A 138,952-nucleotide genomic window follows, 5' to 3' on the forward strand; every position below is an offset into this window, starting at 1 on the left:
AACAACAACAACAACAACAACAATAATAATATCCAAGAAAAAAGTAAATAAATAAATTCATATGTTAAAAAAATAAAAAACAATAAAAAATAAAATACTTAATTAGATATATTAACTTATACAACATTTATATTATTTAAGTGATAAATAAATAAATATATCTGAAAAAGCATGATACTTGGCTAGACCAAGTGTCAAAAATTAGAAAATTAACTAAGACAAATGTCTATTTTTAGTGACTCTTCTTATCCTATAAATAGGCTCCATTCTGAAGTATTTCATCAAAAATTTCATAAAAATTCATGGATTCAGAGATATGAAGTGTTAAGACAGTTAGAGCGAAAATAAGAAGAAAAATCATGGAAAATATCACAAATTTTCAAAAATTCCACAAAAATTACCTAACATTCCATTCCACCCAAAAACCAGTTGGTACAATAGATGTAATAACATCACAAGTTAAATCATTCCAAAAAAATCAAAACAAGTGTCTAGAAAATTTCTAGAAAATTCGCTTTCATGTAGCCGATTCTAGCTCTATTTACTCATTCTTCTTGAACGATTTTCACTTTGGTTTTCCCATGAAAATTGTTCAAAATATTTTCTAGTTTAATTATGTGTCGATCGATAATCCTAGACGTCATCGGAAGTACTGGTATTGGTTGTCCAAAATGATCTTTACATCCATTCTTGTTTTTCCAAATTTGTTATTGTTCTCTTCAGAATTTTGAAATGTATTCAACATAAAAGTTGTAAAAAACTACAAGATGCATCTCATGTAAATATTCCGACTGCACGTAGAGACCGGACCTCGGCCATGCTCCGGCACACACCGACGAGATTGATGAATTTGTCACTTCCGAACGATTCTGCACTATTTTTAGGAATTTAGACATGTATTTTAGTTGATATGAATTTTAAGTGTTAGTCAAAACTTGCAGATACAAGTTTTGAACAAAAATGAGTTTTAAAATATTTCAACACCTACTGCCGGTCCTAACCATTGTAATATCCCTCAAATGATATTTATAGAAATTATCTTGGCTTGGGATAGACATATAAGGTGAATAGTAAGCGTAATGCCCCAAATAATAATATGAGATTAATGGTAATTATTAGACCAAGTCAAAGTTTTAAGAAAAATGTGTAGTACAAGAAAATGGGGACTTTGACCACTAAAGTCTACATTTTGACTACACAATTAAAAAATAGATAAACACACCTCCACCACACCATTCTTTCTCATTCTCCTTTATGTAATCTTCTTCATTTTCTCCTTCCATTTTCGAAATTTCTTCCTCATTTTATGGGTGATTTGCTCAAGTAAAATGTGAAATAAAGGTAGATTTGTGATCCTCTCACCACGGGCTTCAAGATGAAGTAAGTATTTTCTACTTTTATTGAAGTTCGAAAATGGGTCGAAATTTAGAATTTAAATTTTAGTTGATATTTGAGATATTAAGATGTTGTATTTGTGTTGGTTTGAATTTAAAAGAGATGAGCATGGTTCCTTGTTTCAGTGCAAAAACAACTTTTGTACCTTCTGTTTTCCATGTATATGGGACTGTTGTATTTGGATTTTTGTGTTAGGGTCTTCATCAAACTTGTAAAGCATTGAGTTAGCTTCGATTTGGTTCTACAATCACTCAATTCCAGGAAGCAATGAAAGAGATATGTGATTTTTACTAAAACTAGTCTGGAATTTCGAGTGAATGCAGATTTGTATCCATTCCTTATGTTTATTTGAATTCTGGGATAAATTGGTTGGGATTCTGGATTTTATTTCAACTAAAAGTTATAGAACATTTTTTGTCTTTGAAATGGTACCAAATTGGCTTGATTCCATTGGGTGTTGAGGAAGTTATGCTCAAAATACTAAAATGTGTCAGATATGTGCTGATACAGAATTTTTGAGAATTATGTTGTATGTTTCATGTTATGAACGGCTGGAGAATAACTTTATTTGACAAAACTTTGTGAAGAATAATTGTTGGACTTTGAGTTTTCTTGCATATCCAATTTGCGGATCTTGATTTGAAGCAGTATTGAATTAATTATGAATTTTGTACAAAAACTGCTCTTTTTGGATAAATGATCCGAGTTCTTGACTTATGTTTTTTCAGATTCGGTTGAAGTATTGACTTGGGTTGGATCAAGATTATTTACTTTAAGTTGTTTGGTAGGGAATCGAGGTTTATTTATCGGTATATCATATATTTAGTTGGTTTTGGGTCGAATTCTTGGATGGAATAAGAATTTAGTTGATATTGTATTTTGTTGATATTACGGTAGACTTTTGGGGTTCAAGACTTCTCAACCACAATTTCGATCTCTTTTGGTAATATTTGAAAGGTATGTTATGGTTGGTAACATAAGAGGTAAAAATATCATTTTTATTTTAAATTGTAAATTCTATGGCTCGATGAATTATTTGTGATTTGTTGATGATGGTTGTCTTGAGATGTGATATTGAGTTGATGATATTGATTTGCATCATTGCATTGTATCTTGAGCCACTTTTCGTTTCAGATTTGATATGGTGGAGGTCGCCTTGATTTGTTGGACGTATGAGGCTATAATTGAGTTGGCATAGTGTATGCAGAGGTCGCTACTATGGCCTGAACACTCTCTATATGCGCACCATAGTCCTGATATTATAGAACACAGCACCCCACCCCGAGCGAATGAGTCGGTGGATGTTCCTGGGGATTCTCTTCCCTTGGGTACTCTATGACCAGATGATTCACTTGATCTTGAGATTTATCGATAGCCACAGCTTCTGATCATCCATTGCATTATATTTCATGTTTATGGATTTCATATGAACTAGTTGTCATTTTAATTCTCATATGTTATTGATTGTATCATACTGGGTTTATACTCACAGGCATATCGGCTACCTCTTGTTTTCATGTATTTGACTGTATGTGAGGCAAGGCCTGGGATGCTAGAGTCCAGCTTCAAGCAAGGAGATGTGAGTTAGAGTAGGATTCTCGGGTCTTAGGAGCTCTTTGATGATACTTGGATTATTTTGGCTCACTGGTTTATTTTGGCATGTTAAAACTTATATTTTCAAACATTTGGGACTTGTAAATTATTTTGCTGATGTTTATGTCGGTCTGTGATCCACATGTTATGTGTTTTACGTAATCGTTTGTTTTGTTAAAACTGTCTTTGTTTCTTTAGCTTTTGTTTGGGACATGTTTTTATATTTTTGGATGCTCCTATTTTAGGGGAGATTCTGTCCCTTTTATTTTAGAAAATTTGAAAAAATTTCCCTCATTTATAATTATTAGAATTAGATGTCGAACACGGGGTCCCACAGTAAACTATTGAGATGATATTTTCTCTACCGTGAGGTTTTCTTACCGGTTTCTTCAATAATAGATTTTGGCATTTGGCCTCGAATTTACAGTAAAGTTTATAAACTACTGATGTATTCATTTATTGCATCATGTTGTGCATGTCACAAATTATTTGCCATATTGTATTGCAAATTTGAATATCTGGATTTATTGGTTATTGAATGGTTACCGATCGACTATTACAGATTGAATGACTTGATGAATTGAGCCTAGAAAACGGTCTATACAATATTTCTAGTCCAGTTGACAATGTGGCTTCGACATGGAATTGTGAGTCTAATGAACAACATGTTTAAAACCTCGTATATAATTCATCTGGACAACATGACATCGGTCCGAAAATATGAGTTCTCGTAAATGATCGATTGTACAGATTTTACTTGAGTACGTGGAAAATAGTGCAACAATGAATGTTGGTGGGAGCCACCTCTTTAGACTACGTTATTCACTTCAAAGTCCTGAACAGTTACCGCATGTCACTTGACATGATATTTTCACAATGATACGTTACTACTGATACATGTCATTTCATATTAAATTACTGCACTGATATATTATTGTTTTATGTGTTAACTATATAGAAGCCCAATTTATTCATTGACTAAGTTTCAAAGACTTAACATCTATTTTATTTTTGTTTATTGTAAATTTCAGCTACAGGGTTTCAGTAACATAAATATGATGAAAATTAAGGAAATGGAAATATTGACTTAGCAAGACCGTGACTCTCATCTTTTGTAAAATCAAGAATTATACACGCTTCTGCCACTATAAGTATAAGATAATGATAATACTATAATTCCAGGGCCCACAACTATTGGCCAATATATAATTTTTATTTTATAATTATTTAAAAATTTAATTAAAAATAGAATATTGAATACACACGTGTACGTGATAGTAAATAAGAGTTTTTTTAGATAAAACATAATTCATTCATACGATAAAATTGCCCAAATTATAGTTTACAAAAGAACTTAAAATTATGGGGCAAGAGCCTCTAAAGTCCTTGGAGATATTGAGATGAAATCTATGAGTTGCTAATGAGTGTGCAATATGGTTTGCAGTTCTTCTATAGAAGCTCACTGTCCGATTAGATGCTTGGACACATTGGTTGATGATAAATGATCTTACAAACGTTTTTGTGTAAAAAAAAAAAAGTTGCCAATGAGTTCAATGCATTAAAAAAAGACATACAAGTAAGATTTTTTTTTTTAAAGGGATAAAAGTAAGAAAATTTGGTGTGCAAAAGTATATTTTAACTTGGCTCCATGCTTCTGTCTTGTATGTTGTTTCTTAATGTTTTTTTCCAAAAATATATGCTTTAGAATAGAAAGAAAAAACATATCAGATTTACTGCTCCTTCGCACGCATTGTTGTAACCCTGGTGAAGCACAGAAGAACTTACTCGCGTAGGTTTTATCCCAAAAAGAAGAGATGATTAACAGAACAGGTCATTTCAATATCACATCTCTAATTATTTCAATGTCAGCATCTTAAATGATGACATTTGCCAATCATTATAACATTCTTCATTACAGGATTGATTCAAGAACCTCCATTGTAAGACCAAAGCAGCATATGCATATTGTTTTTCAACTGTGTGTTTCCTTAACATGCATCCGCCAAATCAAAATATATACCATAAATAAATAGTTTTAATACAACACATTACATTTCAAGAATTGAATGTTCAGAAAAAAGGAGAAAAAGGGGGGGAAAATCCAATAAATCTTTCCATTTTTTCCTTTTTTTTCCATCTCTACACCATAAGCCGACGACTGGCAGCTCCCTTTTTTTTTTCAAGAAAATGGAGCTACTAGCCCTCCAGGCACACAAATCAGGCAACACCCCCAATATCATGCACATTCTCTGTCAACTTTCAGCCTATTAACTTATGTGAGGTCAGTCCAACTGTATGTACGTAAAATGGCATCGCAAGAATTGTCGTGGCCATGGTTTCAAGTTCCCAAGAGAAACCGAAAAACATCACTCAGTGAAATGATACCTTCTACTCGCTTACTTCCAGCTTCCACAATGACAACACGTCGCACCTCTGGAAAACAAAACAAAAGAAAGCCATATAAGGAGAGGGCATGGAACATAGGCAGAAAAATATCAAGTTGTACCCAATATTGAACCAAATGCTATTTCCAACCTGGTTTGGATAATCTCTCCATGACCTTGTATAGAGGATCAGAGCGTAAACACATATGACATTTTTGGCTCGTGTATCCATGAGTAGAAAAGGGGTCGTCTCTGTACTGCAATGCCTATAATCCACATAATGGGTAGTGATGAACAAGAAGATAACATCAATTCAAAGTTTCACATCTAAAGTTAATAAAGGTCACAAACACTTCCTTCCAAATGTTTCAATTTCAATAACCTAGTAAACAGTTTCTAGAGATCGCTGAAGCTTACATCAACTATAGTTCCCCTACATAAGTATCAACTATAGTTCCCCTACATAAGTGATGTGAAGTCCCATTATTGTGAAAAATCAAGAGAAGTAACAGGATTAGAGCTAGAGCAGATAATAGCTCCCTGCCAAAAGCTTGGTGCAAAGAATTAACAAGCAGTTGCTACTTTATGATTATCTCCCAACAAAAAAGCATGATGGATTCATTGAATTCATATAAAGTTCATCCACCCAGTCAATGCTTTTTTTCGGCAAGGAAGCAGATAATAGCTCCCTGCCATAAGCTCGATGCAAAGAATTAACAAGCAGTTGCTACTTTATGATTATCTCCCAACAAAAGCATGATGGATTCATTGAATTCATATAAAGTTCGTCCACCCAGTCAATGATTTTTCTTGCAAGGATAGATTTAGAAACAAGCTGTTTAAATGCATGGAAATAAATGTTTACAAAGTTGACCTTTCCGCAACATAGAATGAAAACTGAATGATAGTGCATACCTGATGAATTGTTGTTTCTTCAAGATTGATGTGTGTATACAATTTGTCCTTGGTCAAAGAAGTTATATCACTGCTTGAAAAATAAATGCACACTGTTATGCAATGCTGATAAGTGATATCAACTGTAGGCAACACACACACACTACCAATTGAAAGATGACTGGAATATTTTCCAAACCTTCGAGAGTATATGTCCAATAACGAGTCATTATCATCAACAATAGGAATCGAACTAACTTGTGCTGCAGTAAATAAAACTGATATTAAGAGATCCAAATTAGGAGTTTCAGTTCGTGTCGTATCAAAGCTAGGGAATATCATCTTCAATGGACTTAATAAAGCTTTCATATTTCAATAATAAAGCAATCTGATGTAGTTATCATTTCAAGGAATTGATTACGGGATACCGGATACCTACATATTCTCTGACAATTTTCTTTTTTTTCCCCAGATGTAAGATTAAATATTCTCAGAGCTATCAAATATGGATAAAAGTATGAGCATGCAACTAACAGAATTGAGAAACTCATTTCTTCTATTCCATTTGGAAAACTCAATTTCAGAGCATTCACATTGAATGATCCAGGTTCATAGAAAGATAAATTCATCATAAATAACTTAATAATTTACTGAATATTCAAGCCCATTCATGGAACAAAATCCAGTCTCACATGCTTCTAATTAAAGATTGTTCGAAATAAGATCATCATAAAAGTACATATGGCTCAAACAAAACTTAGCTAACCACGCTAAAACAGCAACAATTGTCGACGGGAGTTCTCTAAGAATTACCAGATTTCAATTGAAATGTTTAAGAATTAACGATAAATTAGTTGATGTATATGTGAATTATTTCAGGACAAGAAACGCAGTTGACAGATTGAATTAAGGCAATGATTGAAGGGATATGGACACGTCTAAGGTGCTCTACATTTTATAGAGAACTTGCAATCTAAAGATTACTAGCTACCTTGAATTAATAAATTCAGTGCTGTACTAAGTGAAGCACTCGGTCTCAACAAAGCCAGCGGACACCCCTTTGGCTCTCCAGTTTTGGGAAGCCAAGTGCCAACAGGGATTGCGCAAATTGGTAATTGAAGTACTGGTAACACGCTTGTTGAATTTTTGAAAAAACGGCAAACACCTGTCAGAAGAACAAGATCACAACAAAATACACACACCAGTTATTTAACCTTTTCCTCAGTTTTTCTATTCTAAAGAAAGAGATTTACACATCATTTTCTAAGCAATCACACATGCACATGATAATAACATAAGCAGTTATTTCAGTTTCTCACATTTCAGTATCCCAGAAAGAGAAGCAAGAAATAACAGATGTTGGTTTGAAGCATCCTCAGAAGGAGAATGGATAATTGGAACTGTGGCTGCACCATTTTGCAAAATCTTCAAAGCAACCTCTTTCAGACTGTCATCTGGACCAGCCTGAAACTTATCACGTCAACATAAATAATAGTCCATCTGCAAATCAAATCGCACAAGACAAGCAACCAATGGATTGCAGATGATGACAAAATTCAATTGTATTTGCACTCAGCGTAAGTTCATCATATAATCTAATCTGCTACAGAGACTGAACACTTTCCTCAATGTCATATCTTGTTGAAATACCAAAACAAACAAAAGCAGAAGATAACAAATGTCTTTAAGAATCTCATACAACTTCAAACTACAGGCTGAAAAAGGTAGAAATAATAATGAACTTATTTATCTGTTTGTAAATTAGTTTAGAGTGTGATAGTATACAGCACACGATGGTATTCCAACTGTTATTTTCATTCATTTATGAGCACCAAAACTTGTTTGTGGCAGGTTCCAGTACAAAACTATAATCTAGCATGCAACACAACAAAATCAAGACTAACATGCACAAGTTGTCTAGAAACTGCACTCCCTTGTCCATCAATACGATTGTTCATATATGATTTAGCTTCTTTCCAAGCAGAGATAGTGTGTGTCTCGAGCTCTTCCTCTGTTGGGTTGGACCCGTGACTGCCAAGCTGCCAAACCAATTGAAAACATTACTTGAAAAATAAAAGCACAATTCAAGGTTTCTTACAATAAAATCCAACAGAATACTCAACACCATTTGTAAAAAACTGAAAAGTTTTTAATTGCTTACTATACACCAACTATAGCAATCAATTCTTCATTCACACAAATTATGCATGAGTAAAAATGGAAGAATACAATCAACGGTCCTAACGAATTGAGCAAGTTCTGATCTTGCACCGGAAATTATGTGCTAAAAGGTGTTGCACAAGGAAAACATCTAAAAAATTAACTGATAAATCACGTACCATAAGTACCAGTTTTTTCATGACAAAGACGTGATAACTTAAAGGCATGGGGTTTCTAAAAATTCAATAGTATGCTGAGAAAGACATGTTACAATTAAAGGATGATAACCATCAAACCATAGTTGTCAAAGGCGCACCTGAGGCGCGCGCTAGGCGGAGCTTCAGCGCCTTATGGACAACCAGGCGACGTGCATGGCTGGGCGAGCACCTTTAGCGCCTTGAAACCGCCTTTCTCCATGCGATGGGCGTTCCGCCTCTTTGCAGCAGCCTGTGCGCATCGCATAAGCAGGCTTCTCCTTTATTTTTTAATGACCCAAAGCCCAACTAAATAAGCCCATAACTAATTTCAGCCCATAAGTAATTTAATTTAAAAAAATTGCCTAGTTTTGCATGTCGATACGTATTCTCCCCTGCCGATTGAAGCTTCTGCCGTTCTGCGCACCATTCTCCCCTGCCGATTGAAGATTGAAGCTTCCTGGACCTGTTCTTCTCTGCCGCAGGCTTCTGTTTTCAGGCTTCTCTTTCAACTATTCTTCTCTGCCGCAGGCTTCTTCTCTTTCAGGCTTCTGTTTTGCATTTATTTTAAAAAAATAGCCTAGTATGGCTTCTCATCCTCAATCAGAAAACACACAACCAGATGGGGATAATAAGAAAGACCCTGGTTGGAAGCATTGTTATTTGAAAAATCCAAATGATACTAATAGTGTGACGTGTAGGTTTTGTGGCTTCACGTCCAATGGAGGAATTTTTCGAGCCAAACAACATATTGCTGGGAATTCAAAAAATGTCAGAAATGCAAAGAGTGTCCTCAAAGTGTCCGTGATGAGCTGTTGAATTATATGAATGAAAAGAAGAAGCAAACATTGAGAGCTTGCGGTGGAATGAAGCAAGATTTTTGCTTTCTTGATATCGATGAAGATGAAGACGATGAAGAAGATGTACAACCAAGCAAAAAGAGAAGTTTGACTTCCATACACGAGACTGGAACTGGAAGTGGAAGTGGCAGTGGCAGTGTCAGTGTTAAAGGGCCGATGGATCTCTTTATCATGAAGAAGAAAACCAAGGGGGGAAATTGAGGCAAACAAACATAAACGATGCTTGTGATAAAGAGCTTAGAGATCGAACAGTTCAAAAGATAGCTCGTTTCATGTATCAAGCTGCGATTTCTTTCAATGCTGCCCATTTAGATAGCTTCAAGGAAATGATTGAAGCCATAGGTCAGTACGGGCCGAATTTGAAACCACCAAGTTATCATGAATTGAGGGTACCACTTTTACAGAAAGAAATTGCCTACACAAATGAGATGGTGAAAGAAAACAGAGATGAATGTGAGAAATATGGTTGCTCAATTATGTCTAATGGGTGGACTGATAGGAAGCATAGAACATTGATCAACTTTTTGGTTAATTCACCCAAAGGAACAATGTTCTTGGAATCTGTGGATGCATCCGTCCATGTCAAGACTGGAACCTTGTTATATGAGTTGCTTGATAGATTTGTAGAGCGTGTGGGAGCGAAAAATGTCGTGCAAGTGATTACAGACAATGGCAGCAATTATGTTTTAGCTGGTAAGTGAAGTATTGAAATTTTATTTCCTTGGATATTATATTACATATAACATAATTTGATTCTTTTTTGTTTTGTACTCCTTTTTTTGTAAGTAAACTTCTACAAGCAAAAAGACCGAATTTGTTTTGGACTCCATGTGTTGCTCATTGCATTGATTTGATGCTAGAGGATATTGGCAAAATTGAGGTGGTTCGGAAGACTATTTCTAGAGCAATTTCTCTTGTTGGTTACATTTACAATCATGGAGGTGTTTTGCACATGATTAGAGAATTTACTGGAAACAAAGAGCTGGCAAGACATGGAGTCACTCGTTTTGCTACTACATTTCTCACTTTGCAAAGCCTCCACAAACGACAAAAGGCTTTGAAGAGAATGTTCATATCAACCCAGTGGATAGAAAGTAAATGGTCAAATGATATAAATGGTAAGAAGGCAAATGATACTGTTTTCAAGCCTACATTTTGGAATAATGTGACATACACCCTTAAAGTGATGTGTCCTCTAGTGATGGTTCTTCGCATTGCCGACAATGAAACAAGGCCAGCGATGGGTTATATCTATGAAGCTATGGACAGAGCAAAAGAAACAATTCTCAAGTCCTTTGATTACAACAGAGAGAAATGTAAAAAAGTGTTAGAATTTATTGATGCTAGATGGGATAATCAGCTTCATCATCCTTTGCACGCGGCAGGATACTACTTAAACCCATATTTTTACTATCACAATCCGAAAGTTGAGACGGATGCAGAAGTCACAAATGGGTTGTTTGCATGCATACAAAGATTGATTCCAAGCCATGACGTGAGGGATAAGATTATTATGGAGGAGTTGCCGGTATATAAGAACTCGGAGTCATTGTTCGGCAACGAATTTGCCATTAGAGCAAGGAATAATAAAGACCAACCAATGGCGCCTGGTATGTGTTTTTTTTGCAAGAAGTTAAATAGTTAAATACTTAAATATCAAATGAAAATGATGAGATACATTTTTTTTTCAGCGGATTGGTGGAAAATGTTTGGCAATGGTACTCCAAATTTGAAAGAATTTGCTATCAAAGTTCTTAGCCTCACATGTAGTGCTTCGGGTTGTGAAAGGAATTGGAGCATATTTGAGCATGTGAGTAAATACTATTACGGTATTACATGACTTCTTTCACTTTTCTTTTCAATTTATAGTTTATGATGGTTTCGTGTCACAGATACATTCAAAGAAAAGGAATAGACTCGATCACAAGAAACTAAGAGATTTGGTATATGTGAAGTACAATCAAACACTCAAGGCTCGTGCGGCTAAGAAGGATAAAAGAGATCCTATAGTTTTGAGGAATATTGATGATTGTAATAATGAGTGGTTGATTGGAATGATGGAAGCTGGAGAGGAACCTGTTTTTGATGATGATGATGATACTTTGACATGGAACGTTGTAGCAGAGGCTGCTGGAGTAGAAGAAGAAACCAGACATACTAGACAACAACGGACCTCGAACCCTATTTATAGAGGAGCTTCAACTTCTAGAGGCAAAGGTAGGGGAAGACGAAGAGGTCGGATGACAAGCCAAACTACTCATGCTCTACAATCACCAATGGATGTAGATGAAGAATCTACTGACGAGGGAGAGTTTGATGATGATGTGTTGAAAGATGATTATTCAGACATTGATGAAAATGTGGAGGATGGTGATGTGTATGAAATGATTGAATTAGAAAGTGATTGATCTGAGTCTAGATTGTTTTGGAAAAATTAAATTGTCTAGCATAAGATTTGAATGTGTTGATTTATCGACAATATTGAGATATTTTTGTTTTTTGTAACTTGAAGCTTTATATATTTAGGTTTTCATATAGTTCATTATTATTAATAGTTGATTTTTAGTAGAACATAAATATAGAATACATTCTCTCTATATTATCGCCTCGTGGCTAGGCGATCGCCTTTTGTCGCCTAGGCGTTCGGGTGATAGGCAGTGGCTCGTCGCCTTGACGTCGCCTAGCGCCTTGACAACTATGCATCAAACCAAGAAGTTCAAAAATATTCCATCACAGAGCCTAATATGATTTTATATTCAGTAATGCATTAATAATTTTGAAACAAATCGAGTCTCCCATTGTGCCTCAAGCACTGAGAATAGTATACAATGTTATTATAGTAGGTGTAATTGTTACATGGGACCCTTCATAATATCAATCACCATGTCTGGATGAATATTTTGTTTTTAACACTAAAGGCAATTGAAGATGAAGTTAGTGACTCATCCAAAATTGAGAAGGGCGGGAGAGAGAAACTAAAAATATCGATTATCTTTCTGTTACAAAAAGACAACTTTGGAGCTCAGTTTGTACCTCCCTCATAATCAAAATAAAATCTAGTGCACTAAGAACTCCAACAAATTTTTTCTTTGAGAAGTCCCACAAAGGTGCCAGAGAGATTCCCTGCATGAAATCATTTCGTTCAGAAGTATGATGCATGTAGTAGAAAAAAGTTGGTAAACAAAAGCATAGAAAAGAAAAGTACAACGGTAACATTCAAAAAAAATTTTAGCAGGCAGACATTAATACAACACTTTTGGTTGTTATAGACATTATGATCAGGAAACTACAAAAATGAGAGCTTTTTAAAAAAAAAAATGCACGTGCAATGATAGTTAGTAATTACTATCAAGCTATCAATTTTTGTTCTAGATATAGCAAATGCCAGCCAATGGGATTCAACAACTTGAGGAGCAAAACTGGTGTTGTAAATGTAAATTTGTGCTTCTTGTTTATCAAGGCACGAGCAATGTTGTCACTTGATACGAAGTGTCTCACCGTTTTCAGCTATCAAATATACATGTGACGATAATCTAGGTAATCATGTGATGGTGAAACAGATAGTCAATGTTTGTTGATAGAGTAAAACCACGTCCATGGGCCTTTGAAATAGCTCCAATGTTCAAATAATATTATAAGGTACCTGCTCATGCAAAATATGAAATGCTTGTTTTACAGGAAGGTCAACATCCAAAGCAATAACCTGCAAACAAATTCCATTTTTATGCAAAAAATATTGCGATGCATATAAAAGTTAACACCAGGACAAATTATAATTGCTCAGACCTTTCCAGATTCCGGAAGTAACTCATATGCCATGTGAGTAGACAGGAACACACCAATACGATGCTGGGATACCGCCAAATCTGCATCTGACATCGTTGGTAATGGCCCATTTGACACGCCGTCGGAGGAGTGAATCTTTGGATGTGACAGTTCAGGCTAATTTTTCATGTGATTGATAATCAATGACACAAAATAAATTTCATTGTATTATATCTCAGTATCAGAATAAATTTTTTTTTGACACACAGTATCAGAAAAGTTAAGACATTGGAAACAGTTGAAAACAATTATATAGTAAACCATAATATCTGCAGACTCGGAAATGTTAGTCAATCTTTGAATGTGTCAAGTATTTTAGACTAGAGAACAAAAATTATCAAATCCAATTCATTTCCCAATTATTAGGTCAAACTGCAGCAATGAGTATTAAAGAATACTAGATAACAAATAAAAAGGGAAAATTTGTCAAGCAAGTAATTGAAGCACACCCTCAGATTGGGCGGACTGGAAAGGAAATGGTAAAGATTGACAAATGAATAAATCAATGTTCTTCTGTAATTGATCAGAACAAGATTATCTACTTTCAAAGGAAAGGGCCAAAATTACTTGCCACAAGTTATCAAAACAATAGTTGAAAACCTGAAGGTGCAAAAAAAGGGTAACAGAAGACACACATGATACAAGTAAAGATGAGAGCTGCAATGCAATACCATGTGCTGAAGTGCCTTGTTATCAACGTCCATGCTCGATACGTGACCAGAGTGAGGCATTTGAGGGCTTAATAATGCAGAATGAAAATCAGAATCCCTGTTCAAGAGGATAGTATTTACTGTTCCAATATTACTACTGATAAAAGGCTGGTGCTCATCATGTCTCCATTCACCATCAACAACGAACTTGTACTGCAAGAAACAGTAGTTCCATATGACAGATTTCAAACAGCTGGCATTAATCAATACAGAGGGATATACTATCAAGTTCAATCAAAATTAAACCACTCATTAACATTCTTTTTTTTTTCTTTTGCAGTATATAACTCATGGTCCTTTATGGAGAATTCTAGTTAGTGAATAGTTGACGAGTAAGAAATCTCTGGATTATGCTATTTAAAAATAATTTTGGCTAACATATAAATTATTACTGCTAAACAAGCACAACCACCAACATTTAAGAAGAGAATGGCGATTAAAATTCCAGGTCAAATCGGGTCATTCAACAGCCAAGATCATCATTACCCATTAAGCAATTTCCTCATTCAAATAGTTATTTAGGGCGCAAGACGCGCTAAAGCGTTGGGTACCCTGGAGCCTGAGACACAAGACGAAGCGCGCGCTTTATCGAAGTACAACACATTTGGCATTGTAAAATTCAATATATACTAATTGATTTATACTATAAGATTACATAAATTAAATATTTTTCACAAAGATAGCAAAAATTATAAATAAAAAATCATTAATAGATAATGTAGGGTAAATCATAACCAAAAGAAAAAACTCTAATCATCTTAAATTTATTAGTAAGTCATCAATTCATAATATATTATAAAAAAACTTCAAATATCTAAATCATCAAATTTCTCTTCATCCTCTTCAAGTATATCATCATTGTCATCTTCCAAAACAATAATGAATCATGATTGTAGAATAAATTAGAGTAAAAGTTTGCAAAGAAGATTACGATATCATTTAATTAATCAAATTTTTTTCATCCTCCTCATCATCATAGGTGGAAGATTACAATAAAAGTTTGTATAGATGACTTCTGAACTTTCTGATAAAAAATTCTTGCATAAATGAGCGACAATAAGTTTTTTTATCATTAAATAGTCATGGGCTTTGCTAATTGAGCTTCAAAATTAGTTGGGCTCGAGCTAATTTTTATTTATTACAAAATATCAGCCCACTTCTTTAAAGTGTATGCTTTTGCACCTCTCGGATGCCTCAAGCCCAGGCAAAAGCACACCCTTTAAGCGCGCTGGTTTCAAGTGTTGTGCCTGGGTGCACCTATAGCCTAGGCGCACGCTTTTAATAATTATGCTCATACGTCCGTTTATTCCCTAAGGTATCAAAGAACCGTCTACAGTTTGGACAGACCACAGTCCCACTTTTCACTGGATAGATATGACCAGAAACACCTTGCTTGCACATTTCAACCAATGCCTTTGTCATGGTGGAATGAACGTGGTGGTGCTTGGTACTCATATGTTGGAGTAGAGGGATAGAGGACAACCGGGCCTGTTGTGGCTATATGCGAAAGAAGAAAAAAAAATCTAGAACATTGAACTTAAAGTTCAAGGAAGTGTTTCGTTTGTTCAAACTTGGAGGAATCTGCAGAGGTTTTAATAGTTCTCTATGTTTGTAACAAGATAGGAGGGATGCATGCTATCTTTAAAAAGAAGAAAATAAAAGAAAAGGGAAACCAGCAAAATATCAGTATCTTAAGTGTATATGAGAAAATAAAAACTTAAATACTTGAGAGTTAATGGCAATTCGCAATCAATGATTTGACCAACAAGAGCCTGAAAGAAAAAACAGGACAAAAATGAAATAGAACCACTAATGTGTCCAGTTACATCTTAAAGTCCAAAAGGGTAATATGAGACTAATAAGATAAATTCAGAGACAATCTAATACTGGTCAACATCATAACGTGCAAATCAAAATGGAGCAAGAAAAATGGGAAAATGATGGAAACTCAGAGACAGTGAAGGCTTTTCCTACCGGACAATCCAGCCCTTTATTTTGTACATAAACATGTGCCCATGTAATTAATGACACAAACTACTCAAAATCAGCACCTTGAACATTTGCCTCGAAAAAACAAATCAACATGGATCAAAGGATAAGGACTAAAACTTATTGCATCTCCCAGCCAAACTCAGATACTCCTCAAGAAAGTAGAGTTTCTTTAATTCCAGGTAACATGATATCAAAATGCAAAACCAACCTGGTGATAACCCCGCGGCAAGCTACAAATGGTCTGAAACACAGTAGGGCAACCCTCAACTGGCGTCATAGGCCATGGCGTCCACCTTTTGTGAAAAGCATTAAGACTCCATCAATTATCACAAAAATTGCAAAATACAGGAAATGCAAAAGCAAAATGGGAACTATTTAAAAAACCGCAAGTACTCCAATATTGGTACATTGACGATTGAGCTAATTAACTCTCACCCAGTAAACGAGCCACTGATATATATATCTCTCCCACCATAAGGCCACACAAAACGTGTGGGAATCAGCACCATGCCCGTTTCATTCGCATAATCCATAGCCGCGTTGAAAACACTAAAAAATCTACCCCAGGAAAATTCTAAATTCTTCCGTAAAACATCTCCCACATAGCCTCGGTCGTAATTCAACATAAACAGCAGCAAATACCCAAACACTCATTGAACCAAACACCCCAAAACAAATAAAAATGTAGCGAATGCTGCCTCAAACATAACAACTTGATGCGACATCCACGATTTTTGAATCCGAAAACCAACGATTAAGCTTTTGAGTAACAAGTGTGGAATGTATAATGGGTAGGGAATGCAAAGAAATTGTAAGCATTTGAAATGTTTCAAGAATTGGGAATTGTAATCCTATGAATGAATCAATCTATTTTATTTATTTATTTATTTATTATTTAAATGGGTTGGGCCCACATTACGAAGTTCTCAGGTCAAATTTTATTTTTTATTTTTTTATTTATACATTAAATTTATTGATTGATTCACTTTTCCAACTAAAAAAAGAAAAGGAAATTGTACTTCACTCTCCAGCTGTCGTCTTTTTTTGTGTTCAGTCCCTAGGTACTTTTTTAGTACCACATTTCTACATGAAGTGTACCACATTTCTACATGAAGTGTACCACAATTTGTATGACATAGTACCACAATTTTGTGGGTAGGGAGTGAACCCAAATAAATGTTTTGATTGGAGATTTTTCACCAACTTCCCCAAAAAAGAAACTCAATTAAATCTAATAAAATTAATTTTTAAAAAAAAAACCAATATTGAATGATAAATAATAATCTTGGTGTAAAAAAATTTGGTAAAACTTATTTTAAAAAATGAATAAAAACCGATATTTTGAACTTTTTATCTTTTAAATTAAGTTAGAAAGCATTTCTTATTGATAAGATCGTATCCAACATTTTTATTTTCTCTAAATTGTTTTTTTGTCATTTTAATAGATTACCAACCATACATAATTTTCAAACTTCACCATGGTTAATTGTAATAACCAGAACCATTAACGAATATTACGGTTAATAATCGAGTTTTTTTAAAAAAAAAAAATTTAAAACTAAAATGGATTTTACGTATGTGAGGGAAATTGATTCAGTCCATACATACACTAAAAAATGCAATAAAAATCATACTTTTTTTTATAGGTTGTGTGTGTAAGGTCTAGGAAATTCGAGCTACGTTATATGACTACATGCAATCTAAGATTTTACTAAAATATGTGTTTAATTACTTTAAAGCATTAAATACATGATTATTGCATAGATATGTGGTCTATTTCATGGTTTATTAAAGTTTTAGTAGCATTTCGCGCTCGAACGAGGAACGGTGACTGAGGATAATTAAGGAAAAAATATTTTTATTAAATAATTATTTTTAATTATTTAATATATGGTGTAACTAAAGGTGATTTTCGAAAACGGGCCTTGGTTGGGTATTTTTACTCATCGGGTCATATTTTAAACCGGTACGCAAAATTTAGCGAGTCAAAGGACTTCTTGAGAGTTCGGGCAATATTTTCAAAAACGTACCAAAAAGAAATATTTTTCGGGAGTGTTTTTGGGTTTAATTAGATTATTTTATTGCTTAATGAACCTAAAATCCTTTAATCTCTTTATTTTTAATTAAGAGCTCATCAACACTTAATATTATGACTTAACCCTACACTCAAACCCTAAACCTATTTCCTAAACAACTTGGCCGTCCCCTCCATCATTCTCCAGCAGCATTTTTGAAAATACACCAGCAGCCACCTTCGAATTCTCTCAAGTTTTTGCAAAGAAATCCTTCCACATCTCTCCGATGCAAATTCTACGCGAATATCTCTAAGGTTTCAAACATATATACACAAAAGCACGCCCGAAAATGTCATTTTTCCCATCATTCACATCGTTATATGCTAACTTGTGTGTTTATGCATGAGTAATTATTATATCTATTATGTTGCATCATTTTTGCAAGGTTTGTCATGAAATACGAATATTATTTTACATATAACTCACGTTTTTCCATGGCTTCGTGCAAGGGCTGCTAGATCTACGTCCCAAGAGGCTAAACACATTGAGATCTAGAAGGATAAAGGGGTCGAGTGCACGTCGGGTCATGGCTAAGCAAGGAGCGATCGGATCTTGCTTTGTTGAGGGAAGTTAGGGTGAGATCGGGCAAAGGGGGAGAGGTGGCCATACAAGGGTCGAGCAGGGCTGTGGTGCAGACCTTGGAGGGTCCGAGCCATGGTCCATGTGGGCTGGAGCGTGGTGTTGGTCTAGGTTAGCTTCGAAAGTCATAAGGGCTAGGGGACGCGCGTTTGAGGGTACTTCGGGTGAAATTGCGCAAGGCTACGTGCATGGGACCTTAAAGCCGAGTTAGATATGTCCAAGAGGGGTTCGAGCGTGTGCTGAGGGTAGCTTGTCAGGTCGGGGCCTGGTTGGTGCGGGCTAAGATCGACTACGGTGCTAGGAATACAACTAGGGCTAGGTTTTTTTTGGAGTGCACCAATTTTCAGCAAGGTGCAGCCGAGTGTAGGAGGTTCAAAGGGGCTGGATTTGTGTTGTTTAGGGGCTGATAGGGTGTGATTAAGTTGTGATAAAAATTTGAGAAATTTTAGTCAAGTTTCGGGTTGATTCGGGTTAAAACCGGGACCTCGATTCAAGTTTTGAAACGAATCGTAAAAGTTACATAACGGGCTCGAAGTTACGTCTAGAAAATGATTATAATTATGTTTTGAGGTGTTTTGAGGTGTTGGCTGGCTTCGGGTCCAAATTTTGACGTCTAGGGATATAATGGCCAATTAGGGTTTTCAGGGGCAAAATTGGCTGGCTTCGGGTCGAAATTTTGAGGTCCAGGGGTATAATGGTCAATTAAGATTTCCACGGACAAAATCGTAATTTTTCACCCGGGTCGAGTTAGTGGTCCTAGCAGCGCCCTGAACACTAAAATTTCATGTTTAGAATGTATATGATATTATGAGCATGAATTTTTATGAAAATATGAAAAATACGTTGCATGCTTGATTTTAAGAAAATTTACGTATATGCATGATTTTTATAAGTGATGAATACAATGACATGTTTTTGAAAGAGAGGAGTTGCTTGTGACTAATACGAACACGAACATGTAAAGCCAAGGCTCAGTGATGGGTAATACTGTCGCTGATGTCCCCGCGCTGGGTACCGCGGTTATACGTAGATGGATCCATCGATTAGAGATGATACAAAAGTCACAACTAATGATCTAAATTCAATAAATAAATAAAATAAAATGAACACATATATGTTAATATGATGATATATGTTATAGATACGATATGCTTTGACATGTTAAGTTTAAATTCATGCTTTTAAGATCATGAGATGTATTTTAATTACAGTACTTTTCACTGTTACATGTTATGTATATGTACTTGCTATCATGATTTAGGCGTGTTGAGTCTTTAGACTCATTAGATGTGAATGATGCAGGTGAGCATGATGATGTGGAGACTGGAGGCGCTGAGACTAAGTAAGCGGCGTTGAGTGTGTGCACGTTGACCCGAGGACCTTGCATTTTCCGTACTTTATGTTTACGAGTCAGGGTCGATACATTATGTTTTTACGTTTCGCATCGTTTTACATGTTGAGTATTTGTCAGGATTTCGATTTTTGCCTTGAAGTTCTTTTAAAACAGTAGTATTCGGTTTTGATGATATTTAGATTTTTATTTAACAGCAGTATTTTCTTTCAGTAGTTGAGTAACTTTTTAAATGTTGGATTGACAGCTTTTGTTTCGTGTATGACTTTGATTATTTCGAAGATAGCTTTTAAAAAAACAAATTCTAGTAGTATTTTAGTTGTAGACGTTTCAGTGTGGATCAAACATCAATTTCATAAAATTGAACAGTTAAACAATATCATAGTATTATTAAACATCATACACACATTAACTTTCTCTTTTAAAAAATACACATTCCCATAATATCATTATTTCTTATAAAATGAACTAAACGTGAAAAAAAACTCGAATATAAATTTAAATATATACAATAAAATTACGTGTCAATATTATGTGTAAAACATGTCGTGGTAACAATATTTGGAATGAGGGTGAGTGGACAACCCAGCATTCATACTAAGTATTTATATTTTTATTGCTTATTTAAAAAAATTTAGTTAAATTTTTGTTAAAAATAAACTCAAAATTTTAAAATATATATATATATATATATATATTTACTAATTTTAGTTTTTTACACATATTGACACATCCCATGATTAAAGCAACAAATTAGTAATATAACTTCTTGTGTTAAATTACCACGAAATGAAGTTATTCGTAAACTATAATTTAATTTTATCAGAATGTTAATATTATAAATTTTATTTTTTTTAAAAAAAATTCACTAGTTTTTTGCTAGTATATTAATTAATTATTAAAAATAATTTGATAAAGTTTTTATTATTCACATATCTAATAAAAATATTATGCTCTTTTATTTACAAACAAATAAAAATGTAAATATTATGTATTTTTTGTAATTTTTTATTTTCCTTTACTAGAAAGAAAGATGGAGTAAATATTAATCTTCAAATCAAATAAAATAAACGTATTAAAGATTAATTAAATAAGATAAAAAAATATCGAATTCCCATTTAGAAGAAAAACCATTCAACTATTATCAAATCGGGTCAACTTATTGGAAAACAAAGAAAAGAAATCCATCCAAATTACTATATAGCTTGTAATAAATTTATATTATATATAAAAAAACAATAATTTAATTTAATTAACTACCAAAATAGATGTATTTAATATAATCTAACATAATAAATAAAATAAAATAAAATTTGTACGCAGCAGCAATCTCTCTTTTCCACAAACCAACAAAGCAAAAGAAAAAGAAAAAAAAAAAAGACTGGTGTATGTGTATTTCCTCTCTTCGATTCATGAAGTGTATAATTTTCTGAAAGAAGAAAAGAAAACCCAGGTTTTACTCTCTCCATTCCCTTCTTCTCGTATGTTTATACAAGGTTCATATGCATATTGGATGAACGAACTGTTTGTATTTTTCTTGCGTCTTTGTATGACCACTTGTGATGTGTTTGTTGTTTTCTTTTCTTCGCATTCCATACCCATTTTCCCAGCTTTCTTTCACGCGTGTCTTTCATGCTTGTCTTACTTACATCTGTTTGTGTGCGTGTTTTGTGTGTTGAAGATGTTTTCTTGGCTCCAGAGAGACGGTGGTTGTGGGAATATAACGAGTTCTCAAGTGTTTGAGGTGTTAAATTTTGTGGGATCACATTGGTATTTCCAGTGAAGTTGGTGCCTTTATTCAGAGTTGGGATTTTTTTGCATCTTTTTTGTTTTGAATTTCGGCGTTGCTCGGTATTTGTCCATGAAATTGGAAGTTGCTAAAATTAAGGTTCTTGGCTTGGCTTGGTTCGATTGGGAATTGAGATTGACTTGGGTTTTCTTGGTTTGGGATCATTGAGTTTTTGGTGATAACGATGTTGTCTCTTATGTCTTGAAAAATAGGTCTGACGTTTTCTTTCATTGATGTTTGCTTGCTGGCTTTTGAAAATTTTGTTCTCCAGAGGATCCGTTTTTCAAGTGTTACGATTTCCAAGAAAATGATTGCGAGTTTTCTTTTGTTTTGCACTTTATGCAGTTGTATTTTGTGGCAAATTTTATATTTATAATCTGTTATTTGTTTCTAAACCTTAAATCATGGCAAAAATTCCATCTTGCATTTCATATTGTTTGCCTCTCCACAGCATGCTAACAAGAAGCATCTGAAGTTCCGAACTTGTTCCTCCGATTCCTTACATTGCTGTGCATCTATTATATTTCCTGTTTGTTATAAAGGTTATTTATAAACAAACAATTGGAGCATAAAGTTTATTCGATAATTCTGCATGTCATCTCATATTTAGTACAAATACAGCTCTTTTTTATTAAAATCCCAAGTTACATTATTCTGCTAGTTTACAAGTTTCTTTATTCCAATTATCCAAGATCAATTTGTATCATTTGATGTGTTACTATTTCTGTTATTTTACCAATGTTTCTGTAACTTTCTATAGACTCGCGTGAAGCTACCATTTCTGTTATTTCTAATAGAAAATTGTCATGTCCACAACAGATGGCATCATTTCATGTAGATCAAAATAGAGATTGTTCTGATAAGATGCACGATGTGCAGTTGCATCCATTAAATTTTGATGACTTCGGTGAGACGGAGACCTTACCTCGAATTTCATCTAATTCTGCTGACTCATGTGACGAGTTTGGGGAGCCAGATATTCTTCCTCGAATTGGAGATCAGTATCAAGTTCAAATTCCAGATCTTATTGGAGCTACCAGTTATATCTCTCAAAATACCTTGATTGGCTCGCCAGTTCCTTCCACATCCATGGATCAGGTGAAGAAAGAAGTCAAAATAGAGACTTATTCAGAACAGAAGAATGTCATTAAAAGTGAGACTGATTCAAATTGCGACATCTTAAATATCGGTAATAATCCTTTATATCATCCAAAGAATCCTACAGGGAAGTCACATGACCTATCATCGATAGAGAAATTACGTCAGTGCGGTGATCAAGGGGATCTCATGGCTCCTGGATTATCAAGTGAATATTGGAGTGATGCTGAAAAGGCTGGCTTTCTTCTTGCTCTATATGCGTTTGAGAAGAATTTTGTTGAGGTGAGGCGGTTCATTGAAACAAAAGAAATGGGTGTGATACTATCATTTTATTATGGGGAATTTTATGGTACCAATGTCTACCGTAAATGGTCGGAAAGCCGAAAGACAAAAAGCAAGAAATGTGTTTATGGCCGGAAGATATTTTCTGGATTGAGGCAGCAGGAGCTGATATCTCGTATACTTCCTGGTTTGTCAGAAGAATGTCAAAGCGCCTTATTGGAGGTACTGCTGAAATTTATTTTGGTGTAAACTCAATGATGACAGACTTCCATGCATAAAAGCATATATAACGGGAGGACTATTTTAAAATTCTACTAATGTTTGCATTTTATCCTATGACAGGTGTGTAAGAGATTTGGGGATGAAAAAATGTCACTAGCCGAGTATCTTACTTCTTTGAAGGCCATGATTGGTATGGGTGCTCTTGTGGAAGCTGTTGGGATTGGTACAGGAAAACAAGATCTTACAAGAATGGCCATGGAACCTTCAAGGTCCAATCAAGCTGTCCAAATGCGGCCTGAGATACCTACTGGAAAAGCATGTTCCTCTCTTACAACCGATGAAATCATTAAATTCCTAAGCGGAGACTACAGATTGAGCAAAGCTCGGTCAAACGATTTGTTCTGGGAAGCAATTTGGCCACGTTTGTTGGCGAGAGGTTGGCACTCAGAGCAGCCTAAAGATCAGGTATATACTGTTGGTTCTAAGCATTGTTTGGTTTTCCTTGTACCTGGTGTTCAGAAATTCTCAAGAAGGAAACTTGTGAAAGGAGATCACTATTTTGACTCGGTGACTGACGTTTTAAGTAAAGTTGCTAAAGAGCCAGAGTTAATTGAGCTCCGCACTGAAGAAGATGGCAATAACAAGGACCAAGAAGATCATAAATGCACTAGTGGAAGGGAGGTGGAAGAAGATGATAGTGATCAGTCTTCAAGACAACGGCATTTTTATCTCCAACCTCGAACTCCCATTCGTAATTCTGGTGCGATCAAGTTTACTGTTGTAGATACAAGCCTCTCTGATGGCAAAGTAAGAGAAATAAGAAGCCTTCCGACTGAACTTTCTAATATTTTGACTTATGGGAAACGAACAACTGTTATGGATGAGGATTCCTCTGATGAGAGTGCATATGAATCTGAAACTTTCAGCAATGTTTTGCTTAATGCATCTGTGGTGGATAAGGTTGGTGTCAGATCAAATAAATCTGGTGCAGAAATGCTGCCTGGCAAGAAAGACCATGTAGGTGGTACAATGCATCAAGATTCTCATGATGTTTCTAGCGATCTCTCTCTCATTAGCCTGAAGAGAAAGAAGAATTTACGTGAGAATAAGGAATCAAGAAAGATAGTAGCACCCGTGTTGAGCCGGAAGCTGAAGAAAGGAAATAAGCCATATACGGCTCCCACCACAAAACAGTGTAGGAAATTAATTTCTGGTTGTCGTGAGGACACTAGAGACCATATGACACGTACTTTGGCATCCACCAGATTGGATAATGAGATTTCGAGTTGCTGCTCAGGGATTCACGACTCTACTGAGAATTTTTCTTCTGAGACGGGACCATGTCAGAATAAGTTGGCATCCACCGCTTCACCAAATGGTAGTGCCAATGAGAATGTAGAATGTAATCCTAATACCTCTGTTCACTCGACAGAATTTGCTCTAGTGAACCCGCATTCTCAGACGTTGATCGACCTTAACTTGCCTCAAGTTTTCCCGGACTTAGAGAATGGTGTCTTCACTACTGAGTCAAGTAAAGAGCAAGATAACTGTATACACAAGACAGATGAACAACGTTTACCAAAGGTGTCCCTTATCCAGGCCACATCTGAGCAGCAGTCAACAGTGAATTCTCTGAGACATGGCACAAGGAACCGACCTCCAACAACTAAAGCTCTGGAAGCTCGAGCGAATGGATATTTGACCGTAAATCGAAGGCGGAAAAGTAAGGACACCGGTTGGCAAGAAGATCCATCGTCAAGACCTTTGCAGCGTAACTGTGTTATGGTAGGTCGTGATGAGTCATCCGACTGCATTTTTGGCAATTCGCAGAGTGAAAAAGCTGAGAATGGTGCACTTGATAGTGGAAATTGTAACATGCTTGGCAAACTTCAAACACAGCCTGTGGCAAATGAGGAGTCGGTTGAGGACAAGTTGGCTCGGAACTCAAGCCACGGGAACTGAAATTCATGCTGATGATTTTACCTGTTGTCATATGCTTGGGAGTTCTTGGGACATTAACAGATGATATTCCAGTGTTGGAGATGATGCTTTGCATAATTGCATTGCTCGTGCTGTTAACAATCAGAAAATCCATATGGATAAGCTTCTTGTTTTGTTTTATTTTCCTTTAAAGTGTAATGTTTACATGAATTTTGTTCATACCTCCATATTCTTATTCCTTGTGTCTACTATTTACTTTTTTCTGACGTCTAATGATTATAGTATTATTTGCAAATTGCAAGATAGAATCAGAGGTCGAGTTTTGCGCGCCAAACAGTAACATGTATGTAATGCTTCTTAGATACAAAACGTGAAAACCTGTGAACCATTCCCGAATCAAATCATATATAGAAACCAGCGCTGTTTCTTTAAGGGGGGATGATAAGTCTAGAAGTGAGGAGAAAAAATGGAAAAAGGGAGTTCATTAAATGAAACAAATGAAGGGCTAAAGAAAGGGCCCACAAAAAGAGAGAACTGATAAATTCAAATCAAAAGGGACTGCAGCCAGTCCGATGAAAATTCATAAGCAACAAAAGTTACAGCACTAGCAGGCGCTGCTTTGACAACAGATGGGGTGATGCCCTTATAAAGACCGGCCCAACCCTCTGCATGCAAAATTTGCTTGAGAGCATGATACATATTTCTGTAAGCGTGATGCTTTACTCCAGCTCCATATCTTGGATCCCTTCGCAGTCCTTCTATCTGCAAATGAATTACACGTGAATATGAGGTAGAATAGGGAAAAGAGATCAATAATCTAACCATGTATAAGTGATATTACATCATACACGGATTGCTTATCCGCTGTTGTAAACATTAATATTATTATAATAAAATATTGTTTCTTCTAAAAAAAAAAAAAAAAAAATTACATCATACATATCTCCACCGTAAAGGCTGAAGTCAATGTCGTGTAAAACCCAGTATTGGGACTCGGGCATTCGTGGTCGGAGAGAATCTTAAATCCAGATCATTGTCCCTAACAAAGTTGTTACAAGTGTGCGCTTGGCTGCGCATCGCCGCCTATGTAATAACCCAGGCGCAGCACTTGAAACTTATGCGCGCGCCTCTGTCTAGGGGCGAGACATCCGAGAGGCGCATAAACGTGCACTTTAAAGAAATGAGTTCATATTTTGTAGTTAAATAAAAATTAACTCAAGTCCAACCAATTTTGAAGCCCGATTAGCAAATTCATGGCTATTTAATGATAAAAAACCATATCGCCACTCATTAATGCAAGACATTTTTATCAGAAAATTCGGAAGTACTCTATGCAGACTTTTATTATAATATTCCCCTTATTGTCAATATTTTTATCGAATATGATTATCTACATTGTTACTGCTCATTACAGTATGACCATTATAAATCAAATTGTGTTATTTTGTTAAATAAAAAAGAAAAGAAAAACTAAAACAGAAAAAACAAACATATTTGAAGAAAGAGAAGCCAATAATACGGGTCTGCGATACAAATATGTTTTCCATCACAATGTAAATTCTTGTCATTCAATGATCTAATTTTTTCTAAACTCATGACTCACCATTGTTTTGGAAGATGATGAGGTTGATATAGTTGAAGAGGATGAAGAGAAATTTGATATTTAAAGTTTTTTTCTTTATATACTATGAATTTATGACTTATTCATGAATTTTAGATGATTAAAGTTTTTTCTTATTATGATTTACCGTAGATTATCTATTAATGAATTTTTATTTATATTGTTTGCTATCTTTGTGAAAAATACTTAATTTATGTAATATTATAGTATAAATCACTTTATATATATTGAATTTTAAAATTTATGTCAAATGCACTTTACTTCAATAAAGCGTACGCTTCGTCTTGTGACGGGCTCGGGCTCCAGGATACCCCAGCGCTTTAGTGTGCCTCGCGCATTAAATAACTATGGTCCCTAATCATCTCTCACTCATTTCACTTTGGGCCTATGTCTATCATATTAGTGTTTTCCTCAGTTATATTAGACTCGTTCTACTTTAAGAGATATGGCTTGATCCCCTCCATATATCATGCTTCACATCTATATATACAGGTTGTGATATGCCTTAAACTTCTGCCGCTTAACAAATTCTCTGGAAAAAACAAAACAACAGCTAAATAAGGCGAGGCGTCTCACCTGAAATCTTTTCTTAACAACATCAAGGGGATGGCACACAGTTTTAGCACATGTTCCAGCAGCCAAGCCACAAACAAATAGCTGGAAGCCAGTGAGGGAATCATCAGTTTGTCTCGTATAAGATCGGTCGTGGTTCCAAGCCTAGAGGATGGAAAGAACCAAATCAAGCGTAAGTCACATCCAGTTTTTACTATTTAATGAAAAAACTATTATCATTCATTACAAAGACGAGTAAAGAGAATAGTGCACCATTGTCCACCGTTTGAATGTATCGTAGGTTCCGAAATGCAAACCAGCATAAGGAACTATCTCAATCAGTGTAGGTGTCAATCCAGCATACAAACCTCGAATGCCCCGAGTTTCAAGTATGCCAACAAATGCAGCCCGCATGTTAGGGTAAACCTGATATCGCAAAACACCTTAATTATATACAAGCAATCATACACACTTCACGTGTGAAAATATCGAATAATTATATTTCGTTTTTATCAAATTTAGAAAATTGTTAAAACGTATAGAGAAAAACAAATTCCCATTAAGTTTAAAATTATATGGATAAATAACAAAAATAAATTATAATATTTATGAAACTACCCCGTTTGATACTTGTTATTTTAATTGAGCTTTTGGACTCCGTCTGTAACTAGTACAGCAACTCCAAGCCGACAATATCAGTAGATAAAATACCCAGTGTTGAGTGTTTTGAGATCAAACCTCAGAACTCATGGAAAAATATGATCTTTTCAACTCAAAATACTGATTGATGAAAGCTCAATACCTTTGGCTCTCCCTGTGAAGCTAGAACGGTTCTTAGAAGATCAAATGGATAGGAACCTACAGTAGCAGCACAGCCTGCTAATCCCCCGCTAACAAATGAAAGGTATGGGCTTAAATTAATGTGATCTTCTGCAAAAACGAAATAATAAGGAGACATGCTATTAGAAACTTCACTGTAAAAATAATTCCATTCACCTCAACAAAAAAACTCTCCCTCTAGAGCATATATCCTCTACTTATGTCTTTCGTGCTTTTTTTTGCCTCCTAAAAATCAGCAGTGTCGAGTTGGAAGGTTTGACAGGATCCTACTAATATGATAATGACAAATTAGCAATAATGTCTACTGGCAAGTTACATTGTCTACAGATGTAGGAAATATGAATACCAACACCACGAAGTAAAAAATTAAGTTTTGAAGGCAAACTCCAATTAAATAATTCATGTTTATAAGAGGAATTGATGTCATACATTGATTTAATTTTTTTGCATTTATAATCAATCATATAAAAAAAATCATATATCTAATTACCTAGTTAAAATAGAAATCTAACATAATTTAGTTTCAAAATTTTTCCTCATTTTCCTTTTCTTTAGTAGAATCAAGGTGTAACCACAGCATCCATGCATGCATTTTTTTTTTTTTTTTACAAAAACCAACAACAGATTTCATAGCATGTTTACATAGATGATGGACTCTACATGCTTTCTTCATGATCGTTGGGTATTAAAATATTGTATCCAAGCGAAAAATGAACCAATCTAAGCTACAACAGAAACTTCAACCTTATAAACGGAGAGGAGGAAAACAAAATTCAGTAGACACTGTAGTTAAACAATTGACATATCAATTGAAGCGGAAGCGGAAGCAGAGACATTACTACACACCTGACTTCGAAGAACCAGAAACTAAAGTCTTCACTTTGTGCAAAACAGCAAATTGAATAGCTGTATATGGCATAACCATCAGTAGGGCTGGAACATTTCCCCTCCAAAACCCCTGTCATGAAAAAAATTTGAGAACGAGGCAGGTTTGATAAAACTATCATGCAAAAGAACCATGAGAGCCGGTGGAAGCATAAACCATGGTTTATCCATGGAAAATCAATTTAAATATATATGATATACCATTTAAACCAGTTTATGAACTAATCATTATAGGTTTATATAAAAATTGATTATTATTAAAAAAAAATCACTCCCACTAAACCAGATCATAATGTTACCTACCCTTACTTAGATGTTTTAATTGCAGTGATCCAAATGGATGAGTTTACACAATGCCTAAAAATTATTCCAAAATCAAATAAATCTTAGTTCATGAGTAATAATACCCGTAAACCTTCCTCCCTAAATATGTCCTTGGTCGCTTGCAGCATCCCAGTATATTTTGATGGACCATTTGCATCTCGGCGAAGTAAAGCCCACTGTGAAATGGGTTCCAGCTGAACCTGCATACATAGATCTCATCGAATAATTTCACTCATCTTCATGTACAGGTATGAGAACATACAAATATATACGTTTACATGTGTCAGAAAGAGTTTTAATAATTAGATAACTCAACATGAATCCCTTTACTGAAACGCTCAGTCACAACACAACTAATCAGCCAAACAACAGGATAACACAAACAATACAGCTATTTGATCAAGTTTACTAAACCACATTTTTTTGGGTTACTATTAGTTACTGTAAAGTTCAAACTAACACTTTAAGTAAAAAAAACTCTACCTGGAATCTGATTTTAATTACATCCAGTGGAGACGTGACAGTTCTTGATACAGCACCTGATATTGCACCCGCGGTGGCATGAATCAAAGGCCCTTTCAGCTTCCCCTGATCTTCCATTCACCTCCTTCAATACACTACAAAAACCTACAAAAAAATATCAAATTTTCATGAACCAGACCCCGCTCTCATCAATTTCACTTTACTTCCCAAATCGACACCCAGAATCCAGATACCAGGAAAAGTAAAAAAATTCCTACACCAAGTCCCAACAAATGAAAACTGCACTAAAACATTAAAAAGGCGCCAATTTTTTGTCAGAATCATAAAAAATTACAGGTTTGTTGAATATATGCTCACGAATGGACAAATAGTAAGCATTTGCAGGCAAAGAACAAACCGTTAAACGAATAAAGATAATAGTTTTCTCCTCTAAGAAATTTGGAAAAAAAAAACACATACCTGCGCGAACGAGGGAAGAAAGAGAGCAGCCACCATTGACAATCTGAGAGAGTCGAAAATGTTTTGTATATATATGTTCGTGCCAGAAGAAAGAAACTGAGTTTTTTCGTTGCTCTCCGCCAACAAAATCTATTTGGACGTAAATTTTATATTAAAATAGATCAATTTCTGTATCAAATACAACTTTCAACTCCAACCCATTTACTTCAAATTTTACACCAAAAAAATATTTTCAAAATATTTTTTTTATTTATATTATTTATAAATCATTAAATCGAATTATTCTTTAATTATTAATAATTAACATAAATAAATATTTAAAAAATCAATAATTATTATTTTAAAATTTTATGTTTAGTATCTCATTATTAAAATAATATTTTATTATTATTTAAATAATATTTATATTTAAGAATAAACAATAAAATTAATACATATTTATTTAAAAATAAACAATAAAATAATACATATTTATAATAATTAAAACAAAAAAATAAAAATAAGTAAATAACCTCTTGCGCCAAATTTGGCTCCATTGGAGTCAATTTTTGCCATTTTGGTGCAAATGTTCGAAATGCCTTTAGAAAATTTGGGTGAGGTAAAAGCCCCGATGTCGAGGCTTTGAAAAAAGTCGTCTCGATCGATATTACAACTAAAAACGAATATATATAATATAAAAATTAATATTTTTTAATTAGATAAATTCAGTCAAAAAATTGTCATGTACAACATATTCATTTGTGATTATATCATACAGTATAGTATTTTGTAAAGTTTAGGATTTACTTGGGTGCGTTGGTATATGATGACTCGTAATAAAAAATTGATAATTATATAATGTGATTAATTATGGTTAAGATTATTGATTTGGATATAACGGTAATAATAATAAAAATCTATTATTGTGATATATCAAAGTCTTTTAACAAAAACATATCATTGTGATTAGGAAAAAGCTATCATTGTGATAGAAAGGGTGACATAGGAGCATTTAAATTCTCCGAACATCCGTAAAAAATTTGTGTGTTCATTTCAATTATACTGTCAGTTTTACATCATAGGAGCATTTAAATTCTCCGAACATCCGTAAAAAATTTGTGTGTTCATTTCAATTATACTGTCAGTTTTACATTATACCATTTCTTAGTATTCAATCTGTATTTTAGTCTAATTCCGTATTTTTATCAGTTGACTGATTTATATCGATAAAAAAGATTTCAGGATCAGTTCTTCAGAGAACTGATTCGTATTCTAAAATGAGAACAAAAATACAGAGTGTTTATTCAACTCCCCCTTCTAAACACTCTAACTACCTTAACCGATCCTATCAAGTGGTATCGGAGCGGTTATTTTTGTCTTGAATACTCTCACGCTCAAACTGATACTAAAAATCATGTCATCATTCAACAAGATTCCAATGTTCTCCATGGAAGAATTTGACTATTGGAAGATCAGAATGCAAGCTCATCTAGCTGCCTGACATGTGGTATGTCATAACAGATGGACCCATGAAGATCATGAAATCTGACACAACTGTTGCTCTGACTGATGGAGCACTATATCGAATAGAGAAGCCACGAGATGATTGGACTTCAGAAGGTAAGAGAAAGGCTAATTTAGACAATGTTGCCAAGGACATCTTGTGTAAGACTCTGGACAAAAACACTTTTAGCAAAATCAAAATATGTAAATCAGCTAAGGAAATCAGGGAAAAGCTGATTCAGCTATGTGAAGGAAATGAGCAGACAAAAGAAAACAAGCTGTCAGTTGCTGTTCAGACATTTGATAATATCAAGATGAAAGCAGGAGAATTGATGAATGATTTTGATGAAAGAGTTAGCAACATAGTGAACAAGCTGAATGTACTTGGAAGAGTGCACTCAAATAAAGAGATTGCCCTGAAAGTAATGTGTGGCCTTCCCAAAGAGTGGGATGTTTAAACCATGGCCATTAGAAAATCTAAAGATTTGAACAAGATGTAATTACATGACCTATTTGCAGATCTGAAAGCCTATGATTTTGATATGCAAACCAGAGAATGCGAGCCAAACATTCCACCAGTTACAACTTCTCTAAGCGCACTGAAACTAGAACCAGCAGTTTCAGTTGAGAAGTCATCATAACAGCTAAGTAATGATGCAATGTCATTATTTGTGATAAAGTTTGGAAAGTTCACAAGAAATAATAAAGGTTCTTTTCAGAGAAACTGAAACGTCCACTACTCGTTTTTTTTTAAAATATACTAGAATTTTTTTTCCTTAAAACTTTCGGCCATATATATATATATATACCTTTAAAATAATTTTGCACCATTTAAAATAAACTCACCAAATAATTTTTTAAAAATCCAAAAAAACGCAATTCAAAACATGAAAACGTAAATCGTCAACCAAACCTAAATTTAGCATTTTTCTCAAAATAAAGAATAAACATCTTAATCTCTAAAAAATCTCTCAAAAGCATCATAAGTCATAAATCTTTAAAGTAGATCATAAACATAATTGCGAAAAACTAGCAAAGGTCCTCGGGTTACATGCATCATCAGTCCAGCTAGTTCAACTTTCAAGTCCTCTATCAAAATCATGCTCAACTGCATCGATCACACCTAGTGAGCCGAATGACTCAGCAAACCTTAATCATGGTAACACGTAGTACATATACAATCACATGCATCAATAAAATACTTTTACTAAAAATAGTTGTCACGCCCCAAGACCGAGACGTCGGTAACATATGGCATTGTTAATCAAATAACAATAAGCCTCGTAACAATTAGCCAAATACTAGTCTTTTTCATAAAATTCCATCGTCTTTCCAAATAAAGAAAAGTACAGAGTTGCGAAAGCGGAAAGTACAAACATTTACAAAGAATGACGAAGGAATGCTAAAGGGCTTAAACATCCAGAACTTGAAGTCCTTCCTTCCCATTCTTCACCAGCCCCAGAACTGCTTCTGTTCCTTTTCTTCCACCTGTTCCTCATTCTCATATGGAGAGTAAAGTAAGGGGGTGAGTGTTTTGGGAAACACTCAGCAAGTGGGGCCGATCTCATACCAGAAAAACATTTGATACATAATACTTTTAAAACGTTATTTTTTTTACATAGCATAGTATATCAGAGTTGAATGAACAGAAGTCAAACATTGAACAAATCAGAGCTTCAAAGTTGGATGAACATAAATCAGACTTAGAACAAATCAGAACTTCGAATCAGAACATTTCAGAACAGAACTTATAAGACAAACATATTATAATGATCATGGGCTATCCTCGATCTTGGGCTCCCTCTGGGGCTTTCTCCTGTAAATGGGCTGCCTTTGAGGCCTTTTCCCGCATCCGGGCTCCCTCTGGGGCTTTCTCCCTCACATGCTTTCTCGATGCATCATTATCAGATTCAAACTTATAACTTACCATTCGGAGACAGATCAATTCGGACAGAAGGACACAAACGTAGACGAAATGGAAGAGCACAAATGAACGAACAAATGGAATGAAACATTTGAAGCAACTTAATGATTTCAAACACCATACTTATACAATATATGCAGTAGATGATCGTATTTTTAAAACATACATAATATTTAAAACACATAAACCCACTTACACTCGGTTCAAAAATACGGCTCGAACTTGACTTCTGCTCGAACGAAGCTTCGGCCGAACTTGGTCAGCACTTCCTCGATTTCTTGGAGTAGAGTTTGTGGTTATTTTAGCAGCAATTCGACGAATTTTGTCGTGGCTCAAAATGACCGCACGAAGTTTCTTTTTCTCCCTTGCCTTGGCTTAAAGTTTGGAGGGAATTGAGAGAAATTTTGAGTGTGTTGTTTGCTACAACACATGGGGTATTTATAGGTGAAAGAGTGACTCTTCTCCTACCCTTACATCATCCAAAATATGAAATTCTAAATGCCAAAGGATGATGGTCCAAGTGGCTTCCAAATGGTCAAAGTTTATCCAAAACCAAAGGTCACTTTGGTGTACTCAATGGTCACTCCTTACACATTGATTATGTCCAACTTTTAGCTCCTTTTATGGCTATATTTTTGTCTCTTTTAGGACAAACATCAATGAGTTCCCTTGAGCTGAGGGTTTAAGCTCATGAGCTAGGGTTTTCTCCCAAGAATGAATGAACTTCCTTCAACTGAGGGTTTTAGCTTGTGAGCTAATGGTTTCTTCAATGAGCTTCCTTGAGCTGATGGCTTTAACTTGTAAGCTAAAGGTTTCTTCAACGAGTTACGTCCCTTCAATTCTTATGGTTTTGCATTGCTTCGGTTCCTTTTTGAGCTACTTTCTGAGCTCTTTAAAGTGATTTGCTTCAAAAATTCGGACCCTTACAATAGTTTTTCATGAATATGAACTTTAAAAATTTTTCCTTTTATCATAAACCTTTCCATTCATCATATACTTTTATTTCCTTTCATCATATACGCATACGTTTTTCTTTTTATTGAATTCAGATACTCAATTGTGATTTTCAAATCAGCTGTAGGTCGATGGATCCATCTACGTATAACTATGGTATCGGGCGGCAGAGACATCATGAACACTCTCACCTGTCAACTGAGTCTTGGCCTTACATATCATCGTATCATCATATCATCGTATTAGTCAAAATCAATTCATCTTCTTTAATCTTTCATATTTCCATCACTTATAAAAATTCATGCATATATAAATCATTTTTCTTTTAAACGAAGCATACAACATGTATTTTAGCATTAAAATTTCATCATAAAATTTCATAAACATTTTAACATTCATTACAACAGTCAGAGAATTGCCAGGACGTCTAACATTTTTCAGATGTAAAATAATCGTTTTTCCCCTGAAACCCTAACTTCCCAATTTATCCTTAGACCTCAAAACGACGACCCAAATCCATCCAAACTTAACATAACACCTAAAAATACATCCATAAATATTTCTTAAATGTAAACTTAAGCTCCTCGACTAATTTTCCAATTTGTTTTAAAACTTAAACGTACATCTCGATTTTAACCCGAACGGACTCGAAAATTAACCAAACTTGAACCATAACTTATTCACACACAATAATACCAAATACAACCAAAATCAAGCCAATTACAACCCTTGAACATTCCTAGAACAGACGCTGAAATTTCTTCCCTATCTAATTCGAGCCCTAGCTTAACCACCCCAAGCAACCTTCGACCCTAACCTTAGCCAACCTGTACAAACCCTAACCAACCACCTTAGGACCATGACGGATCCCTAGGGACCCTATTGGAAAGAACCTAACCAGCCTAGAAGCCGCAACCACTCAACTCTTCGCCCTCAAGCCATACGCGACCCTTTCTCACCTCCCAGCCCCCTTGACTTCGAACCAGGCCTCGTGCAGCCTATCTAAGACAATGGCTCAGCCTTCTTAAGACCCCTGGACGTGACCTAACAGCAGCTAGCAACCGCATGCACCTAGGAAGCAAAATTGCAACCCTAGCCCATGCAAATCCTAATTTTCCTTCAACTTTGTTGTCTCATTGTCCAGCCCTTATGCAGCCCCCTATATGGCTCCTAAACCCTCTGAAATTCATCCTTTCCCATAGCTCTATGATGGCATCCTCTTTATGCATCATAATCAAGAGTTTTAAAAAATGAAAACTCTATTTTTATCATATTTATGCCATAAAAATGAAAATAAAAGAATTTTATCATGTTTTTCATGCAATCATGTATCAAAACATATACTATGTTGTGAAAGATGAGTGAAGGAAGAATAAGGCGTGCTTTTGTGTTTATTACACACGAAAAACGACTTGCAATGCGAGGGACGTCGACATAGGGAAGACTTTGCTAATTTCCCTTCAAATTTCGTGAGTTTCCTCCTCAAAATTTCGTGTGATGTGTGTGGTTGAGTGTTGATGGAGAGTCCTATTATTTCCTAGGGTGAGGGGCGTGTGTTTTGAAGGGAATAAAAGAGCTTGGAAGCTTGATAATTTGATATAAAAATACATGGTGCAAGTTTAAGCCCATTAACCTAGTATAATAGGCCCATTAGATAATATTTAAAATATTTTATTTAGATTGTTTTTCGAAAATAATAACCGAGCCTCCAAAAAGTCCCTATTTTCGTCAAATATTGATTGTCGGTTTAAAATACGACTAGACGCGTAAAAACATCTCAGAGTACCTCGTTTTCGAAAATACCCATTAAAATATACCATATATTAAATAATTAAAATAATTATTTAATAAAAATATTTTTCTTTATATGATCTCCGGTCTCCGTTCCTCGATCGCGTCTCGAATCACCATCCAAACAAGTTTTATGCATTCTAGTATAAAACCATATTTTAAACATGTAAACATGCCTACCACATTTAATTAATGCAATTAAAATAAATTTGTAATGCCCGGTTACTCGTACAAATGATTAGTAATACGTTTATGTCATTATAGATAGTCATTTAGCTCATTATGTTTTACATATTAATTGAGGTATCAATATTGAGATTGAACATGACTTATATATTGTTCATGGTGTATTGAGAATGAAAATAAGTCTAAATAGTTATAGTAAGATGTGTAGGTAGAAGTAGTGTTATGAAGTTGATAGGAAATGAGATGAAATTGTGGTAGTTTTTACGAGTTTTAGCATAATGATTTGAATATTGATCCAAATTGGGTGAGGCCATAACCATTAGAAAGCTAAGTTATAATGCTAAAACTTTCATGTTTTGGGTTTTGTCCAAATCATTGTGAAAGACCAGCCAAAAGTGCCCCGAAGTGTGTCGTGTGTATCGTCATCCTACAATGACACATTTTGGTAGATTGAGCATAACGTTTTACTCAGACCTCCAAATGACCTGAAACCAATTGGAGATTCAAGCCAAGACATAGAGCTACAACTTTCATGTTTACCACTTTTTCAGATTATGAACGGAAGAGACGTTTCTGGAGCGATCTTTGATGAAGTAGTGTGCAGAGGCAGAACTTGTGGCGCTCGAGTGGTAGAAAATGACCGCCCGAGCGCCGGTGCATTTCAAGCCTAGGATTTTTACAGAACATTCCGCGCCCGGGCGGTAGAAAATGACCGCCCGAGCGCCGCCTTGCATGAGAAAAGATAAGTATCGATTTTCTAAGCCATTTTATCAACTTCCTTTATTTCTTCTTCAGCAAAACACGAAAGAAATCAAGAAAATTTCCTCCCAAAGCTCCCTTCTTCCTTTCCTTCATCGTTTTGAAGATAGATCTTAGTTCTCCATCACAAGAACATCATAGAGGTGTAAGTTTTCTTCTCTTTTAGTTGTTCTACATGTAGAGGAATGATTTTCATCTAGTTTATACAATAGTGACTGAATTATTGGTATATTTGACAGTATAGGAGCGAGAAACACCATCTCAAACCAGTGTTCTTAAGCTTGGACTGTAAGTTGGCATGTTCTTGAAGTAATACATGAGTAATATTATGATTTCAAATACTTCCCATTGATTATTGCTATATGTACATTGTTAGTATCTTATTGATGAAAATATAGCACCATATTCCATTGTTATGTATTAAATATGTAAGAAACTCATGAATATTGATGATGGGTGCTATGTTATGAACATGAACATGAACATGAAAAGAAAAGGATTGATTTTTACATGATATAGAGCTTGTTGACATCATGGGTGGTTTTAAGTCCACCAAAGCTATTGGCCAATATATGTTCATGGGGCGTGGGGTTGCCAAAGGTTGCTCCCTGACGTCCAACACAGTAGTAGCTATATAATAAAGCAAGCACGGTAGTACAGGTCAACTAATGAGGCTCAAGTACAAAAATGAACATGAGTATATGCTATGATATGACATGGTTTAAAGATTCATTGTTGTCACGACTTGATATGTATGTTCTTTCGACGCATATTGATACGTACAAGTGCCAACTTATTGAGTTTTATAAACTCACGTAGCTAATGTATTACAGGATCAGGTAGTGGAGAGACGTAGGATGCCAGTTCGCCAATGGATGCTTGTGACGTGCCTTACCTCGACAAGAACCGGGACTTCTTAATTGTATAGCTTCCGCATATGTATTGTACGAAAATATGTCAGGGCTTGAAACAAGTTTTACAATGTTTATGTCTAGGTGTATGATGATACAGAATACGTTTGTATGTAAGAATACGATTATATATATGTGTTGATCCTTGAGTTGAGTTTTTGGTTTTTACAAGAATGTAGGGACATCATGCCAAAATTTTTATAAACCGTCAAAGTGATGCCCCTTGTTTGATTTGCTTCATACTACAGATATATCAGTCAAACCGTATTTTGTTTATGGTAATTATGCTAAGTATAGAGTAATGGTGTGACTTTTTAGTTGGTATCAGAGCCCACGGTTCTTCGACAGGGAAGACACTGCACTTCATCCACATGGAGAACTCGGCAAGTAAGTATCTTTGTAGCTCATAGTTTATGCTAAGTTATGTGTCTATGTGATCTATATGTAGGTTAAGGTAAGCGACGATGCCACCTAAACGTAAGGTACATGAAGGAGAGTCATCTGAGGGCAAAGCCCCAGCGGTCGAAGGTGAGGGCAGTGCACCACGACCTATAGATGATTTTGCTCAGCTGCTCCAACAACAAGCGAAAGTCCATGGGGAGCAGATACAACAATTACTGGAGATGCAACGGACTACTCATGAGCAGGCACACTCACAAGTCATGCTACCCAGACAAGGACCTGTTCAAACAGATGTGTACGATCGTTTTCGACGTCTAAATCCTCCGGAATTTACGGGAAGCACTGATCCGGCAGTAACAGAAGAATGGATTAAATCATTGGAGTCCATCTTCTCCTACCTTCATATGAATGATGCTGACAAAGTAACTTGTGCCATCTTTTTGTTAACAAAACATGCAAGAATATGGTGGGAGAGTGCAAGGGTTGCATTACCGGTTGGACCATTGACATGGGAAACTTTCAAAACTGTATTTTACAACAAGTATTTCAGTAAAGATGTACGAGCCAAGAAAGCCAGCGATTTCCTTAACCTGAAGCAAGGAACCATGTCAATGACAGAATACATACAACAATTTGAGGCTGGAGTCCAATATGTACCGTATATTGCACAAGATGACACAAGTAAAGGCGAACACTTCATGCGGGGACTTCGCTCTGAAATTAAAAGAGATGTACGGATGTCGAAAGTTGCTACATACGGGGAGATAGTAGAAAGAGCACTTATGGCAGAACAAGATGAACATGACATTGACAGGGACAGGCAACAACGAAGGCAGCAGTACTTTCAGAAGAGCCAAGGAACGGGACAAGGCAAAAAGACTGATAGCAGGGGTACTAGACCAGAGGAACCCCGTGGCAAGGGTCCCCCTCCACGTAAAGAACAGGACAGACCACCTTGTCCTAAATGTGGCAAACTTCATGGCGGGGAATGTATGCAAGGTTCCAATGTTTGTTATCGTTGCAAAAAGCCAGGGCATCTCGCCAGGAATTGTCCAGGGAGTTCTGAGAAAGTACAGGGACGCCTTTTCTCCATGACTAAAGAGGAAGTGGATGCGGATACATCGATGATCACTGGTATGTTCTTGATTTCTGGTATTACTGCTATTGTTTTACTAGATTCAGGAGCCACGCATTCCTTTATTTCGGAATCGTTTGTAAGGAGACTGGGCATTACAGCAAGTACAACAGAGGCACAACTCGCCATAGACTTACCTTCCGGGCAAGAATTACAGACAGATCAGATTGTGAGAGGGTGTCCAATATATGTCCAAGGCCATCAGATGTAAGCTGATTTGATAGTTTTGAGGATGACGGATTTTGCTGTGATATTGGGAATGGATTGGCTCTCGAAGTACAGAGTTACTATTGACTGTGGCATAAAGATGATGAAATTTGCGCCGATAGGAGCTGAACCATTCACAGTAGCAAGTGCAGGAATATCCTTACCTCTTCGGATAATCTCTTGTATGAAGGCTTGTAAACTACTACAGAAGGGGTGTCAAGGATATTTAGCATTTGTGTTAACTATTGACCCACTTGTTCATGAATTAAAAGATACAGATGTTGTTTGTGAGTTTCCAGAGTTATTTCCTGATGATGTAACAGGCTTACCCCCAGATAGAGAGATCGAATTTGTAATTGATGTTGTGACAGAAACTCATCCGATCTCAAAAGCTCCTTATCGATTAGCTCCTACAGAAATGAAAGAATTGAAAGAACAGTTACAGGAGTTGCTTGATAAAGGGTTTATTAGACCGAGCTTTTCACCGTGGGGTGCACCTGTTTTATTTGTGAAGAAGAAAGACGGTATCCTCCGTCTATGTATTGATTATCGGGAGTTGAACAAAGTGACAATAAAAATAAGTATCCACTCCCCAGAATTGATGATTTGTTTGATCAATTACAAGGAGCTGCCATCTTTTCGAAGATTGATTTACGATCAGGCTATCATCAACTAAAAGTGAAATCAGATGATATCTCCAAGACTGCCTTCCGAACGAGGTACGGGCATTATGAATTTCTTGTAATCCCATTTGGACTAACGAATGCACCAGCTGCTTTTATGGATTTAATGAACAGAATTTTCAAGCCATTTNAAAGAACAGTTACAGGAGTTGCTTGATAAAGGGTTTATTAGACCGAGCTTTTCACCGTGGGGTGCACCTGTTTTATTTGTGAAGAAGAAAGACGGTATCCTCCGTCTATGTATTGATTATCGGGAGTTGAACAAAGTGACAATAAAAAATAAGTATCCACTCCCCAGAATTGATGATTTGTTTGATCAATTACAAGGAGCTGCCATCTTTTCGAAGATTGATTTACGATCAGGCTATCATCAACTAAAAGTGAAATCAGATGATATCTCCAAGACTGCCTTCCGAACGAGGTACGGGCATTATGAATTTCTTGTAATGCCATTTGGACTAACGAATGCACCAGCTGCTTTTATGGATTTAATGAACAGAATTTTCAAGCCATTTCTAGACAAGTTCGTGATTGTATTTATAGATGATATTCTCGTCTACTCACGAACTACAGAGGAGCATCGAGAACATTTGCAATTAGTTTTGCAGACTTTGAAAGATAAACAGTTATATGCCAAATGGAAGAAATGCGAATTTTGGCTTGAACAAGTATCATTCTTGGGTCATATCATTTCAAAAGAAGGCATATCCGTGGATCCAAGCAAGATTGAAGCTGTTAATAACTGGCTACGACCAACTACTGTTACCGAGGAACGTAGTTTCCTTGGGCTAGCTGGTTATTACCGTTGGTTTATAGCGGGATTTTCTACTATAGCATTGCCTTTGACTGCTTTAACTCGAAAGAATGTGAAATTTGTATGGGACGAAGCATGTGATCGCAGTTTCCAAGAGTTAAAGGCAAAACTGACATCAGCACCAGTCCTTGCTATTCCAGAAGGATCAGGAGATTTTTTGGTATACAGTGATGCTTCGAAACAAGAATTAGGAGCAGTTTTAATGCAGCATGGGAAGGTCATTGCTTATGCCTCAAGACAGTTGAAAGAATATGAAAAGAACTATCCTACACATGACTTAGAACTGGCAGCAGTGGTATTTGCGTTGAAAATATGGCGCCATTATCTGTATGGTGAACGGTGTGAAATTTACACGGACCACAAGAGTTTGAAATATTTATTCACGCAAAAAGAATTGAATATGCGTCAACGACGTTGGTTGGAATTAGTGAAAGATTATGATTGTGTTATTAACTATCATCCAGGTAAAGCCAATGTTGTTGCAGATGCATTAAGTCGAAAGTCCAGTTCTATTGCTACAATGCAAGTACAAGAACAAATTTTATGGGATTTACAGAATATGAAGATTGATGTTATGCCAAAGGGAACTGCAATCCAATTATCATCTCTCATGGTTCGACCAACACTTGCAGATAGAATCAGGGTCGAACAAAGTGCAGATAATGAATTACAACAACTGAGGCAGCGAGATGAAGAAAAAGGACATTCAAACTTTGAATTGAATGGGGAAGGAATATGGACATATCAAAGGAGACTATGTGTGCCAAAACAAGGAACGATCAGAACCGACATTCTTATTGATGCTCATGCTACTCCCTATTCGATCCAGCCAGGAGGCACGAAAATGTACAAGGATTTGAAACCATTATTTTGGTGGCCAGGTACGAAAAAGGACATTGCTCAATTTTTTGCACAATGTCTAACATGTCAACAGGTCAAGATTGAACACCAAAGACCAGCAGGGCTCCTGAAATCGCTACCCATTCCTGAGTGGAAATGGGAACATATCACAATGGGTTTCATCCTTGGTTTGCCAAGAACACAAAGAGGATTCAATGCTATATCGGTTATTGTGGATCGACTTACGAAATCAGCTCACTTTCTTCCGGTGACGACCACATACACGATGAATCAATATGCTGAAGAATACATCAAGGAGATAGTGAGGCTTCATGGCATCCCAGTGTCCATTGTATCTGATAGAGATCCCAAATTTACGTCTGCATTCTGGAAGAGTTTACATCATGCTATGGGAACTCGATTGGAATTCAGTACAGCATTTCACCCTCAAACTAATGGACAATCAGAACGAGTAAATCAAATCTTAGAAGATATGTTGAGGGCCTGTATTATTGATTTTCCAGGCAGTTGGGACAGTAAACTACCGTTGGCTGAATTTACCTACAACAATAGCTATCAGTCAAGCATTGGAATGGCACCATATACTGCATTATATGGTAGAAAATGTCGATCTCCAGTACATTGGGATGAAATAGGAGAAAGAAAGTTATTAGGCCCTGAATTGGTACAACAGACAGCCGAATNGCGATTGGCCAATATATGTTCATGGGGCGTGGGGTTGCCAAAGGTTGCTCCCTGACGTCCAACACAGTAGTAGCTATATAATAAAGCAAGCACGGTAGTACAGGTCAACTAATGAGGCTCAAGTACAAAAATGAAAAATGAATATATGATATGATATGACATGGTTTAAAGATTCATTGTTGTCACGACTTGATATGTATGTTCCTTCGACGCATATTGTTACGTACAAGTGCCAACTTATTGAGTTTTATAAACTCACGTAGCTCATGTATTACAGGATCAGGTAGTGAAGAGACGTAGGATGCCGGTTCGCCAATGGATGCTTGTGACGTGCCTTACCTCGAGAAGAACCGGGACTTCTTATTGTATAGCTTCCGCATATGTATTGTACGAAAATATGTCAGGGTTTGAAACAAGTTCTACAATGTTTATGTCTAGGTGTATGATGATCCAGAATATGTTTGTATGTAAGAATACGATTATATATATGTGTTGATGTTGATGTTTGAGTTGAGGTTTTGGTTTTACAAGAATGTAGGGACCTCATGCCAAAATTTTTATAAACCGTCAAAGTGATGCCCCTTGTTTGATTTGCTTCATACTACAGTTATATCAGTCAAACCCTATTTTGATTATGGTAATTATGCTAAGTATAGAGTAAGGGTGTGACATTTCAAAATTGATTTAAAATATATAAGAAATTTGATAACTTGCATGCATGTGGTTCACGTTGACCTTCAAATTTTCGGGACGTTACAGAAACTATCATAGAAATTAATCCAAGAAGGAACCTAATGCATGCTTCAACTGTGGAAAAGCCGACCACTTCATTGCTGATTGTCCAAAGCCTAAGAAGGACAGCCAGAAGATTAGTTGAGGAGGGTAAAAATCCCTTCGAGCATAGAAGAAGATTCAAGGATGAGAATAAGTCATCCAGGAAGAAACTTGAAGCTTTGGTAGCTGAATAGAACAAGTCAAAGTGGGCTGACTCTGACAGCGAAGCATCTGAAACTGAGAGCTCAAGTAACTCAAGTGATGAAGATGAGGTGAAATGCCTCATGTCTGATGATGCTGAGCTAGAGTCCAGCAGTGATCAGGTATTTAACTTTAGCTCAACTGATTTCACACGAGACTAACTTATCTCTACACTGCACGATATGGTAAATGAGTACCACAAGCTAGCTATCTCCTTTGAGGAAGCTAAAACTAAGCAAAATGATCCCTCAGATGACATAGCTGATAGTCTTAAATCAATTGAGAGATTAAATGTCAGAGAGGAGATTGCTAAGCTGATAGCTGAAAAAAGATAAAATAGTTCTCTAATTCAGCAGAAGAGATTAGAAAACTTTGAAATGACTGAAGTAATTCAAGCTTGGAATAAGTCTTCAGTTATGCTGACTGAAATGCAAGGGTCACAAAAACCAGTTGGAGATAAAACTGGTCTGGGCTTCAATAGCCAAGATGAACACTCAACTAGTGGTACAATGCCAAAACTGAATACGAGCAAAGGGAAGTATATTCACTTTGTTAAATCAGTAATGGTACATGAGGATCCTGAGTTTAGTAAGCCGGTAGAAAAACCAGTTGAAAAATCATTTGAAAACATGAACAAGGCTAAGTGATATAAATCCCAAGAGTTCAAATGAATCAAACAACTGGTGATCGAAAAAATCCAGTTATGCTAAACGGAATTCAACAAGAGGCTATTATTATAACTATTATAATAGCAAGCATGTTCAAAAGCGATACCAGATGAACATTAAGGATAAAAGAGCACAAACACATGTTGTATCATCCTCACCACAGTCATATGTCACACACAAATCAGGAAAGGTTATCTGGAACACATAAGCCGGTAGATCAGTTCGACTGATCCAAATCTGGGTTCCCAAAGGACTAATCAGTTCTGAACTCAAATATATTTGAGTACCAAATTTATTTATTATTTGTGATTGCAGGTTACAGGTAATTTGATCAAAGATTCAGTCTGGTACTTGAACAATGGATGCTCAAGACATATGACTGGAAACGCTGAACTAATATCTCAACTTATCAAATATTCTGGTCCCAAGATCAATTTTGGGGATGCCTCACAAGGTAAAACAGTGGGTAAGAGTAAGCTTATCCATGGTAATAATATCATTAATGATGTATTACTTGTTGACAACTTGAGATATAACTTGATCAGCATCAGTCAACTATGCGATAATGATCATTCAGTTGAATTCAATAAGCATGATTGTTCAGTTAGAAATGCAACTCGTGATATAATTATGACAGGAAATAGTTGTGGAAACACATATAAAGTGAGTTGGAGCAATCCACCCAATAAGCCAGTTTGTTTCGTAGCTTCAAATCAATCTCAGAACTGGCTATGGCACAAAAGATTGAACCATCTAAATTTCAAAGCCATTGCACAACTGATCAAACACGAACTTGTAACTGGTCTGCCTAAATGTGAGTTTCAAAAGATAAAATTTGTTCAGCTTGTCAGTTCGAGAAGCAAGTTAGATCCTCTTTTAAAACCAAATGAAGTAAATCTTCAACTCGATGCTTAGAACTGATGCATATGGGCTTCTTTGGTCCAATACCAATCATGAGCTTAGGGATAATGGAATACACTCTTGTAATTGTTGATGATTTCTCAAGATTTATTTGAGTTAATTTTCTCAAATCAAAGGATCAAACTGCTTCACAACTGATAAAACTTTTCAAAAGACTTTTAAATGAAAAATCAGTTAGGATTGACAGAATAAGATCCTACCGCAGAACTGAATTTATCAATCAGACTTTGTCTCAATTTCTTGGAAACTTAGGAATCATGCATGAGTTCTCAGCTGCAAGAACACCACAACAGAATGATATAGCTGATGGAGAAATCGAACTCTTAAGGAGGCAGCGAAAACAATGCTAGCTGATTCTGGTATTTCACATAGATTTTGGGCGGAGGCAGTTAACACCGCGTGTTATACTCAGAACAAATCGATGATTAATGAGAATCATTCGGAAACACGATATGAGATTTGGCATGGTAAGAAAAGTATGGTTTCATACTTTAAAATATTCGGTGCAAATGCTTCATTCATAACAATGGTAAGAATCACCTAACTTCCTAAATCAGATGAAGAATTATTCTTAGGATATTCATCTGTTAGTAAAGCATATAGAATATTCAATAACCGCACTCTCAATGTTGAAGAATCTATACATGTATTTGATGAGACTGTGCTAATTAGTAAGTCAACTGGTCAAATTGAGCTAATTAATCGCTTAAAAGATATAAGTTTGGAGGATGACAATGAAGATGAAAATCATATTGTCAAAAATTCTCTTCAAACACCAGAGCCAGAAGTGATAGAACCACCAGTTGGACATGATATAGTTCCTGATAATCAGTTTGATGAACAACTAGAAAATATTCGACCTCAAACTGAAGTTGTTCCAGCTGAAGCAGAAGGAACTGGTCAGTTACAAACTGAAGCAGATTTGCAAACGTGTCAAGCAGATCCAAATTACAGAGGGAGCAGGAACCATCTCAGAACTTGGTATTAGGTAACCCATATGATCCGGTGAAAACTAGAAATCAGATGTTAAATTTGTTCATACATTTTGCTTTTATATCACAACTAGAACCAAAGAAAACTGAAGAAGCTCTAGCTGATCCCAGTTGGGTCATTGCTATGCAGAAAGAGCTTAATCAGTTTACTCATAGAAATATCTGGAATTTAGTTACAAGTCCTTCTTCAAAATCTATTATATGTACCGAATGGGTATACAATAACAAACTGAACGAAGATGGTTCAGTTGTATGCAATAAAGCGAGACTGGTCGCACATGGCTACAGATAGGAAGAAAGAATAGATTACGACGAGACTTATGCTCCAGTTGCTTGACTGGAAGCAATCAGGATATTCCTAGCCTATGCATCCTTCAAGAACTTCAAAATATATAAGATGGATGTAAAAAGCGCATTTCTGAACGGTCAGTTACAAGAAGTGTATGTGGAGTAGCCTCCAGGTTTTGTAAATCACTTACTCCATGATCATATTCATCATCTTTATATGGTCTAAAACAAGCACCTCGAGCTAGGTATGAGACCTTATCAAAATTCTTTATCGATCATGATTTTACATTAGGAACAATTGATAAAACTATGTTCAATTTTCAAAAAAAATATCATTCTTTAATTGTTCAAATTTATGTTGATGATATCATATTTGGGTCAACTAACCCCAAATTATGTGATAAGTTTGCTAAACTGATGCATGATAAATTCGAGATGAGCATGATGAGTGAATTGACATTCTTCCTAGGCTTGCAAGTGAAGCAACTGAAAACTGGTATTTATATCTGCCAGACCAAATACACGAAGGAATTGCTGAAGAAATTTGGCATTGAAACATGTTTTGTAACGCCGAAAAATCAGTACACGTAAACCCCATGCACGCAAATTATTTAAATTGCATATTTATTTTATTTAATTGATTTTAAATGCTTAAATGATATATTTTATATGCTTAAATATTTAAAGTGCATGATTTCATGAAATTGAAGTATTTTATCAAAATATTCGATAATAGGCTGAGGAAATGAGACCGGGGACGACCAAGATAAAATATTTTTCGATAAATATTTTTTGAGGCTTAATAATATGATTAAATATTATTAAAAGTTTCTAAAAATGCTGGAGTCCAAATTATTTTACGAGATGAGATCGATTTTATCCGGGAAGTCGGTTTTGGACAAACGAAAGACTTTTAAAGGACCAAAAATTATTATTTTTGAAAACAAATTTTGTAAACTTTTATTTATAACTAAATAGGTATTAATGAGCCTAATTTACCTATGATTGAAGGTCTCAATTATTCCTAAACTAAAAATCCCAAAACCCCAACCCATTAAGCATGAAATTTTCGAAAAATAAAAGGCAAACCTAGGGTTATTTGAACACCTAGCAGCTGCACACCATCACCATAAACACACACAAATTTTGAGATTTTGGAGCAAAGATTCAAGGGTTTTCGTCGCCCGTTTGTTCCCATTCGCAACCTGTAGGACCGAGCGCTTGCCGCTTTACCAAAGCTATAGCTGGTGGTAATGGTGCAACTCAAATCTTTTAAACCGCACAGCAACTCTAGCCCTACGGTTCGATCACTCTACCGAGCAGGGACAATTATTGCACCCAACAATCTTCCTCCCAATAATTGCACTCCTTGCAATCAATGGGAATCGAATCCGTGACCTTGGCTCTGATACCAATTGTAGTACCGAGCGCTTGCTGCTTTACCAAAAGATATAGCTGGTGGTAATGGTGCAACTCAAATCTTTTAAACCGCACAGTAACTCAAGCACCACGGTTCGATCGCTCTACCAAGCAGGGACAATTATTGCACCCAACACATACCTTCTATCCTTGTTCTGATTTTCAATAGGCTTTACAACTGGTTAACTTGGCTCAGGTTGTTCTTGTACCACAACTGATTTTACAAAGTGAATATATTTTCCTTTGCTCATGTTCAGTTTTGGCTGAGTATCACTGGTGGAAGTTTCATCTTGGTTGCTGAACCCTAAACCAGTTTTATCAGTAACTGATTTTTGCTTATCTTGTATTTCAGCTAATGCAACAGATGATTTATTCCATGCTTTAATAAGCTCAGTTTGCTTTGAATTTTCAAGCATCAACTGCTGAATCATTGATTGCTTCTTGCTTCTTTCAGCATTGAGCTCAACAATCTCCCGTTTAAGACTCAACAAATCAACTGATTCATCAGTTTTAGTTTTATCGTCTTCGGGATCAGTTTGCTTTGCTCTGGCATTCTCAAAAGATAAGGCGAGCTTGTGATAGTCATTAATCATGTCATGAAGTGTAGAAATGAGTTCATCTCGTGTGAAATCAGTTGAACTAAAGTCGAATACTTGTTGACTGGTTGACTCCAATTCTGTGTCATCAGCCATCAGTTTGATGACCTCTTCATTATCATCACTGGAGCAGCTCAAGCTCTCAGGTTCTGAATTACCACTGTCTGATTCTGCCCATTTGGATTTGCTTTCCTCAGCTAGAAACACCTCATGCTTCTTTCTGTAAGATTTCTTGTCATCCTTGGATCTTTTTTTGAGCTCATAGGGTTTCTTTCCCTTTTCAGTTGAGCCTCGACTGTCATTCTTTTGCTTAGGATAGTCAGCAATGAAATGACCAGTTTTGCCACAGTTGTAGCAAGCATTAGGTTCTTCTTTGGAGTGATTTTTTTGATATTGTCTTTAGAAGTTTCCTTGACTTCTTTTCATAAATATTCCAAAAGTTTTGACAAAAAATGACATAGCATCATTGCTTAACTGATCAACAGATTTTTCAACTGAACCAGTTGGTTCCAGTCTGACAGCAGTTAGGGCAGTTGTAGTAGCTGGTGTAGAAGGTTCTCCTTCTCTGGTTTGCAACTCAAATTCGTATGCCTTTAAATCTGCAAATAAATCATGAAGTTCGACCTTGTTCATGTCCTTTGATTATCTTATTGCCATGGTCTTAAATCCCATTCCTTGGGAAGACATCTGATCACTTTCAGTGCTACCTCTTTATTTGAATACACTTTTCCAAGTGCATTCAATTCGTTGATTATTCCACTTTTTCTTTCATCATAGTCATGCATGGATTCTTCAATCGTCATCTTGACATTGTCGAATTTTTGAATGGCAACTGATAGTTTATTTTTATTTATTTTGCTCATTGCCTTCGCATAACTGAATCAGTTTCTCCCAAATTTCCTTAGCAGTTCTGCACATCTTTATCTTGCTGAAAGTGGCTTTATCTAGCGTTTTGTATAGAATGTCTTTAGCCACGTTGTCCAAGTTGGCTTTTCTCTTGTCTTCAGTTGTCCACTCATCTCGGGGTTTTTCAATGTGATGTGGTGCCCATTAGTTATTGCAACTACAGTGTTTGCCTTCAATATTCTCATGGGTCCTTCTGTAATAACATACCACATGTCATCGTCTTGTGCAGCTAGATGAGCCTGCATTCTGATTTTCCAATCATCGAATTCTCTCTGGAGAACATTGGTATTTTGTTGAATGAAGACATGATGATCATTTTGTGTATGGAAATATTCAAGAACAAGATTCAACTGCTCTGATACCACTTGATAGGATCGGTTAGATGGTGAAAGAGTGTTTAGAAGGGGGGTTGAATAAATACTAACAATTTTCACAATCTTTTCAAATATTTGAGTTAGTTTAGTGATAAACTCAAACTCGAAAATCTTGTCCGTCGATATCAATCAGTTAACAAAAATAGTGCGGAAATAAAGTGACTTATAGATAGAATAAAAACTGAAATAAGAACAAACAAGATTTTATGGATGTTCGGAGATTTCAAACACTCCTACGTCACCCCTTCTATCACGAAGATAGGATATTCACTAAAAGACTTTGATCGATACAAACAGTTGTACAGACTCACTTCAGTCTTGGGCTTAACAATGCCAAACTGAAACTCTTAGTAACAAAACAATTTATAGTGCTCGACTGGTTTTGAAATAACTTAGCACGACTGATTACAATAATATCAGTTTGTGCTTGCAAGCTTAAAGTATAGCCTTAAATGCTATAGATAAATACAATATGCGTGAGCTTTTAAATATTTCAGCAGAATAACAGCTCATTTAAGGGCTTTTCAAGAGTTGAGTTGAGAGTAGTTAAGCTCAAAGTTGTTGGAGAGGTTTCTCAGCTGCTCTTCCTCTGCTATTTATAGGCTTTGCCTCCAACGATAATATTGAATGCGATTTGAACTTTTCTATCCATTGTTTTCCACGTCAACATTCTTCTGACAATCGTACACTGCTATTTTCTTAAATGCGGCAATCTCACTACCAGTTGCAGTCTTGATTTTGTACTATCTGCCAGTTGAATGTCCTTTTCCTTAACTGATGACGTGTACAACTGAAAGATCAGCTGATAGGCTATAACTTGATAAGCTTACAACTGTTTGTGGCAACTGATCAGTTTCCAACTGATCTGTCAGTTGTCGGCGTAGTCCAGTCAGCTGGTTCAGTTGCCTTCGATTATCTTCGCATTAATCTTCAGTTATTGGCAACCGATGGTTTGCATATTTTAGATCATTTACTATCAGTTTTCTTGATCAGTTAAGTTCAAACTATTAAATGTTCAGTTTGTCAAATTTCCGAAATTCAGTTTCCAACAAGGACCCTAGCCGACCCCATTCTGACCACCCTCGATCCAGCCCGCACGCCCCTGCAACTGAGCTGAGCCGCGCGCACCAAGCTCTTCCTTAACTCACGGTTTGTTTCCTATCTCCACACAGCAGGGTCCAGCTGCCTTAGGACTCTTCCTAACCTTTCCACATAGCCCACACCAAGCTCTTGATAAGCCGTGGCCCGCCCTTGTGCGCTGCTTCCCTCTAGCCGTGCCTTTACCCAAGAGCGAACCCTAGGACTCTTCCCCCTCGCCATGCACAACCCTTCCATGCTCGTCCAGCCCTCGTGTTGTCCCTTAAACGACACTTTTCCTAGCCTTTAAACACCTCTTCTTGGCAGCGTGTCCTTAGGAATCATAACGTTTTTCATCGAGCGTAAAATCATTAAAACTGTGAATATTTTCGTCAAAATGTTAAGCAATTTGAACTCAAATATTTTTCATGCAAACATACATAAAACATGCATATTATGATTTGAATGATGCGTCAAATGCATTTAGAAACGTGCCTTTGCTTTTTAGAACGCTCGAATATACAATCGTTGGCGTGGGGCGAAGACGAAGAACGAATGGCGACGAAGACTCCTCTATTTTTTTCAAAATTTAGGTGTGTGTGAAGTGTGTGTTTCGGCTGATATCCTTTTCAAAAAGACCTAGTAATTTTTTTATATGGATTTTAATTTGCATGTTAATGGGCTTAGGTTTTGGGTCTTTGAGTTTAGGAGAAATTGGACCTACTTATCATAGGTAAATTAGGCCCAATAACACCTATTTAATTGAAAAATAATAGTTTGTAAAAATTAGTTTTCGAAAATAATAATTTTATATTTTAAAAGTCACTCGTTTGCCCAAAACCGACTTCCCGAATAAAATCAAGCTCGTCTCATAAAATAATTTGAACTCCATCATTTTTAGAAAATTTAATCATATTAATAAGCCTTGAAAATATTTATCGAAAAACATTTATTTTATCTTGGTCGTCTCCGGTCTCTTTTCCCCAGCCTATTATCGAATATTTGGTAAAATCTTTCAATTTCATGAAATCATGCATTTTAAACAATTAAGCATGTAAAATATATCATTTACGTATTTAAAATCAATTAAGTAAGATAAACATGTAATTTAAATCATTTGCATGCATGATGTTTACGTGTACTGATTTTTCGAGCGTTACACGATCTATGATGAGATTCACTGAATTGTCATCATCTCTTTGGAGATTTTCCCTTGAATTAGTGGAAAAGTTGTTAAATCAAGTCCATACAAAGGCAGTGGCCAAAACTCTATATGAGATATGGATGTGAAAGCCACCCAAATATCATTTCTTAAGAATATGGGGATTCTTTGCTTACGTGAAGTAGATAGTGGGAGACAAATTGGATAATAGAGCCAATTTGTGCTACTTTGTGGGATATCTGGGATATTATTTCAATGATCATAATGAAACGAAGGTGTTTGTTTCAAGGAATGTAACCTTATTAGAGAAGGATATTGGATAGAAAAGATGAGATTATAGAAGTACTCTAAGAGATTCAAGAACCTCTCGCTTCTGAAATAATAGAACCCACACCCCAACAGCTAGTTGAAGAAACACAAGCTCCAAGGAGATCGAAAGGGTCTCAAGGCCGCATAAGAGGATGAGCCTGCTACTTGAAGAAGACCAAGAAGAGCTCATTCCTGGATGTGATCCAAGAAACTTCAAAGAAGCATTGTCTGATGTCGATTCATCTAAATGACATGAAGCCATGCAGTTCGAGATAGACTCCATGTATTCGAATCAAGTATGGTCCTTAGTAGATCCATCTAAGTGTATCGTTCCCATGTGGAGCAAATGAATCTATAGAAGAAAACTTGGGGCAGTTGGGAAGGTAATTACCTTCAAATCAAGATTGGTAGCAAAAAGATATACTCAAAGAAAATGTGTTGACTATAAGGAAACCCTTTCTCCAGCCGTAGTGTTCAAGTCCATTAGGATATTACTAATCATAACAATATGGTATGACCATGAAATATGGAAGATCGATATGAAGCCAACATTCTTTAATGGTGACATTAAGGAAAAGATTTAGATGTGATAGGTGTCATTTTTGTGTGTTTTCATTGAGTTATTTCAAGTCATATTCAAGCATGTTGCGTGATATTTCATTAATATTTCGTTGTTTTTTTTTTTGTTATGTCTAATAAGTGTTTTGCAGGTGTTTGGGTTGATTTGCAGGGTATGTGAGGCAAAAAGAGGGATGTAAGATAAAACTCGAGAGGTACACGCTAGGACGGGTGAAAACGTCCGTCCCAGAGTGCACACGAAGAAAAATGCACCGGAGCTTCCTGTTCTAGCGCGCCAAGGTGAAAGATATCCTACGTGGCAGCGAATGAGTGTCCGTCTTCATCTTCCTACGTTTGAGTTCTTGGATCTTTTTATGATTGTTGCTTGAGTGTGGTTTCCATCGATCGATAAACAAGGAGAGTTCGTTCATATCAAATAATCTATTATTAATCAGTGAAGTTTAAAGATTTTGACAAACGTGAGTAGTCGTCTCGCCCGCCCAAACGAATCACAAATTTGAAATTCAATTTGATGCTGATTGGATTTCTGTCGCTTCTCCCACTTGTCTTTCTTCCCCACAACAATTGCATCCGATAAATCCCACCTAAATCTAACACAAAAAAAAAAAAAAAAAAAGCCAAACCCCAGATCCGACCCACTAGTTCTCCAATGTCAAACAGCGATTCGACCTCCTCGGTTCCTCTGTCAGCTGTAAGTGACATAAATTTGTTGATTTGATCACACTCTAGGAGTCTTAATTTTTTATTTTTGTTTTTGTTTCGCTAGAAAAAAGAGAATGCGATTCCAATTAGCCCCAAGATTGCGGTACGATTTGACTTTATTGTCCTATTTATCTGATAAATGGGTGTCTGCGAGTGTGTTAAATTATCTCAGTTGATCTGACTGAAAGACTTGATGGTTTGTGTATACGGGTTTTGCAGGAATTGGCTGAATCGAGGCAGGAGCTTATGAATAGGATACAGACTTTGAAACAGGTGAGCTTGCACTCTAAGATGGATTTTGTTTGTTGAAGTACGTTTTCTTAGCCCAAGCTAGGAGATTTAGCTGCATGTATTCTTTGTAAATCGATTTTGCTGCATTTGCTCATCGGAACTCTTGGATTACTGGCTGCTTGTGTTTTAATCTTGGATCGTTCATTGATTGTATACTAAATCCCTGTGTGTAAGAAGTTAATCCCTTTTCGTATCTATTGGTCTGATGGTAGAAAAGTTTAGAAACTCCAGGAAAATATGAGATCTTACTTTGATGTGACCATGGCTCCCGCCTTCCGGGCATTTTGGCATACGAACTGGCTTTTGAATAATGAGTTCGATTGTCAACTTAAGAAGAGGGTTTTTCAAGCCCCGATGTTAGTACTTTTCCAGCTTGACTTAGAATATCGTTTTGTGGGCAGAAAGTATTCTACTTTTGAATAATGAGTTCAATTGTCTGCAATTCTTTCCATATATCAGTTGATTTCTGTTGTTACTTTTCAAATAACTAGGATCTACAAAATTGGCGGATGAAGATGGACACTCAAGTTAATGTCTACCGCTCTGTAAGTTCTTTTGTTCTGTTAAATACATTAGCTGTTCGTGAGAATTACTCGTTAATTTGGAAACGTGTGTTTGCTTCAGTGGCTTGTGTATTCAGTAATGCAGTTCACAAAGAAAGTTGAGCAGTTGGCATAAATTGGCCTTTCACCACTAATACTGCATGATTAATTAAAATTAGAAAGATGTTTCACTTAATCAAAAACCTTTAGTCCAAAGAAGATTCAAATTCAAGAAACTAGGGGATTATTATTGAAATCTCTGGCATATCAAAAGAATTCAGAAAAGTGAAATCGGGCCATGTTAGTTCCCAGAAGATTGAATCCATCAACGTAGACAGTTGTATATTTTTCAATTGATTTCTAGGGACCTAGGAATGGTTTAAATTCATGCCATGTGTAATCCGAACCTTGAAAGATAAAGACAAGCAGGTTTACCTTCTGTTTTCACAGTTCTCAATGAATTTGATGATTTAATCTTACCGTGCTATTTATTTCTGCTTCCTTGCTTTCTTCAGGAGTTATCAGAGCTTAAAAATTCATTAAATTCTGAAGTGGAACAACTTCGATCAGTTAGTGGCCTTTCCAAAATTTCATGTTTCTCTTACTTTAGTGCGTTTGTACATTTACAAAATTTTCATTTATTCAACAAATAAAGGAATTTCAAGAGCTGAGAAGCACTCTTCAGCAGCAACAAGAAGATGTTACAGCCAGCCTAAAAAATTTCGGGGTCAGTGTCTAAAACACAAAAAGACTTGATTATTAATGAATTTCTCAAAGTTCACATTATCTTGAATAGCTGCAAGATGTTCCTGGAGAAGCGAAAGAGGGTACAAAAAATGTGGAAAACAGTGATGATACAACTAAAGATTCGTCAAAAGATGACAATGGTAAGGAAACTCGTGGATAATTGAAACATTCAATCATTTCTGTACCCTATGATATGCTACTTTGTCGAAGTGAGGTGAAACTCACCACTATTTAGAATGAAACTCTTAGAATGCATAATTATTAAGCTTGGATAATCCGGAAAGGACTTGAGGAAGGTCAGTAGTTGCTGATCTTCTCTGCTTTATACTTTGTTCTGTGGAGAGATTTTGCTTCTGGAAATAAATTCATGTTTTAAAAGTGTGCAGCAATTGGACTCTCAAACAGACATGTCATGGCCTTTTCCTTTTCTGTTTAACCTTAATGAGTGTTTGTGAAAAGGTTGCATAATATTCTTATTGTTTGGATACAGATATAGAACCACATATATGATGCTATACGAATAGGATGTCATGGATTATAAAAATATGAAGGTTAACAACATAGAAAGAAACGATATGATTTATAGAGTTTTGATATAGTGAGCATCACATGATGTTACCTTCTACGTTGGTGCTAATCATATCAAATTTAATGGTTTATATATGCTTATGTTTCAATATTTATTTTCACCCGTTTTGACAGCTCTAACTGGCCATTTCACGTAAAGTCGAAGACATTGGGATGAATACTTACTCTGTTTCCCATGAGTAATTCAGTCTGAAGTGATCGTTTCAATTGGAACTTTTCTCAATGAACAATTAACTATTGGTCGAGTCGAGTAATTCTCTATTTCAGAGCTGCAAACACATCATCATGTTTTAAGATTTTATATATTCAGGACAACAAATGATTATTGCACATGAAAAGTCAAATAAACAAACCAAAAAACTAACACTTTCTAATGACTAATAGTAGAAGAAAGCCTAAGAAATCACCAAATATGTGATTTGTGCGGCTATTCAGATACACATTGATACCTCTGTCGCTCGCTCGCTCGTGCCTAGGACAATGATGATAACCGTAACATCATCATGATATTTCCGTCTCCTTCCAGCCGGTAACCTCAAGAGCTTTTCGATACTGAAGCCTGAAATAAACCGAAGGAAATCATCGAAAAATAAAGAAAATTTAGTAGCATACCTGCTGACTCTGCTGCCCTTGCAGCAAACTGCTCCACCAGAAATTTTGCTGGATCACCGGAAGGATTTCGCAAATATATGAATGCACAAGCTTTATAACTTCATCATTACTAAAGAAGTCGAATAATCCATCACTTCCTAGTACATCGAAGCAATCAGAACTTGAGACCTCATGTATTCTGAGCGATGGTTGTTTACGTACTTGAAGAATTCCCATTTAAGTATCATTCATGTTTTCTGTGTAACATAAGTAGAATGGCTAGATCAATACTGGTTATAGAAGGGATCCTAGGCTTTGCTGAATCAAGATCCGGGGATTGCTAAATTTGAATAATGCAATTGAAAGCCTGACAGAACAATCTCAAATAAATTGTCGCTCCTTTTCAAGGTAACCAACTCCAAAAGTCCTTGTCACCTTCAATATCCCTTTGACTTTACCAGCCACAATTTGGAGCAAGATCAACTTCAAAGTACATTTTATGTGTTATAATTGAGATCGAGATGAGTTTTTATAATACGGTAGAGTTACATAATCCATAGATGTACGACTTTTATAGACATATAAGGTTGGATACATGCTGATAGTCATAGACCAAAAATTAAAAGCTAGATGATTCCATGGTTCGTTAATGCGATTATAATTGTTGAATGGACGAGGGACACTTGGTTACTGCACGTTGTTGAATTATTTCAATATAGCTCGAAAGAGTATGTTGACAGATTAGAGAATTCCGTAAAAAAAACATGGCTTGAGAATTAAAATTCAATTATGAGAGAAGATTAAAATGTAGGTGAACTCGAAATTTTAACAATAGTTTATGTATTATTTGGATTTAAATTATTTAAATTCCATTACTTGTTATTTTAATTTCAGTTTAGTTTATTAAATTTTAGGTTTTCATTTTAGTTAACAAAAGAATTGTATTTGAGATAAATTTTTTTATATATCACTCTTCGTGTGATGATACATGTACTTATTATACTATATTAAAACTTGACTTGTACACTTGCGGTAATATCGAACAGCTTGGAGATATTTAATTTTTATAAATATATGTGTTAGAAAAACTTGATCAAGTTTTTGGTGACGTTGTCACTGATTGAAATTGACAAAATTTACTTTCTTTAGTTATTTTTTTTAACTATTTATTATATTTAATTCATGTGTAATCTACCGGTTTATATTATATTTCTGCAAGAATTTTTTTATATAATACTGCAAGGTGTTCCGTTAACACGTATTCACAAGTTTCGTTCAACATAATGGAAAATCATTCTACGTAGCATGAGAGAGATTCAATGATTAGCGAATATCTTCCAGTATCATGATTGTTCTAAATATTCTCTTAATCGATTTTTCTTTTAACGATTTGGATGTAGTGACAAGAAGATGGATCATCAATGGAGCTTTATCAACTGGTAGTCTCATACTTAGTTAAGATGATGATGATGTGATAGATTTGTTCAATAATATGTTGCATTTTGACTATCATTGTCGTTGGGATGGAGATTTTATATATAAACCAACTTTTCGAGTATCATTGTGAGAATGAAGATAGCTTGGAATTAAGCATGGCTCGACTCCAATTTATGATGAAAAAGTTTATAGCATTGAATAAGGAAGCTTTATAAATCTTATCAATTCTCAGAGTCGTCTTGACAAGCAAATAAGAACTATCATGACATCAATTTCTTAGGATTGCCAAAAACATGAAGTGAAGTAAGATACTCAAACTGTGACCCATCAAGTTTGGTTTGATGATGACTTAGACAACCGAGATTGGGAGAGTGATTCGTATCAAGATGAAAATTTTAATGATGTTTAAAACTTCTCACGTCATCTAGCTCAGTCGAATTTTTTTTTGAAATTGTTATCATATGAAGATAAGTTGTCAATGAAGTTGGAGGACGATGGAGTGCACGAGACCATTGATTTGAGCTAATCGAAAGTATCATCATAAAGATCAATCTTTTCCTTCCATCAACACTAGTTTCAAAAGATTTTGTTTTCCGAGAACCAACGTCGACATTTTACCCATGCATATCAAGTCGAGACAAGTGTTGCTGGATCAACGTCTTGCCAAGCTTGAAAGAGCCAACACACATACCTTTATTTTAATACTTTCTATATTCAATGTTTTTCACAATTTATAACATTAAAGTGAATCAAATTTCTAATAAATTCTAAAGTTCATGGAAAGATTGAGCCTTAGATTTAATTCTTTCACAAAAACCAAATCAGATATTGATAATGGAAATACCAATAAAATCAAATTGTTAAAATCAATCAATATTATAACATATTCTTCTTATTTATCGTGAAATCATATAAAAAATCGCTCTTGAAAGATGTTTGACTTTGTATGATGGCGGCTGTGCAATACACGGCCACCTCTTCCCGCCTCCGCCACAGCCACAGCCGCCCCACCACCACAACATTCGCAGTTTCCACTTCTTTCCCCAGACAGCGTGCCCTGAGAAGAAACTTTCTCCGGCAGAAACTACTCAAAACCCTAAGACACCCCTCCATTCTCATCGACTCCCGCCCTCTACAGCAAGTAATAGAGCCCGTGCTTAAGGAAATTCAAGAACTCGAAGAGTCTGAAAATCCAAAATCTGGGAATCATCAAATTCAAGAAATCGAAGTGCTGAAGGAGGTTGGGATTTCAGAGCCTACTGTTGGGGTTCCATTTGATGGAAGTGTCGGTTTGTTAGATAAAAATCCTATCTTGAAGTATGGGTTGTGGTTGGCAGGGGCTTTTGTTTTCCAGGCTGTTTGTGCTGTTTGGGTATTTGGATCAGCTGGCTCTGGCAGCAGAAATGGGAATTTAAATGGAAATAGAGAAGATTCTGTTCTGGAAGCGTCGGAAAATGGACAGGGTAAATCAAGGGTGAAGCTTATTTCCAATGCAAACGTGAATTGGCAAGTGGGTATTGGAAATGGACCTATTTATGTTGATGAAGTGGAAATGGAGAGGGAAATCGAGGAAATTCGAGCAATGGCGAGGGAGGCTAGAGAGAAAGAAAGGCTAAAGTCAGAGAATGATGGTCTTGATAGCGAGGATGATAATGATGTGGATGCTGGAAAAATTGATAGAACAGGGATTGATTGGGAGGTCTACAATCGATTGATAAAGTTGACAAAGAAACTCGAGAATGAAGGTGACAGATCGCCAATTGCATTGATTGGGCACTCGAGGAGGGAGGGTGAGAGAAAAGGTGGGGTTGGAGAAGGTGAGTTAAATGAGATAGAGGGCAATGCAGCATTGCTATTCAAGAAAAAGTATAAGTTTAAAGATTTGTCGAGTAATCAGGGTGATAAACCAAAGGGTTTTTGGGGTTCGGATGATCATTCTATTCGTGAACCTAAGAAAAGTGGAGAGACGGAGGGAGGGGTCGAGTTGTTGAGAAGTGGGAATGGTGGTAACAATGCAGTTAATTTAGGGGGTGAAGAAAAGCATATATACCTGGCTGATGTTGATTATAAGGGAAATGGTTCAGTTCATATGGTGAAAGAAATTAAAAGTAAAGGTAATGTGGAAATGACGGAACTCTCAAAGAGCACAAGGAAGAAGGTGGAAAAAGAAAGAGGGACGACCAAAAAAATAAAGAGATCTGCTGTTGTGAAACCTAAGGGGGCGGCTGGTAATGCTCTTGGAATCTCTTGTAGGAACTAATAGCCAGTTTATGTTTATGCAGACAATATTCGGGTTTTTAACTCTTAATTAATGCTTTTGGTATCTCATCTTGTGGTTCCTTTCAAAATTCAGATATCGAATATAGTAAGAACTCTTTGGCTGTTTATGTTTTTTGTGATGATGAAACCTCTTTCTTCTCCTGCGTGCTGTTGATGGAAAACCATGGTAGAAATTGCATATAACTCTCTGAACTTGTGAACTTTGCATCATGCTGCGTAAATGTCGGGTTTATTGATTGTAAAACTTAATGAATACTGTAACTACTCAATAACTTTTAAAACTAATTCATTAATTTACAGTGTTTGCACCCGAGAAATCAAGAAAATCAAGAGGTGAAGCTGTGAAGTCAATAGAATCGGGAGCAGTGGAGGTTGTTGCGGTATCTGACTATCTCTCAGATGTATCAAGAGGCAAGGAAGTCTCTAGCAATATATCAGCACCCAAATTTGGTGCAAAGAAACGTAGAAGTGATTCTGAATTTTGGTGGTCCGATCTTCCATACGTTCTAGTATGTGAATGGAATCTGTAAACATTTTACCTCCTCGTCTTTTTCTTGATTTCACTACTCTTCTTATGCCTCAGATTGGATTTTGCAGTGAACTCTTTTGTATGACAAGCTGTTGGAAAGATTAAAACTAACAGAAATGTAGATGAATGAAAAAATCTCCTTTGTTCAATTCAGGGTATTCTTATGTATAGAGTCAACGATGATACGGGTGGAAGAGGACTTTATACCCTGAAGAACACTCCCAGCACAGAGGTATCCTTGTCGCACATTGTTGCTTTCGAGGACAGTGTTGACGCAACCAATTTCTGTTACATTCTGCAATGTTTCTTCGAAGATCTGGAAGACTTCAAAGCTGATGTTGTTCCTTTAACAGTCAAAGTAAGAGCCTTACATCAGTCTCTTGATATTTTGCTCGCCCGTTCTGCTTAGGTTTTATCCAACCATTCTTTACCAGGAACTAAAGGATGCAGTAAAATCAGAAACGATGGGTGCCATTGTGGTGAAGCGAGGGGAGCTGCAGCTTTATGCAGGACAACCACTAGCCGACGCTGAGATGGGTTTACGTGATATGATAGAACAAGGTTGAATAACATAATCAAGAATCACCCTCCAACCGAACAAGTGAGAAACACAATGTTGCTTCTGTGAAGTGAATCTCCTCGAGGCAATGTCATGCGGAGTACAAGAACGTTCAGGCACTGTCTGAGTGAATTAGAGTGATGCTGATGCTGTCTGCCACAGGTGTGTTTGATGGCGTTTTCCTTTCATTTTCTTTGTTGAAGAGCTCGGATGTCTGGTTGATGGGTAAAAGATATTTCATTTTCACGAAGGAATGATCGATCGTATGAATCTAAATTTGATATTAAAGCTGAAGTGATTGGTTTGTAGTGATTTCTTTTGATATTGGACTTTGTATTTCATTCAGATCAATTCATTATGGTTGGTTGTTTTGTGTGAGACCTCGAAAAATTGTGTTGTTTAATTAAAATTTAATATAATAATAATAATAAATAAATAAATATATTCTAACAAAAAGCGTTGAAATATAAATAATTTTTCTACACATTAATCTACTAATTAATGTTCAAAAGAGTTAAAATAAATAAAAATACTTCTAAATAATAATAATATAATTATATGAATTTATTATCCCACAAATGAAATTTCAAAAAACTTATAAAAACATATAAAATAGATTTTGAAATAATATAACTTAAATAAAAATAATAAGTAAATAAAATAAGAAGATTTAAGAAAACTTTGTATGAAATAATAATATTTCATAAAAAAAATATAAAAATACTAACAAAACATATATTTAAGTTAATTTTGATAATAAATAGAATAAAATATGATAAATAAATATTATATCAATTAATTTTTATTTACTAATTAATTTTGATAGCCAATATATCTGTTAGGAAATGAACTTGTCATGATATAAGTGAATCACTCATTTCACTTTCCCTATAAAATGACCTCAATAAACACATTTTATCAGATAAAAGTGTAAAAATTCGNAATTCTCACATAAATTTTTGTCTAATTTTTATTTACTAATTAATTTTGATAGCAAATATATCTGTTAAGAAATGAACTTAGGTAGGTGTCAAGTTTGAGGGTTTGAGCAAACAAGTGTCATGATATAAGTGACTTACTCATTTCACTTTCCCTATAACATGACCTCAATAAACACATTTTATCAGATAAAAGTGTAAAAATTCGTGAAATTAAAAAGAAAAAAATTGGGGAAGAAACTAGTAGCAAAAAAAAAAAAAAANTTTTTGGACATATTTTAATTGTTATGGATTTTTAAAATGTTAACTGAAACTACCAAGTAAATGTTTTGTACAAAAATGATTTTTTAAATATTCCAAATTCTATCTCTAGTCCTAACCATCGTAAAATCACTCAAATTATATTTATACGAAATTATCTTAACTTGAGATTAAACCAATATGAAAAAGTAAGCTATCGAGGTGAGATTTCTCTACCGTGAGGTTTTTCCTACAGTTTTATTCAATAATACAGTTTGACATTTGGCCTGAAATTTATAGTAAAGTTTATGAACTAATTATTTATTCATATATTACATCACATTGTACATGTCACAATTTATTTGTATATTGTACTGCATATTTGAATTTCTGGATTTATTGGTTCTTAATTGATTATTGATCGACTACTAATGATTGAATGACTGAATGAATTGAGCCTAGACAACGGTCTATGTACCGGATGGACAGTTCAATGGACAAAGCGGCTTCGGTCTGTAAATGTGATTATAATAAAAAACGGGTTTAAAACTGGTATATGGTTCATCTGAACAATGTGACTTCGGTCCGGAAATGTGATTTCAACTTGGCTCGTAAATTTTACGGATCTTATTTGAATACGTGAGGAAAAGTGATACACCGAATGTTAGTGGGAGCCACCTCTTTAGCATAGGCTATTCACTTCAGAGTTTTGAACAATCACTGCATGTCACTTGATTGGATATTTTCATAACAATACTTTATTACGAATACATGTTATCTCATATTGAATTACTGCACCAATATATTATCGTTTGATTCTCTCAATAAGTCCCCAAATACTTAACCTTTATTTTCTTTTTATTTATTATAAATTCCAGCCACATGATTATAAGATTTTGAATATGTGGAAACTGGAAAATGAAAATGTTGACTTAGTAAGAACGTGACTCTGCCTTTGAATTCATATTTTGTTATCTTTTGCAAAATCAAACATTGTACACGCTTCTGCTACCGTAATTATAAGTTAATGATGGATTGTGACTCGGGGGTCCACAAGTGGTATTAGAGCCCCTCAAGTTATCTTGATATAATTTTGGGTGATAGAATCATATACATAAGAATGTTTTTTGGAAATTTTTTTTATGACTTATAGTGAAGGCAAAAACTTGTGTGAGACGGTCTCACGGGTCGTATTTTGTTAGACGGGTCTCTTATTTGGGTCATCCATGAAAAAATATTACTTTTTATGCTAAGAATATTACTTTTATTGTGGATATCGGTAGGGTTGACCTATCTTACAGATAAAGATTCGGGAGACCGTCTCACAAGAGACCTACTCTATAGTTAAAGCCTCTAGTGTATACCGTTATGTCTTGACCTTCCCAATAATGAATAATAAAATAAGATCAAATATCAGCCTTAGTTTGAACCAAAAACTTATAATTACTTGATCAACAAGTTTTGATAAAAAAGTGTTGGTAGTATTGTACGAATTTTCTTCCAAATTGTTATTGATTTATTTATCTTTCAAACTCGTTTTTAAAAAACCAATTTAAATTTATATTTCCTAAGATGACATCGTCAAGAAATAGTTCACGGGCTAGGAGCCAATAAGAATCATCATCAAGCGTAAGACGAATTAACCCTTCCAACCGTGAAGAAGACGATCGCTCGTAGGAAAGCGGAAACCAAGCAGAGGAACAATGAATTCCACGTCAGGAGCAGATTCCAAGAAATATGTTTTACATATTTCAGCAGTTCATGAGGTTTTGTCAACAACGACCAAGGAGAAACTTTGGCGGAGATAATCGAGGTCTTCAAAGAATTGAAGAAACAAGCGATCGAACTCTGAAAGATTCTTTAAGTTCCACCCACCAAAGTTTTACGACATCCATGACGCACAACAAGCCGAATAATGACTAATCAAAATTGAAAGGATTTTGTCTGTTCTCAACTATTCGAATGAACAAAAAGTGAACTTTGCAGTGTATCAGCTTGAGGGGGCAGCACATAATGGGTAGAGAGTTGTTGATCACCAGTGAAAGAAAAATGGAACTAAAAAACATGGACTAACTTTATGCAGGATTTTGAGGCGAAGTACGTCACACAGGTAATAGTCAACATATGAGAACGCGAATTTATGAAATTAGTTCAAGTTTTTAAAGTGTGGCACAATATGAAGTAGAGTTCCACCACTGATTCACTACGCTCCTCATTACTTGGAAGATGAGGCAATAAAGACAAAAAAATTTATCCTAGGCCTCAACCTTGACATCATTGGGAAACCTTATCTGCCGAAGACTCACGTTATAGTTCTGCTGACAATCAAGTAATTCGAGTGGAGATAGATATCAAAATGCTAATCAGGAGGGAAGAAGGCAAAAGAGACTAATGGATTCTTAACTCCTTTGAAACCAATAGTCGGAACATAAGTAATGAAAAAGAGACCCAACTGGAACCGCATGAGGAACCATTAAGCAAAATGTTTTGAGAAAACCTAAACGTCAACTGTCGTGAGAAATACGGATATTGCGGTAATTCCAACCACAGTGTGGAAAAAAGTTGGAGGAAGTACGAAAATTTTGTGGTTTGTGGAAGTGACCAACATCGGATTAAAAAATGTCCGATTAAGAAGGAAAAATCGGTACCTGCACCAAAACCTTAAATTCCAGCCAGAGTATACGCAAGTTAGCAATCAGCTTTGGGTTCAAAATTGGCTGTGAGCACCGTCTATCACCCACAGATAGATGGTCAGTCAGAAAGAGCCATTCAAACGCTTGAAGACGGGTCACGGGCAGTAGTGATGGATTTCAAAGGTGGTTGGCAAGAATAATTGTCTTTGGTTGAATTCTCTTACAATAATAGTTTTCAGGTAACAATCAGTATGGCACCATTTGAAACTTTGTATGGAAGAAAGTGCAAATCGCCGATATGTTGGGAAGATGTTGGAGAAAGACAGATGTCAAAACTAGAATTTATTCAAAAAATGAAAGACAAAATTGAATTGATCAGGAAAAGGATGAAAGCAGCTCAGGATCTTCAAGCTAGTTATGCTAATAAAATGCGTAGACCTTTAGAATTCCAAGTGGGCGATTTTGTGAAGGATCGTGTGTGCTAGAACCTTCGACGATGTTTCGAAGACAATATTCTCCAATGAGCTGCAATATCTCATGTTCTAAGAATGTTAACACTGATTAATTAAATCAAGTTTGGTTTAAAATCAAGCGAAAAAAACTCGAAGTAATCCTTCGTGAAGAAAGCTGTTTAAATTAGAAAACATTTTAACTTATGTAAACTGAATAATTGAAAAACAAGTGATCAGTTGTCGCATATATCAGTTCAGTTATAGTAAGAACTGAACTGACGGATATTCTAAATGATTAAGTCAGTTTGAAAACAATAGTTAATCAGTTAAGTACACAAGATATGTTTATGGATGTTCGGAGACTTCACCTGCTCCTACGTCACCCCTTCTACAATCTCGGATGGGATCTACTAGAAGACTTTGATTCATACAACTACTTGTACAAACTCACCTAGCTTATGACTTACACTACTGTCTAACTGAACTCTTAGTCTAGACTGAAGGCAGCACCTTCCAGCCAACACTTCTTTAATGTCTATGTGTCAAAGACTACATACACAAGTTTAACGTCTTTGTGCAAGACTATATTTGAGTGGTGGTGTGTGTTCTTGTGTGAGAACTGAACAATGAATACACCAAAAGGTGTTCTCATACACTGAGGGAAGTGAGCTTCTAAACTAAGCTGATAATACGATGAAGTATCCCTTTAGGCTGAATGCTTCTTGAAAGCAGATAGGCAAATAAGCGTGCCCTTTTCTTTTTAACACACTCTCTCTGGTTCTCTGTGTTCCGTCTCCACTGATCTTCTCTTTATATAGACGGGAAACTGATCGTACAGTGAGACTCAATTATTATATCCGTTTCATCTTGAATTTGTTCCTTGGACTTTGTGTCTTGATTTTTCGACTGCCCTTCTGGAGCGTTTGTCTTTAATGTTCTGATGCAACATTCATTATTGTCCTTTGACTGGACAATTGTTTTGCACCTTTGTGCATAGCTGGAATCCACTTGAATGAGTTTGTCTTGTTCTTCAACTGAAAGATTCTAACTGATGCTCCGAACTAGTCAGCTGAACTGATCTTCAGTTGGGCTGGCGAAATCAGTTGACTTGTTAGTTGAACTGATTTCGCTCTTGTTCAATTGAAGTGATCAGCTGGGCTCTTCATCAGTTGAACACTCATTTGGCTGGTCAGGCTTTTGAGGTTCTCCTGCTGATCCACCTATCAGCTGGACAATCAGCTGAACTACTCATTTGACATATCAGTTTGTCTGATTCAGTTTGTACGATCAGTTGGGTCTTCAGTTTGCGATTTAGACAACTCGTAACTGATCCTAGATTCTGCACACTAAGGTAAATCATTAGTAACAAAATAACTAGTTTTGTTAACATCAAAATCAAGATTGCGAAATTGTTGAAAAGTTCCAACATTTTGTTTTCTTGAAATTATCACCATTCCGAGGTACTATGAGATTTGGACATAAAGGGAAGTTAGCTCCGCGTTATATTGGTCTGTATGTGATTGTTGATAGGATTGGTACATTGGCTTATCGTTTGGATTTGCCACCGAATTTGTCTTTGATACATTATGTGTTTCACGTATCTATGTTACAGAAGTATGAGTCAGATCCGCCTCATATCTTGAATGTCGAGGATGTGGAGTTGGATAGTTCTCTTAGCTATGTTGAACATCCAGTGCAAATTTTGGGCTGCAAGGAAAAACAACTCAGGAGCAAGAAGATTTCATTGGTTTTGGTACAATGGAGTAGACATGGAAGAGAAGAATCTACATGGAAATTAGACGCAAAGATGCGACAAAAATGGCCTCATTTGTTTGAAAATGTAATGAATTACGCGATGTATTCTGAATTTTCTATGTATTATCAGTCGTAATGTTTTGGATATCAGTGTTGTGTATGTTAGATTTTGAGGACAAAATATTTTATTAGTAATGGGAGAATGTGAGAGCCCAATACCCATTTGAGCCCAGCTCATTTCCATTTAATTAAACCCAACCCATTTTATATTATTGCGTATCAGTAGCCAAAGAGAGAAAAACTTTTCTCATTGCCTTGCACCCCATCGCTTTTCCTCCTCTTTCTGCATCAGTCGCGTCGTGCCGCCAGCTACCGGAGTAGTAGCACAGTATTCCAGCAGTCGGTTTTCCCAAGCTACGCGTTCCGTCTCTGAGCTGAATCGGCAGAAATCAAAGCTCCATCCTTCACGTTCGAGCCAGCAGCTGCGTTTCATTCTTTGTCTGATTTGGTGAGCTTCTAGCTTCGATTTTTCTTGTTGATGTTGGGTTTATTGAGCAAGGAATCAAATCCCTTTATATTTCCCCTGTCTTCAGCTGATTTCCAGCTATTTTCAGCTCCGTTTCCGACGTGAGAATAGTGTTTCCGACGAGCCACCTCCGCGAGACCAGCGTTGTGCATTTTAGCCTCGATTCTTAAGGTATTAAACTTGAAATTCCAGATTTTGAATGGTTTTATAGGCTGCCGAGAATTCGATTTTTAACCGCTCCGATTTAAATTGTTTTAGTCAATTGGATGCAGTATATTGAAGTACATAACAAATTTATATTGTACGCTATATCGTTGGACAAGTTCATCATAAAGTCCTTAAGAAATTACTGTGGTATTGTAAGTTATAGTTGAGGTACGCCCAAACCTTTATCATGATGACACTTATATTGGCGTGTAAGAATATTCAGTTGATGTTGTTTGCTATTATGTGTCTTGAATGTTTAGTCTTATGCATTCATTCATAAATTGTATTGACATAACATATTGAGCCTTGACTCTTTTGACGATGATTTATATTGATTCTGTTGAGATATATTGAGTCATCAGAGGGACGAATGGGATGTGATTAGCCATATTCCCAGATGACAAGCTAGGGAAGAGCGACTTAGCTACTCGCATTCCCGATGCTACATGCATGGACAAGGACGATTTGATGCTGTATTCTTGGTACGGGTGACCACTGTTACTGTTGATGATACTATTCGTTTGGACTCCGTTTGGTATCCGTTATTCCATTGTTACCATTCATGCATCGCATATCATTGCATTTACTTGGTATTATTACATGTCTTTTATATACGTAGTAATTTTACTGGTTTGTCGTACTGGGGTTCGACTTCTGTTTTCTTTTTATGTTGTGGTTGTTTTTGATGCCATAACAGGTCATTCCAGGAGATTTGATGCGTTTGGTGGAGCGTCAGCGAGTGGTACCTAGTAGTCAGTCTGTTGGTGTCAGAGTTCCCGGATATCTATATATGATATTGGTTTGATACATTTGCTAGATAGATGCCCTGTGTAGCTGTATGGTGATGCTTTTATGCTGTTTTGGATTTTATTTGTTGTATGTTGTGTTTAGTCCTGACCAGTGCGCCTGTAGGATATTTGTTTGGTTGATTGTGAACTTGATGTTATTTTCGAGCGTATATTGATGTTTTTGTGTTTTGAAATTTTTGGGATGTCCTACTTACGGGGAGGTCATGCCGAAATTTCTGTAGGCCCAAATGAACATTTTAAACTCGTTTTCGCTGTTTACACAAATTAATCCTTGTTATTGGTAATTAAATATTAATTTGAAGCATGTGCCCTCACATATAATTTAAAAGACTGAAAGATATAAATTCTATTGGATGTGTAAATGAACCGAATAAAATATCACTAAAGTTTTAAGGCTCGATCTTTGTTCGAAATTTGAAAATTTTAATAATTTTGGCTCGACTTTGGTTCAGATCAAGATCGAGTTCGAGCTTGACTCGAAAGATTTGATTATGTTCATGAACTATTCAAAAATAAATGTTCGATCACTCGTGAAAAAAAATCAGAATTCATTGTAAGAAATTAGTAAGGAACAATGAATCGAGATTTACGTAGTTCGGTGTAAAGGAAACATCAACAAGAGATTTTTGACTATGAAATTGAAAAGAATTGTATAGGTTACGAGTTAGTATCTTTCTTTTATAACGAGCCTATAGCTGACCAATATAACTGCTACTAACTAGCTAAACCATCACTTCCTCTAGTGAATGCATCACTAGTCTTCGTAGTGTCTTTCAATGTAAGCAGCACCAATTCACATTGTGATTATATTATTTTACTAAAATATTAATTTTGTCATGAACGATCAAATAATATAATTTTGAATTATGTTTTACTTGAAAAAGTTTGAACATGTTTGAATTCGACTCAAATTCGATAGTATTCGAGCCAACTGACTTCGTGTACACCCATTAGGGGTGTGCAACGGTCGGTTTGGTTCGGTTTTAATAAACTTCGGTTCGGTTTACGGTTTTTCGATTGTCTAATCCTAAATCAAACCATTTTAATTCGGTCCGGTTTGGTTTTTTGTATTACGGTTTGTTTAATAAATTTAGTTATAAATGAAGTTGTACGTTATAAATTTTAAAAAAAATATAATAAAAAACCACAATCAAATTGGTTTTGATTATCTTACAAAAATCAAAATAAAGTAATAAAAAACAGACATAGATATAATTCTTCTAACCAATTTTTTAAGTATATCACAAACATCAAAATAAATTAATAAAAAATATAGCTATGACAATTGTAACCAATTTGAAATTTGGATATGTTGATAGTGAATAATTCCAGCATTGGATTCATCAACTCTTACAACAAAAATCTTCATATGTAGGGAAATGAAAATGTCAACCTATTATGAAAAAGAATAAGTTCATATAAATTATATCAACTTAACAAACCTGATTGCAAGTCACAACTATATATCAATAAGGCAACAAAATAGTAAACATAATGAAATTACTTATATTAATTATTTTATTATTTATTATATTTTAAATGGTCGGTTCGGTTTTTTCGGTTTTAAAATTTAAAAAACCGATAACCGAAAGTACAAAAAATCAAAACCATAACCGACCGAAAAACCGTTTAAACCGAACCAAAAAAACCGAAATTTATGTTCCGGTCGGTTTTTTCGGTGTAAACCGTTTAATGAACACCCTAACACCCATAAACTAACTGTATTGACAAAACTTGACTGACAAAATCAAGAACAACACTAAAGTACATGAATATAATTATTAATTATCCTTGGGATATTATTAGGAATGTGAGTAAGTCATGTATTTAAACTCGGGCAAAAAATTTATTGTGAATATCAGTAAGGTTGACCGTCTCACAAATAAAGATTCATGAGACCGTCTCACAAGAGATTTACTTTTAAACTCGTCTCGAATACTTTAGACGGGTGGAAGTGTCTAGAAGTGAGTTCGGGACGAATAAAAAGTTATATATATATATATATTATGTTATATTAATATCTAACCTTAATTCATATTATTTATGTTGCCAACTTATTATTTTGTTATGGTTCGAATATAATGCACATAGACTTAGTACCAACTGAAATGGAAGAAGAATCATCAGTGCCCCAATTTCAGAACGTATTTTACCCTCGATTCTCTTCAGAAGAATCAGTACCCGGGAAGCCTATAATTCTTCTCAACGATTACCAATTTTCCCTCGAATATTTGAGCTCTTACTGATTCTATTTATCCTGCTCTAGGATCTTGAATTCCCAGAATATCCTCATTGATTTTTAATTTGCGCAATCTCTTTTTTCCTTGATGTTTGAAAGCCCGTGTCATTTTTCGGCCAATTTTAAAGAACTTGATGATTCAAGAATTTTCTCCTCTAGGGTTTTCGCCATTTTTCCTTCTTGTTTGCCATGGGAGATTTATCTAGCTTCCGAAAACGAGGGAGTGATTATTGTCAACATTCACCAGCCTCAGCTGTATCTCCTTTTGACCACTTTCGCATTTCGAAGAAACACAGACTTTCAGGTCCCATGGATCAAAGGGCTTCTGATTTTTACCGGTCCGGAGCTTCAAATTCTGTGGTTTCAAGAATTAATCGGTATCCAGATTCTAAAATTGGTTTCTGCAGAGAAGTTCATGCCCCCGTAAGGAGTAGTCGATTTGGGTTTTCGCATAGAATAGATAGAGGTGAGACTAGTGTTGGTTCTAAAGAAAGTTCAGCTGATAAAATGAAAATTCTACTCGGAATATATGAAAGCAGAAAGAACCTTGCCATGGAAAGTTTGAGGTACATTACCCAAGTCGAGGCTGCAGTGTCACTTTGGTTAGGGAATGAAAAAGAGGCGATTGAGATTGACGGGGACGAGGAGAACAAAGTTGTTGTTTCTGATGATTCGAGTGTTGAGGAAGTAGAGATAGTGAAGAAAAAACTGCAGTCCTTGAATTCTTCGGTGGTTACAGATTTAAGTAATGAGCATGCCAAGGTGGATGTTGTGGAGAAGATGATGAACTTAATGCAGCTTGAGCACGAATCTGCTGATAATGTTGTTCCAGCTCATAAAAAACTGTATGATTCTTCACTCAGGAGAAATGATAAACTGAATAGCTTAGATATTGAAATAGGACTTACTGAAATGCAGTTTCGAAGACAACTGTTATTGAGACCTCTCAAGTATACGAGGAAAAAAAAGAGGGTGTGGTTTTCCGTCTCACTTTTTCTTGGAAATTGCCTTTTTTCCACTTGGATTTACTGTTATGTTTGTATTGCTTTGTGTGATGACATTGTTGTTTCTAATGTTGGGTTTGTTATTCGTCGATAAATAGGATGTGGCAGAAGAATGTTTTGCTCCTCTTAGTGTAGAGGAAGTGGCTGATGTGACAAGTGCATTCTCGTCGAAATCCAATAGGTATTATTTCGAAATCTGCAATTTCATGTATTTTGTGTGTTCTACTTACTAGTCACGCCTTTTTATTCTTGTCCAACTTTAACAGGGGAAAGGTTTTGGTGAGTCATGAGACTTCAAACATTGCTATTACAGGGGAAAAATTTCAGTGCTTGAGACCAGGGGGATGGCTCAATGATGAGGTAATTTTATGCAAGCATTTCTGCATGTAGCGAGATTTATGATTAGGTTTATGAAGCGTGATATGATCTTTTGGTATGCAGGTTATTAATTTGTATGTAGAATTACTGAAAGAACGGGAAAAAAGGGAAACACAGAAGTTTTTGAAATGTCATTTCTTTAACAGTTTCTTTTATAAAAAGGTATGCACACCCACCCCATTAAGTTCTTTCATTTTTCAACACACCAGTCCTTCAAATTATTCTATTATGTGGGGAGACATACCTACGACCTGTTATTATTTTTTACGACCTGTTATTATTTTTTAATGTGATCACGTTCATTTCTTATCGGTATAATTTTACATTTCTGTATCTGGTTTGTCCCATGTTTTGTCTCAGCTAATTGCTGGTAAAGGAGGGTACAATTTTCAATCAGTTCGAAGATGGACTACGATAAAAAAGCTTGGATATAGCCTCTTAGACTGCGACAAAGTATAGTTCAAGGATGCTATTTTTAAGTTGAATAATACTCTTATTCAAGGCTACTCTTGTCAAAGTTAATCTCGTTCATTTTTTGAATTTTGTAGATTTTTGTGCCTATCCACAAAATAAACCATTGGTGTTTAGCAGTTATCAACAAAAAAGATGAAAAGTTTCAGTATCTTGATTCACTCAAAGGGGGCGATAACGAAGTGATAAAAATGCTGGTATCTTTCCTTATCGTTTAGGACGCTTCAAAATTTTATTTATTGATTTTCTTAAATGATTAAATGAGTATAGCTGAGATGGATTTCTCTCTGGGTTCTATTTTTTTTTTCTCCTTTCACTTTTCTTTCCTCATTTCTGATTGTGGTATGTTCATCACCTGTTTTAAGGGAACCGAGAACATAACTGTTGGGTAATACTCCGAAATGATGTCGATCATGATGATAATATAGTATCAAAATTGCAGAATAAAATAATCAACAAGAACACAAAAATTTACGTGGTTCACTCATATATGTTACGTCCTTGGAACTACAACAAATCTTTATAACAGGAAGAAATATTACAATTGTTTATAACAAAACACTCAATATCTCACAATCCCTAACCCAGAGTATAACCGAAAATTTATTTTATCTAACTTACACAAGAGTACCTCTACACCAAGAAAAAACACTCTTTTTTTATCTTTGCTCTCTATTTTACAATGCTGAAAGCTTTGTTGGGATGATCTGAAATGGTCGAAGGACGTATCTATTTATAGATGCAAATTCTCATAAACAATTGAATGCGCAGCCTGTCATTTTTGACAAATCATGCCATCACCACCAACCATTATAAATGCAAGGTGGTGGCAGCTCGCGTTACATTCCTACCACTTGAATACTTGATTCCAATCATGACTTAACACCTATATTACATGGATATGTTACGGGTATGGGTATCGTGTCGAATATGATATGGATACGGCGATACGGAAAATTTTGAAAATATATAAAACAATATGGTCAGGATACAATAATTATGAAAATATATATATAAATTTGGTATTAAAAATTGTTGAGATATACATATTTATATAAATATATTGTAGAAGTATATATACATATTTATGTAAATATATACAATGTACAACTTCAAAGCAGTAATTTAATTAGAAAAAGCGAAAAAAAAATTCCAAATTTTTTGCCGAAACGTATCAAAAAACGTATCAATCTCCTTTAGATAAATTCCTGCTATCAACATATCATCTACATATAGTAGTAGAATGATATAAGAGTCATCAAGCTTCTTCACACAACATCAATGATTAGCCTGACACCTCAGGAAACTATTTTTTCTCATGAATTCATCAAACTTCTTGTACCGCTGTCTTGGAGTTTGTTTGAGTCCATAGATGCTCTTCTGAAGTTTGCACACCATTTTCTCTTTTCCTCGTACTTCAAATCTCTGTGGTTATTTAATATAAATTTCTTTATCTAGGTCATGATCGAGCTTTTCTTGAACTTTAAAAATCGAAATAAAATTTAGTCTTTTATGCTAGAATAAATCGCAAGTGCATGAGTCAACTAGTTATAATATAGTGTACGGGGTAGGGATATCGTCTCACACCATTTTTATTTTCAAAAATTAATCTTTAGTAAATTGTAGACGAGAATTTGAATTGTAAGTTACCTAATAAATTCAAGGCAAGATGTACTGCAATAATAAATAAAGATAGACAATTTAAAATGAATTTTTAAAACCAATTGGAAGCAAAATTTGTTAGTAATCTCGATTCACATGACCTTTACTAATTCATATAACCGACTTCGACTTTTGTTCCGGCGTTTGACAGGATCCCCTAAATTATTAACATTTTCTCTCAAGATATGATAAACTAACTCAACACGATGAAATAATTAAATGTCTTTAACTATTTATCAAAGGTGAGTTGCATCCATAATCATCGAATCTCCTTGCTTTCGACCTAGTGGACTATAAATATCAACATTTATTCAATTTCATATGTCTATGCAAATTGTTAATCCATGGATTATGGTACTCATTCCTATTGCAAACTATTCTTTCGATTAATTTACAATTTAATATATTATCAAAGTTACGTAGGCTTCTATAATCAAGAGAAAAATAATAACACAATCAAGCATACTGCAAAGTCGACTATTTAATTATATAAAACAAAGTTTTGGGATAGGATCCCCTTGAATCCCAATAAATAAAAGATTTAGCTACTAAACATAATCAAATATTCAAACAATAATTAAAATAAAGTTTTCAAACTAAACACACACTGCGCGAAAATCTCGAATTCTTCAAGTTTCCTCGAATCCAGTTTCTTTTTCTCGCGTGCGGCGGCTCTCTCTAGCTGATAAAACTCTCCAAAGTTATGAAAATCTCATTAAAACCGTGTACTAGGACTTTTCCAAGTAGGTGTCATCAAGAAAGTTGGAAAGAAATCAATAGAATTTTTTTCTTTTCTGATTGCGCTGGGGCGAGCCACCCCAGCGCGCCCTCTGCGCAAATTCTTCTTTTTCATATTTCTCGCGTGCGCTAGGGCTCCCAGAATTGCTCGCTCCAGCGCGCTGGCTCGTGGATTACCTCTATTTTTCTTCTTGTGCGCGCTAGGGCGGTCAATTTCACCTACCCCAGCGCGTCTGGATCGACTTTGGCCTTTGAAATCCACATTTTTTTTATCACATTGCCAACAATTCAACCCAAACACATGAAAAACAAATACTATACATGACATATAATAAAAACAACTAAATATAGATGCAACCTAAACGAAACATGCATGAATGCGACTCAAAATTACACAATAAAATACGTAAAAGCCACACATATCAGGTCACCATGAAGAAACACCGTCTTTACATCTAACAGCTCCAGATGTAAATCTTCTTTTGCCAATAATCCAAGTACAGTCTTGATAGTGTTAACTTAACTAGTAGAGAGCAAATCTCAGTGTGATAAATGTCTTCCTTTGTTGAAAACCTTTTAAAACAATCTCATACTCCTATCACGTTCATTCAGGGTCATGTTCATCTTTTCAGCTACACCATTTTGTTGAGGTGTACCAGGAATGATTTTCTCTATCTTGATCTCGTTCTGTGTACAATATTTTTGAACTCGTCATCTTCGTATTCATCACCATTATTAAATCGTAAGCACTTCATCTTCAAGTTGGTTTCATTCTCAACCATGTCTTTCCATCTTTTAAAAATCTCATAAACATCGGATTTATTTTTCAGGAAAAAAACTCAATATTTCCTGCTTATATCGTCAATAAAAGTGACATAATATCTTGATCCTCCAATGGATGTCACGGGATGGTCTTCATACATCAGTATGAACCAGCTCCAACTTTCCTGCTTTCGGTTCTCTACCGCCTTTTGAGAAGCTCATATTTTTTTGCTTTCCAAATATACAACTTTCACATAGCTTGTGTCAACGGTCTTTAATTCCGATAGCTTCTCTTTTGATAAAAGTATTTTCATTCCCTTCTCTCATATGCCCAAGCCTACAATGCCATAAACTTGAATTAGTTCCAGCATCCACGACTGCTAATGTATCTCTGCAACTTGAAGTCATAAAGTATTCTATTTTTCTTTTCTCGAGAAACAATCATTAATCTTTTGTTCACTTTCCAGGAAATAGGCATCGTCACCAAAGGTCACATTATGGCATTTGTCATCGAGCTTGTCCCATTGAGATCAGATTGTGTGTCAATTTCGGTACATGCCTAACTTTGTTAATTTTCCAGACAAATTCATTTGACATCTTCATCCGGGCATCACCTATACCAACTATTTTCAAAAGTTTTCCATCCACGGGAAAACTTTTCCGTAATTGCTGGTGCTGTAATTAATACATAACGATTATCAGTTGTATGAAACGAAGCTCCTAAGTCCATAACCCAATAATTATTCGGGCTTTCCATGGATAGTAATCGAACATCATGTACCTCCTCAGTAACAACATTTGAATTATTCTTTGTTGATTTGCAATTCTTTTTTGAGTGACTAGTCTCACTACTCCTCCAGCACTTCAAATTCTTTTCAAAGTTGTTTTTGTCTTTTTTATTTCTTGACTTGTATCTATCGCGCCATCGGTTTGAACTCTTTTCGCCACACCTGCCCCTTCATCTGTTCTCAAGATTTAAAGCAGATCTCGATGATGTTCCTTCACCCGAATCCATCCTGTGAACTTCTTCAGCAAGAATTTGATATCTGATATCAATGAATTGTAGCTTTATATAGCTGTAGGTTTCTGTTCAGCACATCTCTTAGACATTGGTATGGTGTATCTCCTAGCTGTACATTGTGTTCTATGTTTGTTTATGCACGATTCAGGGAAACAATATCTGATCTATCAATTCTTGCCATTTTTATTTTGCAATCTGGATTTCGTCTTGTTTTCCTGTTTATCTGGGCGCGTTTATTTCAAGTGCAGGCCAGATACTACGTTGATGAGGTGAAGGACAAGAGTGGCGAAGACATTGATGTTCGTTCATGGGAGGAAGAATTTGTCGAGGACCTACCAGAGCAGGAGAATGGGTAGGAGCTGGAACTTTTCCAGAAACTCTTCTATCCTTTAACAGCAAGAAATTTAAATTATCTCTCTCCTGGGAACATGCCATTGAAATAATTTGAATAATCTTACTTCTGGGGACATGATATTTTTCAAAGAGATCCTTCCCATTCACGACAATACTCTTTCACCCTGAAAATGAAAATTGTTTTCTAACGTGACGGGCTGCCATTGGGAAAAACCAATCCCTCCAAGAAAATAGATTTTTCTTTTTTCAATTTTCTTATGTTTGGTAAGTTTCTACAGATATGACTGTGGCATGTTCATGCTCAAATATGTCGACTTCTATAGCAGAGATATAGGACTGTGCTTTAGCCAGGTAAGCAAGTTCTTATGCATCACAATTTCCCGTTTTATGCAACCTAGTAGTATAATGTATTTTTCTTCTGTAGGAAAACATGCCATATTTTAGGCTAAGAACAGCTAAAGAAATTTTGAGGTTGAGAGCGGACTGACGAAGACTGAGCTTTTAGCTGTGAAAATCTATGTGAAGAAAAACATTGAGATTCTAGCTCGTGCATTTTTTCGAGGGATGTGCATGCAGCATCTGCGCTTTTGTGCTGGTATTCAAGTTCAAGTTTTTATTTTTTTGAGGGATGTCCATACTGCAGCTGTGCTTTCTCACTCGTATTCAAGTTCAAAACAATGGAACATGCTAGAAAGTGTTCTATATGCTCCAGCTGAAGGCATTGATTCATTATAATCGAATGGTGTTGCAATAGTTCGTGGGGGTTTTCATTAATTTTCCATGCAAGTTATCCATCAAATACCACAGAGTGGAACTTGTTCTGTAATTAGGAACTCTTTGTTCTGTTGTTTGAGTATGACATGGGGAAAGTGGGACAAAATCTTCAAAGAGCAATATATATATTATAACAAGAAAAGGAAGGCCAATAATGATGCCCGCCGCTAGGCTCCCACCGATTACATCGTAATCAAAACAGTAGGTAAAGAAACATACGTCAACTTGAGTTTGAATAGCGTGTATCATTAACATGGTAAAAAATGGAATTGATTCCTAATGAACAAATTTAAATTAAGATCTTAAAATAAGGCACTGAACTTCCGATCAACACTTTCCTTCAAACCAATACCTAAGTACAAGAATGTCGGATCGGTGGAGCCATCCATGTAGTAAGCAAACACGAGGGAGCTATCATCACGCATGCTCTCTCCCACAAAACTACAAAAAGAACACTGTCAAGTCGCCACATGCCCAGGTGTTTTTTGGAGAAAACAATGACCCAACTTAGTGCTATTACTTACAATTGCAGTTCTTTGAGCTTAGCCAGCAAAAACTTAGTAGCCCTCTCAATGTTCTTCTTGAACAACACTTGCTGCTCACTTTCAAGATTGGGTGTCAACTGCTTGATGTACTTATTGACGTATGCTACAAACTACTACTTGTCAAAAGAAGGTTGTTCCTGCGAAAGCAAGCATTTTCTCTGAGACCAACTTTGAATTTCTCATAGACAACGCATCTCATGATCTGAGCAAGGTACGTACCTGAAGTCTGAATGTGTCAACAATGCCAACTACTTCAATGCCTTGGTCGTCAACACCTTCGTCCTCTTCACCGCCCTCGGCAAAGGGTTCGCGCCAATGTCCACATCAAATGCACCCTTATTAACCCACTAATAAATTTTACCAAGTCATATCTTGTAATTGCACTTGGCTAAGAAAGCGTAATGCAAAAGCAAAAAGAATCCATAAATGTGAATGTGAAATAAGTGGAGAAATCAAATTAACTTTTCCTCAACTTCCCAAAGAATCCCATTCTCAATTTGCTTGTATGGAAACGAGTCTGAAAGAAGTTCATCGCCTGAAACATGCAAAATACAAATTTAATAAACAAACATAAATCATACTAGCTAGATTTAAGACATGCTAACCCAATAAATTCACAAAATATACAAACACCAAGTATCAAACAACTTTCAGTATTAAGACAAGAATCTCATTAAAATATGGATCAGTCACACAAAGACAACAAGAAAACGTTAAATTTGAAAATACATTAAACATTGTAAATAAAAATTAAACCTTTCAAGCAAAAAAAAACAATTTTATTTCGGAAAAAATATATTCATTAATAGTCGAAACACAAAATGACAATCGGAGATTAAACTTTCTCCTTCACGAAAACTGTGTTTCTTGTTGATCCCACGTGCGACAACTTGAGATAATAATATAAAAATAAAATATAAAACTAGACACCGAGATTTACGTGGAAAACTCTTAAAAATTATAATGGTAAAAATTACGGTCAATATGAAAAGAATTCCACTATAATATTTTATGGTGTACAACCACTCACTGTGTTTGCAAATATAACACACTCTCTCTTCATACTGAAGAACAAATACCTCACAAATATTATAAAACTAAGCACTCAAATGCTATGAGATGAGAGAAAAGAACTGAGAATGGAATGATTGAAATGAGGAGGGGGGTGCTCTATAAATAGAGTTCCCTCAATTCGTATTGTGACTGTCATAAATATGAAAACTACGAACTACCATCCATCTGTTAGAATAGGTGCCCAGCAAGGCACCAACTTGTGTCTTGGACTTTTATTGACTCTAATATAAAACGATCTTTATTTTAATAATATTTTATGATTTTATTCGATTATGATATTATGATTTATCTATTTACATATGTAAGCTGTATAGGTAAAGTCCTTAAATATACAATATGTACCATGAGATCTGCATCCCAACGTAAGATCAAGAAACTCATTAGAAAGTGCACCGTATATTCTAAACAGGCTCCTGGTCAAATCAGCCATATAAAATAAGGATAAAGGTCGCTTGAGTTTGAAACTAGTATCTGTGATATAAACGTCATGTTTCATTGACAAGAGCATGTAGATGTCCATTCATACAGATGGATGATCATATGATAATGCACTGAATAACCCTCTATTGGACTATCCAAGTGGTTCTGTCTTATCGAGTATAATAGTCTGCGGTTATGGTTGTACATCATTAGTCCCTTGACACGAGATAATGTTGGGGCTTTACGTACTAGCATGAACTTTGATCCATTTACCGACTCCATTGAGCGTCATCAGGTGGCGAGGTTGGATGTAGTTTCGTAATACGTAAGATCAAATGCATTGTAGTCAGGGATTCATCTTTTGCCTACGGTGAAGATATCTTATGTGATCTGATGAGTTAATAGTTCAAAGAATATCTGGCCAGAGCAAGAAATGTGCTTTAGAGAAAGGTGTTTTCTTAGTTGCACATACCATGCCAATATTAATACTCAAAGATAAATCACATCGTTATCGAATTCATATGCAACTCTCGATATACCAATGTTTTCAGATTCGATCGGGATATATGTGTTGAAAGGACCGTACTGTACGTTAACCATAACTTAATCTTTTTGCATGCACTATCAACGATACCTAGGGGATTATGGGTACTAAACGCTCTTACCATGATCTGATGGTTGCAATCAGAAATGAGTTCTAACATTCTTGATCAAGGAATATATGAAAAGAATGAGGCTAATTAGGGTAAGTCCGAATAAGAATAAATGTTATTCTGAATTACATGGAGATGTGAACCCACGGCTAGCTGCATCCCTAGACCATTGAGGGTCACACAAGTACCAGATTATGTGTTTTCGTTGAGAAATTCAAAGTTCGAAGAGTTGAATTTGACGATTATAGTTTGATAGAGATCAAACAAGACGGTTATAAAGGAGTTTATAAGTCGATTTTATATGATGGAAGAAATGGAAGTTAACTTAATTGCTAATTAAAGAAAGAGAGTAGAACTGCCTGTTTTGGTGAAGGAGTTCACTAAACTGCCAGTTACCCAATATGGTAAATGAAAATTTTGATCTTCGAAATTTTCAATTTTTATTATATGAACAAGACTTGTATCCTTGATACATCGGCGCTGTCGGATCGTCGATCGGGATTATAATGAGTTCAAAATTATTTATTTAGTGAATTTGAAATTTACTAATTAAATGATAGTACTAGTAGTGGTGACTACTAATATGTACAAACTTTCATAAAATATTTTAGGACGGTCTAAAATTAATTAACTAATAAGTTAAAAAATAAATTAAATAATATTTATTTAATTTTAATTAATATGTATTTAATGTGCATTTGTAAATATATAAATGTAAATATATACACTTTATATGAAGATATAAAATTATGTGTATATATGTATTATTAATATATCATGCATTATCAGAAATTGATAAATATATGATATAATAATAATATGATAATTTTATTATAATGGAATTAAGGAGTCCTGAAGGAAGATGGATTCCTATGGGATCAGGAATCGCACTTAAGAATGACAGGGGGGCGGACAGGGCGGGGCGAAGTTGCCATTCCTGTCCCAGAATTCCATCCCCACCTCCATACCTGCCCCGATCCTCGCTTTTTCGAGTTCAGGAAATCTCCGAACTCGAAACCGTGGGGATCGAATCCTCATCCCCGTTTCAAAAATGTTAATGAGGTAAGACAAGAGAGAGTTTGGAGATTTTCACAAATCAAAACTTATTATTATATATGATTATTAGTGATAATTTTAATATTAATATCAATATTATATTATTAACACTAATAATATTATTATTTTATTATTAATATTACTTTTGGGACATGTTCGAGGATGAGGATAGTAATCTCATATCCGCCCGAACTACTTTGGGGATTTTAAAAAATATCCGTATCCGAACTCGAACCCGAAAAAATCGTGAATCCCCGTCCCCGTTTCTGGTTTTTCCCGCTGGGCCCCGAATCCATGGGAAAAGTTGTCATCCATGATCGCACTCTATAAATATACTATTAGGGGGCATATAACACGAGAATTTTTGTCCACAAAAAACACACAAAATCCTTCATCCTTTCCATAACAAGTTTCGGCCATCACAACAAATTTAGTGAAAAATTTCGACTACCACTTTCTTCCAAGGTCGTGCCCCGGGCTGCTGCACTGGCTCTGGATTTTGGAAATTCGGAACGATCCAGCCTCAACGCATGAATCGTTTGGCTTCTCTAGTACGATCTAAGAGAGCAACACAGTCACTAATCGTGGACCGGATTTGACGATTAAGAAGAAGAAGATCGGTTCGTAGGGATATACAAGAAAGGTCATCTTCACTAACCCCATATTGATTTGGTCTCCACATTATAAATGTGTGGGTATAAAAACTTAACACCCTTTGACATACGACGTCCAACAACAGTTTCGAACTTCCGTTGCGACTTTTGTATGAGAAAACGGTACACCAACAGTGGTATTAAAGCCAGACTATTCTCAATCGTATGTTTTAATTCAAAATTATGTTGAGTTTATTATTTCTAACTGCGTTTGAAATTCCAAGAAAATGACACCCTTGAAAATAAGCTTTTGAAACAAAAAAGAATCAGCGCGGCTACACAGAAAAGTTCGGGTTAACACGCCCGAGTAGCGCTACGCAACTTGCCCACGCTTTTTTTTAAATAAAAATTTTTTTGGGGGCTGGCCAAATTTTTCAGGCAGCACACAGCCCACTACCCGAACTGTTCCAGCAGCAGAAGCAAGGGCTCGGGCAGTCCTGTCCGACGGGGACTCAAAGTCCCCGGAGCGTTTTCCAATTTTTTGAAATTTATGGGTCAAAATTTAGATTTTCTGAAAATTGATCAAATTGTCCGCGAAAAATAAATTTTGATTAAATCGTGGAATTTTCTCATGAAATAAATAATTAAAATTAGATTTTAATTATTTATATAAAAAAGAATTTTTACAAGAAATTTAATTAATTTAAGTTAAATAAAAGAGTTTATTTAACTTATTAATTATGACGGTCAGTGATAATTTACAAAATACATGATTTATAGATAATATGAATTATTATCGATTTAATATAATAGTTGATATTATATGGTAAAAGGATGATCGAGAGCCATAACCAATTTGCTAGGTGTATGTTAAGATATTTTATATGTTGTATTTTTAATTATTGGGTAATTAAAAGTGGACCTGATTTTGCTAGGTGTATGTTAAGATATTTTATATGTTGTATTTTTAATTATTGGGTAATTAAAAGTGGACCTGATTTATGGTTCGTTCTCATCCCAAAATTTGTATTCCAGTGTGCCATGGAAATTTAATGTAAAAATTAGATTTAGTGGGAGATCAAGATTAAAGTTGGTGGGCTCAGATCCTCGAAAGGTGTTTTGAAAATCGAAGACATGTAAAATATTGGAAAATTATGTAATATTGGATTTGCATCCCTGAATTTACCTAAGTTCTGGACATGGATCCGTATGTGGCTCATGTGGATTAATTAGCTCTCGGTTATCGATCATCCTTTATTATTTATGATGTATATGATATATTATAAATAATCAGTATGTGCGTTATTATTAATATAATAACAAGAGTTTAATGAATCCGACAAGCATACAAACAAACAGAGCACAAGTTTTTAAAATTGAAATACCTCATTTTGGATAAGATCCGAAATTTAAATTAAGCCCATTAAAAAGAAAATTAAAGAAATTTTAATATTTTCTTGTTTTCTATCAACGGTAGTTGCATGATAAACGCTACCTGCGGTCAGTGTCTGACTCATAAAATTTGGGAGGTCTGGACGTCGGAAAGCTGTGACTTCCACTGACATATTTTATGTGAACTACGTGGAACTCCCATGACTTCGGCTCAAAAATTGAGGGATCTCATGGAGACCGTTAACTAAGGTTCGACATTGATGGGTCGAGCTTGACACGTGAAGAGAAATAATATCATATTATTGGACTCTCCTCAAACGTAATGCAAAATTAAGTGAGAGTTGCAAGGAGTTGCAATTGAGCTCTATATTTTGGAAATTTTGATTTACTGATATTATTTGAGATTTTGATTTAGCAATTGGGCATTGTCTACTCACTAAGAAAAAATTGGATTTCACGTTTTTTTTCAGAGGGGTGGCGAAAATATAAAAATAGTGGGAGACAATACGTAAAAACAAAAGACCATATTTTACGTCTTAGAAAATATTTTAAAATAATCAGTAATGTTTATTTTGTTTCTATTTCAGTATATTTGCGATGTCGTCTCGAAACCCACTATATGTTATTCTCAATCAAAATAAGTTAATTAGATCTAACTATCACGATTGGCTGAAGAATTTAAAAATCGTTTAAATTATGAGAAAATATCATATGTGCTCAAGAAACCTTCTCAAAAATAGGCAGCTGCAAATGCCCCTACTGAGAAATTGTCCAAGCTTGATAAATTGTGATACCATGATCTTCAAGCTAAGAGTTATATGCTAGCTTCTATGTCAAACGAGCTGCAGAGGCAGTTTGAGGAAGCTGTAAATGCTGCTGACATTTACAGCCACCTAAAGAGTTGTTTGATGAAAAAACGTGTCCATTGAGGCACACTATTGTCAAGGAGCTCATGACATCACGCTTGCGAGAAGTGGCCTCGGTCCATGAGAATGGCATGAGGAAGATTGAGCTCATAGAAAAGTTGGTGGGCTATGACCTTGTTATTCCCAATGAATTGTTCACAAACATTCTACGGATGTTGCTGCCATCGTCCTTTGATGGGTTTGTGGTGAACTTCAACATGAACAAGTTGGAGGCTAACCTTGAAGGGTTGGTCAACATTCTGACTAGTTATGAAGCCACCATCAAGAAGAAAAAACATGTTTTCTTCATGGGCTCTTCGTCTGGGACAAAGAAAGGCCCAAAAAGAAAGGATAAGAAACGTTCTCGTGCTTCCAAGAACAACAAACCTAGCAAGAAACATACTGCAAACACTTCTAAGGGGTCCAAAAAGCCTGAGAAAGTAGAAGACGTTTGCTTCCACTGAAAGAAGCCTGGATACTAAAAGCGCAATTGCAAGGAGTATCTTGCCCAGAAGGGTTCTGGTAACGATATGTTTTATATTGAAATAAATGTCTCAATTATTTCAACTTCTTGGATATTGGATACTAGATGTGGATCTAATCTATGAAATAATTTGCAGACGATGACAAGAAGTAGAAGGCTGAAGGAAGGTGAGACATTCTTGAGAATGGGCAATGAAGCAAGGGTTGCTGCACTGGCCATAGGAGATATTTATTTAATGTTAAACAACAATTTTAAGTTATTTTTTAGAGATGTTTTTTTGGTTCCAGATTTGATTTAAAACATAGTTTTCATTTATATGCTTGATAAAGATGGATTTTCTTGTTTATTTAGTAAATGTGTTTGTAATATTTACAAGAATGAATGTTTGATTACAACTAGTGAAATTCAAAACGATCTCTATAACTTAAAAATAAAAGATATTCCAAACAACTATGTCCAAGTAAACACGATAACAACAACGACAAACAAAAAAAACAAGATAGTCTAAACCAATCACACTTAAGGCACACTAATCTAGGACATATTTCCCAAATAAAGATGCACAAACTAGTGAGAGAGGGCATGTTTGACTCGTAAGACCTAAAATCTTTATAGGCATGTGAGTCATGTCTGAAAAGAAAGATGACCAAAGCCCCTTTCCTAAGGAAATTAGAACGTGCACATGATCTGTTGAATTTGATCCATACAGATGTGTGTGACTCACTAAGTGTTACACGAGACATGGCCAATCCTTCTTCATTACCTTTATTAGATGACTTCTCGAGATATGAGTATGTATATTTAATGAAATACAAGTCTTAACCATTTGAAATGTTCAAAGAATCATGATATCAGGTAGAGAAACAATTAGGAAAAAGTATTAAACCACTTCGATCTTATCGAGGTGGAGAGTACGTAATTACCTAAAAAAATGAAATTCTATCACAGCGAACTCCTACATCCACAACCCAGTTGAATGGTGTGCCAGAACGTTGTAATTGAACATTGATGGACATGGTTCGATCTATGATGAGATTCACAGAATTGTCGCCACCCCTTTGGGGATTTGCACTCGAAACTACGGTAAAGTTGTTGAACCATGTCCACATAAAAGAAGTGGATAAAACTCCAAATGAGATATGGATGAGAAAGTCACCCAAATATTCTTTCTTAAGAATATGAGGATGTCTTGCTTATGTGAAGCAGGTGGTGAGAGACAAATTGGATAGTAGAGCTAATTTGTGCTACTTTGTGAGATATCCAAAGAACTCTATTGGATTTTACTTTTATGATCTCAATGAAACAAATATGTTTGTTATAATGAATGTCACCTACTTAGAGAAGGAGTTTCTATTGGATATAAAAGGCGGGATGATAGAACTCGATGAAATTCGGGAACCACCCATTACAGAAATAATATAACCCACACCCCAACAGCCAATTGAAAAAACACAAGCTCCTAGGAGATTTGAAAGAGTCTCAAGGCCGCCTAATAGGATGAGCTCGCTTCTTGAGGAGGGCCAAGGTGAGCCCATTCTTGGATGTAATTCAAGAAATTTTGAGGAAGCACTATCTGATGCCGATTCATCTAAATGACTTGAAGCCATGCAGTCCGAAATGGAATCCATGTATTTGAACCAAGTATGGTCCTTAGTAGATCAATATGAGAGAATTGATGGGAATGTGATGACCTTCAAGGCGAGATTGATAGCAAAAAGATATACTCAAAGACAAGGTGTTGACTATGAGGAAATCTTTTCTCCAGTCGCGATATTCAAGTCCATTAGGATATTGCTGACCATCGCAACATAATAAGACTATGAAATATGAAAGATGGATGTGAGGACATCATTCCTTAATGGGGACATTAAGGAAGAAATTTACATGTCTCAACCTAAAGGATTCACATCAGTAGGAAGTGAGCATAAAATACGAAAAATTTCATATATCCATTTATGGACTCAAGCAGACATCAAGGAGCTGAAACCTCATATTTGACAGCATTAATCAAAGAGTTCGATTTTGCCAAGAATCACGAGGAACCTTGTGCATACAAGAACGTTAATGAGAGTGCAGTGACATTCTTGATACTTTACGTTGATGACATACTACTCATTGAGAATTATGTATGGATGCTGCAATCAATTAAAATATAGTTAGCCGGTATATTCACCATGAAAGATATGGGTGAAGCATCCTATGTAATAGAAATACAGATCTATAGAGATAGATCAAATAGGATGCTATAGCTCACTCAATCCACATATATTGATACCATACTGAAGAGATTTTGTATGGAGAAGTCCAAGAGAAGATATCTCTCAATGTCTCATGGTGTGTCTATATCCAAGTCTATGTGCCCTAAGACTGATGAAGAGATAGAAACCATCAGCTGCATTCCATATGCGCCTGCTATATGCAATATTATGTATGATATGATATCTACTCAACCTGATATTGCATATGCACTGAGTGTTGCAAGCAGATATCAGTCGAATACCGGTCCAATACATTGGAAATTCGTGAAGGACATCTTAAGTACTTTAAAAGAACTAAGAATTTGTTCTTCGTTTACGGGAGTGGAGAATTAAAATTTGAAGGCTATACTGATTCTAGATTCCAATCAGATATAGATTGTTCGACATCAATCTCTGGATTTATATTCAAGCTCAATGGTGGTGTTGTCTCTTGGAAGAGTTCCGAGCAAGGCACCACAGCGGATTCAACCATTGAGGTCGAATACATAGCTGCATCGGCTGCAGCAAATGAGTGTGTTTAGATGAGAAATTTTATTCAAGAGTTGGGTGTCATTCCTCAAACATTTGATCCAATTCCGTTTACAGTGACAACATTGGTTCCGTTGCACAAACAAAGAAACCGAGGTTTCATCAGCGATCCAAACATATACTGAGGAAGTTCCACATAATCCGGAAGATTGTAGGAAGAGATGACATATCGATAGAGAGATTCGCCTCCGCAGACAACGTTGTTGATCTACTGACGAAGCCCCTGCAAGGACCATTGTTTGAGAAGTGGGAGATTGTTAGAGTAGGTGCCCAGCAAGCCAAATTGTGTCTTGAGCTTTTATTGACTCTAATGTAAAATGATATTTATTTTATATTTGTATACCTATGCAAGCTGCATAGATAAAGTTCTTGAATAAACAATAGGTACCATGAGATCTATCTCTCAACATAAGATCATGAAACTCATTAGGAAGTGTATCGTATATATTAAACATGTTCCTAGTCGAATAAGCCGCCTAAAATAAGGATAAAGTTCGCTTGAGATTGAGACTAGTATATTTGATGTAAACGTCGTGTTTCATTGGCAAGGGTATGGAGATGTCCATTCATACAGAAGGATGATCATATGATGATGCACTAAACAACCCTCCATCGGACTGTCCAAGTGGTTCTCACTTATCGAGTAGAATAGTCCGCGATTATGGATGTACACTATTAGTCATTTGACCTGGGACAATTTAGGAGTTCTACGTACTAGCATGCACTTTGATCCATTTACCAACTCCATTGAAGATCATCAGGTGGCGAGGTTGGGTGTGGTTTCGAAATACATAGGAGCAAAAGAATTGTAGTCGAGGATTCACTGTTTGCCCACGAGTTAAAAAATCCTATGTGATCTGATAAGTTAATAGTGCAAAGAGTCTCTGGCCAGAGCAAGAAATGTGCTTTAGGGAAAGTGTTTTCTTAGTGCACATACCATGTCACTATTAGTACTCAAAGATAAATCACATCTTCATCGAATTCATATATAACTCTTGATATACCAATGGTTACAGATTCGATCGGGATATATGTGTTGAAAGAACGTACTGTACACTAAAAATAACTTAAGGTTCTGGCAGACACTATCAACGATACCTAGGGGATCATGGGACGATGCTACTAGACGCTCATACCATAATCCGATTGGTGCAATTGAAAATAAGTTCTGACATTCTTGATCAAAGAGTCGATGGAAAGAATGAGGCTAATTAGGGTAAGCCCGAATAAGAATAAATGTTATTTTGAATCACACAGAGATGTGAACTCACGGCTAGTTGTATCACTGAACCATTGAGGGTCACACAAGGATCGAATTATGTGTTCTCGTTGAGAAAGTCAAAGTCAAGGATTTGAATTTAGAGACTATAGTTTGATGGAGATCAAACATGATGCTTATAAAGGAGTTTATGAGTTGATTCCATAGAATGGAAGAAATGGAAGTTAGTTTAATTACTAATTAAGGAATGAGAGTGGAACTGCCTGTTTTGGTGAATGAGTTCACTAAACTAACAGCTGTCCAATATGGTAATTGAAATTTTTGATCTTCGAAAGTTTCAATTTTCATTATATGAACAAGTCTTGTATCCTTGGTACATTGGTGATGTCGGATCGTCAATCAGTGTTATAATGAGTTCAAAATTATTTATTTATCAAATTTGAAATTTAATAATTAAATAAGAATACTAGTAGTAGTGATTACTAATATGTGTACAAATTCTTATAAAATATTCTAGAGAGGTCTAGAATTAATTAACTAACGAGTTAATATAATAAATTAAATAATGGTTATTTAATTTTAATTAATATGTCTATGCATATATTAAATATGCATGTGTAAATATATTAGTGTTAATANCATATATTAAATATGCATGTGTAAATATATTAGTGTTAATATATACAGTTTATAAGGAGATATAAAATAATGTGTATATATATTATTAATATATCACGAATTATTAAAAATTGATAAATACATAATATAATAATAATATGAGAATTTTATTATAATGTAATTATGGTGTCCTGATGGAAGAGGTATTCTACGGCCATCACAAGCGAGGAACACATTATCTGATCGTGAACCAGATTTGACGATCAAGATGAGGAAGATTCGTTCATAGAGATATACAAGAAGGTCCATACCCGCTAACCCCAGATTGATTTGGTGTCCAACGTTATAAACGCGCAAGTATAAAAACTAAACATTCTATGGATGATTTTAACATACGACGCCCAAGGACAGTTATGAACGTCGAAACAAAAATTTAAAATTTCTGCTACACATTGGGTGTGAGAAAACGATACACCAACACCATCAACCACCAAAAACCCATTAATTGTTGACATTTCTCTCACTTGAAGATTTGATTGAGAATCAAATGCATCTCCACACATCATTTTAATCTTATCATTCTCTGCTACTTAAGTTTTCTCTAGATTACTTGAGGATCTACACCACTCAAACTTATCAATGTTTACTGACTTGGTCAGAAAATCAATTGTTTTATCCTCTATATGGATTTCATATCCACACTTCTTTCTTCCACTACTTCTCTAACAAAGTGAAATTGAACTCCAATGTATTTAGTTCTAGAATGAAAGGCAGAATTTGCAAGGTGCTCTGAGGTGCTCTAACTGTCACAAAACAAATTAACCTTATTTTGTTTGTACCTGAACTCCTCCAATAACCTTTTAATCCATATTACCTCCTTGCAAGCTTGAGTAGCTGCCAGATATTCTTCCTCTGTTGTAGATAACGATACAACTATTTTTAGTTTTGAAACCCAGCTTACTACTCCCTCTGCAAGTGTAAACACATAACAAGTAGTATATTTTTTCTTATCAAGATACGTAATTTGAATCGACATAGCCCTGAGTGTAAAATCTGACCCCTCGATAACATATTGCAGCATTTGAGGTACCCTTAATGTATCTAAGAATCCTTTTAACAGTGCTTTGGTACTTTAGTCCAAGATTCGCCATATACCGACTAACTGTTCCCACTGCTTGTGAAATTTCCAATCTTGTACAGATGAAGGCGAACATGAAACTTCCCACTGCTGATGCACATGGTACTCAAGATATCTACATCCTTTCTGCTTCACTGCTAGGACACATCTCAAAGAATAACTTTAAGTTAATAGAAAGAGGGTTCGAAATTGACTTACTATCTTGCAAGTTGAAGCGTTGCAAGACTTTTTAAGTAATTTTTCTAGGAAAGCCAAATCTCTCTGTTATTTCTGTCTCGGTGAACTTGTATCCATAGAATTTTGTTTGCCGATCCCAAGTCCTTCATATCAAATTACCTAGCCAATTGTGCCTTCCATTCTTAGACCTGATCTTTGTTGGGCCTGCTACCAACTTGTCTTCCACATACAACAGCATAATGATATAATTATGACCAAAACTCTTGAAATATGTACAAGGTTCTGCACTCAGTCTGTTGTATCCAAGGCTCATGATATAAGAATCAAATCTCTTGTACCAAAACCTCGGCATTGTGTGAGACCGTACAAATATTTGTTTAACGTGCAAACCAAGTTCTCTTTGTATTTTTCCAAAAACCTTCTGGCTGAATCATATAGATTTCTTGTTCAACATCTCCATGAAGAAATGACGTTTTCATATCTAGTTGTTCAAGATGTAGGTCAAACACCACACACAATGTCAAAAATACTCTAACTTTTGTAAGCCGAACCACATGAGAAAATATCTCATTGAATTCAATGTCTTTTTTCTGAACATACCCTTTTACCACCAATCTAGCGCGATAACGCTCTATTTGGTTATTGTCATCACACTGGATCTTATAGACCTATCTGTTACCAATGGATTTCATCCCTTTGGTAGTGTAACAAGATCACAAGTTTTTTTTCTTGTCAAATGCCTCCAAATCTTCTTGCATTACTATCATCCACAAGGATACATTTAAGTTTTGAGTAGCCTCGTTGAAACTCGATGGCTCACCATCCTCTTATAATAGACAACATGCAATATTACTTTCGGTGACATAATATGAAAGCCAACCTGGTGGTCTTATGTCTCGAATTGACTGCCTTGTATTAGAAACCTCGGACTCAACATGTTCTTGTTCTTTGTGCTCTGGTACTGCTTCACAAGAAACTTGACGTTCGTCCGTCTTATTTTTCACTTGAAATATAGTAGTTTCTTAATTCAACGTGCATTTGTCTCCCTTTACTTTATCTTCTTCGCAGATAACATCTCTGCTGATGACAAACTTGTGAATAGTAGGATCCCACAAGTGGAACCCCTTTACTCCATCAGCATAACCTAAGAAGATACATTTTCTAGATTTCGAATCCAACTTCGATATTTCTCGATCATTGTATAGAACATACACAGAATTTCCAAATGTATGAAAATTAGAATAATCAGTCGGCTTTCCAGTCACATCTCCACCGGAGTCTTCAGATCAATCGCCATTGAAGGAGAACGATTGATAACTTAACAAGAGGTTTTAACTGCTTCTGCCCAAAATGACTTATCTAGACCCGCAATCCTAAACATGGCTCTTGTTCTGTCCAACAAGGTCCTATTCATCCGCTCCTCCATCCATTCTGTTGAGGTAAGTAAGATGTCGTGAACTGTCTTTTGATGCTCTCATGTTGACAAAATACATAAAATTCATCATTATTATATTCTCTTCCATTGTCAGTCCTCAAACACTTGATTTTCTTTTCAGATAAAAGTTCAACCTGCTCTTTGAAATCTTTGAAGATCTGTAAAACATATGATTTCTTCTTAATTGGATACACTCAACATCTCCTAGAGAAATTATCAATGAACAAGACAAAGTATCTCGCTCCTCCTAGGAATACAGCCGTTGCTTGCCAAACATCCGAATGAATCAGCTCCAAGATGCTTTTGCTTTTAACATTAGAGTGTCAAACTTTAATTTGTCTTGTTTACTGGTAACACAATGCTCACAAAAGAGTAGTGACATTTTTGTAAGTCCTGGTTACAGCTTTCGTTCTGAGAGAATTTTCAACCCTCGTTCTGACATATTCCCGAGCTTTCTATGTCATAACATTATTAATTATTCTCCGAAAGCAATTGATGTAACAACTAGTTCCCTCTCTTTGTGTGTTTCTCCCAGAGTTACGTATAAATTTACAGCAACTTTTTCCATCTTCATAACCACAAGCACACCGCACCCTTCACAATTTTCATGATCTCGTTTTCGATACGGGTTTTGCACCCTATATCATCCAATTGCTCCAAGGACAAAATATTTTTCGCCAAACCTTTCACATATCATACCTTTTTTATGGCCCGAATGGTGTCATCAAATATTTTTATTTTAACAGTACCGACCCCATCAATTTCTAAGGCATGATCATTTCATATTAATACAGATCCTCTTGAGACTGGTTCATACTGATCGAACCATTCTCTCCAAGACTTCATAAGCCACGTCGCTCCTTAATCCATAATTCATTTGTCACAAAATTTGTGTCTGCTTTCTTCAACAGTTGCTGCTTCGTTAAATAATATTTAACCACCGCTTCATGTATTGATCACATTTCCTTGAGAACCGTTCTCGATACTCGTACATTCTTTTTTGAAGTGATATTTGCCGCCACATTGAAAGCAAATAAATATTTTTCTTCTTATTTATCGACTTTGTTCTACCTCGTCTTTGACTACCACTGGAGTCACGGTTTATAAATCTCCCTCTTATCATCGGTAAAGCTTATGTCTGCTTCGAAGTTATCAACCTATATTCCTTCATATTGCGTCGATTTTCTTCTCCGAGAACTGCAGTTAAGACACCGTCGAATTTTAAAGATCCTACAAGAATATTGTTCATTAAGTTGATCATATGAATCTGATAGACTTTGAAGTAGAAGCTTTGCACGTTCATTTTCTTCTATTTTATGCCCCATAGAAGTGAGTTGGGCAAATAAAATATGTAGTATGTTGATATGGTCGATCGTCGATGAGGATTCCGCCATTCAAAGAGTATAAAACCTTCTCTTTAGGAAAATCTTATTGTGTAGTGACTTGATCTCGTACATCTTAGTCGGAGTATACCATATAACAACCTTGTTATCTCGTACATGCCCGCTATTATGTCTACAACAATTTAGTAAAATAAAAAATATTATTTCGTCTTAATAAAAAAATCTCAAAAAACTTTTCTGATGTAGAAGATTAGTCTAGACTTCTACAACATAGCTTACTCAAAATTTTAAGAAATTTTAAACCAAGGTTCTGATAACACTTATTGGTCTCACATGTGGTAAATTGAGATAATAATATGAAATTAAAGTATAAAATTGGACAATGTGATTTACGTGAAAAACCCCTAAAAATTATTAAGGTAAAAACTACAAGCAAGATGAAAAGAACTAGACTATAATATTTTATATTGTACAACGATTCATTGTGTTTTCAAAGAAAACACACACTCACTTAATACAAGAGAACAAACACCTCACAAATATTATAGAATTAAGCACTCAAATGCTATGAGATGAGAGAAAAAACTGAGAATGAAATGATTGTGACAGCCACAAACTTTCATCCATCAACCACCAACAACACATTAATTGCCGACATTTCGAAGTCACAAAAGAACAGGAAATAAACGAAAAAAGAATTATATAATCAAAATCCAGAGAAAAAGAGAGATCTGACCAGTGACTAAATCCTGATAGACCAACATGGTTACATATTTGATAAATAGATAGGAAGGAAGGATAAAGGTTGAATAGATTTGATAATATGGTAACCCTGATTATATAGAGTCCAAGGAAAAGACTCCAAATAAGGAAAAAAAAATAATTTCCCAAATCACGAATAACTTTCCATTTGTTTATTGCCACATCAAGTCCTTCCTTGGGCCAAAATCCAGTTTTGTTCATGTTATTTACATGGATAATGTCTTTACCCACTAAGCACACACATGTGTTTAGTAAATAAATCACGGTCACTCATAAATCATGGTCACTCATTCAATGATGATATATGGATGAGTGACCATGATTTATCACTCAACACACGTGTCATGTGCTGAGTAAATGAGAGCACTAACTATGTAGTAGCATCTACCAGACCCCAAAATACGAGTATAAAATCAATTTTATGATTTTTTTTTACATCATTGTAAGGCAACAACTTATTTTTAAAATATCAGTCTTCTTATTCAATTTTGTGAGCTGAATATCTTATTCGATTTTACATATTAAATATTATTAATCTTTATGCAAAAAGTTTTAATTTTCACTTTAGATATGAGTCGGATCGATCCGTCTTTCGGATCCGTGAGATGGATTGATTCAAATATTATTGTTTAATTAATTGGGTTATTAGGATGAATATTCAATTCAAGCAAATAATTTGGGATAATTGCATCACATAAATTTATATAAACTCGACATATTGATGCATCTATATATACTTTAATATATATCAATTTTCAAATAAAATTGATTATTTTATTATATTACCCAACAAAAATAATATATTCTTGATATTAAATTAATTAAGTCATCATATATAAATTAGCAACAATGTGGAAAGTTTAGATTGGTGGATCCTGGAGTCAGGCTCTCTCTATACATGGGCCGATACGCGGTTTCTTCTTCCTGCACTTCATATGAACCGATATGATACGAGGTTTCGGACCTGATGCAAAAAGTAAGCCAAGCCCCCTTTATCATTTGATTGATTGATCGATTTTGTGTTTTATTGCATTGTTTTTTTTTTTCCAATTATTTGTTACGCACGCGATTCTTGATTGTGGAATCGATATTGACAACTCCTTTCTTGTTGCTTAATTTTTTCTATTTTTCCCAATTTAGTGAGATCCTGATGCATTTTTTTTTAACTCTTTATTTAGGTTATTATTTGGACTTGCAGGAAATTGAGCACCTTTGATTTTATTGATTCGTGAAGTTCATCAACTTCACGGGGGCGTTGGATTTTCTAGGTTTTGAACCTTTAGATTGAATTTTGGACATTTTCTCGAATTTGATTGGCTGTATTTTTTTGGGCCTTTTTCAATATTGTCATTAAGCAATTGTTATGGATAGTAACAAGGATGAGGCTTTGAAGTGCTTTAATATTGCTCGAGAGGCCATTGCTGCTGGCAATAAACAAAGAGCACTTAAATTTATTGGGATCGCTCGCCGCCTGAATGAGAATTTACCCCTGGATGATCTTTTGGCTGCGTGTGAAAATCTTGACGCTTCTTCTGTCAATGCCTCTAACGATGTGGAGACTATCAAGAGACGGAGAAACAATCTGGGTTCAGTTGATGGTGATGGGGTCTCAAATGAGGAGAGGAATTACACAGAGGAGCATGTGCAGTTGGTTAGGCAAATTAAGAGTAAGAAAGATTATTATTCCATTCTTGGCGTGGAAAAGAGCTGTTCTGTGGAGGAGATCAGGAAGGCTTATAGGAAATTGTCTCTGAAAGTTCATCCTGATAAGAATAAAGCTCCGGGAGCTGAGGAGGCATTCAAGAAAGTTGGCAAGGCATTCAAGTGTTTGAGTGATGATGACTCGAGGAGGCAGTATGATCACACTGGTCTTGTCGACGAATTTGAGTATAATCAACAGAACAATGTCAGGCAAAGAAGAAGGAGAACAGGGAATGACTTTTTTGATGATGACTGTGACCCAGATGAGATATTTAGGGCTTTCTTTGGTCAGCGTGATGCATTCAGAAATGCTCGAGTTTACAGGACTAGAACAACTGATGCTGGTGCTCATCACAGGGAAGATTTGGGTGGTAATGGACCGAATCTTATGCTTCTTCTTCAGTTGCTACCATTTTTTATAATCGTCCTGCTTGCCTATCTTCCTTTCTCTGAGCCGGAGTATTCATTGCAAAAGAACTATTCATATCAATTCATGAAAACAACGGAGAAACATGGAGTTGAGTTTTTTGTCAAATCACCTGAATTTGACCAGAATTATCCTATAGGCAGCTCTAATCGACAAGACATCGAAAATAATGTGATCAAGGACTACAAACACATGCTTGGACGGTATTGTCACATGGAAATGCAGAGGCGTCATTGGAACAGACACTTTCCAACTCCTCACTGTGATAGGCTTGAAAGTTTCACATCATGAAGGTCAAGGTTTTTCTGTGTCTGCATGTTCCATTGACCTGTACTAAGTTGAATCTTCGCAATTATATAACAGTTCGAGTGATGCCTTTTACTAAAATTCTTTCCCTTCTGTGATATAGCTGTACAAATGTGGCTCCCTCAGAGCGAACACTTAAGCTCGTAACTTAGCTATCATAGAACATATCAACAACATTTTGCTATGCAATTTCCTTCTTCAAAAATTTTGAGTCCTAGTTTATAAGCTGCTCCTAGCCTGCTTGAACAATGTAGTCCTGTAATTCGTGTAATTCAATAGTGTTTGAATAATCATTGGCCTGGGACTTACTCATCTCCATCCTATATCCCGCTGAATCTTTTTACTTTAGGTTCTGTTATTCGCTAGAGTTAAAATTGTTGACACGCAAAATTATGACTTTTTGCAGTAAACTGGAAATTATCCATCTCTAAGTGAAGTTATTCCTTTGTTAAGTATGCGGATCTTATAAATGCATTGACCTTCAACTTTTTACTTCCACGAAGCCTTACATGTCCTTTATGGAAGTGCCTTTGCAGAACAGAGGTATTTGACCAAAAGATTGGGACCATGAATCTACTGCTAACATTCAGCTTATCTGGCTGTGGCTTTCTTGCATCTGGATCATAAACAGTATGAAGGAGGTTTGTGGCCTCAACAGGCTCCATGATATTTTTATCTTTTATTTACTGTTATTGTGTTGCAATCATATGAAATACCGTGTACTGAATTGAAATCAACGTTGATGAAAACTGCTAGATGTTTTGAATCTAGTGTGCTTTGTGATCTACTTCTACCTTGAAAGATGTTTAACAAACACGCCTTTTCCTGCAATTCTTGTACTCTCTTTTATCTTGTATCTCTGTGATTTGCTAACTTAATCAGAATCCATCCAAGAACATGCATGCATGAGATATATGGGATACCTGAAATGTCCCAACCATTCAATATATTCAAAATATTCGGTGGTAAAACAAGACTCCCTACTGCTTGCACATGGGGAAAAACATTTTGTTTTCCTCGTTGCAATTGGGGTGAGCCCGATTGTCGAGTATTATGACCCTAGGGCAAGAGCAAAAGCAGAAGCAAGCTGCAAAGTTACTTGAACTGCTTGAGCACGGCAACAAAGATTGAACTAGATCAACCATGGTGAGGAAGTTCTCACAATTGCTTCCTTCTGATTATTCAGGCCCTTATATAAGTTATTATCTGGGGCTCTAGTAGATAGAGTATCTTACTTCACTGCCATTCTACGTAAAGTGTTTTTTCAGATGGAGGAAGTGAGGTTCTACTCAGAATCCAGAAACACTGGATTGCTTTAGTTTGAGTTATTGCATGTTGAGGTAGAAGTATTGATGTTTCTCTATGTTATCCAAGTGAAGAACCATTAGTGATGTCAAATGATGACTCGAGTCTTGTCTTTCAGTTTATCAGAGCTCATAATATTCTTTGTGGTTTGTTAAGTTCGCCAAGTATGGTCATTTTTTACTCAAAAGTTAATAGACAAGTGGAAAGGAGACTATTATATGCTACGATTTCACAGGTTGGTGTAAATGTATTTTTTTTCCCTTTTTTGCAATAAGCATTATTTTTTTTCAGACGGACGGGATATGCGCACGAATATCTGCACACATAATTGTTGAATACCGATCGCAAAAGATGCAATTAATGTTGCCATCACCGTTGATGCAAGAAAAAATGAAAAGAAAACCACCACTTAAATAGTATAAAAAAAAAAAACTACCACTTAAATTACTTATTTTGTTAGCAAATAGAAATGTAATCTAAAAGAAAACGATACGTTACAGCAACCATGCCATCGACTTTTAACCCCTTTTACCAATAGATGCAGGTCATGATACCATGAAAATTTTGCTGTATTCAAATCTTACATCAAACTCACGACATCACAAGTGATGAACAATAAAACATAACAAACAAGGATGGACCAAGAACATACTAAAAAATTTTAAGCTTTTTTTCTTTTTCTCAGCCACTCAAACAGCTAACAATGAAGGGATTGCAGGCAAATTGGAAGTAGCATTCTGAATCGAGCCAGCAACACTTTTACCAGTAGAAGGCTGCTTGCCAAAAGCTCTCGTTGGACTAGCCAATGCCCATCCCCAACTTCTAACTCTGCCATGTGAAAGATTTACCACTGATGAATGAGTTGCAGAGATTGATTTATCCTCAGTTGAAGAGGAGGAAGAGGATGAAGGGGTCATAAAACCACTGAAAATCCCACCACATTTCACTTTTTCAGTGACACCAATTTTATGAACTGAGGGAGTTTCGGGCTTTGCTTCCCTCTGAGACTCCACTCTGCGGAGAGTACAATCACCAAAGCCAGTTGAAATCTTCTCAAAGAAAGCACCCGAAAAGCTCCTGCTCCCACAACCAACAGATATAGATCTTGAAACCTTTCTGTCAAATGCAGCTTTCTCATCAGGGCTACCATCTTCACTTTCATCCACAACCACAAAGTCTTCCTTTTTCTTGTCCCATGATGAACTACTACACATAGTTCTCGGTGTAGCTGATGAGGAGTTCAAAGGTTTGGAGTGTATCGTAGCTGTTTTGCTAGTTGAGAGCTTTGGCATGTAAAGGAATGGCCAGAATTTTGTACTGTGAATATGATCTTTAGGATGATTTTCAGCCAAGAAATGCACCCCTCTTCTAGGAGGAGTTGTTGACATACTTCTCTTGAGAATGATGTTGGAATCCGAACACGCCATCGTTTCATCCTTCTGTTTCTGCCCCCCGTGGTTCAAAATAAAAGGCAGTCTTGACCTCCTAGTTGTGTCGCAGCCAAGAAAACCACTTTCCTTACCTCTGGTGGTGTCAATTTAGTTCGGAAACAGAGAGTGAGTGGATGAATTCGATACAAGACGGCGGCCTTGAAGGGTGGAACCGGTGCTACCACCGCCAAAGTCAGATCTAAAAGAGGGAGTTGAAGATGAGGAGGAAGAAGGGAAAACAGCTACAGGAAATGAAGAAGAAACAAGCTTGCCAAGCTTTTCTGGAGGCATGGTATTGATGGTTTACACATCCCATGTTTCCTTCTCCCAAATCTTCGTGCACAACTTCCATCACCACAAGTTCTCACTCCAAAATCTTGAAAACCCAGATGATTTTAGGATCAGGGCTGCTGGTTTTCCCCCCTTGCTTGGCATAAATCTCGAGAAAACTAGAATGCATAAAAATATTCACGCTAAGGGGGGAACTGGTCGAAGGACTATAACTTGTAAGAGTGCTAATTAATGCAAAAAAATGGGCACTGAAGTCAGCAAGGAACGGTCATTTATGAGGCGAGTCCCCAGGACCACGTGGAAATCAAAATAGTTATTATTTAAACTTGGCAAATTAACAAGACAAGGCCAGCGAACCCTAGCCGTCTGTTAGTGGCAGGCCAATGTGCCTTGTTTGGCATCAACTATTTACTTCTTCCCATCTCCAATTTCTTTCACCTAGCCTACCAAACGCAGTACATCACACAATCAAAGAAAGCAAGAACGAATCTTTGGCTTACATGTGTCGCTAAAGAATGCACGAGGGCCTCTGTTATATCATGCGAGTGAAAATATTCATAAATAAATTGTTTGAATTATCAAAGCCATTCAAATCCAAACAACTCCATGCAAATGCACAAAATAGATGATGATGATGATGATGATGATGATGATGATGATGATGAAGCAAATCCAAATTTTGATTTCATTCTCAGTGCCGTTTATTTAGCTCTTCCCATCTGTTTCCATCACAAGATACATATTTTAAAGCATAAGACAACACGAAGGTAGCAGAGAAATTTTAAAAACTCGATGCCCGCGATAGCAAATCATACGCGTCAATCCTAGGCCCGTAAATCAACCTTACAAGCGCGACTTCACTGGATCAACAGTCAAACTCTGCATAAACAGACCAAACTTATCAGTACTAGATGTAATGACAACGTGAAATGGATACAAGAATCAAAACTAGACTGCATATGCAATCATGATTTTGGGTTTCGTAACGAGGTGGAGGATGATAAAAGCATCATCATAAGACATGAGAATTCTCACCAAGGGAGCTCCCTTTGCGGCTCGTCCAGCCAAATAAGAGCAGGGCTTGAAAAATCCTACATATGAGTTCGCCCACTCCTCCAGCCTTGAACAGATGTATTTTGATCCGAGTGTATCGGCCCAAAACAAGATACCTCCTCTGTCCATGAGTAACAAGAAGGGTTATGCAAAAACCAAGGTGATGTGTAAACCATAAGGTGGTGAGCAAACCTGTAAGGAGGAAAACCCATCCCCATGACGGCAGATATGTCGAGATCGGCAGCCTTGACTGCGATTCCTTCCTCCAGTACTCGACAGGCCTCATTCACCACAGGAAAGAATATCATCTCAATTATATCTTTATCTGGAAAGCTTGTTAACTGTGCAAATTCAATCTACAGTTTTAGAGGTCAAAATAAGCACTCAGTTTATATTCAGGAGCTGAGATGAGAGAACAACCTTTGGGTCGATGCTGACACCGGATATCTCTCTAGCCTTCTCAATGTACTTCTTGAGCTCCGGATCTGGAGCAGCTTTGCGCTTCTCGTCATATATATAGAACCCTTTTCGAGTCATTTCACCTAAAAGAAGCACATTGTAAATTCACAAAACAAGACTCTCATTGTTTCTTAGAATCTGAAAACTGAAAAGCATTTAATGGTTGATTGATATTAGATGAAAAGGAAGATGTACCTGCCCTCTTATCCTCTTGCATGAGTGGAATCAGCATCGACTTGTACGTCCTTTCAGGAAAATTCAAAACAAATTGTCCCCCAGTAGCAACGGCAACTCCAAATCCAACAAGGTCACACAATCTAAGGACGACATTATCCAAACCATTACGCCATCATTGCATTACGCTATCAAGCTATGTAGTGCCATGCAACACGTTACCTGAATGGACCCATTGGCATTCCAAATTTGGTGATGGCTCTATCAATCTTGTAGACATCTGCACCACGGTCTACAAGTAATAAAGCAGCTTGAGTGTAAGGAAAGAACATTCTGTTGACAGCAAAACCAGTGCAGTTTCCGACCACAACTGGTGTCTTCTTTATTTTCTTCCCAACATCCAGCACGTCTACAATTGCTTGTGGAGATGTTTTCTGTGTTCGAACTATTTCTAAAAGCGGCATCACATGGGCCGGACTGCAGGAATTATGGAACTCGCATCAGTACAATGGGGAATTATTTAAAAAATTAGGCCAACTCTCACCTGAAAAAGTGAGCTCCAATGATACGATCCTGGGACTTGGTCTTTTCCCCAATCAAATTCAGATCAATAGTAGAAGTATTGCTAGCGAGAATGCAATGCGGAGGGCAACACTTTTCAAGATCTGAGAATATTTGCTGCTTCAAAGAAACATTCTCGATGACCGCCTAGTCAAATGACAGGCAAAAAGAAAACATAAGATACAGACAAAAAAAAGGCAATAGTCTTAACCAATTGTAATTCTTATAATGTCTTAGTTCACCTCTATAACCATGTCCACATCTCTAAAGTCTTCATAATCAAGTGCACCCTTGAGCAAAGAAAGAGTTTTCTCAAACTTCTCTTGGGTCATTGCCCCTTTCTTGACCCGGCTTTGCAAATTTGCTGAAAACACAAAAAACAGCCAAATTAATGTATACATAAATGAGTGATAATCAGCAAAGCTGGATAATATATCTAGAGCTTGGTCCAGTCTCACCTTTTACTCTACCAATACCAGCCTGTAAGAATTTATCATTCACTTCCTTCAAAATAACTGGAAAATTACTGAGAATCAATGAAGTTGCTATTCCAGAGCCCATAAGCCCTCCACCTAGTATTGCAACCTTCTTTATCAGCCTTGGTTTCAAGCCACTATCTGTGACCCCTGGAACCTGTTTGTAAGCAGAAAGGGAAATATAAATAACTTGGCTTGGTAATGCTAAATGCTGATATCTATTCAAAAGAGATTTTAGTAAATAAACAAGACAATCCTGTGAACACATGGAACTCAAAGACTGACTGTTCACACACAATTTGCAATCTGCGCCACATATGATAGGCATTAATAATCATGAACTCTGAAAAACACAATAAATCTGTATTGAAGAATGTATTTTAGTGAAAACTGGGAACCCTGATAAACTAAAATTATTTCAAGGAATTTATGATATAGAATGCAAATTTTAGCTCTAATATTATAAACCACCAAAAGTTCACTCCACCTTTGTGGTACCACGCTGGGCAAAGAAAATATGGACCAAGCTCTTGCAAGTATCCGATTCGACAAGAGTTTGAAATTCTTGAGCTTCCTGCCAATATAGATGCTCATTCATCTCAGGTCAAGGTTGGACTAAGATAAATTTATTAAGTGATGAAATGGAAATGAACCTTCAAGAGCCCAGCATGAGCACCAGCAACTATGCCTTCCTCAATAACGTCAATGCAAACTAGGGGGTGTGTGAGGTTTGGAGCCTGTTTACGGGTCTGAGCTCGGGCAAAATTGAATATTTCCCTGGCTTCACGTAAAGGTTCCAACTTTTCAGTTTTGTAAAAAGTGTTGATCCATGGTTTTTTAAGCTCCAAAATGTCAAGAGCCCATCGACGAGCAACATTCACTAATTCATCAGGTGAAGCTATAGCATCCACAAGACCTAAACTTAAAGCATCCTGGCCTTTTACAGGCTTTGATGTCTATGCAAATACAGATATTATAATATTAGATGTCAATCAATATTATGGAAGCTAAAAACCACAATACCAACTGAACTCAGTAACTCACAAAAACAAAAGCATACCAACATCATTTCAAGGGCCTTGGCTATGCCAACAAGGCGTGGCAGCGCCTGTGTTCCTGACAAAATAATTCAAAATGAGATTGTGTGAAATAAAAACATCATGAAACTTCATTGAATGCTCCAGCCTCTCGTTATTTACAACAGACTCATGATCAACCAGACGGTATAGGGTTCTCTAATGATCAGCATTTTGGTATCCACTCAGATCCATTAACCAGAACATCTGGCACAATAAGCTTGATTTAATAATGATACTCTCAACTTCATGTTTAAATGAATATAGTTCAACTATATCTGGAAATAGATTACACCATATTTTTGCTACTCGTGGGGATAATTAGCTATCCCAATTATACCTTTTAAGTTTTAACAATGACATTTCCCAGAAGTACAAGCTTCTTAAATGTTACTAACCGAAAAGAACCCACAAATAGGCACATGCAACAAAAATAATGCCAGACCTCCAAATCCAGGCAATATCCCAAGCTGCAACTCAGGTAATCCCAATTGAGCATTAGGAGTAGATACACGTGCATGACAAGCCTGAAAAATGACATAAATGGTCATCAATATTCTACAAGAATGCTTATACGAACCGTAAACAATGAAGAGAATTTACCATTGCAACTTCTAATCCTCCACCCAAGGCAAGACCATCAATGGCAGCCACAGAGGGCTTTTTTGCAGCTGGAAGTAAAGTCACAGTCAGCTAAAGAACAGCTAAAAATACCAGAAGATATAGACCATGTTCTTGCATGTAGCAGGATGGTTAGAATGACAAAAATCTCAACGACATACCTGCCACAATATTGCTTAGAATCTCCAAAGATACAAAACCGGGCTTCGGTGTTCGCACTGTGATCAAACACACACACAACTAGCACTAGCTCAGAAGTGACGTCGAAGCAATAAAACCAAAACAAGATACAAACAGTACATAATACCACTTTTATCATGAATTTTTCCAAATGCACTTATATCAAAGCCACCAGAAAATTTTCCTTTTGCACCTGCTCAAGTAACAAATAAAGCTCCCTAAATCCGTAAGCCATGGTATTCAACATCAAACAAAATCTCCTAAGTGTTTACCTGTGACAACAATTGCCTTTACATCATCCCTTCTCAAGGCCTGTTCATAATTCTCTTTTAAGCTGTCCAACACTAAAGACATAACATAAAGATCGGTTAACAACTGCCCAGAACTAGGAAATCAAGAGCTCAATGCAAACCAATTTCTCAACCAGCGATCACATACAAACTCACGTTCCCTGCCAGTGCCGCCTAGAGAAGTAGAAAAAAATTAAAGAACTCTATTCATCCGTAAAATTTTTGAAATACGTCATCGTACAATTACTCCAAGTATTGAAAAATAAATAGATATCGATAATACTTTTCTTAAAATTCAAATTAGAAATTCGATATCATAGACTAAAGATCCAAACTTTTGTTTTTTTTTAAACGAAAAAATAATCTACAAACATAAGAAACATCAAATATAACCCTTGGACAACAAAGATCAAATGAACTAGAACAATACAAAGAACCCATGTGAGGAAAGAACGAAAAATTAAACCTTAATCAGAAAATATCAAAGGAAAAAAAGACAAGACAATTCCAACACGAGGGCGTGAGAGAATCAAGACTTGTCTGAAAATTGTAGTGAGATCGCAGTTCACAAATAATACCATCAAAAGATAGAGAATTGACGGGAGGATTGAGAAGGGTGATGATGGCCACCCCATCAGCTCCCACATCAAGTGTCGTTCTTCCCTTTGAGCTGTTCATTTTCGGTTTCTTGAAGAAAATGGAATGGCCAAGTTGAAATGTATTCAATGTAGGAGGAGGAGGTGTCGTGAACAGAGCGTTAACATTGACGTTGGAGTTTTAATTCTACAAGAAAATTATCAATTTTAATTTAATATTATTTCCCAGGTTCAGATTTCGAGATTATCCATAACATATCAATCATATTAACCGATATATAAATATAAAAGTGAAAAATATATAGTCCGAATTGAGTTTGAATTAGATATATCCAAGTTTTAATTTGATTCAAAACTCTAACATTTTGAAATTTTTGGTGATGAATTCAAATATGTTGAAGAGTTATTTAAATTATTGTTTGAAAATAAATGATTGAAAGTTCAAAATATATTAATTTAATATATTATATTATATTTATAAAATATTAATGTTCGCGAGCATCTTGAATTTTACAAAAGAAAAAATAATTTCAAATCGAGTATAATCGTGTTTCTTATTCTCTCTTCCGTTAAGAAAATAGTTCAGATGAGAAAACTAAAATATTATCTCAAGGAAAATAACGTATAGATCTAGAAGATCAAGAAACGTTCTAAAAAATTCAGGATTATGGCTTCAGGTACGCTTCCGTATAAGTTCCAGTCAAATTTTTAATGATTTAGCATGATGAATTATGTGATTTTTGTGGATTTTTCCCAACAAGTGGCATCAGACCCACTCATGTTTGAATCATTGATAATTGTTTAAAATTTTAGATAATATTTGATTTCATATTTGCAAAAGAAAATTTTGTTGGAAAATCTTTTAATATGACTTCAGATCTGGAAAATATTTTGATTGAAAACAAAATTTTCATTTATTCAGGTTCACTGAAACGTCTACTACCAAATGTTACTAGAAATTTTTTTTTAAGATAAGACTGTATGGCACACATACTTCATATACATAAAAATAAGACAACCATGCATTTAAAAATGTCGTCCAACCATTGAATAAAATAACTGCAATTAAATAAATCTTAAATGTAATCAATCTCCTAATCTATTGTTTTAAAAAGTAATCGAACACAATACCCAAAATTCTGTCAAAATTCACAACGTGTAACAAGATACAAAAACATTCAAAAATAATGTTTAAACCCATGGCTCATGATCATAATATGCGGAAAAACGCAAGGTCCTCGGTTTATCCAGTGCACCACCAACTCCGTCTAATCAGTCTTCAACGCCTCCAGTCTCCTCAACTTTGAACTGCTCACCTGCATCAATCACATCTAGCGAGTCCAAAGACTTAACACACCTGAACCGTTATAACAAGTATGTATACATATCATGCAACAGTGAAAAGTACTGTAAACAAAATAACTTTCATGATCTTTCAAAGCATGAACATAAATGTAAACATATTCATATCAAATCATGTCATATTGTGTCGTCATATACGTATTCTTTTCCTTAATTGAATTCAAATCATTAGTTCTGACTTTCATATCAGCTCTAAGTCGATGGATCCATCTACGTATAACCGCGGTACCAGGTGGCGGGGATATCAGCAACAATTTTACCCATCCACTGAGCCTTGGCCTTACATGTTCGTGTTCGTGCTCGTATTAGTCACAACCAACTCACCTCATTCAAAACATGTAATCGTATTCATCACTTGTAAAATTCATGCATATATATACAATTTCTTAAAACCAAGCATGCAACGTATTTTCCAGCCTAATCATAAAATTCATGTTAATAAATAACGTATACATTTTAAACATGTATTTTCAGTTATCAAGACGCTACCAAGACTACTAATTTGACTCGAGTGCAAAATAACCATTTTGCCCCTAGAAACCCTAATTGATTATTTTACCCCTAGAACTCAAAATTTCGATCCGAAGCCAACCAAACTTATTAAAACACCTTAAAAATATACTTTTAACCATATCTTAGACGTAAATTCGAGCTCATGCATTAAATTCTACAATTCGTTTTAAAACTTGAACCGAGGTCCCGATTTTAACATGAATTAATTCGAAACTCAACCAATTTCCTCCAGACTTAAACCATGAATTTATCACACATGACCAATCCTTAAATCACTTATTTCATACCACCTAAGCCCCTCGAACCCTCGGCCAGCTCTTGGACTCTTCCGCACGCATTAACCCCAAAACCCTACTTGACCCTAGGCGCTAACCCTCGGCCCTAGCCCAACCTAGACCGGACCAGACCCGAACTAGACCATCCTAAGACGTGACCTGGTTCGACCCATACCCAACCGTGCCCCCCTTTTACTCCACCTGATCGACCACAACCTCAACCAAATACCCAAGAATCGATCGGTCCCTAAGCCACATGTTCCATGTCTGATCTCAACACTTAAATCTTCTCTAAACCTACTGTAAATCTTCCCTTAACGTCAAACCCGACAGCCCCTATTACCATGTCAACAAAAACATGAGTTACATGAAGAAAAATGAAGTGTTTCCATGCAAATTCGATCCATATTCATATAACATAGTAGAGATGATGTTTTTTCATGCATAAACACACAAATAGATATATATTGATGTGAATGATGAGAAAAACGAGGTATAAGGCGTGCTTTTGCATCTAAACGCTTGAAAATCCGCACAAACGACACGGGTGACGAACACCGGAGAGAGAGGATCACAACTCTCACGATTTTTCCTTGAAGGTATCGTGACAAAGCCGCTGCTGCTCGAATGGGGAGCTACTGGATGAGGTGAGGGGCGGTCGAATGTAATGGGGTGAGGGGTAGGGTTTTTTATTAAACAAGTGTATAATGGGACCTTAATTAAAATAATGAGATTGTGAAGGCTTTTAGGCCCAATAAGTATAAACATAGGCCCATTAAGCCCAAAACACCCTCGTAAAATATTTTATTTAGGTATGTTTTTGAAAATATTGCCCGAACCCTCAAAAAGTCTTCCGCTTTTCTAAAAATTGCATACCGGTTTAAATTATGACTCGTTGAGTAAAAATACTTTAAAGGCTCATTTTCGAAATTCACACTTATTTACATCATATATTAAATAATTAAAAATAATTATTTAATAAAAATATTTTTCCTTAAATGTCTCCGGTCTCCGTTCCTCGTTCGAGCGTGAAATACTGCTAAAAGCCCTATAACATGCAATATAAATGAACCATGTTATAAAAACACATATTCATGTCACAATCATGCATTTAATGCATTAAAATAATTTAATTAAATACATAAGAAATTTGATAACTTGCATGCATGAGGTTCACGTGGACCTTCAAATTTTGGGGTCGTTACATTCACAGTTTCGAATTACAGTTCAGTTTTTTATATATATATTCAAAAATTTGAAATTACAGTGTAAGGTCCAAAATTAAGACGACGCAATCCAACTGCATCCAAATCTAGGGAATATGAAAAATGGTTAATTAATTGATTTTAATTGCTAAATTGATTATGTGATATGTTTATATGATGTTTTAGTAGTTTTCTACTTACATCCATTTAAATGTATTTTTAAGGGTTATATGAGTTGCGATCGAGAAACGGAGACCGATGGCTAAAAAATAGAAAAAAAATGTTTTTATTAAATAATTATTTTTAATTATTTAAAATATGATTGATTCTTTTTCTTATATTTGAAAATAAGAGGTTTTTGAGGTGATTTTATACGTCGGGATGTAAATTTTATCGGTGTTGGATTTTCGACAAAAAAATACAAACGTTTTGACAACTCGACTAATAATTTCACAAACTCACTACAACAAAAATGACTTTCCGCAGCGCATCATCAACAGCGTGCATTAAAAGCACGCTGCGAATAGTACTTTTAACGGCGTGCTTCAATATGTGCGCTGTTAATATTGTTGCACTTGACAGAAATAACGGCGTGCAGTAAAAGCACGCTGCGGAAAGTAATATCCGCAGCGTGCATTTATGTGTGCTGTAAATATTATATACTTTCCGCAGCGTGCTTTTAATGCGCGCCGTTAATAACATATATATTAACGGCGCGCATTAAAAGCACGCTGCGGAAAGTCATATGATATACTATCCGCAGCGTGTAATAATGTGCGCTGTTAATACTCTATGAATTCACGACGTGCAGTAAAAGCACGCCGTTGAAATGAGTGAATTTTTAAATTAGCGACGGTTTATTAAACCGTCGCTGATGTAACGTTGCGACGGTTTTAACAACCGTCGCTAAATTTAGAGACGGTATCAAATAAAATCGGCGACGATTTAATAAAAACCCGTCGCTTTTAGCGACAGTTTTTATTGAACTGTCGCTAATAGTTGTAAATCGGCGACGGGTATATTTAAACCGTCGCTACTAGCGACAATTTAATGCAAAACGGTCGCTAATTGTCGCAAATTATCTATAAATATCCGATTTCCGTTCCACTTTCACATCACTTTACAACACTTAAACTTTTCTCTAATATGCGTTTTTAATTTTGATTTAAGTACATTTTTTTTAAAATTTTTGGTTAAATTTTTAAGTGTTAGTTAAGAAATGATAGTTTTACTGGAATTTTTTTTAAAATTTATTAAATTATAAAAGTAAATTTTTTTTTATTTTTACGCAAAATTTAGCGACGGTTTTATGAACTGTCGCTAAATGTAGCGACAGTTTTGTAACCGTCGCTAAATTTAAACACCGTCGTTCCATTAGCGACGGAGTAGTAACTGTTGCTAATTTAGCGACGGTATTTTTGGTATTAAACCGTCGCAAAGTAGCGACGGTGGTTTAAAAATCGTCGCTAATATTTAGATTTTTTTTAATATTAACGGCGTGCATTGCACGCTGCGGATAGTTGTATTAACAGCGTACATATGCACGCCGTTGATAGTAGTATTAACAGCGTGCGCATGCACGCTGCGGATAAACTTGAACTTTCAACAGCTTGCAATTTCGCAGCGTGCAATGTGCGCCGCGGAAAGAGTATTTGCGCGCTGCGAAAAGCCATTTTTGTTTTAGTGACTTTTCTACACCAAATATTTTAATTAAACACTAATGGGCTAAGTGGGCCTAATTAACATTGTTAATGGGCATAAACTAACAATTAGGGCTTGGTTAGTATTTTATTAACTATTTAATATACAAATCCTACCCCATAACCTACCCAACTCACGCCTCACTCCTTTTTACAAATCAAACTCTCCCCTTCACCAAAATTTACACGGCACACACATCATATTCATTCACGGTAGTTTCGAATATTTCAAAGCAAAATCAAGCCAAGGTCGTTCGTCGCAATCGTCAAAGAATTTCGTGCGTTTAAAACGCAAAGACACGTCATATTTCTTTCCTTTACTCATCATCACACCATGATATGTATGTAAATATGATTTGCATGAAAAAAAACATGTTCCCTTTTCATTTATTTTCGTTTTTGTGCAAAACATGGATTTAAAGCATGTTATTTGATTCAAAACTTGATGATTTCATACATGAAGGGGCTGTCATGTTCTAGGGTAAAAGGGGCAACGTTTTTACATGATTTAGGGGTCTATAAACATGCACAAACACGCTGCAAACCTGAATAATAAAAGCTGGAACCATCGGGTGTCGTGGGTGATCACAAGGCTCGGTTGAGAGGAGTTGTGGCTCGGCTTGGCTTTGGTTGGGGCCAGGGCTTAGCTAGGGTCCGGGATGGGTCAAGGGAAGAGTCCTAGCCATGCTAGGACTCGAGTGAAGAGGTATGGGGAGGAGTCCTAGCAAACTAACTAGGACTCCTCCCCGAGAAGAACAAGTGCAGCGTGCTTGATGTGCAGCCACGCAGGATGAACAAGGCTCGAACAGGGGGCTTTGGGCTGGGCTAGGGTGACTCACTAGGGTCCTAAGAGTTTGCACAAGGGGCTAGTTCATGGCCAGGGTCGATGGCTAGGTCCTAGGCTCTTGATCGAGGAGTCCTTGTCTTGGAAGGAGTCTCGGTCGTGAGCTACAGCTGGGGTTGTGGCTTACTGCTCGAGCTAGGGTCAAGTCCTAAGGGTCCAGAGGGTTCATGAGAGTCCAAGGGAGGTCTGTTCCGAAGATGGCTAGGGGTGGCTCGGGCTTGGCTCGGTAAAAAAAATCAACGTGGCTCGTGGGTTGTGCTTGGGTTCGAGAATTAGTGTTTTCTTCCTTGGTTTAATTCGAAACATGGCTCACGGGGGTCGAGTCATGGTTCACGAGGGCCAAATAATTATTAAAAGTCTAAGTTTTGAATTTGGGAATTTTATGTCAAAGTTTGAAATTATTCGGTATTGAAACGTCTTAAAAACGAATAATTAAAGATTAATTAAAAAGTCTAGTATTTAAGCTAAATAAAATTATGAAAAAATTACTTAAGCTTAAATAATTATTTAGGACATGTTAGAGTCAATGAAATTAAGAAAATGTCGAAAACGTGAAATTTTACGTCTATGGGTAAAACGGTAATTTTACATCCAAAAATTAGTAAACGTCATGGCAATGTCCTGAATGCTGTTTTATATGCTAAAATGATTATTTTCAATGTTTATGGATGTTTATGGATTTTAATACGTTAAAACGTCTATTTTAAATGTTTATGGAATTTTATGATTTAATATAGACATTTAAAAGATACGTTGCATGTTTGGTTTAAAAAGAAAAACGATATTATATGCATTTTTTTATCAAGTGATGGAAATACGAAATGTTGAAGGATGTGAAGGGAGACTAAATACGATGATATGTTTGAGATATCGTGAGGTTGAAGGTCTCAGTAGGAGCCCGACGATCGTTTTTCCATGGATACGAATACGTTAATATGTTAATACGTTGGCCAATGCTCATTTGACGGGTGATAGTGTCGCTGATGTCCCCGCAGCGCAGTACTGTGGTTATATGTAGATGGATCTATCGCCCAATACGAATACGAATACGAGTCACAATCACGATGTGAATTCAACGAACACGAATATGAATATGAATATGTTTTCTGATGAATATGAATATGAATATGTTGATATGAAAATGTTTATGTTTAAAGCTTATGCATTATTATGGAAATGTTATTTTAAGTACAAGTAATTTTCACTGTTGTATGTGATCTGTATACGTATTATGTTGTTATCAAGATTATGGTGTGTAGACTCACTAGGTGTTATTGATGCAGGTAATATTGATAATTATGATGTTGGAAGCCTTGATGGTTGACCTTGCTGGGCTGAAGGTGCACAAAACCCGAAGACCAGTGCTTCTACTTTTCCGCACTTATGATTTTAAGTTTACGTTAAGGATTTTACGACTATTTATTTATGTTTTAAGTGATTTTGAGAGGTTGATAGTATGGGATACACTTTTCAAATTATTGATTTTTAGGTTTGGTTTTATGTTTTTTCCTTAATTTTCAAATAATAGTTGGTTTCTTTATTTTAAAATAGTGTCAAAAAATATTTTTATGCATGTATATGTATTCGGCCGATCCTATGAGAGTTTTAGAAAAAAAAATTTCTAGTATTTCTAAATCAAAACGAGTAGTGGACGTTTCATACATGGTCGCCACACAGTTTCTACAGCGCTGAAAGGAGGTGATTCACACAAATACCATTTTTTCAGGATACCAAGATAGCGCTGAGATCGCGGGTGCATCCATATTTGGGGCGCTCGTGCGCTGCATTCTGTCCGAGCAAGCGCAAGCACGTGGTGGCTTCCATTCTGGGCGCGCCACAGTCAGTCCCGGAAGGCATAAGTGCGTGGTGGCGTCCATTTTGGGTGCGCCTCCGCGCCCAAGTCTGCACGGGCAGAGACTAGCGCTGGGGGCGGCCCCCTCAAGGCACACTCGCGCGCCCAGGACTGTCCTGGACAGACCCAGGAGTGCAGGAGCGCGGGGGCGTATGGAATTTTCCTGGTTAAAAAAATTTACGATTCATGTTTATTTGGTTTAAGTTTAAATTCTCAATTATTCAAACAATGATAAATTTATATGCATTTTAAAATATATTGATTGGAATAAAATGTCGTCAAAATGACTTTTATTATGGAGATTAATTTTAATTTGAAATACGGTAAGATTTTGCTATATGTAACTTGTATGGATATTGTTTGTCCCAAAGAAAGTTCAATATTTAATATAATTATATATGCACTTGTAGTGGTAAACACATTATAGTTTTTCGATTTTTCATGTGAATAATAAATCTGCCCAAAAAAATGTTGTTATTTGATATGAGAAATACTATTAGTATTTGAATGCTGCGTCAGGATATCACTTATAAGTTAATCTTTTGTCCAAAGATAATATAGTCCTCGATATCTTGTTTACATTATTTGAATTTGTTGATTATTTTATTTTGATATTTGGTTGAACATGTACATTTGGTTTTTTGTTCAATGTTTGGATTTGACTTCTGCAAATATTCATTCCAACATAAATTCTATTCATATGTTAAATGGCTCGAACTTTAAATTGTGACAAGAGAATTTACTGATAGTTCCCGGAGTAATGGATTTGGACTTTGCAATATGGGTTGACTCTCCTCCTGCCATTACTGCTAAGAATAACTCTTATGAAAAAAAAAGAGTTTGAAAGATGAGAGAGGTCTAATCGCATGTATATGATGGTCATGAAGAAGTTCATTTCAGAAATATTTAGGAGATCTCTCGTCTTGTTTCGAGGTTAAAAGCACTAAAGCTTGACCTCTCTGAAGACTTGCTAATACATTTAGTTTTGATATCTATTCTTCTACAGTTCAATCAATTTAAGGTAAGCTATAACTGTCAGAGTCTTTGAATGAGCTCATCTCTCATTGTGTTCACTAAGAGGAAAGGTTGAAGCAAGACATACAAAAAGTACTTATTATGCTTCTACCTCGAAGGATGAAGGAAAGAAAAGAAAGGATAGTGAAGCTGCGGATAAACATACTCAGAAGAAATAATAGAAGAATCCTATTGATTCTCATAGTGCTGGCTGTTTCTTATAGGTAGTGATGAGCATATAAAGAAGCAATTCTAAAGGATCCGTTCTAACACCTGTGAGGATGCTTCAAACACAATATTCTCCATGAGCTTCAATAGCTCGTGTTCTAAGAATGTGAACACCGATGAATTAGATCGAGTTTGGTTTTAAACCAAGCAGCAAATACTCGAAATAATCTATCGTTAAGAAAGCTGATTAATTTGAAAGTCTTTTATCTTGTGTGAACTGATTAACTGAAATGAGGGGGATCAATTTTTGCATGTATCAGTTCAGTTATGGTGAAAACTGACTTGATGACAGCTCGAACTGATCAAATCAGTTTGAAAACAATAATTAAACAGTTAAATACACAAGATATGTTTATGGATATTCAAAGACTTCAACTGCTCCTACGTCACCCCTTCTACCTCCTCGGGTAGGATCCACTAGAGGACTTTAATTTATACAACACTTTGTACAAACCCACTCAGCTTAGCACTTACGCTACTGCTTAACTGAACTCCTAGCCTATACTGAAGGCAACACCTTCTAGCTAACACTTGTTTAACGTCTATGTGTTAAAGAATATATGCACAAGTTTATTGTCTTTGTGCAAGACTCACTCAACTTATCAATACGCTCTTTTTCTGTATATATGTGAGTGATGTGTGTGTGTGTGTATGTGAGAACTGATACGAAAGTGTTCTTATATACTGAGAGAAATATATTTCTAATCTAAGCTGATAACACGTTGAAGTGTTCCCTCACATCTCGGCTGATTGCTTCTTATAAGCTGATATGAATTGAGTGTGCCCTTCTTCTTCACACACTTCTATTTTTCTTGTATATTTTGTTGATGGTCTTGATCTTGTATATATAAGGGCAATGTATCCGTACATCAAGACTCATCAAATTTGTCAGTTGCAGTTGATACCGTTCCTTGATAATTGTGACTTGTCTTTTCTGACAGTCATTCTGGGACGTCTTGACTTTAAGCTCTGTTGCAACTTTTATTATTGTCCTTTGACTGAATAATAGCTTTCCTTAATGTGTACAGCTGAATTCCACTTAGATAAACTTATCGTGTTCTGCAAACTGTTTGATTCCTAACTAATGTTCTGAACTGGTCAGTTGAACTGGTCTTGAACTGGTTTGGTGAAATCAGTTGACTCGTCATCTGAACTGATTTCACTGCTTCAATTGAACTAGTCAGCTCGGCTCTTCATCAGTTGATCTCTTCAACAACTGGCCAGGATTCTGAAGATCTTCTGCTGAACTACCAATCAGCTGGACAATCAGTTAAACTGGTTCAGTTTGACAATCAGTTGGCACTTTCAGTTTGCGTCTCGATAGCTTCAGTTTTGGCTCGATAGTTTTCTGCGCACTTAGGTAAATTTATTAGAAACAAAATAACAAGTTTTATTAATATCAGAATCAATATTGCGAACACGAAATGTTCCAACAAATTCACAAATGATCACGTTAGGCATGCTAAGACATGTATGATTCTTAATATGGTTTGTTCTGAGGTTAATTTAAATTCAGTGCCTAGACACACATGGTGGATAGACTCTGGTGCAACAACTCACATCAATGTGTCTATGCAGGGTTGCCTAGATTACTGAAAATAAGTTATGCTAAAATATTCATCTACGTTGGTGACGACAACAAAGTTGAAGTTGAGGCAATATGGAAATTTATATTATTGTTAAAGACTGGAATATATTTTGATTTTTTTGAAACATTTATTGTATGTTTTTCATGCAAAATTTTATTTCTATATATGCATTAGAAAAATTCGATTATTCTTGTTCGTTAGAAATGAAATATTCAGTTTGTTTCATGATTCAAAATTGGTTGATTCTGGTACTTTATTAGGATACGATAATATTTGTTTTTTGGATGTTGTTGCTTCATTTAATAAATCTCTACAAACAAGTACAGTAACTAAAGAAAATTAATCAGTGAGAATTCAGCTGTGTTATGACACAAGAGACTGGGTCATATCTCTGAAAAGAGAATAAGGAGACTAATATCAGACGAAATTCTCGAACATTTAGATTACACAGATTTTAGTAATTGTGTTAATTGTATAAAGAGAAAACAAACAACAAAAAGAGATTTAAAGCCAACAGAAGTTCAGGCGTCTTAGAATTTACATTCTGATATTTGTGGATCATTCCATTCGTCTTCTTGGAATGGTCAACAATACTTTATATTGTTCACATACAATTTTTCAAGATATGTCTTCATTTATCTCATTCATGAAAAGACCTCGACAGCTTAGACGTGGATTCCTTCTTTCTTCTGTCAGTGGTGTGCAATTTGACGAGGACAGCTTGTGGTTCTTTACCTTTTTTGCTGTTCCGGGCAACTGAAAGGTCCAACGTTTTTCAAACACCTTGAGTACCTATAAAGAGAAATATAACACAGCTTAGATAGTAACATAACAAATCACAACAAAAGAATAAGGGCGAATGCGCGTACCCGAAATTTTTAACGCCACGAGAACAAGAGAAGCATACCTCACAGCCCACCAGTCAAAATAGCCGTCAGATACAGTAATATGATTTTCAATGATAGGATTCTTGAAGAATTTCGCTTGCTTGGACAACTCGATAGGAGACAATAAGGTGAACTTTTTCTGGGAAAGTTCCATTTTCATCATGTCGTTGATAGAGTGAGGCGGATACAATGTGTTATAAGGGAGACTCGGGCACAAGCCTAGCTGAGAAGGATACAATGCCGGCTTGTAAAACTCAAAGGAGTGGGTGCTTTGGTCACGAAGAGATGTCCCATCACACACTAAGAATCTAGGGTGAAAAATGGTAACTCAGACAACATTGACGACGGATGGTGCATCGGCATTCCTCACAGTGGCCATGTGTTCGATCCACGAGTAGTCTTCAGCCCTAACTGTTAAGCAAAGTGGACGATGGGTTGGCCAATCAAAAGGTAAAGATTGTGAAAGATCGTTTGCTGGGCACCTTGAGGTGCTTCAAACAAAATATTCTCCAAGAGCTGCAATAGCTCGTGTTTTAAAAATGTTAACACCGATGAATTAAATCAAGTTTGGTTAAAGTACCAAGCAAAAAATACTCGAAGTAATCCTTCGTGAAGAAAGCTGCTATATTTGAAAGCTTTTTAACTTGTGTAATCTGAATAACTGAAAAACAGGGGATTAGTTCTACCATATATCAGTTTAGTTATGGTGAAAGCTGAACTGACGAATGCTCTAAATGATCAAATCAGTTTGAAAACAATAGATATGAAGGAAAATACACAAGATATGTTTATGGATGTTCAAAGACTTCAACTGGTCCTACGACACCCCTTCTACCTCCTCGGGTAGGATACACTAGAAGACTTTAATTTATACAACACCTTGTACAAACGCACCCAGCTTAGGACTTACCCACTGCCTAATTGAACTCCTAGACTAGACTGAATGCAGTACCTTTCAGCCAAAACTTGTTTAACTTTTGTGTGTCAAAGACTACATACACAAGTTTAATGTCTTTGTGCAAGACTATATTTGAGTGGTGATGGTGAGTGAGTGTGTGTGAGAACTGAACAATGAATACACCGGAAATGTGTTCTTACACACCGAGGGAAAAGAGCTTCTAAACTAAGCAAATATGACTTTTGTATTCCCTCTGGGCTGGTTGCTTCTTGTAAACTGATAAGCAGTAAGCGTGCCCTCTCTTCATTTTTCTCACTCCTGCTTTGGTCTTCACTGATCTTCTATTTATAGGCGGGAAGACTTGATCGTACAGTGAGACTCAATTATTGTATCCGTTGCAGCTTGAACATGTTTTTTGAAATTTGTGTCTCGATTTTTTCGACAGTCTTTTTGAACATTTTGGTTTTAAGCTTTGCTACAACGTCCATTATTGTACTATCAATAATACAGATGCTTTGTACCTTTGTGCGTAGCTGAAATCCACTTTAGATAAGCTTGTCTTGATCTGCAACTGATTAATTCCTTACTGATGCTTCTAACTGGTCATCTGAACTGGTCTTCAGTTGAGCTGGTGAAATCAGTTGAACTGATTTCACTCTTTCAGTCAAACAGATCAGCTAGGCTTTCCATCAGTTGAGTTCTTCATCAGTTGGTCGGGCTTCTAAAGTTCTCCTGCTGAACCACCTATTAGCTGGATATCAGCTGAACTGTTCCTTGATATGTCAGTTGAGCTGATTCAGTTTGGGCAATCAGCTGGTACTTTCATTTGCGTCTTGATATCTTCAGTTTTGGCTCAATTAACTGATCAGTTCGAAGCCTAATCAGTTCCAGCTTCTTGCGCACTATAATAAATCATTAGAAAAAAATAACAAGTTTTGTTACCATCAAAATCAAAATTGCGAACATGAAATTTTCCAACAGATTGAATAAAGGAAAGAGTATGTGCAACAGGGAAGTCACTTTGACAAGGCATAAGATCTTTCCACGACAGATGTTCAGTAAGAGAGCCAGGAGGAGATGTCAGTCCAAGAAAGTAATAAAACAGCCATACTTGAAGAATCAACATTACACCATTGAGCTTGGACAAGGGTGCATTATTTACAGCAACATTCAACCATCAGTAAAGTGACCCTCAGAACATCACGGCGAGGCCATGGACATGCCCAACACTTAAAGACCTAGAAAGAGTTAAATATTTCATAGTGGGCTTACCAGAAGAAGGACAAAAGAGATATTTACATATCAAAACCCACATGAAAGATATGCGCTCCTTGCTGGTGTGGAAGTTCTTCTAAGGCCACACCAAGACCGGATAACTTGGGAATAGGATGAAGTATTAAGTATTGTTCGAAAAGCTGAGGAAAATCTTGAGTGTCGACTAAACTAGCAAATTCATTCCCAAGAAGTGGAAGACCCGTGAACTGAAGGATATCCTGCAGAGTGATAGACACGGGACCGAACCACAAGGAAATATAAAGGAATTACAAGGAAGAGCTCACAACCTGATAGCACCCTCGAGAAGATCTATATTGAAGGTGGTGTCAAAAGAAGACATTTGGATGAGTTGGTAAAAACCTTGTTTCCACCAGGTATTACCATCAAATTTTTTCAACTGGTCTACCCAAGTGTTCCAATTTGTATCACCCCGTGGTAAGGATTTAAACTTGGCATACTTGAATGGTGACGCCACCTTGCGATCTAACAGTAGAGCACTAGACTCGAGAGTGGATAGAGAGAACATCAGATTGATGCTCTCAATGGGTAAAAGAATTTGACGGTAAGAAGGGTTGATGGCTGGAATCTCCACAGATATCTCCAGACCTGCAAGTACATAGAAAATCAAAGAAAGAAAACATAGGATGATCCATCAAAACCAAACAAATATGAAAACAGTACCTGAAGGTTGACATTTTGTTGATTACTGAAAGGGAATCGCCTTGATAACCGAGGGAGGTCACGCCAACGAAAAGAGAATCACTAGACGTCCCTGCAACATCGAAAAATCACATCGCCTCATTGACATGGTAACTGTTGAAAATTTGCACTTCCAGGAATATGCTACGCAATTTTACGAGACGAGAACAAGACAGGGCAGCTAATAGGGCTCGAAAACCATTACCCTCCTGTACAAAATTCGTCCCAGGGGCTTAAATATTTTAAGTATTTGCGCAAACAATTAAAGACACAAGTGCCACTGAAGTGAAGGAGATATAAAGATAAATGTCAGTTACGATCTTCATTGCCACATATTTCTAGAAGACCCACGCCAATGCGATAGTAGGAAACATGCATACGCCCAGAACGTTCGAACGAGATGCTAGATTGAACACCTAACTACGCCATAAAATTGGGGCTAATACTTCCTACACTAGAGAAAGAGTTCAAGGAATTATCTATCCTAGGAGGCCTCGCGGTTGGGAGATGGGGTGCCGAGTCGATGAACCCTAGTAGAGAAACGTCTACACCACACAGAGATTGAAGTCCACCAAGGCCCGAGCGGTATCCAACGAACTCCAAGGAACGCCGCCACTGGCAAGCGTCGTTCCCTGAAACCACGAAAGGCGTCGACGCCGTAGACAGAGAAGGGGAAACGGAAGACTTTAAACACTGGAAGCCATTAGGAAAGCGAGAGAAGTCAAGAAATGAGGGGTAGCGGCATGGTGCGGCGGTTTCTTGGGGAATATCGGTGGGCGCCGATGGAGATTTGGAATGGAGGAAGTGAGGAAGAAAGAGATAAGGAGGGTCTTAAGGAAGGAAATAAGGGATTGTTTGGGAGGGGAAATGAAATTTGAAAAGGAGATGGCAAAAGACAAGGGTTTTTCACTATAAATGAGTCGCACTGATGAACCCCATATTGAGAAATACCTGAGGAATTAGGGGGTTCAGGGAATTCACACTCGGATTTAACCTGATGGAGGAAGAACATGCATCTCAACTATTGATTCATCTTCAAATCTATATAATCATTCCTTTTAACCATATGATTCTACGCTAGGCTCTTATATGAACAGCTAGTTTGGCCCACTGGGCCGAACTAGTAAAATTAGCCAAATAGTCAAAATTAGGCCTCATTGGCCAATGACCCAAATTGGCTAGAGGGCAGTAGTTTAACCCAAATCTTAGAATCTCACTAACAATAAGAAGCTTGCAGAATGTGGAGAGGCCCAGTGGACGAGCCCAAGAAAGTTTCAGTTGAAGACCACGATGGAGGTGTTGATCCACGACGCATCATGGATGATCGTGGAGTGTGGCTGGAACTGCTCCGTGGATTTTAACAAAAACAGAAAGAAGAATCAGAATAGAGAAACAACAAAACATTGAATAAAGCAGCAGCAAAGCTTCTTCAATACTCTCAATTTTTTATCTGCATATTTTCTCATTTCTAGCATCATAGTTTCTTTAGATGGCATATTACTCCAACTTTCTTGTAAAAATGTTGTTCATGTTCATAACAACGTAATTAAATTTGATGTTGTTCATGAATTTTCTCTACAATTTCATTATATTCTTCAGTTTACATTTTTCGCTTTGAAGCCATACCGAGGGAATTAGAACTAATGGTCGAATCGAGACACACAACGTTTGATAAAAAAATTCGGATTATTCCATATTTGGCACGATCACGTGACTGTCACATTCCGCAAGTTTCATGAAAAACACTTATGTTAGTCAAATTATTTATTTTTATTGCCTATTGACATTAACATTGTTGTTCCAACTTGTGTATTTTATTGAAATTAAAAACAAGATTACTTTGTGCTAATACAACTATATATCATCAAATAAATTAATTATTTATTGAAAATATAAATTGATTGATATTTAAATCTATAAGTCGACAGTCATCCATATATAATTGACATTCCAATAAAATATTTTATTAAAATAATAAGTAATTAAAAGGCATATTATTTATGAATATAAATAATTTTATAAAAGAATGATGATATGATAGCCATTTAATTTAATTTAATTAATAATTAGAGTGTCATTATAAGCCTGGAGAATATGAAACTCCAGAAGATGTAATCCACTGATCACCCTGGTAAAGTCTTCCACCAGTGAAGCTCTGAGCAATCTGAGGAGTGATCCTCTTGATACCCTTCCACCGAACCCGATGTGACAAGTTTGATCCAGCCCCACGATTCTGGTACTCCACATAATACAGAGTATTCAGACCATAAGTTCCCGCCCATGGCGACCACCCCTCTGGATCGATGAACCCATCGATATAGGAATGCATGATAATGGTTCTTGAATACTCTTTCCATGGTCGCCCAAGGAATGCTTTCAGTGCAGGCTTCACCGCGGCGAATGCCGGTTCTGGGACGATATCCGAGTTTTGGATCACGATTACTCCCACCCCACGGGGATCTTTGCGGCCTTGGGCGGTCACCATACACGCTTGGTTCTTCATTGGTTGACGGACCACGAATCGGCAGCGCTGGAAGACGGATACAGCGTCACCAAAGACAAAATCAATGGTGCCGGAGATCAGGCAATTGCGGTAGTACTGACGGTAGGCATGGGCGTATAGGGTGTCCTGGTAGCCGTTCATGTGGACATTCTGGAAGATGGCTCGATCTCCGGAGACACGGAGAGCCACTGCTTGATGTTTTTCTGGGCCTGCGCTGTTCTCGAATCCAATGTCCATGGCGATGAAATCGTCTCCATTCACGGCTGTATAGGATGCCAAAAGGAACAAAAGTTTTGAATAGAAATAGAAGCGTGGGAACAAATTAAAAAACAATTTTCTTGAATTAATATCTAAGTCATTCATGATACATGTTTCTGGCATTAATGTATATCTAAGTCATTCATATATATTGGTCTAGCATTATGCAATAAAGATATGTCCCTGAATCAAGTTATAGAATTTATGAGATTTTTGAAATGTGACTTCCTAACACTCATATTTTTTTATGGAAAGCTGGAATCAGTAAAATGAACATTTCGTTTTATGGTTTGAAAAATAATGTGAGATTTTTACTAACCAACTGTTGCAGAGTGGAATGTCTGAGTGCCCTCGGCAAAGTTCTTGCTACCGGTGATTCTGGTTCTTGTTGGTCCCTCTCCGATGAGAATAATGTTGTTCATCTTTCTTGGGATCATGACAGTTTCTTTATAGAGACCAGCCTTAACAAAGATGACAAAAGGGTTGTTATTCTTCTTGGGTACGGTGGCCAGGGCGTCGTTGATTCGGCGGAATTTCCCGCTGCCATCCTGAGCGACCACTATATTAGGCCTCAAAAACGCTCGTGGAACAGCAAGAAGCCTTCGTGCCTTGCTACTCACAAAATCAGGGTGAGCGTCATTTTGCTTATGAGGATAATTGCCATTGTCAAGAAGTGTCCTACCATGCTGCTTGTCATGATGTTCCTTAGAAGGTGGACTCCATGGATAATAGTCGGATTCATCGTGGCCATAGTCATAAAGTCTCCTTTTCTCCGATTCCTCATTGTCTGCGGAATCTGAAAGTAGCTTCCGGCTAAACCCTTCTATCTGTAGCGATGAAAGAACAGAAGAAAAATCAGTGACCATTGCGAGCCCGTTGCTGGAGAGCTCTGCTGCGGTTTTCAGAAGCTTCTTCATCTTCTCCCCCGTGTCACCAGTGGTGTTCTCGAATCCATCGATGCACGTCTCCTGATACGTAATAGCGGCGCTAAGCCACGTCTTCAAGTCCTCGATATATTCATCCACCTTCGTCATATCGAATGCACGAACCTTTTCGAATGACCTTTGGAGATCATCAATGGAGGTGTCGAGCAGCTCTTCGCACGTCTCGAGCGCTGCCTTAGTCCTGGGATCCTCAGCAGCTTTTTTTAGCAAAGATGATTTCTTTATCACATCGCTGATATTTTTCACTGCCACTTCGAATACCACCTTGATCAACTCCTTAGGATCGGTGGAGTTGGCATTGGAGAGGCTTTCTTCACAGGTTTCCTTGTAATCAGTGGGGCTGCAAATGGCCTTCACCGCCTTAGCGGTGGCACTAATTTTGTTGCCGCCATCGTCAGACGCTGGAGCAGCAACCGTGTCACCTTTCTTGTTGGCGACGGTGACAGCGACCGCAACCACCATCGCAACCAAAAGAATGGAGGCAAGGCCGGCAATAGCCAACTTCTTCTTGCTTCCAGAAAAATTCCCCATTTTTTTCAACCCAATAATTTTTGGTATATATATATACAACAAAAATTTTGAAAATGGTATTTTTCAGAGCCCTGGATTGGGGTTTAAGAAGGTAGAACCTCGGAATCCCCTAGCCAGAACCCTAAGGGATGGATTGATCTGTGTCTGTGGAAAAACAGTCTTATTTATAAGCGTAGAAATTAAGATCGATCTGTCGAGGAGTTTAAGGTTGTAATTTGACGTAGCTAAAAGTAGAAAAGAATAGAAGAAATGGAGGGTTGTTCGAATTTTACGAGGAAATAATGGTGAGATACAAAAGGTGGCATGGATGAATAAGAGATCTCTGTCATTAATGCAGCTGCTACCTCAATGGACATACATGCATGCATTCAGGCCGATCGATTTTGATAAAGAAGAAAGATTATTTTTCTGTAATTTATCGTTATCTTCTTTTTTTAAATAATTTAGCACAAGTTTTACGTGGGAAGAGCCATACAAAATTGAATTATTAATGGACGTTACAAATTTTTTCTCAACATATATATATATATATATATGATGCTCGTATGACCGACAACCGAAGCTTCCGTCCACTCATCAACTTTCTCTTTGGTGCATAATTCAGTATGTGATCTAACCAATCAAGTCATGGAAATGGCGTTTGACTGAAGTAAGCCAAGACAACTATGGAGGTGTCAGGACATCATCGATAGGACTTTCTATGATACAAGCAAAAGGATTCAAGAAAAAAAATGGTATGCAAAAAGTTAAGAAAATTGAAGAGTTGGATAGAACTTCAAGCAAAACGAAGAAAAACAAATTTGAGAGTTGAGGTAAATTAACTACTTTTAATACTTTTTTGAAACAAAAATTATCTAGATTTCTTAGTTTTATAATCATTGTAGGACATCGGAACACACGATGAATTGCCCGTATCTTGTTCAGCACTTTCGGTACCTCATGCATGTCTTCAAACAACCGGAAGTCAATTTAATTTCACTGAATTATTGATGGTATGAACTTTAATGATATCTAGAATTTTTTAGTGGATAAAAATCTTAAGCCAAAAAAATATTAATTCTTATATNAAATTATTCATTGAAAAAAAATTAATAATACTCATCAAATTCGAAAAAAATGATACGGTTTTTCACAGGTAAAAATTTCATATAGAAATATTTAATTGTAAAATTATTAATTTAACATAAAAGAATTAAAATGTTTATATTATTTCATATAAAAATGTCTGCTAATGTTTGTAGAAGAGGAAAAAATGGAAGAAAATAAAGGAAAAATGAAAATGGAAAAGAGATGGAAACAAGTGGAAAAAAAAAAGAGAAGAATTTAAAAAATTAAAAGAAAAGAAACTTTGGAAAAAATTGTCAAACGTTGAAAATTGCCATATAGGCACACAGCACCATTTGCTATTTTACTCAACACTGTAGGAGATCTGGATTCCAATTTAGCAGTCTTATCTTTCAAAAAAAATTTGTAAATTTCAAATATATAAGTCTTATCTTTCAAAAAAAATATTGTAGATTTCAAATATATATTTTTTTGAAAAAAATGCAAATTTTGATGACATTCAAAATACATTGCGCTTATGTAGAAATTTGTAAATTTCAAATATATAAGTCTTATCTTTCAAAAAAAATATTGTAGATTTCAAATATATATTTTTTTGGAAAAAATGCAACTTTTGATGACATTCAAAATACATTGCGCTTATGTAGAACTTTCGTTGTACATGTTTTTTATTTGTAAATGTGTTACTGTTTATAAAAAAAAATAAGTGGATTGACGTTCATATACTCAAGTTTCATTTACTATTTTTGAAAAATGTTTCTTTTTTCTTTTATGAAAAATTGATTACCTATTTTTTTCAAAGATATGACCTATCGGGGTGCTGAAGACATTGCTGATATGTGTTTATTTAATTTGATTTAGTAAAATTCATATATTTTATTTGATTATTTCTTAGCTATTAGCTAGTGTAATCTAGCTAACAAAGCTAGTCTAAAAAAAAAAGAACAATGTGATGTTATCATTTGAGTGACGAGATTATATAGAGCAAAATCTGATATAACAAAATATACATGCCCTGGAAAAGGACCCGGGTTCTACGAAAAGTTCTGAGTTGGTCCCGAGAAGTCAAGAGGAGACCGGGTAGAAGTCAGCCCAGGTATAGAAAGAACACACTGTTTAAACCACCCATGGCATGCATCATCACGAGAAACCTATCAGACTACTACTAATTTGTATAAGCTCGGGTCCTTGGCCTCAATCGGGTAACACAAAAAGACAAAGTCAATTGATCATGGACCATGTTCACGGATAATCATAGGGCTTGTTCATCTTCACGTTCTCAAGTCATGCTGAAGACAAGATGTGGGCCACGTCCTCACATCATGGCCATTGACGACTATTGTATCCTATAAATACCTCTAGCAGAGATAAAATCAGAGAGCTTATCTTTCATACTCACAAACACTAACATATTCACTTAAAAAGCACTTTATTTCCTTTGCATGAAAACTTGATTGACTTGAGCGTCGTAGTGACCACGTCAAAAACTCTTCTGGCGCCCCATCAACGTCTTTTGTTTTCAAGTGTGCAGACCATCCAACTCGGGTTCATCCGACTCGGTCACCAGCATTCATAAGAAAGGAATATTGAAGTATCGTTTTCTCGCAACCAAGGCGTAGCGAAAGTTAGATTTTTTTTGTTTTGACATTCATAAAGTTCCTTTGGCACCGTATGAAATCAAAACGCTCATAGGGCGTTAAGAATATTTACTTTGTGTTCTAAACAATGGACACCAAACTATTTCGGATTTTAAGCAGAGATAGTTCTTCTTGTAATTCTCTACAAACAGATCTTCCTCCTTTGATCATCTAATCAAGTCTACGACTCGGGAGTGCACTCTTTGTAAAGATCGCACTAGAGATTTAAACGATTTTACGTCGATAATAGGTCACCGGAATTTCGGAAATCCGACGGAGGTGTGGCGGTGCAGTGGTTTAAGGTGGCCTAAATTTTTCTTGTAAAGACTTGACGTGGTAAAAAAATTACTTTGAGGGAGGAGAGAAAGAGGAAAATTTTGTGTACAAAAGTTGTTTTATTTCATATAATCCTTAATGAAATATTTATAGACTTTAATTCCTGATCACATCAGGAATCCCACTTGAATTAGGATTCTTTGTTTGCATTACTTAAAATTCTCTTGTAATATTTTTTTTCTTGAAAATTCCATGCCAAATCAGCTGTTGTGATGCATGATACATATATAAATTAATATATCTATATATACACATGTATACACACATATATAAAATTAAATAACTCTTAGTTAATTTTTTAATTAACTAATAGTTACTTAATTAATTCTAGATTCCTCTAGAATATTTCATGAGAATCTTGCACATTCAACAAACACTACTACTAACATTATTATTTAATTAGTAGATTCTATATTTACTAAATAAATAATTATGAACTCATTATAACCATGATCAATGATAAGACAACATCGATGTGTCGAATGTACAAATCTCGTTCATATAATGAAAATTGAAAATTTCGAATATCAAAATTTTCACTTATTCATTTTTTGCAGCTGGCAGTTTTTGAACTCCTTCATCAATAGACAGTTCCACTCTCCTCACTAAGTTAATAGTTTAGCTAACTTCCAGAACTTCCAATACATGGAATTCACTTATGAACTCTTTTATAAGCAATCTGTTTGATCTCAATCAAACTATGGCCGCCAAATCAACTACATGAACCGGACTATCTTGACGGGAACACATAATCAGATATTTGTGTGATCCTAAATGGTTCAAGGATACACCTAACCTTGGGTTCAATACTTCATTGTGATTTTGAATAAAATTTATTCTTATTCGGACATACCTTTATTAGCCTCATTTTTTTCATCAACTCTTTGATAAAAAAATGTCATAACTCAAGTATAACTGCATTCATCAGATCATGGTAAGAGCGTCCAGTAGTATCGTCTTGTGATCCCCTAGATAACACCTATAGTGCCTGGAAGAACCAACAAGTTATGATTAGCGTACAGTACGGTCACTAATCTGCATGTAATTGGTACTAGGTGGGTGTTTAGAAACAAAATTTGGCATTTAGTTACTTGACCTGCTAATCTTGATGTAATTGGTACTATGTGGGTTTTTATAAACAAGATGGATGAAAACGGTTCAATAATTAGAAACAAAGCCAGACTAATTGCTCAAGGTTATAGACAGGAGGAATGTATTGACTTTGATGAATCATTTGCCCCTATTGCCAGACTAGAAGCAAATAGAATATTTCTTGTATTTGCGGCATTCAAGGATTTTAAGATATATCAAATGGATGTTAAGTCGGCATTAATTTCATAAATGGTTTGCTTAATGAGGGATTATACGTAGAACAATAACCTGATTTCATTAGTCACACGCATTCTGATCATGTCTATAAACTAGATAAAGCATTATATGGACTAAAACAAGCACCAAGGGCATGATATGATATTTTTACTAAATTCTTATTTGATCATAACTTCTGAACTGGAACAGTTGATAAGACACTGTTTAGATTTTCAAAAGATGATCATTCATTATTTTTGCAATTCTATGTTGATGATATTATATTTGGATCAACTAATCTCAAATTGTGTGAGAGATTCTCCAAGTTAATGTAGGATCAGTTTGAAATGAGCATAATTAGTGAATTAAACTTCTTTCTAGGACTGCAAGTCAAGCAGTCAGAAAATGACATCTTCATTAACCAAGCTAAATATAAAAGAGACATGCTAAAGAAGGTTGGTATGGAGAATTGCTCTAAAGCTGTTACACCAATGAGCTCATCAATTAATTTGGACAAAAATGAAAGGGGAATTTAAGAAGACACAACCATGTACGGAGGATTAATTGGTTCACTGTTGTATCTGACCGTTATCCGGCCAGACATCCTGTTTGCGGTTTGTTTATGTGCACGTTTTCAAGCCAATCCTATGCAATCGCATTATACTGCAATTAAACATATTCTTAAATATCTTAAATGTACTAATAATGTGGGTCTTTGGTATCCCAAAGATTCAAATTTTAATCTTGTAGGCTTATCAGGGCATATTATGATGGATGCAAGATTGAGCAAAAGAGCACTAGCGGTTCATCTCAGTTCTTGGGCGATAGATTAATATCTTGGTTCAGCAAGAAACAAACGTCTATTTCCACATCAACCGCTGAAGTAAAGTATCTTGCGGCTGGAATTTCATGTGCTCAAATGTTGTGGATGCAACAACAGCTTAAAGACTATGGCATTCAAACCGCTGAATCTCCTATCTTCTATGACAACACTAGTGCAATAGCAATCACATATAATCTTGTCTTTCAAGTGATTTTGTGACTAACTAGTTTGCTCGTATTTATAGACTCGAACTATATGAAGGTTCGCTATCATCATTATGACTCATTGACAGGAGAATATGAAGATATCTCTGTCAACTATCTACAGTTCATTATCCGAGGATAAGCTTATATAACCATATTTAATGCATGTATGTATGGGGAAATATTGGTTAAGTCGATAAATTAATGGGTTAAAAGAAACATGTTTCTGCGGTTGACAAATGGACAACCCATGTTTATTGTGTGACGCAACCGCTTACCCTCTAATCACATTTAAGCAACAGGTTTGTTCCTCTGTGCAGGGCACGTTTCTCCACGTCATTGCATAAAAATCACTCAACTCTCAGATTGCCCTATATGATGTAACGGTTATCGTCTTAAAATTTGAAATAGCTCATTATACCGCCGTCTGAAAATTTTCAAAATTTTAAAATCCATCCACGGATAGTCCTACACATGGACTGATCTGTGCCTTACCGAACCGGATGTATACACATGAACTTTGCATTATCATTTTACTCTATTACAATCATTTATTATCTTCGCACTTGATTATCCTGAGATTTTTGCTTGTCAAGATGTCTTACAGAGTTTATCATTTCAACCTACTCCATTTCCTGCGCAAATGGTTGCATCTATTGTTCACAACACCATTGCCATCAACTTTGCATCCGTACTAGCCATGACCAATAAGCCAATGCAATCTATGTTTCGAATGCTCTTAAAATCTAGTCTTCGCTCATTTCTGGGATGTAGTGAGCAATTCTTAGAAACCATTTTGAAGGAATTCTAATACACAATCTATATGGAAAATGGGGAAATCCTCTGCGTCGTTCAAGGAAAGAACCTCTGCATCACAAAGAAGATGTTTGCTGATTTGTTTATGCTATCAGTTGCTAGAATTACCGACTTTGCTACTCTTCCAGAGGACAACACTGAGCTTTGGAGAAGTGAATTCTCTCTCTCTGACTCTCCAATCTCTTCTCCAACGTGCCAAAAACGGGATTTGAAGATTGAATTCAGACTGTTGGCTGATGTAGTGGCGAAGGGGATTCTCGCCAAGGCAGGTGCATATGACAAAATAATTCTGAAAAAGTTCCTTTTCATAGCGACTATTGCATCAAATCTTAAAATCAACTGGTCTGATATCCTGTTCAAGACATTGATTGCCATGATAAAGAAAAAGAATCAGTCTCAAGGATTTGCAGTTCAAATTTGTCATCTGCTGATTCAGGAAGGAGTCCAACCGATGGACATGGTTGAAGTTGGAAATACCAAGTTATTCAACTGGACAACGGATGAAAATTTCATAAAGAAAAATGCTCCAACCGATAAAGAGATTGTCTCTGTCAAAACAGAGATTGGGATTGAGTTTGTTAAGCAAAAGAAGACGCATGTGGCTCCCAAGGGCACTAAGAGAAAGCTGGTTTTGAAATCCAATTCTGATGACGAGTCGAAAGATGATGTACCGGTCTCACAAGTATTTAAGAAGAAACGGTCAGAAAAGCCCAAAGCTAGAAAAATAAATATGATCAAGCATCTTTTTGCACCGTTGGTTCCTCCTCCGATCCCCGCAATTAAAGTAACAAAACTCAAAGGGATTAAGATCGCTGAACTAGAGATCACATCTTCCTTCTCCAGTATTCCTCTCCCCATCCCACAGAAAAGAGAAAGAAAGCTTTGTTTGAGGATCCACCGAAAAAACAACAATGTTCACACTGTCATTGTGCTGACAAGAGAACGAGTCAATGAGATCGTTCGGGAGAAAATGGAAATGTTTGATAAATGGGTTGAATTTCGAACGGTCACAACCTATGACTCACTTATTCAAACCGGCAAGATCAAATCAGCTGCCAAACTTGAACTTTCCATATTGGGATGGACTGAAGCATCTGATGTTCAAACCGCTCTGCTTCATCGAGATTTCTTGGAATTACAAATGAAGGAAAGTGCACTTCGAGCACTGATTCAATTGAAGAGGAACAATTTTGTTCCTACTTGCCCAATCGCAAAGGATGACTCATCTATCATCTCTCAACATGAGATGGACGCTCTCTTACTTTCAATGATTGTCGCTCAAAAACGGCAAGAACTTAAACTGCCTGTGGTTGAAGAAACAGGCAAATTTCACTCAGATTTGACGTGTTGGCGCCTGAGACCATCAACGACTTATCAAACTTTCAGGTACCACCATCTTCATCTGTTACCCCTTCGCTTGTTTCTGAGATATGGTTGAAACCGCAATGCCCAGTGATGTGGACTCTATTCTGCCAACCGCTGAAATCATTGTGACAAAGGTAGTTCCCATCACTGAGGCAATCTGTCAACAAGATGAACCGTGCTCCTCGACAGCTCCTCAAGAGTTCCATGAGGGAGATACAGCTGTACAAAAGTCTGAATCAATTGTGCTTCCTCTCTCGGCACATATCGGTCTTTTAGAAGTTCATCTCATCTCTGTCGAAGAAGTTGTGCAATCTCTTTCTGACTTTGATCATGTCACAATTCACATGGAGACCTCTTCTCCTTCAAAGTTTAAATTTGCTAAAGATACTGCTCAAGGAATTATCCAAGAACTGTTAGTATATTCACCTACTATTCCCAAGGATGACGGTGTAACTATTGCTTCTCTGCCTTTAGTCTCTTCTGTTGCTGAGGATCCATCAACCAGTTTGGTAACGCAAGAAGTACCCACTGAAGCAATCCCTGTTTTGTTTGTATAATTTGACACCACGGTTGATGCTTTAGCTTCTGAAATCGATCTCATCTACCACAGCCTTCCAAGTCAATTGGAAAATCATCATCCTCTCAACTGGCTTCATTCAAGGCTCTAATACTTTCTTCATCGGATTTATTTGAACCCGAAGAAGAACTTGTGGAAAAGGACATCCATAAGGAAATTTTGGATCATCTGAAGACTATGGATCAATCAATTCTTGCTCTTAACTGAAAGCAATTTGATTTTAAGGAAGCCTTTCAATCCATGAAATCTGACCTCTCCAAGGAATTTCTTGTCATGAATACAAGCATTACCCTCCAACAAGAAGGCATAATTCCTCGTATCTCAATATGTGCACTGAGCTTTCGAGCAAAATGACTAGACTAGGAGCAAATGTTGATCAACGCATAGATGCCTAAGGAGCTCAACTTACTGAAATCATGCAATTTATGATGCATGGTGAGGTCAAAAAAGGGGAAGAGAGAGGCAAAAGGAACTTAAGAAAGCATAAGAAACGGTTAAGAAAAGTGTTGCAGAGCGTGCCAAAACGGATGAAGCTAAACAGCTTGAAGAACAACAGAGAAGTTAAAGTATTGTAATTGTTTAGCTATTTTTATTACTGATTTGATTACTGTTTTACTGCTTGTAGTTTGTATTTTCATTCACTCAATGAAATAAAATTTGCTTTAAATCTTCTGTAAACTGTTGTATAGTTTTGCAGCTGGGTTTTGTCATCACTAAAAAGGGAGAAATTGTAAAGAAATTATTATTACCCTAAATTTTGGTGATTGACAAAATCAAAACAACACCTAACTGTTTTAGGAAACAGCTGCAATCTTCCTAGTATTGTAGGAACCATTTCAATCGCTTGATCTTCAAACCGCCTATTCTTCAACCATCAGAAAGCAGAAGAGCGTCAACCGCGAAGAAGAATTCCAACCGGATGTTCCTAGATAGAATTTGACCGCTTCATTAAAGAGCTATTTATTGCTCACTTAATGAAATACATTCTCTGACCGGCTCAGGACATTTAATGGTTTTGCACCGCTACAAGTCAACTATGTCCAGCACAAATCCCGATATTGATTTGCATTAATTTCACTATCCCGGAATAGAAAGATTACTTATACACCCTAAAAGTTCTTATATTGATAACAGTTGTCGTAAAAGGATGCTCAGCAGCAACTCTTCAAGGAACGATATTCAAAGTTATGCAAGCAAAGAGAACATTAAATGTTTTGCTGAAGAACATTTAATGAAATTGCAGCTGATAGTGACACATCATTCTAACGCTACATGTTTACTTTATGTATTTTTTCCAACTGTTGGGATGATAGCTTATAAAAGAAAAGCTGAAAAATGCATATACAAGTTCGATCAATCTTAAGCTTTCCAACCACGCGATTGACATACTACTGAAGCTTGCATACTCAAAGATCTGAGCGCTTTTAAAATTCATATACTTCATCGCTCATCAAGCACGCACTCAGCAGAAAGGTATCTGATCACTCAATGATCAATTTCGTGGTACTCAAAATATACAGTGTTTCTTTTATCAATAACCTTTTGGTTATTTGATTGATTGTGTTGTCTGGTGAATCGAGGGTTTTTAAAATCCAAATGTGTAAAGTGATCACTAAGAGTTCCAAAACAGGCAGTGTGATAAGTCCTGATTAGAGTGGGTTGTTGCAAAAAGTTTGTAAAGCCAAAGTCTTTTAGTGAAATCCTTCCTAAAGAGAAAGAACGGGTGACGTAGAACTTTTTATCTCCGAAAATCCATAAAAATCATGCGTCTTTACTTTTCACGTGCACTTACTTTTCGAACAGTTTCTTGTTAACAAGCTACACAACCAGTTGAAGCTATCATTAGAAATTGTAAATCGTTTTCCGCACTTCTCAAGTGGTTCATATTTCTATCCGTTCAAGAAAAACTTTCAACCTCCTAAAACCGATTTTGAAAAAAAAATATTTTTAAAGAGTTTATTCACCTCCCCCCATCTAAACTCTTTCCCGATCTTAACAAAAATCCCTTATTTTTATAAGATTCAAAATTTATATCAAGCCCATAAAAGAAAAATTAAATAGAGATTAAATTTTTCTTGTCTTCCATCAACGGTGGTTGAATGATGAATACTGCTACCCGCGGTCAGTGTCAAACTCCTATTATTGGAGAGGCCTGGACACCGGAAAACAGTGACTTCCATGACATACTTCATGTGAACTAAGTTGAACTCCTATGATTTCGGCTCATATTATTTGGTGATATCATGTCGACTGTTCACTAAAGTTCAACATTGATGGGTCATGCTCGACGTGTGAAGAGAAAAAGCATCATATTATTGGGCTCTTATCAAACGTAAGGCAAAATACGTTAGGGTCGCAAGGTGTTGCAATTGGGCTCTACCTTTTGGAAATTATGATTGACTTATATTATTTGAGAACAAAATTTAGTAATTGGGCCTTGTGTACCCACTAAAGAAATTATATTTCCCGTTTTTGTGAAAATGTCAAAATAATATAAGACAATTCATAAAAACAAAAGTTCATATTTTATGTCTTATAAAATATTTAAAACAATCAGAAATAATTATGTGTTTCATATTTTGTATATTTAAGATTTTGTCACTTAATCCTGGTAGCGATTAGCCGTGCTACGTCCAAATTAACCAAACTCAATTCAAATAAATATATTTATAATTGTGTGAATAGAGATCGTTTCCACGAGAAAATATGAATTTAATTGTTCACATAAAATATAATAAGGTAATGGAGAATTTTCAAAATTAATTACTACTAAGAAATTAAAAATTAAAATCTATCAATAACAAATTATAAAGCATTCAAATTAAACTTATTAAACGATTTCAGAGAAAACTAACATAGGTTTCGGTCGTCTTTACCGTTAGAATTTATTAACTTGATCATCGATGCAATAAATATCAATTTATATTCAAATATTCACTAACAAAAATTTAATTCATATCTTACCTTATGATTAGTTAAATAGGAAACAAATGTCCTAATTCAACCTTTATCAATTAAACAATAGCATACAAACGATAAAGTTTTAATTCAATGATAGCGTTAAAAACTAACAAGAATGGTAAAACTAAACAATACAAACACAAGCGATTGCATTTAATTTAGTCATTTATTTTTCCTAAGAATTAATAAATTCAAAGTAGAAAATTACTAATCTTAGTTGTTTCACAAATTAGAGATATCAAAGAATTCCGGATTTGATATCTAATTCAATGGTAGATTATATGAATAAAAACTAGTTGATCAATCTAGCAATCAAAAGAACAATCAATAATCAATTAACACATTAATTGCCAAATTCTTTACCGATTTTTATTTCCTTAATTGCTTCATTGAATGACCATTGCTCTTTTCCTTTCTTTTGTCCACCCATTGCCATCTTCTAATTTAATCCCCTTTTTTATATTTCTTTCCATCATGGCACAAGCACGAGATTTCCCTTCATTTTTATTGAGTACTTTTATTTCATTACGATGTTACCTTTTGGTATTGCGGAAGCATGTCGAAGTTGTTTGAATTCATTTCTTTTTTTTTTTTTTATTGATTTAGCTCAGTTTCATCTCTTTTGCATATGCGGCTTAAAAAATAGGATTAGAAACCATAAAATCAATTTAAAGAATTAAAATACACTTAATCACTTTAAATTATCTCAAGAAAATGTGTTCAAATATGAATACATCACTCCCCAACAAAGTTAGGTGTAATTTCAAAATACATAGGAGTCAGTGCATTGTAGTCGGAAATTCACTGCTCGTCCACGGATGAAGATATTCTATGTGATCTGATGAGTTAATAGTGCAATGAGTCTTTGGCCAGAGCAAAACATATGATTTAGGGAAAAGTGTTTTTCTAGTTGCACATATGATGTCACTATTATTACTCAAAAATACATCACATTGTTATCGAATTCATTTGCAACTCTCGAATTCATAGCAGTTTCCATATTTGAACTTCAAAAAATATGCAATGAAAAAGTTACTGACAATACATATGTAATTTATTGAAAAATATAAGGCACATCATAATTATACAATAAAACATTAGCATATCATCACATGAAAAATATAATATTTTACATTTCAATTCCACCAATATATTGATAATTTTCAGAGAAATCATTCAGAAAATCTACAGTATCAAAATGAGTTGAATCACTCAAACGGTCACTGTGTTCAGTGAAGTTGGTCTTTTTTCCTCTTTATTGATTCTTTATAAAGCTTACAAAAGTGCTCGGGGGCTCGACATATACGAGACCAATGTCTTGGAGTGCCGCATCTAAAACGGGAACTTTCAAATTGTTTTGAGTGATTGTCATTAACATTCATGTTCTCATGATGCCTTTTCAGTGGGTGGTTCGTGACGCTCTTTTGAGATGAGTTATATAAATAACTATCTCGATTGTTTTAAAAACCACGGCCGTGACCACGACCTCGACCTCGACCAAAACCTTGTCTTTGAATTTAATTTTGATTTCCATGTTTAAATTCATTTTTACTTACATCATTTACTTCTGGAAATGATGTTGATCCAATTGTCGGGACTGATGATTTCTCATTGGCAGCTCGTTGTTCTTTTCCACCACAAGAAGACATGCGACAAGTTCAGAATATCTCGCAAATCCACGCACTCTGTATTGTTGTTGTAGAGTTATATTTGATGCATGAAAAGTGGAAAATGTTTTTTCAAGCATTTCCGATTCCGTAATCTCGTGTGCACAAAATTTTAATTGCGAAATTATTCGATACATCACCGAGCTGTAATCACCGACTTTCTTAAAATCTTGGAATCTTAACGTATTCCATTCATCACGAGCGGTCGGAAATATAACTTCCCTTATATGTTCAAATCTTTACTTTAATCCTTTCCATAAAGTCATGTGATATTTTTCAATGAGATATTCACATTTTAATCCTTCATTAAGATGTCGACGCAAAAATATCATAGCTTTTGCTTTGTCTTGTGACGATGAGATACCATTTTCTTTAATGGTCTAATTTAGACCCAATGACTCAAGATGCATTTCTACACCGAGAGTTCATGACATATAATTTTTTCCCATATTTTCGAGCCCAACAAATTCGACTTTTGCCAAATTTGACATGGTGATATTATAAAAATAACAATGCATTTTATTATTTAAGTTCTAAATCTATTAATATGACAGTACAAAGTAACAGATAAATTATAAGTACAAGCATTCTTAAAAATAAAAAAAAACGTTAGACGGATATTCTCCGATAAATATAAGACTAGTGAGTATAATAACCAACATAATTATACAAAATAACCTTGAAAGAACCATCTTCTTATTCGAAAATTTTGATGAAGAAAATTTTTAGGGAGAAAGAGTAAGTTTGGAGTGATTGAATGTATTTGTAAAATCATATTTATAGACTTTTTTTATATAATAACATGATATTATATATTAAATATATACAAAATAAAAATAAATAATCAGTAAAATAAATATTCTTACTTTTGAATATTGTTACATTTTTCTTGTATTTTGGAGTTTTGAAAAATATGAAAAACCGAACCTTTAAGTATCGTGCTGATAACATGTTAAAAGTAAAAATTAATGGTAAAAAGTAAAAATCTCAAGCTCACAAAATATATTAAACTGCACACTTTATAAAATTTTGTCAGTTCAATTGTATGTTTTCTTCACAAAGTGATAGACCTATTTATAGAATNTTCTTCTTCTTCGAAAATTTTGATGAAGGAAATTTTTAGGGAGAAAGAGTAAGTTTGGAGTGATTGAATGTATTTGTAAAATCATATTTATAGACTCTTTTTATATAATAACATGATATTATATATTAAATATATACACAATAAAAATAAATAATCAGTAAAATAAATATTCTTACTTTTGAATATTGTTA

General features: G+C 35.8%; 11 protein-coding genes and 1 pseudogene across 22 annotated transcripts; 7 read left to right on the forward strand and 5 right to left on the reverse strand.

The window, feature by feature from the left end:
* Window positions 1–4,926: 4,926 nt before the first annotated feature.
* LOC140960825 (sucrose nonfermenting 4-like protein) lies at window positions 4,927–16,860 on the reverse strand. 5 transcript variants are annotated; one of them, XM_073419107.1, is made up of 13 exons: window positions 16,443–16,860; window positions 16,216–16,300; window positions 13,977–14,168; window positions 13,267–13,401; window positions 13,124–13,183; window positions 12,514–12,603; window positions 8,171–8,305; window positions 7,586–7,730; window positions 7,258–7,431; window positions 6,466–6,529; window positions 6,288–6,357; window positions 5,524–5,629; window positions 4,927–5,421 (listed from the first exon to the last, which is right to left on the reverse strand). In XM_073419107.1, the coding sequence occupies exons 1-13, from the start codon at window positions 16,631–16,633 to the stop codon at window positions 5,327–5,329; spliced, it is 1,542 nt and encodes a 513-aa protein (XP_073275208.1). In that variant the 5' UTR covers window positions 16,634–16,860; the 3' UTR covers window positions 4,927–5,326. The 5 variants fall into 5 exon arrangements, with proteins under 5 accessions (XP_073275208.1, XP_073275207.1, XP_073275212.1 ...); XM_073419106.1 differs by having other exon boundaries at window positions 5,524–5,638; window positions 16,443–16,859; XM_073419111.1 differs by lacking the exon at window positions 7,258–7,431 and having other exon boundaries at window positions 5,524–5,638.
* On the forward strand, window positions 9,197–11,959 carry LOC140960826 (uncharacterized). The gene is made up of 3 exons (XM_073419112.1): window positions 9,197–11,090; window positions 11,172–11,290; window positions 11,373–11,959. Exons 1-3 carry the CDS (start codon window positions 10,334–10,336, stop codon window positions 11,886–11,888), a joined length of 1,392 nt encoding a protein of 463 aa, XP_073275213.1. The 5' UTR covers window positions 9,197–10,333; the 3' UTR covers window positions 11,889–11,959.
* Window positions 16,861–21,342: 4,482 nt separating the features above from the next.
* On the forward strand, window positions 21,343–25,661 carry LOC140961351 (uncharacterized). Of its 2 annotated transcripts, none has more exons than XM_073419822.1 (3): window positions 21,343–21,465; window positions 22,621–23,403; window positions 23,524–25,661. In XM_073419822.1, exons 2-3 carry the CDS (start codon window positions 22,621–22,623, stop codon window positions 25,363–25,365), a joined length of 2,625 nt encoding a protein of 874 aa, XP_073275923.1. In that variant the 5' UTR covers window positions 21,343–21,465; the 3' UTR covers window positions 25,366–25,661. The 2 variants fall into 2 exon arrangements, with proteins under 2 accessions (XP_073275923.1, XP_073275924.1); XM_073419823.1 differs by having other exon boundaries at window positions 21,413–21,508.
* Window positions 25,662–25,732: 71 nt separating this feature from the next.
* LOC140961352 (mitochondrial thiamine diphosphate carrier 2-like) lies at window positions 25,733–30,635 on the reverse strand. 3 transcript variants are annotated; one of them, XM_073419826.1, is made up of 8 exons: window positions 30,509–30,635; window positions 30,050–30,183; window positions 29,650–29,766; window positions 29,204–29,315; window positions 28,320–28,447; window positions 27,791–27,943; window positions 27,542–27,682; window positions 25,733–26,106 (listed from the first exon to the last, which is right to left on the reverse strand). In XM_073419826.1, exons 2-8 carry the CDS (start codon window positions 30,164–30,166, stop codon window positions 25,888–25,890), a joined length of 987 nt encoding a protein of 328 aa, XP_073275927.1. In that variant the 5' UTR covers window positions 30,167–30,183; window positions 30,509–30,635; the 3' UTR covers window positions 25,733–25,887. The 3 variants fall into 3 exon arrangements, with proteins under 3 accessions (XP_073275927.1, XP_073275925.1, XP_073275926.1); XM_073419824.1 differs by having other exon boundaries at window positions 30,050–30,193; XM_073419825.1 differs by lacking the exon at window positions 30,509–30,635 and adding an exon at window positions 30,283–30,327 and having other exon boundaries at window positions 30,050–30,193.
* A 23,101-nt stretch (window positions 30,636–53,736) lies between these two features.
* Window positions 53,737–56,283, forward strand: LOC140960948 (uncharacterized). Its single transcript, XM_073419274.1, has 7 exons — window positions 53,737–54,258; window positions 54,334–54,372; window positions 54,489–54,542; window positions 55,052–55,105; window positions 55,618–55,671; window positions 55,758–55,829; window positions 55,899–56,283. Exons 1-7 carry the CDS (start codon window positions 54,217–54,219, stop codon window positions 56,007–56,009), a joined length of 426 nt encoding a protein of 141 aa, XP_073275375.1. The 5' UTR covers window positions 53,737–54,216; the 3' UTR covers window positions 56,010–56,283.
* Window positions 56,284–59,363: 3,080 nt separating this feature from the next.
* Window positions 59,364–62,209, forward strand: LOC140961550 (uncharacterized). Of its 2 annotated transcripts, none has more exons than XR_012172371.1 (4): window positions 59,364–60,693; window positions 61,046–61,271; window positions 61,429–61,632; window positions 61,709–62,209. XR_012172371.1 is itself a non-coding variant. In XM_073420143.1 (4 exons), the coding sequence occupies exons 1-4, from the start codon at window positions 59,412–59,414 to the stop codon at window positions 61,838–61,840; spliced, it is 1,827 nt and encodes a 608-aa protein (XP_073276244.1). In that variant the 5' UTR covers window positions 59,365–59,411; the 3' UTR covers window positions 61,841–62,209. The 2 variants fall into 2 exon arrangements, 1 of the variants encoding a protein (XP_073276244.1); XM_073420143.1 differs by having other exon boundaries at window positions 59,365–60,693; window positions 61,046–61,254.
* A 5,352-nt stretch (window positions 62,210–67,561) lies between these two features.
* LOC140961660 (uncharacterized) lies at window positions 67,562–67,987 on the forward strand. The gene has a single exon (XM_073420320.1). The coding sequence runs from the start codon at window positions 67,562–67,564 to the stop codon at window positions 67,985–67,987; it is 426 nt and encodes a 141-aa protein (XP_073276421.1).
* Window positions 67,988–71,488: 3,501 nt separating this feature from the next.
* On the forward strand, window positions 71,489–78,910 carry LOC140961345 (ubiquitin-like-specific protease ESD4). 2 transcript variants are annotated; one of them, XM_073419808.1, is made up of 9 exons: window positions 71,489–72,604; window positions 72,735–72,817; window positions 72,903–72,996; window positions 73,078–73,176; window positions 73,375–73,467; window positions 73,563–73,682; window positions 77,917–78,020; window positions 78,301–78,373; window positions 78,447–78,910. In XM_073419808.1, exons 1-9 carry the CDS (start codon window positions 71,822–71,824, stop codon window positions 78,507–78,509), a joined length of 1,512 nt encoding a protein of 503 aa, XP_073275909.1. In that variant the 5' UTR covers window positions 71,489–71,821; the 3' UTR covers window positions 78,510–78,910. The 2 variants fall into 2 exon arrangements, with proteins under 2 accessions (XP_073275909.1, XP_073275908.1); XM_073419807.1 differs by having other exon boundaries at window positions 78,301–78,910.
* A 188-nt stretch (window positions 78,911–79,098) lies between these two features.
* LOC140961661 (translationally-controlled tumor protein homolog) lies at window positions 79,099–79,880 on the reverse strand (annotated as a pseudogene).
* A 16,370-nt stretch (window positions 79,881–96,250) lies between these two features.
* Window positions 96,251–98,653, forward strand: LOC140961632 (chaperone protein dnaJ 49-like). Of its 2 annotated transcripts, none has more exons than XM_073420278.1 (3): window positions 96,251–96,372; window positions 96,575–97,823; window positions 98,237–98,653. In XM_073420278.1, the coding sequence occupies exon 2, from the start codon at window positions 96,760–96,762 to the stop codon at window positions 97,813–97,815; it is 1,056 nt and encodes a 351-aa protein (XP_073276379.1). In that variant the 5' UTR covers window positions 96,251–96,372; window positions 96,575–96,759; the 3' UTR covers window positions 97,816–97,823; window positions 98,237–98,653. The 2 variants fall into 2 exon arrangements, with proteins under 2 accessions (XP_073276379.1, XP_073276378.1); XM_073420277.1 differs by having other exon boundaries at window positions 96,575–97,817.
* Window positions 98,654–101,518: 2,865 nt separating this feature from the next.
* LOC140961339 (glyoxysomal fatty acid beta-oxidation multifunctional protein MFP-a-like) lies at window positions 101,519–106,522 on the reverse strand. 2 transcript variants are annotated; one of them, XM_073419800.1, is made up of 18 exons: window positions 106,325–106,522; window positions 105,729–105,800; window positions 105,584–105,649; window positions 105,438–105,494; window positions 105,259–105,326; window positions 105,101–105,182; window positions 104,640–104,695; window positions 104,233–104,535; window positions 104,067–104,153; window positions 103,562–103,736; window positions 103,346–103,467; window positions 103,087–103,250; window positions 102,765–103,019; window positions 102,564–102,685; window positions 102,330–102,451; window positions 102,102–102,250; window positions 101,892–102,030; window positions 101,519–101,735 (listed from the first exon to the last, which is right to left on the reverse strand). In XM_073419800.1, exons 1-18 carry the CDS (start codon window positions 106,422–106,424, stop codon window positions 101,700–101,702), a joined length of 2,175 nt encoding a protein of 724 aa, XP_073275901.1. In that variant the 5' UTR covers window positions 106,425–106,522; the 3' UTR covers window positions 101,519–101,699. The 2 variants fall into 2 exon arrangements, with proteins under 2 accessions (XP_073275901.1, XP_073275900.1); XM_073419799.1 differs by having other exon boundaries at window positions 102,102–102,265.
* A 16,215-nt stretch (window positions 106,523–122,737) lies between these two features.
* LOC140961175 (pectinesterase-like) lies at window positions 122,738–125,039 on the reverse strand. Its single transcript, XM_073419503.1, has 2 exons — window positions 123,764–125,039; window positions 122,738–123,449 (listed from the first exon to the last, which is right to left on the reverse strand). The coding sequence occupies exons 1-2, from the start codon at window positions 124,917–124,919 to the stop codon at window positions 122,761–122,763; spliced, it is 1,845 nt and encodes a 614-aa protein (XP_073275604.1). The 5' UTR covers window positions 124,920–125,039; the 3' UTR covers window positions 122,738–122,760.
* Between the last annotated feature and the right edge of the window lie 13,913 nt (window positions 125,040–138,952).

This window comes from Primulina huaijiensis, chromosome 16, assembly GCF_012295235.1.
Source record: "Primulina huaijiensis isolate GDHJ02 chromosome 16, ASM1229523v2, whole genome shotgun sequence".
Taxonomy (NCBI): domain Eukaryota; kingdom Viridiplantae; phylum Streptophyta; class Magnoliopsida; order Lamiales; family Gesneriaceae; genus Primulina; species Primulina huaijiensis.

Excerpts from the sequence above, each read along its gene's own strand:
- LOC140960826 (XM_073419112.1), top strand. The coding sequence starts at position 10,334 with ATGCTAGAGGATATTGGCAAAATTGAGGTGGTTCGGAAGACTATTTCT. Across the intron at positions 11,091-11,171 it reads AGACCAACCAATGGCGCCTG|CGGATTGGTGGAAAATGTTT; the intron begins GTATGTGTTTTT and ends TTTTTTTTTCAG. Across the intron at positions 11,291-11,372 it reads ATTGGAGCATATTTGAGCAT|ATACATTCAAAGAAAAGGAA; the intron begins GTGAGTAAATAC and ends TTCGTGTCACAG.
- LOC140960825 (XM_073419106.1), bottom strand. The coding sequence starts at position 16,633 with ATGTTGAATTACGACCGAGGCTATGTGGGAGATGTTTTACGGAAGAAT. Across the intron at positions 6,358-6,465 it reads TTGGACATATACTCTCGAAG|TGATATAACTTCTTTGACCA; the intron begins GTTTGGAAAATA and ends TTTTTCAAGCAG. Across the intron at positions 5,422-5,523 it reads GGAGAGATTATCCAAACCAG|AGGTGCGACGTGTTGTCATT; the intron begins GTTGGAAATAGC and ends TTTGTTTTCCAG.
- LOC140961351 (XM_073419822.1), top strand. The coding sequence starts at position 22,621 with ATGGCATCATTTCATGTAGATCAAAATAGAGATTGTTCTGATAAGATG. Across the intron at positions 23,404-23,523 it reads GTCAAAGCGCCTTATTGGAG|GTGTGTAAGAGATTTGGGGA; the intron begins GTACTGCTGAAA and ends ATCCTATGACAG.
- LOC140961352 (XM_073419826.1), bottom strand. The coding sequence starts at position 30,166 with ATGGAAGATCAGGGGAAGCTGAAAGGGCCTTTGATTCATGCCACCGCG. Across the intron at positions 29,767-30,049 it reads TAATTAAAATCAGATTCCAG|GTTCAGCTGGAACCCATTTC; the intron begins GTAGAGTTTTTT and ends CTATGTATGCAG. Across the intron at positions 28,448-29,203 it reads TTCTGGTTCTTCGAAGTCAG|AAGATCACATTAATTTAAGC; the intron begins GTGTGTAGTAAT and ends TCGTTTTTGCAG.
- LOC140960948 (XM_073419274.1), top strand. The coding sequence starts at position 54,217 with ATGTCAAACAGCGATTCGACCTCCTCGGTTCCTCTGTCAGCT. Across the intron at positions 55,106-55,617 it reads AAGTTAATGTCTACCGCTCT|GAGTTATCAGAGCTTAAAAA; the intron begins GTAAGTTCTTTT and ends TGCTTTCTTCAG. Across the intron at positions 55,672-55,757 it reads AAGTGGAACAACTTCGATCA|GAATTTCAAGAGCTGAGAAG; the intron begins GTTAGTGGCCTT and ends CAACAAATAAAG.
- LOC140961550 (XM_073420143.1), top strand. The coding sequence starts at position 59,412 with ATGATGGCGGCTGTGCAATACACGGCCACCTCTTCCCGCCTCCGCCAC. Across the intron at positions 60,694-61,045 it reads GAAACCTAAGGGGGCGGCTG|TGTTTGCACCCGAGAAATCA; the intron begins GTAATGCTCTTG and ends ATTAATTTACAG. Across the intron at positions 61,633-61,708 it reads TTGTTCCTTTAACAGTCAAA|GAACTAAAGGATGCAGTAAA; the intron begins GTAAGAGCCTTA and ends ATTCTTTACCAG.
- LOC140961660 (XM_073420320.1), top strand. The coding sequence starts at position 67,562 with ATGAGATTTGGACATAAAGGGAAGTTAGCTCCGCGTTATATTGGTCTG.
- LOC140961345 (XM_073419807.1), top strand. The coding sequence starts at position 71,822 with ATGGGAGATTTATCTAGCTTCCGAAAACGAGGGAGTGATTATTGTCAA. Across the intron at positions 73,468-73,562 it reads GCCTCTTAGACTGCGACAAA|ATTTTTGTGCCTATCCACAA; the intron begins GTATAGTTCAAG and ends TGAATTTTGTAG. Across the intron at positions 73,683-77,916 it reads ACGAAGTGATAAAAATGCTG|GCCAGATACTACGTTGATGA; the intron begins GTATCTTTCCTT and ends TTTCAAGTGCAG.
- LOC140961632 (XM_073420278.1), top strand. The coding sequence starts at position 96,760 with ATGGATAGTAACAAGGATGAGGCTTTGAAGTGCTTTAATATTGCTCGA.
- LOC140961339 (XM_073419799.1), bottom strand. The coding sequence starts at position 106,424 with ATGAACAGCTCAAAGGGAAGAACGACACTTGATGTGGGAGCTGATGGG. Across the intron at positions 105,801-106,324 it reads CAATTCTCTATCTTTTGATG|TGTTGGACAGCTTAAAAGAG; the intron begins GTATTATTTGTG and ends TTATGTCTTTAG. Across the intron at positions 105,327-105,437 it reads TCTAAGCAATATTGTGGCAG|CTGCAAAAAAGCCCTCTGTG; the intron begins GTATGTCGTTGA and ends CTTTACTTCCAG.
- LOC140961175 (XM_073419503.1), bottom strand. The coding sequence starts at position 124,919 with ATGGGGAATTTTTCTGGAAGCAAGAAGAAGTTGGCTATTGCCGGCCTT. Across the intron at positions 123,450-123,763 it reads ATTCCACTCTGCAACAGTTG|CCGTGAATGGAGACGATTTC; the intron begins GTTAGTAAAAAT and ends CATCCTATACAG.